Source organism: Lepeophtheirus salmonis, chromosome 6 (genome assembly GCF_016086655.4).
Source record: "Lepeophtheirus salmonis chromosome 6, UVic_Lsal_1.4, whole genome shotgun sequence".
NCBI lineage: Eukaryota > Metazoa > Arthropoda > Copepoda > Siphonostomatoida > Caligidae > Lepeophtheirus > Lepeophtheirus salmonis.
In genome coordinates this window covers 36,238,615-36,382,793 of record NC_052136.2, presented here as the reverse complement: position 1 = coordinate 36,382,793, position 144,179 = coordinate 36,238,615, and the positions used below count along the sequence as shown (strand labels likewise).

Here is a 144,179-nt window from a genome sequence, read left to right as displayed (position 1 = left end):
TGTGACTCTATTACTTATTTATTAATACAAATACAGACATTAAATATTTTATTTATTTATTTCGACCAGTGGCAATACACAAAGCCTATAAAAGTTAACTTTTAATCATGGTGATCCATTTATAATACAAATATTAAAATATAATAGACAAAAACATAAAAATACGTGATAGTTCAGAGGAAAAAAACAACAACAGTTGTCTCACAAAAAAAAAAAAAAAATTTACTAAAAATCGCTAGAGGTCAGCTTCACTTCCCTGGCGAAAGCAAAAAGGTATTTTGTTCCAAAGAATAATGGATCTTTAATAGAAACTATGCTTAAAATGTTAATCTTTGGTTTTGGTAGGTAGATGGTGTTTTGTGTGGAACAGATAGCCTTTATTTAGTATCCAGGTCAGGTATATTTAATTGCACGTCTATGGGACAAAGACATACGGCCAAGTCTTTCGATTTTGCATTCGTAGTTCTTGTTATCTCCCACTGAAGGAAAAAACCACCCCAACCTGGCTTGCACCTTTTCCAAGGAATCAATCAAGTAGTTTCTTGAAGGATTCCAGATGTCAAATCCGTACATTAAAATTGGGAGGACATATGTAAGCTTTATATAGTTTTACCATAAATAAAGGGTCGCGAGTTTTGAAGCTTCTTATAATAATTCCCAGGTTACGATTGGCCTTTTTTATAAGGTATTGAATTTGCCTTTTAAATTTCAAATAACGAGAGATGTAGGTTCCTAAGTCCAAGTAATAATCTACCACCTATATAAATATTATTTTTTTATTATGATGGCCTTAGCAATTTTTCCATTAGCCAATTTTTTTAGTCTCCATCAAAGGTTATTTGATGGAGACATGAAACATGATTGATTTCCTGCAGAGACCAAAAAAAGTAACGTAGGCACTATGGGCCCAGGCTTTTCAATATTAAATGTCTACCCTGGTCTATTGTCAACACCACCACATACCAAATTTTAGTCAGACCATTGACTTGGAAAAATGTATCATGGGATGACCCATATATAGGTACATATATATATTAATAAATTATAATATTTTCCCCCTTTCCCAAGATGGCTTAGTGGAAGTGAAGAGAAGGGAAATATGTGGACCACACGTGGAACTACTAATAGATTTACCCGGCAATCTATCATAAGTCTACATATCTTCAATCTACATAAAAATATGTAATGTAAGAGTCCATTCAATGGCTATAACTTTTCTATTCAACTGGGCCTCCTTTATCATTTATGATTCTCTTTTTCAAAGAAGAGAGTTATGTTAAACACAATAAATATTTATTTAAATTAGATTTATGTATCACTTTTATCGTAGGATTTGTATTGTACTTTATGTCTTTATTTAAAGAAATAATATTACCTTTTAAATCCCTTTTAATAAGAATAAAAATGATGCAATACATACTAAGAAATATTTGATATATGATGATTATGTTAGGTTAACATAAAATATATGCATTAGGGTGGTTTCTTTTTTAACTTTTTCAAATTTCGATTACGGGTCGGGGGGGGGAAGTTCTGACGTGGTAGATATGTACCCCATGCAAAATTTTATTTTTCAAGCATCTCATCTTTAGATGGTCGCAATCAAATCTCAGTCAAATTTTGAAAAAAGTATACGTAATGTGTTGTAAAAAGAATTCCATTATTTTTAATTTTCATTATTGTTAATAATCCTTGGCTCCCAAAGTAGTGCGTACATGATGTTTGGACTTGATGATTGCCATTCTTTCATCCACATTTGCGACAATTGGCCTTCCAGAGTGTGGTGCATCTTTGGAATAGGATCGACAAAACAAAAATTGTGCTTGATTGGTTGTTACAATATCAGGACCATAAAAATTATTCACACTTTCTCCCGCCTGGCTTGAGTTTTTGCCTTGTTTGAACAAAAAACTGTAAAACATGGCATATGTTCTCTTTGTTGGTGTCCATCTTTGACCATCCCTCAAACAATATTGAGTCAAAAAATCACAAAACTATCCTGGAACTTTATTTTGTACAAAATTTTATCTTTCTAATGCCATCACGTGTAAACTGATCGCACCTATACAACACGAGATACAAATAGACATGGTAAACAGATAATGTACATTATTACATGAATTTGCTACAAAATATTGATAAAATATCTCTATAGCTATAAAATAATCCTAAGACTTCATTTTTAAAATATCAACAATATAAAAAAAAGAGAAACAAAGGCTAAACTTTCAATGGCAATAAAAAAAAAGACAACTATTCAACTTTTGAGGCGCATAACTTCTTAAACTGTCTATGAATGCATATCAGGCGGAGGAGCAACTTCCTATACTTATTCGAACTTGAAGGGTAGTAGCGAATAAGATCCCTCGCATATTTCCACGATAGACCATCCAGATCAGGGATTTTGATGGTTAATGCTGAAAATCTTGGAGCAGTCCCAATAAAAATAGCTCTCAGTTCTTCTTTTCTGACTGGGTTGCCTTCAGTTAACATCCCAGCTGTTCTACTTTTACACCTCAAGAGAGAAAACTCCAGGGCACGTGTCTTTGTTGGAGCATTAGCGACATTTGATGTGATCTCAAATAATAGCAGAAGAGTTATTCGGAAATCTCTTGTAGTCCAGATATGTTAACGGACATAAATTCATTCATACTACAAAGATTCAGCACAACCCTGTATTAAATAATTTCTCACAATCTCTGCAAAGAGCATTAAAAAATATACATCCTGTGGAGATTTGAAATTGCAAAGTAAAACTTTTTCCATCATTAATTTTCGCAATTGAGCTCTTAATTCTCTTTTTCCATGATATGGGTAGGTTTAAAACTTTTAAAAGCTTGTTGCATATCTCTTCTGCATTTTTCTCAAAATTTGATTCGAAATACATACTCAAATCCTATGCAATGGACATTATATGAAATTCTACGGCTTTCATGAGTGGGTAAAAAAATTTACTATAGTTGAGCATTGACTTGTTACCTAAATGTGAATCGAAACAATATTATTTGATAAAGATAACCATTCCAATTTTCTGGGTTCTACAAAGTTTTTAAAATAAAATTTGAATTGATGCTAAAGATGGAGAACATTTCTCCATATGATTATTTATTTTTAAATCCGTTCCAAGTATAAGCAAAGTATAACACGGACTTGATGAGATCGCGGATCACCACTCAACGTTCGGATGTCGCGTAAGATTAATTAAAACTTTTTGGTATATTTTAGGGGTTATTCTGGCGAGTAGAGAGATTTGGGTATTTTGATTGAAGTTACATAAAATCTATGAAACAATCGATTGAGCCAGATAGATTCCATTCTCATTACTTTCTCGGTCAGCCAGGGAATAGCTGTTGCCTTGTAAATTGTATTAGGAATTATTAAGAATTGATACAGATAAATTCTCTTCTGAAGGTTAAATTTTCCCCAAGAGGAGATTGCCGAATTCACATAATTATCCAGAAACGTCCAGTTCGAAAAAGAGGCTCCGTTTCTGTCCCATCCGATCCCAAGAATTTCAATTGATCTTCTAACAGGATCATCTGGCAATTTGAGATGGATTATGTGGTTCATGAACTGGTTAAAAAGAAAACCCCGACAATATAACGTATTTAATTACATGATAAACCGTATATAAATCACATAACATAAATTTTTGTATAATTTTTTAAAAACTTCCATCCATTTTTAACTCGTAAATCTCAATTAAAATGCTTAAAAATACGTGTATGAGCATTGATAACAAATAAGTGGTTTGTTTCGAATAATAAATATTAAGGACAAGAGTTTGGGATGTCAATAAAATATAATTTGTTATTCTTATAGAAATAACATTAATTTTTTATCCTTGGTAAAAATGTCTATGAAATATTTACTACTTTATGCCCAAAGGAAAAACAAAGGAGCTACTTTTAAGCAAAATAGTTAATTAAATGCACTAAACTTCGATTTAAACTCGCTAAATATACGAATAAATCCTAAACAAGGCATTATCAAGATTAATAAAGAATTTTTCATTATATGTTTTATGAGCATGCTGCAAAAAATGACAATAAATTGTATATTTAAAGATATAAGAAGCACTTTTATAAATCTGGGGTGTATAATATCCCAGTTTACTATCGGAAGGTTTAAAAAAAATGTAAGTAAATATTAATATTACTAAAGAACGGTTGGTCTGTACTTTTGTCTGTTTGTCGATACCTAATAACTCCAATCTATGCCAGATACTCCCAGTTGTTTCATCCCTAAAAAATTTAATAAAGCATTATTAATTATTTCATAGTATAATTTTGATAGACCATTTTCTAACATACAAAAAGTTTAAAAAAGTTTATTATTTAATCTTCTTGCTCCATTTTATAAAATAGCATTACAAATAATTTTTACAGTAAAAAAAAAAATTCTCAAAATGATTTTATGGAAAAAAAAAATTAAATCTTTATTGACTACATAAATACTTATGTTTCTATTCAAATTTTAATCAAGTTGTCCCTGAGACCTAAAGACGACATTGTAGAACAATTAAACTTAGCATTTACAGAGTGAGGATCTAAAACTTGCAGATGTGGCATGACACATTTACAAAAAAACAAACGTAATTTGTATTCAATTCAGAAAAGACAACTCAAGACCAATATGTGATATGTTTAAATAATATATTTATCTATATCCCTTATATATCCTTCTTCACAAGTTAAAAGCTTTGACTCCCCGGAGAATAGATAACAGATCTTGACAATGAAGACCGTGTCCATAACATACCACGCTGTAATGATGCTCAGAGCGAATCCAAATTTGGATTGAGAGGCGTGACCAACATTTTTCTACTAGATGTCTCAAACTACAAAGACCAGAGTGGTTGAGGTCAGGGCTGGAAGAAGGCCACATAGAGGCAGGCCATAAGTCACCCATATTTTTGCTGTAGACGTTTAGGTTATTCTTGCCTGTATAGGTCTCTAATTGATGTTGAATGCATTCCAGATGGAGATACCAACAGTCTCTGAAGCCTTATCAGCAAATTGTAATTAAATCCTACTGGAATTACTCTTTATGAATTTTTCTAGCCAGATGACAACATACTTTTCTACATGTGTTGTAATCCAAATTCAAAAAAGTTGAAAAACATGCCATCCTAACGTACATTTAAATGTATATTTGACCGCCCTAGTTAGTATGCCATTATTTTATGAATAAATACCTCTTTTAAAAATATATATTTATACGTACAAAGAAGCATTCTTCCATAGCTATTTTTTTCTTCATAAAATGTACAATGTACATACATACATACTATTTGGAAGAAGAAACAGGCGGAGGTCGGAGTCAATGAAGCACAATAAATCCTTTCATATCTTACAATAGAATTTTGGGATCAAGGATATTATGATATTTTAGCTTTTTTTTTTAAATAAAATAAAAGATATCAATTTTACAATAGAAGTTTAACCTAATGAAGAAGAAAAAATACTTTTGGGATGGAACTCAGAAATTTAATTTCAGTAACATGTTGGATGAACTTTGACGAATGAGTAGGGTTGAAAATTGTAAGTATTTTTGGTGTGTGAAATAAACATATACCGAAAATTGACATGGTTGAAACGAAAATTGAAAAGACTAATGGATTAGCGAACAAGCATATTTTACATATTTTGAATTAAAAAATTCAAAGGAAACATCATGTTCAACAAAGAAATTTAAATAATAAGGAAGGGGCAGGAAAAAATAATATGAATTGAATTTGAGGGTATTAAGATACCTTTCTAAAGAGAGGACCTGAAAACAAATCTTCCAAAGCTACTCCCGCTACTCAAAGGCAAGAAATCTACATATTAACGACCTATAAGAGTTAAGAGACAGTCAATGTCTACAGACATACAGAATTCATTCCTTTGAGTAGTGGGTGATCTTTGGAATACTTTTTTTTTTTGTGGATTCTAGTTACTTTTTTTTTCTATAATTTTCTTCCAAAAATTTATTTTTTTGTAAACAGGTGTGGATTTTTGATTCTTTTTTCAAAAAGTTTAATTTTTTACGGGTAGTTGTGAATCTTGTAATTTTTGAAAAATTTTGTGAACAGCTGTAGATTTTTGAATTTTTGGGGATAATTGTGGATTCTTGTAATTTTTATTTTAAATTTAATTTTTAAAATTTTTTGTCAACAGCTGTAGATTTTTGATTTTTTTTTCAAAATAATTGTGGATTCCTGTAATTTTTTTATTTTTTGTGATTAGCTGTAGATTTTGGAATTTTTTTACCCAAAAAATTTAATTTTTTGGGTATAATTGTGGATCCTTGTAAAAAAAAATTTGTAATTTTTTGTAAACAGCTGTAAATTTTTGAATTTTTTTTCCAAAAATTTAATTTTTTGGTGAATAGTTGTATATTCTTGTAATTTAAGAAAAAACAATAATTTTGAAATTTTTCGTCAACAGCTGTAGATTTTTGAATTTTTTTTTCCAAAAAATTTAATTTTTTGGGGATACTCGTGGATTCCTGTATATTTTTTCTTTTTTAAATTAATTTTTTGTGGACCACAGTAGATTTTGGAATTTTTTTTTCCAAAAAATTTTATTTTTGTGGATAGTTGTGTATCCTTGTAATTTAAAAAAAAAACATTAATTTTTGAAAAAAAAATTCACTTTTTTTGAACAACTGTACATTTTTGAATATTTTTATCCAATAAATTTAATTTTTTGGGGATCCTTGTGGATTCTTGTAATATAAAAAAAAAAAATCATTTTTTTAGAACAGCTGTAGATTTTTTTATTTTTTGGGAATAGTTGTGTATTCTTGTAATTTAAAATAAAATTGAAATATCATTCCAAATCTATTATACATTTTTTGTGAACAGCTGCATATTGGTGAATTTAAAAAAAAAAAAAAAAAATATTTTGGAAATAGTAGTGAATTCTTGTAATCTTTTTTCGACAAAATTTGATATTTGAAACTTAATTTTTCAAAATAACCCTTGTTTCCATGGTCGTTTGTTTACAAGAGACACAAAATCTCTCCGCCATCTTGTAGAAATAAACGTTAATGAATTTATTCATGTCCTAATTGATGAGATATTTTCAAGAGCGTTGAACTGAATTGAATGCAAGTAAGCGAATCTAACAAAAGTATCATTTTGAAGGCTATTTATATGTTATTTTGGAGTGGCTCCTTGGACAAACATGTGTGTTATAGCATGAAGTATTTCAATGCTGGTTTCGGATGAAGTTGTTGAGAACTTCACATAAATAAAGTATTTAGTAATATACATAAAATATATTTTTTGAAAAAGCTTTTGGCATTGAGGATGAACATTTTATCATATGTTGTTCATCCTCAATATTTTCCTATTTTTTATTAGTATTATTTTTCCCTTAATAATGACGCTGCATGTTGTTACGTTTTTATTATCATATGTAGGGAAGACCGGGGCAGTTACACCATTTTTTGCAAGGTTTTTTTTGTTTTTTTGCTTTAAAATTTCCCAACTTTTATATAATGTGACCAGTGATGGGTAAGTTAACTGATCTTTTTAGCTAGTTAAGTTAAAGTTAATTATTATTTTATTTTTTAATATCTAGGTGAGTTAAACTTAATGTCGATTTCTATGAAAATTAACTAGTTCAGTTGAAGTTAATTTCGAGTTTAATTTTTTTAATTAATTAAGTTTAAGTTAATTAACTTTAGAGTACTTGAAGTTAAATTAGCTCAACCAACCTTGGTTAAGTTAAAATTAATTTCGATATTAAAAAATAACTATTTAAGTTAGTCCATTGAGAGATTTATCAAGGCTTTATAATAAAGATTATTCTGTCAGGCTCTATATCTGAGATTAAACCTACTTCTAATTGAATGATGAAGAAAAAAATACAGATTCAATCTCCAACAACTTCAATTTTGAAGCGAAAAAGCAATGTCAGAGAAATTAACTAATTAAATGGAGGTCAAAGAGAACTAAAATTTTCGATTTTTGAGTTTTTATGTAAGTTTAAAGTATATGTAATATTATAAAAATATCGTACGTAATATAAAAACGATTTGGTGTGGAATGCCCCAGTTCCAAAGTGTAGTAAAACAGATAGTATCGACACAGTGTTTAACTAAATTATCGAAGAACTAACGGTTCCTTAAAGACAGTTTTTTAGTATTTCAAATTAGAATAACAAAATGAATTTAACTTTAACTAATTAACTTAATCAAATTAAGTTAATTAGTTAAGATAATGCAGTTTAAAAAATTAAATAATTAGGTTAAAAGTTAATTTTGATAAAAATAAAATTAACTAGTTAAATTAAAAGTTTATTAAATTAACTGATTAACTTATCTAAGTTAAGCTATGTTGCATTAACTTACCCACCTCTGGATGTGACTAATTAGTTTTTTCTTCTTTTTTAATTGCATGAGAAGTAGTATGATTTTTATAAAGGGTCCTTTTTGGTCCCTTTTCTTGATAAAGGGGTTTCTTGATACATATCTTAGGGTTATTTCAAATGATGAAATTTGGGGGGGAGGGGGTTAGCAGTCTTAATTTTTAGGAGTTGATAATCTGAAGAATGAATTTTCTTTTCCTAAGCTGTTTCATAACTATTTAACTCCTGATTAGTGAATGTTATTTTCTGCTACATTCAATTATATTCAAAACCCCAATTGAACATTCTTGTGTGCCCATAAGAGTAGCATTAAGGATTGTTATGAAGTTATAAATAAAAGTCTTTTTTCGACTCAGAGTAGAATTGGGAATGGACATCAGAGTAATTCTTACCAATTTCCTTTGTTTTTTCTTTCTCTCCCTCCTCTCTCGCCTCAGCTGATTGTAGCGGATTTAATTAATATAAGCTTCTCTCATCCAAAATATTGATCAAATTATCAGGGTTACCATGTTTGTTTTTTAACATGCCCAAAATACACAGGGTTTTTACCATTGGTTATGCCAATAAATAGTTTTTCCATAAATTGCACATAAATGCAACTCGTTAGATTTGGCAACCGTACCTGTGGCCAGAGATCCTTGATAGTGTTAAAAAAAATTTGAATTATAAATTAATTAAATTAGACTAACTAATATTTTTTTGATGATTAAACAACTAGAATTTCATGATGATGAAACATTACATTATAGTCGATTAAGATTTAACACGATTTGCATTATATTGCATTATAACAAAATAATGTGTCTCAAAAATCCACTCTTACCCTCTAAAATAGTTTTATTTAATATCTTGAAGAAAAGTTAACAAAAAGTATTAATTTTTTTTTAATAAACGCCATATATACAGGGTGCAGTTTTACAATTATGAAATTTTTTAATATGGTTTTTCTTAGAACCCCTTAGTTGTACATCTTTAAAAACCAGTTTATCAGATTCAGCACACAATTTTGTATAAGTTCTGTTTACAAAACGTCGAAAATGTCCTCCGAATACGACCGTAGAGCAGCCATCATTATCACCCTCCGTGCAGGCCGTGCGCCCAAAGAGATGATCGACTTTTTCAAATTATCCTCTGCCACCGTATACAAAATCGCAAAGGAGTTTTTCAAGTTGTAGCCGGAAGACAATATCTCTACTAGCTAGACGGCACACCTGCTCATACCAGCCATATGGTACAAAATTGACTTTTGGACAATTTGGGGATGTTCTGGTCTAAGGAAATGTGGCCCCCTAGCTCCCCGGACTACAATCTTGGGACTATTTCGTGCTGGCCGTCTTGGAGAGGGAGTCTAACAAGACTGCTCAAAGATCACCTGATCAAGGCGTGCAGCAAGTTCTGCGCCAGGTTGGAGGCTGTGGTTGAGGCTGAGGATGGTTGGATTGAATGATTAGGTTTATGGAGGGTCCTTACGTTTGTATATATATAAAAGGATTTGTAAATATTTCTACTAATTCAAGAAATAAAAAGGTTTATGCCCTGCTCTCGAAAATTCCTAATTGTAAAACCCCACCCTGTACATACATATATTATTACTACTATACAGTCACAAGAAACGTTAAAAAAAGTCCACACTTTATATAAATAAAGTAATCACAAAAACAAACTTAACTTAAAAAACATTATCAAAAATAGAATCTAACAAATATGTTAAAGTTTTGATTAAGCCAATGTAGGAAAGAGTGACTATTGCAACCGTATTCGTAGTCTTCCCTACAATTCATGTTCAAGTAATAAGTTACGTGAATTCTTGTTTAGTACATATATAAAATACGAAAAAAAAAAAAGAGGATAGGAATGAGTTTTCATTATATAGACAATCTATACCAAATATATATTCATGCTTGAAGGATTTTTGTTAAACACCGTTTCACCATGCAAGTTTCAGGGTCAAGCCTATCCTCCCGTTCTTTTACAATAATTTGTTAAGTAATAAAAAACCCGTAATTGTCGGATTAAATGGACTAGTGTTGTCAGGATGAGGGCCGGTGATGATTTATTTATTTTTGTATTACTATAATTTATTTTCAACCAAAAGAGACAAGTATAATCCTTATCAATAAAGAAGGAAATAAGATATGCATACAAACAGTAAAAAACAAGTAAGCCCACACACAAAAAAAGGTGTTTTTACAAATTCATTCATTTACATTGGGAAGCTTCTAAACCTGTACAAAATTAGGGAAATTTTAGTTATTAATGTGGTAATTTAATTATGACACGGTCTTAAATAAAAGTAAAATGTCCTTTTTTTTCTCGTCTCTTCGTAACTTTGTTTCATTAATAAAAATACAATTTTTCAGATTTTTTTTAATTTTTCGACTAATATCCCTTTTTTATTCAATGGATTAAAGACATTCACATACTACTTGGTCACTTAAAACAACGTGTATGCTCGTTGATACGAGGTCAACATAAAAATAGGAAGATCAGGAGACACAAATATGAAAAAAATGGAAAAAGATTGTACATTTTTTTTAATTATTTTTTTTGCTAAAAGACATTGTTAAATTAAACTATTTCAAAATACCACTTATAAAGAGTTCAGTTTAAAAAAAAAAAAAAAATTTCAAAAATTATCATTTTTTTGGATGGGAGAAACAAAAAAAAAGGATTTGGTTCCTTGAAAAGTAAAATATGGATCTGTTCATTTTCCCAAAAAGAAAAAAAATCCTTTCGATGAAAGATTTTGTTCATTTTTAATCCAATTACGCTTCTTTTTTTTTCTTTTGAATATGAATATTTCTCCGATATTTTATTAAAGACTATATTTAATGTTCAAGCCATTTTTGAAGCACTTGTACCAAACTATGTCAATATTTAATAAAATGGGTTTATTTTTATTAATTTATAAATTGTCTTTTTTTATAAAAAAAAGGCTTTATTTTATTTTTTCGAAAGTACCTTCAATTATTATTATTATTTTGAATTTTTTTATTTTTTTGTCAATGTGTTAATATTCCAAATATATACTTGCTTTTTTTAACTCTAATACTCCATGCAGGCACAACGGCCTCCACCATAACCGTGGTACTGATACCAATATTTTCCTACCGGTTACGGTACGTAAATTGCTATCGCTATTTCGGTACTTTTCTATATTTTTTCGAATAAAATTATTGGACAAAAATGTCCTTTAGAACAATTCACATATACTTACAGAGGCGTACGTTATATTTTTCTTTAGGATTGGTACCCACTTAGATTTTTTTTTTCTAATTTAGATTGTAGAAGTTAGAGGTTCGTTCGTCTTTCCACACTTTAAATTCGGTTCATCAGGTGCAGCCCACTCGGCTGACTGTTGATTGGATTCGGGAGTGTAATGATGAAGCCACGTTTCATCCATAGTCACATATCGTATTTATTACGGTTGAATTTCGCTAAAATGGATCTGAATCATAAACAAGTTATTGTTTTTTGATTGATTGTGAGCTCCAACTGCACTTAATGCACATCCGTAACTCCCTCTTTAGGACATCCACTCTTTACATCTTCTTCGACGGTCCTTTCACCTCATTACAAATTTAACAAATCAGTTTTCAATGTTTGATTTCACTAGTGCAGAGTCTTAATAATGTTTTGGTTTCAATAGTATTTATTTTCTCCAAAAAGCAATGCTTCATTAACACACGAAATTTTTTATATTCACTATTTTAACAATAAAAAATGTTGTTTAACTCAAGATGTTATATCTCACGTACCAATTTTGCAATAGCTGACAAACTTGCACCTCTATCTTTTGAATGTTGATACAAGCTAAAAATCATTTAATTTAAATTTAGTTGCACTATCTATATGTCAGCATACGAAATTTTCGAGCGATCTCATTTAGTAAAGTTCTAAATGAGTCAGTATCCCAGACCAGGATAGCATCAGTCAATCGGAAAAAAATGGAGGAATAAAAAATATAACCCAATAGAAAAAATGTGCACATTATTAAGCATGCCAGAATACAATGGTACATGTTAAGTCTGCGCGCAATTTCACTTCTCTAGACCCATGCCTCATACCAGATGATACAAAATTAAATTTAGGCTAATTATTGACTCGGTGTTTGATTTAAGAAATATTAATACAATTGAGCGTGTGCGTCATATAAAAAAAAAGAATATGTGTTTATAATTGTATAAAATATGTGTGTAAAAATTTGGGGTTTACCGATGCATTGGAATCGGCAAGAATCTACCTTTTTTGAAGTATCAGTTATCGGAATCGGCTCAATAATGCTGATTACTTCGATACCTGTGCTTAAGCAAAAAAAATGTCATTAAAGTATTTCAAATGGCCAACCAATCAAAGGAAGTGAGGATCATAGCTTAGACTAAACTAAGGATTATTTTATATATAATAAGAGAAATAATAATTTACCTGCATAACATCATTAAGGTTCACCCATTGAAAATTAATGTCCATCCCGTAGTGCGAGCAATATATAAGTGCCAACAAAGAATAAATTGTCTCCTGAGCACGGAGATGGAACCAACTTTATGAATAATTTTAGTTTTAAATTATTATTAATGTATTTATGTCTTTTCTTCTCAAGCCTAATTAGTAAAAAGTTTAACGTTAAAAAAAAGTAGATTATTTTGTCAATTCCTTTATGCATAATATTAGTAAGGGATTGGAATCGTTCATAAAGATGCCCCTCGACACAAAACCATGTTACACTAGCATTCTTTGCCGAATGATTATCGATTCTGGGGTATGAAAATATAGTCTAGTCTTTCATGTATCTTATTACCAGACTTTATTCTTCTAGAGGGTATTATTTTTCATAGCCTGCCAAAGTAATAAATATTAGAATACCTGTAATAAATAAGAATCGGAATTGCAATTTAAATATTATTTTCCTAATGCCACTTCCCGAAAAAAATACCCGATTCTCCGATTCCGATTAATCGTCCCATGGCTAGAAAAAAGTATTATGATAGTTTCTCAATTCTCAGCCCATTTCCCCTAACGACATTATATACTAATTTGTATAATGATACCCTCTTTGACAAAAGCGTATATTAAACTTCTTTTATCAGTTTAAAACACATTCATATATATAACTCCATTGTTTTGAGCAGAACAATGCGCAGCTGTACATAACACCTATATATTATTAATAAAACATTTTGGTAAAGGATTGATTACTTGAGACCAAGGACAATTTTAAATTTGTTCAATGTTACATGTAATTATTATCCTTAATGATCTGTTGTCAAATCCTTCTTCCACAAAATGTTCTTGAGGTATAAATAAAATCCAAGGAATTGAAGGTATAGGCACATTGAAAATTGTTCCTTAATCATTTCCACATAATTACATATTATTAATAAATACATCCTTTAAAAAATAGTATATTTTTTGAGTAGTACGTTACATTTCCAATATTTAAGTAAATATTGATAGTATGTTTATTTTAAGCATATAATTATCCCGTATCTACATATATTCTGAGCTTTTTAATATTTATGGATTTTTACGATGAATTAATTATTATTTCCGTACAAGCCTTCTAATACTTCTTTTATTCACCTCGAAACGTGATCAATATTTGAATTAATATAACTGCCCATTGTCTGATAAGGGCACTGAGGGGCCAAGACTAACTGTATCTGTAAATAACAGCGCAGTCTCCAAGAATTAACCCGTTTAATGTAATTAAAAAAGTAACTCAATACGAATAATCCATCTTCTCTAATGATATTATAATCGATAATGGAGAATTCAGTGATTAGCACTTCTTCCATTCTTGGGACATACATATAAAAAGGATGACTGAGTACTGATATTTGCTGGCTACTATTGAGGGGCTGGGTATATTAGTATCGCCTAGCTAATCGTAGAAAGAATAATTGATCCTGAAGGAATTAAATTTCTGTATAAAATTATTATTGGATTGGAATTAAGTATTTGCAATTAATTGACAACAATGTTGTTCTCCAAAGTGTAGATAAGGTTACTCCGGCAATCCATAAGGAGGCATTTATTTTGTCAAAGGCTACCTATTAAAAATGAAACTCTCCTTCATAGTTGAATCAAGGCTATGCCAAGATATCATTTAATTCTATAATTTCTTTGGGATTACTATTTACTTATTTATTTTTCAATTATATTTATGTTCCCTTTTAAAAAAATGTGTCAATACTAAAATTTCTAATATTATACTTATAAGAAAGATTAAAAAGACGAAGTAAACATATACGATTATGATGCAAACATTTTAGACACAAAAGACTATAAATTTAAATGAACAGATTCTCTCTCGACGTATATTAAAGAAAGATACAATTCAATCTATATTTGAGGGTGTCCAGGCAATTCTACTATTTAAAAAAAGTCCAGTTACGCAAACTACTGCTTCAAGTTTGGCTATTATGTAAACAAATTAGTCATTTGAACCTAAGTTATTTTTGTGCTACCAGGATTTTTTCTTATAAGCTTTACCGATTTCAAAATGAAAAGGTTTTTTTTTAATTAATAAACTAGCATCTTTACTAGATATTTTAAAAAAAATGAATGTAGTTGTTTACCGTCTGATATTCATCTTATAATAAACGGATATTTTTTTTTTTTTTTGCTTTATAAATGGAACAATTCCCCAAATTTATCAACCTCTTCAAATATTTAATAAATTGTAAGATATATAATAATGACATAATTATAACCGAATATAAATTTGAACATGTACGTATGTCAATCTGAGAAAATCGAAATGATTTAGTAAACTTACTTGAATCAAAGCTTGTACAGTTTATAATAATTCTGTCTAGCATTGAAATAAAGAAGATGATTTTCAAAGAAAAATATACTTTATAGCTGAACAATGTATCAAAACCAAAACAGAAAAGAAGGTACCCAATGAAGTATTTAGTAACGTTTATGCTATGGGTAAACAATAGTCGTTTTCTATATAAAATAATTGTACATTAAATAGCTGTGTTTTTTATGCCAAGCTTTTTATACTTGAGAAAATTGTCGGGAGTTTTAAATTCAAATACAGGGTGCGGTGACAAAATCTGCCACATTTTAAACACGACATTACTCCATCAGCTGATGTCTGATCCGTCTGTTTTTGGTGTTAAAATTTTTCCCGGATCATATGCTCCAGTTATTGTTTACTACTTGTAGTGATAGCATCATTTAAGTGACCAAGAAAAGTCATTATGTTCAATGAGAGAGATCGTAGGTGCACTACTATTTAGATTATGCTTAGTGATCATATGAAATTAAGCAATGCTGACATCTCTGGCCTTCTGTCGATGCCAGTTAGAAAGGTCAGAAGTCTCAGAAAGCCGCTGGAGGAGTCATCGGACCTGATGGACGTTCAGGATCAAATCCACAACTCCCAGAACCATCGCTGGATTGCCGTGAACAACAGAGACGTCCCCAGGGTCATGCAGACCAAGTTTCCAGCCACTGTCATGGTCTTTGGGGCCGTGTCAAGTCTGTTGTCAGCGATAGGCCGTAGATGTGGTAGCAGGACTCGGCTCCGGCCCACAAAGCTAAGCGGACGCAAGAATGGCTGAAAAGCAATGCTTTTGCGTTCGTACCCTTCTCCTCTTGGCCTCCCTCATCACCAGATTGGAACCCGTTGACTACTTTGTCTGGTCCTACGTGGAGAACATGACCAACCGCTCCTCCCATAACACCAAGTAGTCTCTCATCACCTGTATCGAAGAGAAATTAATTGAGATAGAAGCAGCACAGATCCAAAATGCCTGTTCTCGGTTTCGTAGCCGCATTGAGCGGGGTTTGGCCGCAGACGGCGGCTACACTAAATAGATAGCTGCTCTATATCCTAATACAGATATTTGTTTTTATTTTATCAATAAATATTATAAAATAAGCTTGTAGCTGTTGTTTTTTTGAAGCGGCAGTTTTTGTCCACGCACCCTGTACAGAGTATCCACTTCTACAAGCACATTTCTCAAGTCACGGTTAGAGTTGTTTCTTTCAGAACATTGAAAAAATGCAATAATTTTTCATAAAGTATGTTCTTGTAGTCATATCGAGTTTATTAGTGAAAAGTTTTATGGAGCAGAAGCTCCTACAATGACGATTATAATTATAAAGACCACGTTGTCCACTGCATTCAATTTTTTCAATTTAAGTGGAAAAAATTTAATTTATAGAGCCCACAGGATCGTACATATGGCTATGAAAGAACTTCATTGCATGTTCTACTTGCTAAACTTAATTCAGAATCACAAATTTGTTGTCGATTCTATTTCAATAAAGTATTAGTTTTAAGATACTTGAGTTTAATTAAATCATTACATAACAACGCATCTTAAGAAAAATTTGAAGTACATACAATCCTAAAAATTGTTTGCATCAAGCAATCCTTGTACATAATTGGTATTTGAATTTATTTATCTCTCCTTATCTATTAAAACGCTCACTACAATATGTTAGGAGTGGAAGGAAACTGAAGGAATCAATTAATTATTCATGATCACTATATGCAGTTATTTTCCACTTTGTCACATTGACTTGTTCTTTAATGCCGGGAGTGACGAAGTTACAAGATCTTTTGTTAGATTCAATTCCACACATTCTCCAAGGAGTCTTTATCTAGTATCCTCTAATTGATGAAGAAGACTTATGATAATTGATAGACATCCTATCAAATAACAGTCAATACAAATTAGTAATTACAAAACATATGGATATACTACTACATTTGGTCTTGGATTGAATGATAGAATTGATGACAACAAGGCTAAAGATTTAACACAGAATAAGCCTTTTATTTCATTTTCCTAATGGATTTGAGTGAAATCAGACAAATTTCTTCGTTCCCCGTAGCAAAGGAATCCTCTTGAGAAACTGAGACTTGGCTTTATACACTTCAGTACGACGTAGAAGATCCTCAATAGGTTTGAATGTCTTTAATAGAATGAAGATCTTGTGAAATTGTAGAATCAAGGATGTAGATTGTTGAGACATACGCAGAGGAGAAGAACTTGGGACTCCGATTGTTTGAAATAAAGAATCATTGACATAGTTGTTGGATGAGAGCCTAATCCGGAGTAGTTTAACACAAAAAAAAACATCTAACTTAATACGTCAATCATTAATAAAGTTTTTAGTGAAATAACAATAAATATATTTATTGTTATTTCACTAAAAATCCCTCATTTCGTCTTTGGTTTAGTCATTGTTTCTTTTGGAAGGACTTAGTGATACGGTTTTGAAAGATTGAGATGCCAGATGACATTTTCCGACACAAGTTCATAAATTCTTGCCCATTAGAGTTATATCCTGTTCTAGCTTACTGTGGAGAATATTCTGTTGATGTCTTTGATTACACTGATCAAATGAGCAAAAAATGTAGCGTTTGTATTGTTAGATCATTTGAGGGAGTCATTTATTTAAGAGTATAGTTTCCTTATTTGTCACCGATGTTCAATATCCCATCCTAGAAATGGTGTTTCTGAGTTTAAAAAAAATTGAAGTTGACTGTGAAATAAATAGTTAATCTTATATTAGTAAATGATATTCCAACTTTAAACCTCAAACTGGGAAGATCTTCTTATTTAATTCAATCATCAAAGATTGATTACTATATAGATCAATCAGGTTATTGTATTTATCAACTACTAAAAAGGATGCTTTATTTCAAGAGGGTCTTGAATTGACAGTGTGAGGACTCAGAAATTTGAATCTACTCCGAGGCCGTCTAGTTCTAATTTGGTACTTGGCAACATTCGACAGAGCTGACAAAAAGCTACTATTTGATGTTTGTTTTGTTTTGTACGATCATAACTGTCCAAGCAACAAGTAAAACGGGAGTGAGTGTGCGATCTCCTCCGCGCACAAGTCGATCTCCTACAAAAAGATCTTCACAGTGGACATTGTTCTGAACAGAAGAAATGAGAAAATTCAGGACCAAACATACAGCTCAGGTCATGGTTCTCGGCGTTGTGGCAGCTGACGACAGCAAGCTGCCTCCCTACTTCTGCAAGGCCAACGATAAAGTCTAGAGGGACGTTTGCTAAAAGGTCCTCGGGTACCATGTCTTGCCATGATTGAAGAGCACGTTCCCCAGGGACAACTATGTGTTTAGTCAAGACGGCACCCCGGCACCCACATCCAAAAAGGTGCAACATTTCTACAGGAAGAACATGGCTTCCTTCTGGCCGGAGGGCTTCTGGACTCCCTCACCCGACGTGAGCCCCCTGGACTTCGCTGTTTGCTGCGTCTTGGAAGACAAGACAAACAAGTCTACTCACCCGAATGTCGACGCCCTGAAGGCTGTGATCATGGAAGAGTGGAACAAGTTGTCCTCGGAGTTCATCAAGGCCAGCTGGGCTTCTGTTTGTCTCCGTATTGAAGCCATCATACAGAATGGAGGGGGGGGGACATATTGAATAAAATTATTACCAACTTTTGAAGCCAAAGTTTGTTAATAAAAATGGCACGTAATAAAAATATGTAGAAGTGAAAACGATGATTTCATGGACGATGTCCCCATCTTGATCTATAACTCAACTACAATCCTTGTTGTAAGTAAAGATTTATTTTGATTAAAAAACAGACTGCGTATAAATGCCAATGATTCTTTGCAACGGACCGTAGCAGTATTACTCCGTGATTCCTTCCAAATCCTTTGAAACCTATATATTAAAGTTTGAAAAAATTGTGATTGTCTAGCCTGTTTACCTTTTTGTTTCAAACTTATCAAAGCTGGAATACAAAGGTACACATTTCACTAACAAACTTATATAACAAATATATCCCTCTAATATTATCCAAGGCAAAAAAGTCTTACGGCAAAAACTCGCAAAGCAAAAACGGGAGAAGTCAAAAATGTCAAAAGACAAAAGTGTTACAAGGCAAATACGTACAAGGGAGATACGTTCAAGGCAAAAATCTTCAATGCGAATCATCCTGACACGTTAATAACTACACTCTTTCAGTTTTTCAAAATAACTTCATTCAAAGAAACAAGATATATGAAGTTTGAAGTTGGATTATGTGAAGTTTTTTACTGTATTTTAATATGTGTATAATAATAATAAGTATGTTTATTCTAATATAATAAAAAACGAAGCTTTAAAATACATAAATAGAAAGAGAGAGAGAGAAAAGTGTATAAAAAAAGTATATAATAAAGAGAGATTTAAAAAAATCCAAAAATTGAAAATACTTTAGTGAAATGTTGGGGTTTTAAATTTTAAGTCCAAAATGCTTCGTTTTGTGGTATTTCTTCTTAAAAAATGACGTTTGATGAAAAATTTATATAAAAAAATGAAAAATTATTCAGAAACTGACAGATATTTCATTTGAACAAAAAATTTATGCGTCATATTTATACGCAAACGAATCTCCAAACGAATTTCTATAAACTTTGTTTTTTCTACAAATCCAATATTTGATTGGAAATCCATTTTTTGCTCCTGGAAAAAAAAACCCTGCAAATTTTCACCGATTTCTATTGTAGCCCATAACTTTTTTGATTTTGTATTTATTTAGAAAACGTGGTTATTCATATAGTTATTTTTTGAGACGCCAGTCTTAGCCCGACCAAGTTCAACAGAGGCATCCGTTCAAAATTTCAAACTCCTAGGTTCAACGGTGTGGGTACCTATGAAGGAGACGCAAAACTCTATTTTATATATATATTACGGACAATGTGCAAAAGGCTTGTTACAACGGTCAATGTGCAAAAGGCTTGTTACAACGGCCAATGTGCAAAATGCCCCGGCAATCTATAAAATTTCCAATAGAGTGGTCAAATTACGTTCATTTACATTATCTGGAAATATGATTGTGGGTAATTTGATTGCACAGGGAAACAACACCCATTATGAAATAATGAATTGAAGCCAAAAAAGGAATTTATCTGTTTGTAGTACAGAAACCAAAACGGATCTCAGTTTTTCTCTCAGTCATCTGAATTTTGAAATATCTGGAATTATAGTCATTCGGGACTATTACTGTTCAGAGTCACTTTTACCGTTAAAACAATCCCCACATTAAAACTTATGTAAAAGTGTTTCTTTAAGATTAAATAGTGTTCTTATTGATTCTGTATCTTGTTCTGAACTCGATTTTTTCCATTTTTAGGGTGAAAAATGATGAAGAACGACACTTTTCTTGATACCCTTACAATTTATTCATAATACATAGAGACCAAGGTTATGGAAATACAAGGTTAGACCATCATGTAATCGGGCTTGCTAGAATATTCAATTTGATGTATTGTACCGATTGCTGAGCAAGACAGGCAGATTTTGAAGAAAAAAAACACGCAAGAACTCATCTACTATGACGTCAATATTAAAGGCGGTGTGGAAGTCAAAAAGTAGTCGTCCACATATTATGGTATAACCTGGTATTTTTGTTAACCTTGATCACCGCACCACCTCGCCAACACAAAAGTACCCTATGTATTTTGTTATCAGCTGTCGATTCCCTCTTCTCCCTTGATACGTCATGGCTATTTCATGATTTATTCTTTTTCATAAATACACAAAGTAATAAGTTATTCTTAAGGTTGATCATTTTAGGTAAGGATACAAAAGCTTGCGAGGAGAAGGGAAGAAATACTTATGGTATCATTGAATAAAATGATAAACATTTTCCTCTATCAAGAACGTTATCCATCCCCTTCTTTATTATTCAATATTAATATAATATTAGATACTGATAGTTGATATAGAACTGAATAAAACCCTAAAATAACGACACCTTCTGTCTGGATTTCTGGAAATGGAGGACCAGGAATTTGGAAATACTTACCGGACGAGAAACAGATGGCTTGATTCTATTTTAGCTAAAAAATATTAATAATTATGATACATAACTCATTAAATGGCAAGAACAACTGCTTAAATGGTCACAACAACGGGGGTAGTAGCTTTGGATGGTTGGCAACTAGTTTGTCTGAGACTAGTTTCTTCACTTAAAGTCTTGGGTATGATCATTAGGTTTTCCAATATTACATAGTCAATAAATATTACTTTTTTATCACTTAAGGATTATCTATGGTTGATAAGCTCCAAAAAGTGGTGTTCAGAAAACTCATAAAAGGCAAAAATAACCTCTAAATGGTCACAACAACGGGGTAGTTGCATTGGATGTAGCATTATAATTAGCAATTGTATCCTTCATGATAATGGTATGTTGTTATACAAGCACAAATAACCAGGGGAAAAATCTTTTTGATACTCTTAATAAGTACATAATTAGCTTTTGTTCTAAATCTTTACAATGTCATGTTAGAAAACCACATTAAGTCAAGAATGGTTGCCTGAATTGACTTATCCGTTATAAAGGAGTCTTATTTTTATATTTAAGATAAGTAATTTAGGTTTAAAATTTGACTGCATGGAGTAACTTTTCTTTTTTTAGATAAACATGAAATAAATGAAAGTAGGATTCTAAAAGCTGTTCGTACTAAGATTGGAAGAAGAGATGGATTTAATTCTTACATTTTTTTTATTAGTATATTTATAGTCTAATTTTATGATTTTGACATTTACTTTATTATTAATAATTATTTGGATCTCATCGATTCAGATATATCTATCATGTGCACAATTGTACATAGCAATTTCCACATTAGCAAAAAGGGGTGATGATCTTTTTGATTAAACTCCACGTACAGTTTGTGTTTTGCAACCTAAAGCTATGACATATTTAACTGAATTCCGATGTTAGAACGAGAAAATATTATTTGGATCAATCCATTATTTCAATATTCTGTATTTATAATTTATTGTTATTATTAATTCTCCTTACACGCGTTTTTCTTTATAGGATTATCTACTTTAGTTATTCTATACTCCGTTTCCAAAAGAACAGGAATACAATTTCTTGTTGACCCCTCGTCGTTTATATAATATATATATTGGCCATTTTATTAGTTATATGAATAAATTTTGGCTATTTCTTCATAGATGTAATATAATAACTAATCATAACCAAGGTTAATAACCTTGATCATAACTACTCTTTTAATCAAATATTACTAGGCAATATTATAATATAGTATCGAATAAAATAGTATGTAGATTTTGATAATATGTAATTTATTTTAAAAATGGTAAAGAAATAATACGAGAGTGATAGTCAGCGAGTATATAAGATATAAATAGCGGTTGGTATGATTGACTTATTTGGCTAAATACCAGATGATTTTGGGCCTTTTTTCTGTTTCTTTTTGGAAGAAAGGTTGCGTGATACAATAAAGATAACTACGTGTGATAGGGAGGATGAATATCATCATTACATTATAGAAAAATATTCAATTGTATGTATAATTTCAAAAAATTCCATCTCCTAGGTTTTTGTTCCATTTTGAAATATTAAAATTATCTACTCATTAGGAATGGATTGTTTATTGTTTCGATCCTGGCATCTCATTCCCGAGGAATAAGTCCAATCTACTCCCTTAGGAGGTCTGGTAGTTTTCCTTGGATTAATGATCAATTTACTTACAATGAATTTTTTAATGATCAAATTACACACGATTATTTTACCTGACAATGTAAATGAACGTAAAATGACCACTTTATAGGAAGTTTTATGGATTCCCCGCTCAAACGCGCATTTTGCAAAATATCCGATTTGCCATATTGCCCGTAACATATATACAGACTTTCCAATCTAAAAAGCAATTATGTAAATTCGGTGTGTTTTTTAGCTGGCCCGTGAAATTGTAATTGTTAGTATAAAGAACGAATTTTATTTTGCTTAGCAGGTGTCATAATTTTTAATTCCTGAATAGTGAACATCCTTTCCTAAATAGATTCAATTATATTCAAAACTTGTTTGAACGTTCCTGTGTGCTCATAAAAAACGTAGCGTAACCCTGAGGATTCGTTACGGAGTAATAATTGTATGTCCTTGATGGACTTTGAGTAGAATTGGGGATCGACATCGGAGTAATTCTTGCACAAGTCCTTGTTTATATCATTGTTTCCTTCCTCTTTTGTCACAACTGATTGAATCTGATTTTTTTTTTCTTGGATATGAATTGAGGTGTTGGGAGGGGCCTTTGAAGGTAAGTTATCTGACGGTCGTGGCGATAAATTAAATCATTCCAACTTTCGAAGTATAAAGAGGGGTTTGAGGGGTTATTACTGTTGTTTATGTACGGGGAATGTCTGAGGCCAGAAATATCTGCACAGTAAATGTTGCAACACCTGAAAAAAGAAATCATTAAATTTTAAGGAGCCTCTATTATTTGGCCTTTCTAACATCCCAATATTTACCGCAGAATACGAGTTTTATGGAATGACAGCCTCACTAGACAGATTATAAACCAACGCTACAACCTCAAAAAGTGTAAGGAGCCCCTCCAAAAACATACAAACTACCCCTGGACCCACAGGAGTGAAATGTCGTTAAAACTGTTTTTCATATTTTGAAATGTAATATTTTCCGGTCCACGTTCTGTCGCTCGGCGTTTTGTCCAATCAGCTTCCATTCGATCTTTTCTCGGTCGACATTTTGACCTATTACCCCTCTTATTCTAAGATACGGTACTGCCAATAGCTTTTATGAAGCATATGCGTAACTAGAAGATAAAGTTAAACACATACAGTCAGATGAACTATTCAAAATAGTTTTTTAAAAACCCACATTTTCATTTATTTATCCCATTAATTTGTTCTATTAGGATAAATTTACTGTAATCATCAAACTCACTCTACATTTCATAAAATTCCCAAGGATCTATAGATTAATTTTTAATATATGTAATTGTACTCAACTTAACTTATCATTCCACAATTACGATATAATTTATTATCATTGTTGAGAAGTGGATTCATTACTTTGGGAACCACATGTCCAAATGGCCTCTTAAATAAATAATTGATCTATACTTCCGTATTCATAAAGCTCTTAATGATGAATAAATGTTCAGCTCCTCTGTTATTTAGTGACTAATAATTTATGAATTTGTAAATAATTAAATTCAGTTTATGATAAATTAAAAAGAAATCCTAAATTTTTTTTTTCCTCGAGTAATTTTTTTTTTAGAAAAAAGTTATTAAATTTTTTTTTTACTTCAAATGACCTTATTTTTTTATATAAAAATCGAGTTTTTTTTAGAAAACAAATCCTTAAATTGATTTTGGGGGCTAATTTTTTTTTAATTTCTCCATTTTTTTTCACCTATAGCCCCTCTAGCCCCCTGTGAACGCCCCTAATGGATAAACATCTGGAGAGCTGGGGGGACTATAGGAGAAAAATGATTTTATTAATCAAAAAATATTTACCAGATTTGGTTCAAGTTGTGTAATCTTTTCTCAGACAACTTTATTCATACATAATAAATATTTATAATTTGTACATCATTCCGAGGGATTTTGTTAATCTTTTTGTAGTACGTCATAAACTTGTCTGTCACCGTCAAATCACATGATTGATTCGTAAAAACGTCTTATTCACAATCTTCATTGAGATAATATGAAAATTTCTTAGTATGAATACTTAAATTAATTCACAATTCATTTTCTTCCTTTAATCGAAAAAAGTTAGATCTGCATCATGTGTCAATAGTCCTTCTAAAGGTCAACCACGAAAAATATTCTTTTCAAAAAGAGCCTGAAACAAGATTTTTTGTTGTTCAAATAAATATTGAATTTAACAGGAATCCTTACGTTGTATTGACATCCGTAGGAGTACACTAGTGACGTCTAGACGCGCTAACTTGCAACTTTTAGTGTCTTTATCCAATCCTATCTCAAATCGAAGAAAATAAAAAGATAGCTTGGACTGAAGGATCCACTAATCGGTCCTTAGTACCGTTGAAAGATAAAAAAAGATAGGACCAATAAAAAAAGGCTGAAGAGAGAGGGAGGGGGGCTAATTAGAGACTCAGTCCTCAAGGGCGTCCGTAGGAGGTAGAATGGAGGAGTTGTAGCCCACCACGCCTATATTAAATAATTTTCTCTGAATAGGTATAGATTTTTGAAATTTTTCTCCATACAATTATACATTTGAAATCTTTTTGTGAAAAGTTTTATATTTCAAAATGTTATTTTTCGGTTTTTTAAAAAAATCAAAAAAATTGTTTTTTGTGAGTAGCTGTGGATTTTTGAATTCTTTTCCAAAAAATTAAATATTAGATTTTTAATCTTTGAAATTTTTTTCTAAAAACAATTACATTTGTGAACAGCTGTCGGTTAAAAAAAAATCAAAAAATTCTGGTTTTGTGAATAGCTGTGATTTTTTTTCCAAATAATTTAATATTTGAAATTTTTTTCCCAAAAATTTAATTTTTTGTGAACACCTATGGATTTTTGAAATTTTTTCAGAATAGCGATAGATTTTTGAACTTGTATTGATTTTTTTTTTGTAAATGGATGTGGATTTTTGAAGTTTCTTTCCAAAAATTTTAATATTTGAAAGAAATTTTTTTTTTTTTAATTTTTATTTCCATTTTTTTCAAAAATATATATAAATATCTTAGGACCGATCCAAGGGCCTTCGTTTAGAATGTATGCTATTTCATACTCTGCCATGGATAAGATTATTAATTCAATGTATATAATAATTAAGAACTATTATTTAAATAGTAATTAACTGTTGACTATTGGCAACAAGAAAAATACAGAAGACTAACAACTATCCCATATATATTTATTTATTTTCAAATTTGTCCTTTCCCTTTTGATAGTCGAGGTTCAGCTGGTTGTGAACAAAACAACACATGAATTATGCAAATACTAAAGCTAATTGTGTAATAATGAAAATATTAAATTAATTTATTTCCCTAAATATAGGTACGTTAAACAAAATAGTGTCCATCAACATGAAACAATAATATAATATTACTAACTAAGAATAACAAAATAAGAATTAAACTATTTACTCATAATTTTTTTGGTTTATGAGGGTTTTTTCCCCCACTATAATACATATATAGATTGTAGGTAACAGAAAACGAAGGGGGTAAATGACGGACAACGAAAACATAATATTAAGATTAGAGATGTGAAAATTGACTAAATCTTCGTGAGTGTAAATGAATAAAAAAGTATATATTGGTTGGCAAGTATGATGAACAACATTTACTAAAAAAATGATATTGCTCCTTCCTCCCTAATACGTTTGTACTTTCAAAATAAGGATACATATTGAATATCTTGCAGTTTACCAACTTATACTGTTTTAAAGCCATGCTCACGAGGATTTCAACCACTTTTCCCATCCCTAATTATGACAGTGGAGGAACTCATTTCTTAAATCAGAAGAATTATAACTCTCATTTTTAAAACAAATGCATTAATAATATATCACAGAGTATAGCAATGTTAAAATTAATATCATGAAGAAAAAGTAATAATGTTGAATTTGTTTGTAATTATTTTGTGGAACGCAACCTCCGTCAATGTTGAGTTCTTAATGCTTCAAAATAAAAGTATACATTTCCATGGGCTTAATGGATACCATAAATGACTTTTCAATCTTTTGTCCAGTATATAACAATGAGAGAGTCATTTGTTGCACGTTATTGGAGTAGATATGTGGAAAGAGCTCAGACAGGGATAACTGAAAAGAAACATACATAATTAATGGAGTTGTTGAGTACAAGTTGCTTATACAAGTTGTCATTTGTACGTCACATAACGTCTGATTTAATTACTGATTTAGAAGTTTGTTTATTTTAATTATCAAATATTAATTGATTCTATCATTTTATTTTAATCGATGAAAATTACATTGTTATTATGTAGGTATTTCGGTTCATAGGCGTAGCACAGGGGGATAGTACATGTATTGTTATTAGACAAGTCGCTGGGCCAGTTTAGGGAGGGGACACTCCGGTGGATATATGGTCACATTAAGAGACCAGTAAATTTTGAGAGGTCAAGGTAACACAAAACGTAAAAAATGCATATTCCCCCATAACTTTGTAATAGATTGAGATACATAGCTCAATTTGATTTTAGGTGGAGGTTTTACGTTAAGTGCCCATTCTAGTTTCATATAATGTATTCATTTTATTTTACTTTTTAATATGAATCGCACGCTCAATACCACATGCATTACGCCTACAAAATTTCATTAGTACCAAGGTAAATAGAAATAAAAGGATAGACCACAACGTAATCGGGCCTGCTAGAATTTTTAATGTATCATAACGACTGCTGGGCTAGACAGACAGATTTTGACAAAACACGCAACCACTCATACACTATGACGTCAATATTAAAAAATGTGGTGGAATTCAAACATCAGTCGTACACGCGTAATAGTATAACCCTGTATTTCTATTAATCATTGTTCATAAAAATGACTGTACAGATTACTTACATACATCTTATTCTGAATCGCTAGATGGCTCTTAAGTTGAATAAATGTTACTTTTTAAAGACTTTTACACGACAAATAGTAATATTTTTTGCAGAAGAACAGATATTTCACTCAAAATACTCAGATTTTATCTCATTGTGACATAATGAATTGCCCTAATTTCCTTAATGGAACATCCTTTTAGATTGAAGGAAGCAAAAGTTGATATTATTATAAATACCCAAGAGTGCACATATGATTCAAAATACAACATCTTTAAAAATAAATATTGCACTTTACTCTACCATTAGATTCTAGTTGAACCTTTCGTAATAATTAATAACTTAATTGTCTAAGCATATTAAAAGTGTGTATAAAACAAAGCTTATAAATCAGAAATACTATGTAAGAAAAAATATTCTATCACAACCAACATATACAAATTCGCAAAAACTAAACAACAGTTACATTATAATCCTATAATGAAAGTCTAAGTAGATCTTACCCTTCCTTCGTTTGTAACACAATTCATTCCAATGGGCTTGTAACAACCATTAAAACCCTGACGATGAACTATGAAAGCTGAAGAATCAGTAGGAGTTTCTGAACTTGTAATAGAGGTTCGCAAGTTTAAAATATCAATGTCGCAAGCTAAATCTCGTTCAACATTTGCATATGAGTTAGATAAAGAGGACAATTTTGATTTTTCACCCAAATAAAACATTGAGTATAAGGGATTAAGGAGTGCATGACGCGCTCCCACGGCAAGAAGAGATGGATAGGATGCACCATTTTTAGAATTTTCGCCTCTACATGAGGGAATGCTTCTCTCAAGAATTAAAGTAAAACTACTTTTCGTGATTAAATTATCAGTAACGGGCTCTCCAAGACCTCGATTATCGTCTTGCATCAGCCGACGGTCAAGCATAATTTCCAATTGTCCAGATTGGAGTGAAGAACCACCAAGGGGTTGACGAGAAATCAAGGTAAGGCGACTAATAAAGATAAATTATAATTACATAGACATGTAGGATGAATCAAAATCTTGAATCTTACCTGGATGTATCTTGAATATAAGCCATAGATGCTATTGGATAGAAATTGGCTTGAAGCGGTATTTTACTTAATCTTCTACGCTCCATCATGGAAAAGCCATTCAAATCAGTATAAAAAATAGTTTTTGAATCAATGGCGGCATCAAATCTCATAGCAATCTCCAAATTATTATATCTTCTCATATCAACGATATTTTCTATTTGTAGACCAGTTCCGTCTACGCCAGGTGATGACATTACTCTGACATAATGTACGATTTGAGGCAAAAAGACTTTAACAGATGAAAATAGTTTTCCTTCAATAATTTCCACAATAGGGCTTTCAACTCTCATTGTCTTAGCTGGCCCATCTGGTAAAAAGAGATAGGCACCCGACTTTTCACCAACATTCCTCGTCGAGTATTGCACAAAAGACAATCGCACATCCGTTTTGACTTTATCGTCAAGAGTTGTAATGGCCTCAAGAATTCCATTCTCATCAAAATGAGTACGTACATAACCGTTTTCGAGCATAAATTTAGCACCTTGATGGAAAACCCCCACATCAGAAAAGGGTTTAACTTGAAAAGGCTGCTTGACTGTGTTATAAAGCCGAATATTCGCTATTTCCATACTCCTAAACAATGGTAAACAATTTATTTTAACAAAGCGAGTTAAAATCATTAAATGAACTTACGGATTTGAACCCTCTTCAGGTTTTAATTCAACCATATAGTAACTTTTTAATGAAAGTGCCGCAACTTCAACGACAAAACTTAAATAAAACTGGGTATTAAGTATCTCATGTTGACTATCGAAGACTGGACTAATTTGAAAATTAATATCTTCTTCTTCCTCATCACCATCAACCAAGTTTATTGTGTATAGTCGAATGTTAGGATTAGATACTTTGATTGTAATCATTTCTGACCGTGTTCTTCCATGGGAGTTGAAAATGGTTACCATATTTTTGTCATAGCCATTCGTCTCAAGCACTCGCTCCGAAAACAATGATGCAAAATCATCAGCTTTCTCACTGAACTCAAACCATATTTTGTTCTCATTTTCAACTTTATACAATGTCTTGGATGATGTTAAAAGATAGTGAGTGACTTGAGACATGACGATTTGAAGCTCTTTTATACTTTTAGACATCCTGCAAAAACATAATTTGAGACATAAAACTACATCTATATTAATAAAGCAAAGTGCGTCAGTATGTCTGTCGATCCCTCAATTTTGAGAGAACGGTTAATATTTTAGAACTGAGGGACTAGCTGAACTAAGCAATGTCAATATAGCAACAAACGTGACTAGATAAAAGTTTAGTGCGTCCTATTAAATGTAAACCTTGTTCCATTGTACATATGTATATTATTAAATGAAAATTTGTCTTTTTTTTTTCATTTTGTCCACGCCTAATAACTCCGAGTAATGTCGGTTACTCCCGAATATAAAAACCGAATTAAAACAAAACACATACCGCCTTCCGTAATCTTGCATGACATGTTTTTTTGCAGTTCCGGTAACACCATCATGATGCTGAAACAAACTGTAACTTCGTCTTGCTTCGACAATATATTTCATTAGGGGATTAGATATTTTTTTTGTATCCGAATTTGAGTAGCTCATCATTTCAGCCCAGGCCATTGAAAACATAATTTCAGCGGCTCTACAATTTAAAGAAAGATTCGGAACATATACATATCATAAATATAAAGGAACCTTACCGAAGATATCCTCCCAAAACACGGTCAAAATTTTTAAAAAATGGCCGCGATGTGTAATATCCAGACCAGTAATTATCATTTACATCAGCATATGTAAAAAAATCACCTGAAAGTGAGGGAAATAAACCATCTTGGAGACCTGTTTTTCTTTTAGACTCATTTTTCAAAGTTCTGAAATAATCCCCAAGTGTTCCAAATTTCAATTCCGCATTGAGTTCTGGGTTGTTATTAACATAGTCAAATATCTTTTGATAGTTATCAAATTGCTTGTTCCACTCCACGGACTTGTCATAACGGAAATCATCACCAAGAGGTACAAGCACAACATTTGTCCTGGAGAAAAATTAAACATATAAATTAAATGATTAATTATGTGCATTACTTATATAATTGAGCTTTTTTCTTGTATTGATCTAGAAGTAGTAAAGCCCTTTCCTCAACATTGGAATCAGTGATGGGCTTAGGAGGAATTTTCCATGGACATCCAGTTCTCATGCCTGGTAATCTATCAAAATCAAACTGACAACAAATTTTTGGATCGGGTCCACACGTATGGGGAATATCGTAGGAGTAAAAAGGCATCATATGAGTCAACATATCCGTTGAAGACTCATGATCTATATTAATCATATGTATAATTATTTAAAGAAGTACAAAAAATTACAAATATTTTACCCCAATGTTGACGCCATTTAAATTCAAGGTTTTGGTTTCTGGCTAAATACTTTTTGACTTCATAGTGAGTTCTCTGAATGAGCATACCTTCAAACCCCATTCTTTTTAATAAGTAAGCCATAGTGGGGGTCATTCCAAAGGGATCAATGGCCCAGCCGAATCTTTAGCAAAATATTACAAATACAATGATGATGATTACTATTCGTATTATTATATAATCGTCTGCAAACTCACGTTGGCTGATATCCTTTTAAATTATTTTTACACCATTCGTGACCAGATATTTGTTGTTCGATCATTGCACCATAGTAAGTATTTGCTTCATCATTCATAACCCACCCACCAGTGACAATTTCAAATTGTCCATTTTCCAAAAGCTTGATAATATTAGACCTAACGTCCTCACTTTGCAAGTTCCACCACATTGAAAAAAAAGAAATTTCTGCCCATATAAATTTCCGCCTTGGATCTGCGGTAAGTTTAGGCACAATGTTATTCAAAATATATATGGTGTTTTCTTTGAAGTATGTATCGAATGTTTTAATCCATCCTGGATCATTATGTGAATGTGGTACAACAAAAACACGGAGCTTATCCGATTGAGAAAATGCGGACTGACTATAGGTAATGGGCCAACCTTGCTTCCAAGGTCCCCCATCCTGATTGTCAAAGGGTATTTCTTCATAGATGGCTAAGGTACTTATATTGGTGGTGGTGGATGGGCGTTGAGCAAAGAGTAAATCTGCTTTGTGAATAGTTGCAAAGGTTTTCCGGACAGAGCTGTGACCTTTAGATCGAATTACATTCGACTCTTTATCCAGAGAGGCTTGATGCTTCTCCAAGTTGTTAATGGATTCTTTGATAGAGGAAAGCATGCGTTCATTTCCTTCAATGGCATGTTCCAGGCCCTTGAGCTTCACTTCCAAATTTTCCAAATTAATCTAAGGGGAAATAAACCATACAGAAAATGAAATTCTCTAAAATTATGAAGAATATGTACCTTTGGTGTATCTCCTTGAGTCTCTTCATTGGTATTCTGGGATAGTGTGTAGAAAAAGATGAGGAAACAAGCCAAGACCAAGCTTCCAAGAATTGCTTTTGTCCTCCTCATTCTGAACAACATCCAGGAATACTGCTGAGTACTACAACCACCTATTAACGAGAAGGAAGTCGGTCTTTACAATTTCAATACTGTGTTTTATTATGTTGTTGTCAGTTGAGATGTGACGTCATCAAGAAATGTCATTCTCCGGTTGTTGTGTTTTTAATAAACTCACTTTAGACAGGGAAATAGATGTTTTTAAGTTAATGTCATAAATTAATGTTCAAAAGTAACAACTCATATTTGATTTATCATCAATTATTTCAAGGAATTAGCATAATGTGTGATTGTAGGCAGGGAAGATGTTCTATTTCTGCTTTTATAGTGTTAGAATTGACGTTGACCTCAGAGATCGGGGATGACTAGCCTATTGTATAGCAAAAAAATCTAGTTGTACACATTTATTTAGTGACAGCTTTAAAATAAATATCATTTAATTATTCATATTATTTTGATAGTTTCATCAAAAAACAAAAGTTTTAAAAGTATAGCAATCTTCCTTAGAGCAGGACTATTTTGTTGCAAAGTTCTCTGAGATAAAAATGAGAAGAAAAAAGATATGACGTCATTTCTACGTGTCTTGTTTTGAATGTAAGTACGCATCTATCTCAGCTCCGATTGGTAGGAGTGTAAAAGGACCAAAGCTGTCAAATACAATCTATTCCACCAATCACCCTTTAATAACTAGGAATTAAAGCTGTAATTAGGCCTAATATCAAAAATGGAATGTCCAGAGACGAGCTGGACAGACGATATTCCCCGTTGTCGAAGAACGGGGGTAGGAACATCTTCTAATGAAACACTATCCCGACATCGGTTTCATGCCTTGGAAGATCGTGCTTTTCATTTTAGACTCACTGGAATGAGCTTCTTCGGTTTGGGCATTTTATGGATGACTTCATCTCATTAATTACTAATTAGCATTAATTCATTAACATCATTGATTTTTACATAGTGTCATTTGTAGGATTTTACATTTTCATTTCGAATCTAGTTTCTCTCTTGAGTCTTCTTTGAGAGGTGAAGTCATCATAAAAATAAAAATGTATTTATTTCTTTGGGCGTCCTGGATGGATTTTCTGGATGCAAGATGTCGGATTTTGCCTCCAAGAAAATGCCAGCAGAGGTCTGTTTAGGACAAATAGATCCAAGCACCTCTGATGAGTCTATCAAGGAAGTTCTAAAGGCTGCATTCATCTCCTCAGATAGAGATTATTTCGAGTCCCTAAATGAGTCTCTTGCCCGTGCATTAAGTAATAATTTAAATAAATCACCAATCCAACTATCGCACACTTTCCTAATATATTTTACATTATTTTATAGCTCATAACAAAAAAACATCTCCAGAGTCTTTTTCATCCGATTCGGGCTCTTCAGCTACAATAGGAGTTCTTCTTGATGATTCTCGACTCTTTATTGCCAATGCGGGTGATACGGGAGCACTTTTAATATCCAAGAAAAATGAGGATACGGATAAAGAACATGACTTAAAGAACTTTAACATTGTCAAATTATCCATTGATCATGTTCTCGGTGTCAATGAAGACGAAGAACTTCGTTTACAACACTTGGGTCTGGAACCTCATAACTTAAAAAAAGTTTTGGGCGGCCCTCGTGGATACACGCGTTGTTTAGGGTATCACCGAGCTAAAAGTGGATACTTCAAAGAAGAGGAACTATTGCTCAAGAATGCAAAAGGTGTTCCTGTTCTATGTGAGCCTGAAATTCATGGAAGTATACAAGTTGGTTCAGATTCTTATTTCTTGCTCATATACTCTCGTCCCTTGATGGATACTATGATGGAATTGTGGGATGAGGAGGATGGAGTTGATTTAGATAAAGAATTGGCCCGTCTCGTCTATGAAGAATTTGAGTCCAACGTGACTGTTACGGGAGTAGCACAAAGTGTCGTCGATAAAATTGTTCGTTTACACAAAGATAAGTTTGAGGATGATGTGAATCGATTTCGAGAAGACATTACTCTTCTTGTACATAATTTAAATTGTGACTTGGGCTCTCTTCCTTCTAGATCAAGAAGTAAGTCCCGCTCATCTTCCACAAGAGAGGACACTACTTTTAAGGCTATTCACACATCTACAACAACTGAGAGTTCGGATATGCTCTCGAAGCAGGGAATTGAGAGTTTGCCTGTCGATAACTTTGGCCGTATTCTCCCATATGTTGACTTTAGCTATTACAATGCTGAATGGAGCAATCATTTAGAATTGACGAATGTTACAACTGAATAGAATATTCCTTTCTATGCAGCTTGATATTATATTTCCTTTCCTTACAATCTCAATATTTATTATACATACTGAATGCTTGTCTTTTAATGGTTCTAGTCCAAAAATGAATTACTTTTCATAATTATGCCAATGTAATATGCCATTATTATTAAAAATGAATGCTTTTAATCCAATATTACTTCTCCAAATATCTCGAATAACCTTATAGAACATTTTGCTGATGACAGACATAAGTATTTAAGACTCCTACTAAAAAGTAAGGTTTTAAATTAACTTGTACTTTTGGCTTTGCCGGAAATTTAAAGATATTACTCATAAGTATCTAGACATTTTTACTTTTATATCAGCATTGACTTGTATTCATCCCTTATTGTTCCAGAACTATAAAGCACTAAGCTAGTAAAATTACGGATTTGCATCTGGCTACATATTAGAGGTGGTGACTTGGACTCCATTCGAAGACTTATTACTCGACTTGACTTTGTTTTTCATTGACTTTGATGACTCAAGCACTTGGACCTGTGATCAGAGACTTGGGCTTGCAACATATGAACTTTTAACAACCTCTGGTACATAATTTTATAATTAGAAAATTGGGTATCGAAGAAGGACTCTCATAAATGAAAATTAAGAACGCTTTATTGTTCTATCCAAAACGGACGTATTTATCGAATTGGCGAATAGTTACACAGTCAAAAATGGAGACTACGCTATCCCATCATATCAACTCCCATATAAACAATATAGATCTTCATAAAAAAATTTTAAACATGATTTATAGCAAACTTTAGTGAAAACAAGTTGAGGAGGGCATCAGGGAAACATCATAAAAGCAAGTAATAAAAAAAAAACATTAGATGACTTCATAAAAAAAGAGATAGGGCCGATGAATAAATCCAGAAAATTGATTCTATATTACAATTCCTTTCCTAAAAGCGACAATTGCCTAAGAGTATCACTGGCATTAGTTAAAGCAGAACATCCATAAATTATTCTTCTATTTCCAATGGAAGATGTAACACCGGCTGTTGCAGCCATAGCTGATAAATTTACATTATTCGAAGCAACGGAGGTAAACCCAGATTTAGCTTGCGTGCTATCCATTAAGTTTTGATATTCAATGTAGTTACCTCCTCCGACCATAAAAACAATTCCTTCCTATGTAAGAATAATTAATTAAAAATAAATTCGCGGATATATGTATACGTACTTGAAAAGAATTCTTTGTTTTGGAAATTTCTTTTAAGGATCCCTTCAGAATTTTTGGATCCAAATATAAATAATTATCTTGATGCTGTCCTGAGCGAGCCTAAATATAATGGAATAATTAAGTACAAAAAAATAATTTATTTATTATTTATTACCTCCATGATTTCTTCGGTGATTTTTGTTGCCGGGAGTGCATGTTTTTTAACAACAAAGTTTTTGACACCTTCCATAACAAAGCTAGAAGATTGAGCCATGAGCTTACCAAACATGGATATGGTTTTTGTTCCGCCGCCAGTATAGTCCGTAGTTGTAGACTGTGTAAAATTAGACGAATGCAGTTGATTGATTGTTCGCCATCGTTTTAGATAATGAAAGGGAGTTATATCACAACCCAATTCCTAATTAAATATAATTATGGGTCAATTGAATTTTTACAATAATAACTCAATCCTACCGACAGAATTCTTTCATATTGCTCGATCTCCGTATCTGATACCTCTTCTCCAGAGCAAAGGAAATAAATCAAGAACAATCGTATTTTATCTTCAGGGGTTCCAGCTTCTGGATCTTCAAAAATATCCAAGAGAGCCCTCTCATTGAGTGTTTGCTTAGACATTATTTTCTCTTCCAACTCAAAAAACACATCCAATCGACGTTGTTTAATATGATCTAAAATGCAAGTAGCAATACTTGTGTGCATATCGATTAATCTCTTTTTTTCCAAAAGTTCAGGAAGGGAAGACATTGCAGACGTTAACTTTTCTGTATTCCCCGTCAATAAATCCTCTAGAAATATGAGTTATTTAACCCAATGAACAATTGAATACTTAATTACTAAATAAGATACCTTCATCAAGGCCTAATTCATGTTTAATTTTCTTAATTTGATCCTCTCGAGTCTTATATTCTTCCAAGTCCTCTTGAATCTTCTCAGCCACTTGTGGAAAAGGAGTTCCCTTGTGAGAGTTCCAAAATGTATCCGTGGGATCTAAACTACACCCACGTGTTTTTTTCCCTGATGTTTCACTCTCCCCACTTCCCTTCTCTACAATTGTAACTTTATTCATACTATAATTAAGAACATCGTGGGCCAGAGCCTGATATGTCCACGTATGATGAAGACTTGTAGCCAAATCGATTTGTCTATCAAGAATGATTAAAACGGGTCGGCAAAAACTATACTGCCCCTTCCCACTTTCATGTGTGAAGAGAGAATTTCGGGCATCACTCAAATTTTGACGAATTTTGGCGTCCAGCTTCCTAGCTACTGCCTCTGCTGCATTACCTTTGGGACATCTAATGATAGGAACTGTACAAAGGGTGACACACACAGAGAAAAGGCCGTCCACCATCTGTAAAAGAAATATAGATATATTGTTAGAATTAGAATGGAGTTAGTCCGACTCACTTGCTCAATCATTTGATCCATCTCTGTATCCGTAACGTCAATTTTATGAAGGGACTCGTATTTGACGGCCTTTTGACGTCCCAGAATGAACATATTTTCTTCTAGGGAAATAAAGTTTAAATATTGATCAACTACGCTTTTAATGGAATTATTAGGGGCTGCAAATGCGCCTGAGGCAAACTCTTCGAGTCTGTGGCGTGGAATGGGGGTGAGGAAAAAGAATTTGTATGCATCATAGAGGCCTTTTTCTAAATCCTTGATGATTCTTTGAATGTTTTCGGAAGAGGGAAGCACCAAATAAAGTGCCGTCACGTCAGGCACGAATTCCCGAGATTCATCCTTGAGATGCGCATTAAGAGTGACTCCAAATTCACGAAGATCTTTGACTTTCATGAGTGGGCAAATGATGTCTTCCCCCGAAGAGTCGTAGACGAGGACCTTCCAATCATCTGCCTTTAATAGGCTCTGAATTGTGTTAATTTGACGACTCCTGAGGGACAAAGCCATGGCTGGTGAGGAGGAGGGTGACGCCATTGAGTCCAATAATTAATAATTGAATGCTGTGGGAATAATCAGTCGTCGTCAGTCGTCCAATATTCAATAAATAACGAAAGTAGAGGACTTGAATGAATGATGACGTTTACGCTTAACACAACTTAACTTATCGTCAAAACATTGCGAAACGTCAGATGAGGTTATGTGACGTCACATATGAAAACAACACTCTTACAAGTCAGTAATGTAGTAGTATTATATTACTATTTCTATAAACCACCCTGATTATGATTTGTATGAACTATGTACCCTAGCTACCTTGGAAAAAATTAGTATCTTCATTACCTAAGTAATTATATATAGGAATGATCATATCTATTCTATAGCTTCCTCTAATAGTTCTCTGACAGAATAATATGGCTTCAGAGCCCCTTCAAACTTGCAGTAATATTTCCACTATATGACTGAAATAAGTAATACATTCATAGTAATAAATCAATTAGGAAAAAATGTTACTAAGTTTTATAAAAATAATGACAAATGATGCTGATATCTAGCTAAATGATATATTGACAATATTAATCAATTTTACAGGTGCACTTCAGTCGTCCTGTTGAGATGTTATTTCCAATTTTATATTTCTATTTACATAACTCTGTTGTTTTTTTCCATAATGTAGTTATATCTAAAAATATATTTACTCAAGGGAGGGATAAAGATAATTAATTACTTGATCCAACAAAATCATCTTATATTTTTTTTCTTGAGATCGAAATATGCATAACTTAATAGAGTTTGATCCCTTCATTCCAATTTGACCTTTGTTTTTCTCTATCGCCTTCAGAAAAAGGCTGTTAAGGTTTTTGGTTTTTTCCATATTCAAAGCTATTTTATGCACTTAGTGTCCACGATATGGATAAATGACTTGAACATATTTCAAGGCATAATGTTGAAAGATTAAAAAGTTTCTTTTTTTTTAAATGTATTTATCATATTTAGAAATCCAGTTATCTCTGCTTAAAGTTCAAAATGTGCAATTTTTATCAAGAAGTTCACGGTTCCAAGAATAGTTAAAAAAGAAAGTGTAGAAATATCCCATTTGATGGTTCAAAGTTTAAACCTTAATTTCTCTATATTGTTGTCAGTTTGAGTAAGATCATTACAATATTTCAAGGATATTTTTAAAATATCCTTTTTGAATTGATCTTAAAAGAAAAATACATACTTAAAGGGGCCTTAAGAATAAAAGAAGATACATTATTAAATACCATTATATCTAATTAATATTAATGAATCTTCATAATGGTGCTTAGAACTTATATTTGATCCCCAAAAATATTATGAATTATATGCTAACGAAGGCTCAAATCCCTTATAACTGTGCAAATGTCCTCTCAAATGTATTAACTTATTTTTTAGTGAGTAGACAACTTTTGTTATTCTTCTCAATGAGTAAATTAGAGTTATATGAAAAAGAATTATTGTCAGAAAGTTTGTTAATAAAGATATAGCATATTTCTGAAGATAATGTACAATATGTTATACTGAGATAATTGGATATAATTGCATTTATGAATGAAGTTTCATTGATCCAAATTGCTCAATTAAATTAGAGATTTTGAAAGTAGAGGTTGCGTGAATAATACACATGCGAATACTTCCGATCTCACACCTGTTATTGATTTTTAAATTCAAATTTATAATTTGTACTATCATTAATTTCTTAACAATTATATATCTTTATTTGGGAGCCCTGCAAGTTTTGATTTAGAAAAGGAAGAAGGATCCTGATAGTTGTTGAGTTTTTTATTTAAAAGGGTCTCCTCGTTGGGACTTTGTTCGCATAATCATATATTTTATTATTAGTAAGCAATTTGATTATTTCAGGCTTCTACGCGTTCCGTTCAATTTTTTCACCCATTCAGCGTTCAGCCATTATTTTTGCTCCGTTCAGCGTTCGAATCATAAGGTAGTACCTGGCCTTTACAGCATTATATTATTAGAATCGTTGAAAAAGAACGAATTTGATTGGTTGAAAGAGATTGTATAAAAATAAAATAATAAAACACGTTGTTACCCTTGCATCTTTTAAACAAAACTTCCTCACTATTGTACTAATCATCAGCAATGCAACTTCCCCTTATTCCTCTCTCACGTGCATCATTACATGCCGAAGAAAACGTACCTTTTTTAATGGGTTTCTAACAACAGAGGTACTGATGTGTCTGCAGGGGAGGAGGACTTAGGTCCCTCCCCAATTTTAAAAATTGCCCCTGAATTGGCATAGTTGTGTTTCTAGGATATTTATCCCGTGGGCAACTACACACCTTCCGGAATTACTATGACCCATTGGAACGGAAAGCTAAATTTTCATTTTTAGCGTTCAAAAAAAAATTCCGTTCATTGAACGCACGTTCCATGGAACGCCGCTCAATTTTGAGTTCTGTTCACAAGCCTGGATTATTTAGTTAATAATGAATAATGTTTAATTATTAATCTTTTGGCATCTTGAAATATATTCGTTGTTCAAGAGGATTTTTATTCAACTTAATATACTTATTTTACAGAATTGTAATGAAAGTCAAAAATAAATGAATGGTGTACAGTGTTAAGCCACCAGCATAAAAATTCACGATGTGATATATTGTTTGGCTGTCGATTTATAAACTCTTGCCTCGATCTTTTAATTAATAGTTAACTTTACTATGTTTTCCAATCTTTTCTTTAAAAAAGAAAGAGAGAGATACAACCTAAAATTATATGGTAGGTGGTTAGTGCAGAGCCGTAATCACGGGGTTTTTTTATTGAGGGAGGGGATGATGATTAGATTGACTATGGATGACTCAGCATTAATAGACCGATAAATACTTGTAATGACAACAATATATGTGTGACGATAACATAAAAGCAAGCTGGTATTTTTTTTATGAAACAGAGAAAAACGCAATATAAGTTTTTTACTTCAATCGATGAATTTTTAAAGAGCCATTTACAAATATTAAACCACTGTAAAACTGTCTAACAAGTCATTGATATGAATGATATTTGTTTAAATTTTTATATGAACATATTATATACAAATTCAGTCAATTTGATCGTGCAGTAATTGAACTTTAAATTGAATTTTGATATCATCAATATAATTTTTTTCAGTTGGTGAGGCAACCACCTAATCCCTTTTTTCTTTTCGTTATTCTCGCAACAAGAATACTTATACACTCTTCTTTGAATATATATGTTCACCTCATGTCGTCAAAGTATCTTTTATGATCAGTGTTAGCCAATATCTGTTTTACATTGAAATATTTCTATGCACAAAAAAATATTATGATGTTATATAATTTTTTTTTTTTTTTGTGACTCTAATTCCCATGATTGTAAATAATAAAATTTTTTTGCTTCATACACATTTAAAAATTCCAAAACATTAACCAAATTTGCTAAAAAATTATTTGTGTTCTACTTATCTAGCCCCAGATGCAAAATTAGGTTCTCCTGGTTCGGATAATGTTGGGACAACTGGATCACCCTAATAGATACTCTTCCCAGTCCCTTTTTGAACCGAAATTTTCAGCGTAGCTTAAATGTCTTAACTTGTATATTTTTTTATCGAAAAGGTACTGTGCCTTTTCGACACTGGCAAGTACTTGATCATTCATTTTTTTTAAAAATACCCAAGTCTTATGAAAATGAAACTTAACCACCATGTTCAACATGTGTAGGGGTACCGCTCCGCCAAAAAACAGATTTTTTTATCATATCTCACAGGGTAGGATCTCAAATCAGTTCGGTTACTTTTCTCCAGAAATTTGATCCATTTTACGTACGTTCATTTTATGATTTAAATAGACTTCAAAAAGAAAACTGCACTAAAGTAATTCATAATATTGATTAAAAGTTGACAAATTTAAAAAAAAATATGAGTAAGTTATTGTATAGCCAGTGTTGCCAGGTGGGTTTAAGCAAAATAAGATAGATGTACTTCTTAAATAGGCTAAAAATCATCTAGATTCAACAAAAAAACACAAAAAAAACGGCTAAATATATTTTTTTTTATAAATCTCTTATCATATACATATCTTATATGAAGTAGTCCATTTGCTGTTTCAGGATCCATTTTTTTCCTTAACTTGCTTTTTATTAAATTCATTTGGCAGCATACCCTTTCAACTTAAGTTCAGCAAAAGGATCTAGATTAAAATTTTACTGTGTCTTTTGTTTCTAGCCATTTGACAAGGGTTATATTAGACTATTGAATTTCTATTTTTTTATGTCCCCTGAAGGTATATCCAATGATTTTAATAAGCGTTCTACAGACTTTTTCACCATACACAAAGTGTTTCCAACACTAAACATTGACATTGTTTTTCATACTTTTACATTGTCGGGAAGCCTATTTCTAAGTTCTTTAATAATCTTCATCAAAAATTGAGAACATCGATCACCAAAGTTCTTATCTCGATCCTCCGACAAGTGATGGGTCATAATAGAGATGAGATTTTCATATTCATATCCTAAGTACAATTTAGCAACTAGGTATTCTTCCACATTACAGCTGAAATGATCAACCCGACGCTGATTGATAAGAAGTATAACTCTATTAACCATACTTTCAACCAAAAGAGTCAAGTCTTCAAGCAATTTGGTAGAATCACTATCATGTGACACAAAAATCTGATTGAGTCTTTTCACATCATTCGTACAGATTTCAAAAACAACAAATAACAATGATTATATTCATCACAGTCTAAAGAGAGGAGCATTTCCGATGTGTAACACCTTTCGGTTGATTTAGTTTAACTAAAATTAGTTTTTTGCTCAAACCAAGATTCTCAGACTCTTTGTAAAACAGAAACTATAGATAACCATCTTGTCTGGCTAGCTTGCACATATTTTCATAGGTTTCGCTAACCAGGAATTCTAGATTCCAGGTCATTGTATCAGAACTTGCGAACAAAATAGTCATCTATGCTGAATGACGTACGCAAAGAATATACATTAATGTTGAAACGTCTTCTTTTGGTTATTTGTAGACCAAAAATCGGCCAAAAATATTCTAAACTATTGCAATAATCTGCAAAGAATTCCAGCCATCACCTACATGATATTTTTCCTAGCTAGATCTAGCTGGAAATCAGCTCGGCTGGTAACACTGTATATCACTTGTTTATAAAGCTGGACATAGTTTTAAAATAGTTTGTTCATTCTTTTTTGAGACTTGGAACTATTGTCTGGTTGGGTACCTTTTTGTTCGAGTATAACTAATCAACGTTTATACGTAAGGGGAATCGATGTATATTGTCATCGATAGCTCATAAAAAAAATACATTGTTAATTTTGATATTAGTAAAGTGACACCGTGATAAGTGTATTTTACGATAATTTGATTAGTTTTTAATTTGATCTAGCACAATCTAAAGAGAAAAATATGAACTAATAAAGTAAAACTGTATGATTATATAAATGAATTATATAAAACTGAATCAAATACTTATTTAGTTACAAAATTAAATATATTCATAAAATAATATACAAATAAACAGAGGATTTACAAATTTAGAAAGAATCTGTGTCATTTTTAAGATTTTACTCGCATTAGTTTCGACTAAGACATTTGAGGCACCTTCAAATTATATATTTTTCTCTCTACAATAAAAGTGAAGCTAACAATTACAATTTTTTTTTTTTTTTACAATTTCACCCAATGTTTCAGGGTGAGAAAAAGTAATTACTTCCACTAAAGCACCAGGATTGAAGTTTCAAACTTCCAACCGTTTTCTCAATGTCCTTAGACTTGGTAGAGGAAATCCTTGTCGAAGTAGCATATCGTATTCTATGATACCGCAAACAATTCGTAGCTGCAATGTTTTTTTATGGTGCAAGGAGACCAGGCGGTGTTATTTTTTGTACTATTGCAGAGATAACGTAGCCAGTCATAATTAAATGACAAAAAAAACAAAAAACAATCTTTGTCAATTCTACCTAAAGAATGAGCAGACATACCTCCCCTGAAATAGGCTGGAGTTCCTTAGTTTGTATGGAAAACTCTCGTACATTAGGCTTGAGTTCAATAGTTTGAGACCAAAAACCAAAGAAAAAACAAGAAAATAAACCAAAATTCCTTAATATTTTAAATAATAGTTAAATAATACAATTTTGATTTCAGGGGCGTCCACAGAGTTATAGATTTTTGTAGATAAAAAAAAATTAAAAATAAATTTTGTTAAAAAAAAAATCCATTTTTTATTTACGAATTTTTTTTTTTTTTGTATTTTTTTTTCTAAAAAATCCATAACCCTGTGGACGCCCCTGAAAGCAAAATTGTATTTTTTTTAAAATGAATCCTTTTATAATAGTATTCAATATATTATAAATGAATATGCAACGACATATTCTTATCATGTTTCTATATCAGGGGTCAGCAATCTATGGCACGCGTGCCACTTCTGACACGCGTAAATCAGAGTATATTCCCGTTGTTTTGTATGTTTTTTTATAATTATTGTCGATAGTGGCACACTCATTGATTAGAAATATTGGCACTCCATGTCTCAAAGGTACCCCTGTTCTATATTCAACTGTACATTCTATAATGTAACATAAAATACTAATATATAAGATAATCTTGAATATGATTTAAATGTAAGTACTTTCAACATGTTTATTTGCACATATTACATATGTCATTGTACAACACATTTTTACATAATTAATTACTAAGTAGCCCTGAACATCAAATAAATACTAAAGGGGTTTTGAGAAATATATATATAAAAACTCTTATTTTGGGATATTTGTACATACTACATAGGTAATTTGTATTATTTTCCTTGTCAAAATACTAAGCCTTCAAAATTTCTTGGCACTTTCTGTTTATTACATAAATGAAGAAGATCCAAATCCTTTTCATCCTTATTTGTGAAATTGACACAGTTTTTTCCCTTGGTTTTCATTCAAATACGATTAGGAATGAGATTTGATATCAAAAGTTCAGAGTTGATATTGCTTGATGGGATCCTAGTTTTTTTAAGCTAATTTATGTCTATTTTTAATATTTCTTTTATGGAGTAAGGTATTTTTTTCTTAAATAGTGCAAAAGTTCAGAATAGCATCCTATTTTTTAGACTTTAATATTTCATGGAAGGAGGGGGGAGTAGGAGGCAGAGGACAGCCGTACTATAAAGTTGAAAAGTTATGTAATATAAATAAACAAACTCAATAAAATTTGTATTCGATTCGTTTTTTTTTTTCTTCATGTATTGTGAAAATCAACTTCCTTGTTGAGTCGAGTCGACAATTGTTCGAGTCCACTGATCACAATGATGATACCCGCTACACAACAACGTCAGCATGTGAGTGTACTATAAACGGTGTTTTGTTTACAAGTAGGGGCGTCCGCAGGGGGTGGGCTGGAGGAGCTGTAGCCCGCCCCTCAAATTAAGGGAATTTTTGCTTTTTACTACAGATTATATATTATATAAATTATAAATATTTGAAATTTGTTTGTGAATAACTATGGATTTTTTGAAATTATTAAAAAAACCAATATTTGGGCCCCCCAAATATAATCCTGAGGACACTCCTGCAAGAGGCACGTTTCAAGTGATTCAGATCGGATTCCGAAGTCTTGTTTGAGCTTTGAAGCAAAGTGGCCTGGTTCTATTGGATGCTGAAGAATTATATAACTTGAACTGGGAGCCTTACAGGTCATTTGATTGAAAATAAATCATCATGATATCATCTTGAAAAATATTGGTTTCTTCAAATGGATTTGTATACAAAATCAACACTGAATATACTGAGCTTCGGGGTTCTACTGTATTGCCTTTTATATATGATTATTTAATAGGATAAGAAAACACAATTCAAGGTGAGATTTTTAATTATAAATTTAATATAATTTGATTAAGTAATTAAATTTCTGACGAGGAAGTAATAAGGTCGTCATCACAGGACATAATCCAATGAATACACAGATCATTCTGATAGATGATAGACTCAATTTATATGATCATTTGGGTGTTTTGAGAGAAGGAACATCAGATCGTTCAGTCATTTCATTCCAGATTGTTGTTTTTTTCCTTCCTTTTTGTACTCGTCTGAAACCATCTGTGGGTTATTAACAGTCTAATTATATTTTAATATACTACATCTTCAGAAATATTTATTTATTGTAACGTGTTATTTATTGCATTTTGCAAATGTTCATTTTTTTTTTTTTACCACAGAGCTAAGTTGTTTTTCTACAAGGATGCATTTATTATCTTCCTTTATGGTTGTGGTTTAATAGGATTAATGTTGCATGTTATTTCATTATAATAATCAACATTTCTATATCCATGTTGAATATAAATAAGTTTTTTGTATGAGTTTGTAATTCTCAATTTAGGAGTTGGGAGAACCTATTTTCATCATAACTTTCAGGATTCTGTTTTCTACTGTCTATCTTTATTGTATTTCACAACCTTTCCTCCGATTGAAACATGAAAAAAAAACCAAAATTAATTGGTAGATTGGTAGTTCCCAGCTATCCAATTAGTTTTCAACCTGCCGTAGTATCCAGCCTTGCCTGGAGTAACGGTTAAAAGACAATTTTTGGTTTAGTGTTTTTAGTAATTCCGTTATTAATGAGCGCACTCACACGTGGATACTCAATAATGATATAAATTGACATGACGTTTTCTTTCCTCAAGAATAATAATAAGAGATTGAGAAAAAATAATAATATGACTGATGAATACTTAATACTTTTTTTTCTACATACAAAACGCTCGCAATAAGGGAAAAATAGTAGAAACAATGCTCTTTATATACACGCATACGCCAGCAATATTTCATGAATATAACTACATTAATATTCCTTATATCAATATTATGTAGGTATATGATTTACATCAGGGAGCACTACATGTAATATGCACACGCCTGCAATGTTTATTAGTAGGAATACATTGTTATTTCTTATATCAAAATGTGTTGATGAAATACATCAGCGAGACGGACAGGCAGATAATTTTTGCTCTATTAATATATATGTATAATTGATGTGAATTGGTGACAGCTAAAAACATAGAAATAACAAAAAATTGACCTTAAATCCGTTTGGGGTCCGTTTTGACTAAGATCAACAAGGCCAATAGGGTGTAGAGAGGCAAGAAACTTCTTACCTGGCTCAAAAACACCAAGAACAGGTCCACTCTTCTCATTGTCTCTAATAAGAAGCTGTGGAAAGTGGACCAAGCAACCAACAGGAGGAATGACAGGTGCCTGGCTGCCTCTGTGAATGAAGTACCTATCATAAACTGGACCAAATTTCCATCATTGTAGTTGTTGCCTCCAATGGAAAGAAAATATCGCCCTATTTTTTTCCCTAAAGGCTGGAAAATTGGTCCCAAGTCCTATCAGGAAGTTGTAGTAAAGCCTTGGTTGTATGTTAATTAAAGTAGGAATACTATGGTTTCTCATTTCCCGGGAAAAAAAATTTCAAATTACCCGTTAGTAAATAATAAAGATTGTAGAAGTATTTCTAATTATATTTTAAGAAGAAGCAGCTAGTTGTGGTCCGGGCTCTGGGTTATGAGTATAAAATGGTATGATACATTTTAAGTTCCATGTGGTCTCATTTCTTGTTTTCTTCATTTTATCATTATAGCTAACCGCGCTCGACCTGTTTTTTATTGGAATTTTAATGGAATAATGTAACCCGATCCGACCTTAAACAAAAAATAATTAAATAGTAAATGAAACACAAGCTGACTTTTGTGGATTATTAATATAATTAAATGAAACTTATATTATGACATCCTTAAATTTAAAATTAAGTTATGTTTTGACGGGATTTATCCCTGCGGTAAGATCCGCGAAGAGAAACACTAGTAGATACAGTTCACAGTAGGATTGTATTGATCCTTAATAGAGTACTTAAAGTCGTGTCCAGTACCGTCCTGTTTTTTTACTCAATATTTTGTCTACATAAAATGGACATATTAACCATTTAAATCTTGATTAAACTTCACCAAATGCCTTTAAGAATAAAAACAGACTTAACTGAATTGAATATTACTTGATGCCAATGATAAACAGTGATATTTGAATTAAATGAAAGGAATATGTAGATACTAAAAGTATCTAACAATGGCTGGATTTGTACAATTATAGAAACAATAGAAGCAAGGTAATTGGAGATAAATATTATATTCTTTCTGTTGTATGTTGGGACTGCAGTCTTAATCAGTCTTTTTTTTTTCCCCTCCCCTTTCATTTTTCTAATCAATCGGGTCTTTTTTACACTCTTCAGTTCTAAGGATCGTTTACTCGGTCTGTCCTAGTTATCTTTAAAATTTCTTCACTCTTACCTAGGAATAAAGAGAATCAATGAATGATAGCTTGAAACTAGCTCTACTAATTTAAACATAAGGTATTTCATCTCTTTGAAAGTGGTTATTATAAAACTTCAAGAGGTGTTGTATTAAGCTTTTTTCTATCTTAATTGAAATACTTAACTTTTCTCGAGACTTCAGTGTGGCCAAACCTTCCGCTCTACATCTCTTTTCCTCTGCCTCTTCCTAGACCCACCCGAGCATCCACTAGTTGCCTATGACACCAGCTCGAAAGAGAGGGTCAGGAAGCCTTGGAGCTCAAAATGTTTGGGGAAGATGAGGCGCTAACCAACTTACGAGCTTTCTGATAAGTTGTTCCTTGAAACATTACCATTTGGATATATACTAATTAAATCCCCCAAATTGGCCCTTGTTAGGTTAGAAGAGACTGAAGGCAGGGGCCTTGATATTAAGGTTAGCCTCGAAATCATAGAAGACCTTACCTTTCGATTTTTTCATGAGCATCATACGCTTAGCAATAGTTCAGTCTCCCATTGTCTTACAACCAAGGCTAATGTTATCAAATCAGTAACTGAAGTGTCTTTGGACCAAGACATCCTGCACTTTTTTGGCTTTGTGGGCCGGAGCACTGTCTTGTTGGAAGGTGTAATTTCATCCTTGGGCTACTCCATCCATCCAAGGAATGTAAATTAAAGGTGAAAACACAGAACTACTACAATGGAAAAGCTGGATCCGCACGAGGTCGCCCAGGCCTGCTGAAGCTTCTGACGCCTTTTGGCATAGGTTATCAAGAGAGGTGGATTATAAATAATTGAATGTCATTAAATGTAGCTTTCGGATATCATTATGGTTCTAACCTATCAAGTTTGTTCATTGTAAGCCTTTAAATATTTTCCCAATTTATCTGAACCACCTTGTGTAACATATTTTTTGAACATATTAGAGTCAACTATATAATACAACTAACCATTAGAAGTATATACTTTTGATGGACAGAAAGTTTTAAGTTCTTTTATTTGTTGATCCCATTTTGACATCGTCATTATTTTACTTAACATTATTAATGAATCAAGGGTTTAATTGTTATAAAACTTGGTTGTTAAGTCTCCCAAAATGACAGACATCAACAATACTAACGCAAATGGCTTTTGCGTCCGATTCGGACGCCTTCTTCAAATTTAAAAAATTATAAGTAAATAGTTTTACGTTCCATCTCTTTGTTTTGATTCGACTTTTAAGTCATATGCATTCCATGTTGCATGTAAAACCTTTCCCGTATATGTAATTAGCATGATTGGCAATTTTTTATTTGTTTTTCGTTCATGGATGTATCTATAGATATTATATAAAGTATTGTTACAAAAAGGCATTTCATGGACAAATTGAGTCATAATTATGTTAGACTCACAAAAAAATTACATAATTAAAATAAAAAGATTTTTTTTTAATAAATGAATACGCTAATTACAGATCCCTTTGTTCCTTTTGGATTTGGTAGGGTTTTTTTCTGGAAAGGCAAATTATTGCCTTTATGAATGAGGGAACAGAGAATCCTTTATGTACTTACGTATCAACGGGAGTATATTTAAATATTTTAAAATATCCATAAGTATAATTACAATTTGACACATTTAGGCAATTCATGAAACCAGTCATATTTACAGAGTGGGACAAGGAAATTTTCTGCGATCAAGAAGCAAAACGAAAACCTTAATAACTTTTTATTATAAAAGTATAATGAAAAATGTTTTTAAATTTTTTTTTAGCAATCAATCTTGGCAAGAATTATTCAATATGGCCGTCTCCATCCTCTATCACAGCCTCCAGACGAAGTCGAAACTTGACGCAGGTTGACACAATATAATCGGCGGACATGTTGGCTTCTTGATGCTGGCCTTGAGTTCTTGTACATTTCTGTGGTTTGCCTTCCCTACCTTGCTCTATAAATGCTCTACATACTGAAGGCGAGGGGATTGAGATCAGGACTGGAAGAGGGGCAGAATGTCTTCTCCCAAAAGTCAGTTAAGTGCTCCTTGCAGAAGTTATGTATCTTCAAGGCCGTATGGCTGGGAACACCGTTTTGGGTCCCCACATAGTTGTTTTCAGGGTAGTTAGACTTCAGCCAGGGCAAGATTTTCCACCTCAGTCCTTATAGTAGCCCTCAGTCCCAAATTTCTCATTTTTATGAAGAAGAAGGGATCCATTTTCTCCCCATCAGAGGCCACGACTCCCAAGCACATTGTTTGGGCCGGATTTTTGTGCTGAAGGCGCCTTGGACTTCCTCGGATGATGCTACTATAAGTATATCGTTTCTGCAGTTAAAATCTAGTTGACTGTCAAGATCTACATGTCTTAGAAGATCTTCTCACCCAACGGATGACTCATCAAGTAATTAAGGACTCTTTTACATCTCTCAAGCCTTAAGGCTTCATCCTGTTGACGAGGAGATGTCTTGGAGTCCTGACAAAGCTCTTCAGGTCGATGTCATCATTAACTGCCCACTTGACTGGTGATCTCGTCAACGTTGAACTGCTGTTAGATCTTCCTTGATCTTGGCCTCCAGCCACTTGAAAAATGTTTCATCTCGCTTCAAACCATTTCCTCCACTTCCTGCCTTCTTTTGGACTCCTTTCCCATTCTCCTTGGCTACTCTGATGTTCCGGACTGTCCTCAAGGTCACGCCGACGATATCTAAAATTCTTTTTTATCAACATTCGCATAGAGACGATCCGAAACCCTTTGCCTTTTTGAATCCTGTTTACTCATTTTTCGTCCTATTTTGATCTAATTAAAACAACGCAAAAGAAAAACAACACATATTCTGAACATTGCTTCAGATGTCAACTCAAATCTTAATTAGCGCAAAATAAAATAATAATAACAACATGGAAAAATTCCCTGTCGCACTCTGTAGAAATCTTCCCCAAACATTTTGAGCTCCAAGGCTTCCTGACCCTCTCTTTCGAGCTGGTGTCATAGGCAACTAGTGGATGCTCGGGTGGGTCTAGGAAGAGGCAGAGGAGAAGAGATGTAGAGCAGAAGGTTTGGCCACACTGTAGTCTCCAGAAAAGTTAAGTATTTCAATTAAGTACATATATCAATCCTTGAATTAGTACTACATTTTTATTTTCAAGTAACTTAGCCTTTTACCCAAAGCTAGAACCTGTTTTTGAGCTTGTGTCCATAAGAGCCTTACCTTAGTTCCAGTTGCCGATTAAGTTGACGACGACTACTGTCCTGTCTTTGGTCTACAGAATGGGTAATATAATCCGATCTAGTAAAATGGAGGCTGCACAGTCTTGAATTCTTAGTAATTGTCTATATTTTGAGATCCACTTTCTGTCTCGTAACAGCCCTCTCCCATTGGGTTTCAAGATCCAGATTATGAGGCACATTGAAACCAGGATTCTTGGGGGTGCCGTCATGACTTTAACAACATCCAGAGGCATATCACTTCCATCCCATTACCTTAAACTTAACAGTGACGATCAGAATCCAGAAGCTATAAGTCTTTCACTATTGAATACAATGATTAATCAATTTTAAAAACTAGCCGCGTCTTGGAGCCGGCGCGCTTTTTATTCATTTGTATGTAGTCCAGATAGCTAGAGGTGTCCATGATTGAGTATTCCTTGCCCTAATACAATAAAAATCTCATCGTGTTACTTATAGGATCTGAACAATATATATAATTTATTTTCCTTCTTTAATAAATTACATCATAATTGAAGGAAACACACTTTTGTGTGCTCAAAATTATATTTTTATTACATAAAATTCCCAATAAATCTTGATGAAACTTCTTGAAGTGGCCTTATGAATAAAAGAAGACTTAACATCTGCATTGAATACTACTTGATGCGAATAATAAACAGTGATTTTTGAATTAAATGAAAGTAATAAGTTGTTTAGATCCCCAAAATGGACGACATCAAGAATACTTACGTCATGTTAAAATGTTTTATATAAACACCCCTAGTAATGAAATTAGCGTGGGCATGTTAGAACAAAAAAAACCGACAATCGACATGGTAACCCTGACTATTGTTATGGTAGGAGAGTAGCTTAGCTGTCATGAGCTTCCATTAGATCCGATACAATCAGCTGTAACATGGGATAAGGAAATAAACAAATACATTGGCAACAATTAAACCTATTTCGTTCCTCAATTATTTTCGTAAGGCAAAAAGGACTTACAATTATAATTCTGCAACAAATCATCAAGCTTACTCTCCGTCTCTAATGAGCAAACACAGATGTAATATACGGTTTGAATATAACTAAATGTAGTAGAAAGGAAAGTTCACAACTCGGGAGTTAAATAATAAAGACAAAAACTAAGGAAAAGATAATCAGGGGCGTCGTGAGTATTATATATTTTATATTTGATTTGATTGTATAAATAGTTTTTTTTTCAATTTAATATCTTTTTTAATTTCTCGATCACCCCTCAAAATGCACTCTTCAGATTACAGCTTCCAAAAAATTACACATTATTATCACCACTAATAATCCCCCTCCACCATGTTTGAAAAACTATATACGCCGCTGGAAGAATGATGGATCGTTTATCTCTATGAAAAGGAAAAAGATCATGTTTTGTTCCAACTCGGAGCCTATCTTGTAACATATTCCCCTTATCAAATACCATCATCTAAATAATAATAAAAACCCTTCGTAATTTTTTGGTTATCATATATTTATTTTTCAAAATATAGCAAAGCTGTTCATAATATATACCAGAAGGGAAATCGCAACTTTAAAAAAAAATGAAGTATATATTATATAGATTGACAACATATTACATTAGTCGTATGTTATTATAAATTTATCAATATATACGATGACATACATAGATTGATCTCACAAAAATACATGTATGTATGTATTGAAAAAAAGCTCAAAAACAAAACCTCAATAATTGTAATAATGGATTTTAAAGCATAGAAAAAAATATATAGGGGGGTAGAAATGAAATGAGAGGAATGAGGGAGTTTTGAGACACGTGATACTTTTATAAACATATTGTACATACATAATATATATATTTACGTACATATTGTATAAATAAAAATTGTAACTATTAATTTTTTTAAATAACGCGACACAAAAGAAAGTTTTCTGAGTTTTGTTGTAATTGAACTGCAAAATAATTATGAAACATCTGACTTATTATTGATAGCGATAATTATATAATTAAATATATATATATTGATAAGATTGATAGTAATATAGAATTTTCATATATTAAGGAGTATATTATAAGGAGGGGAAATAAGGACGCGAACGGGAATGACTGAGGATACTAATAATGTCTTCTCCAGGGATTTCCAATTGAAGCATTAGCACAACCAAGATTAGGTTTTTCTTTTTGATTATTGAACTAATAGTATAGTATAAATATTTTTGCACCTCACAATGTGCTGCTTCATTTTTTAAAAGATGCACTCATAAAATATTGATTTTCCATAGTGATGTTGAAGTCACCACCAGAGTGTAGAAGAGATGATTAGTTTGTTGATGAACAAACTACTCTTACTCTTTTAATGCCAAGGGTCATTTGAAAGACTTGATTAAAGAAAAAATAAGTTGCACCCTGTAGGAGGACTTCATAATCATAGATGAGCTAAGATTTCTACTTCCCCAGAGGAACTCCTAATTTGTGGATTCGTATGAGGATGATGATGGCTGAGAGGAGCCGTGGAAATTGCAGGTCGTTCCAGTGAGCCTGAGACTGTGACAATGAGTGAATTTGTGTTATTATTGGACAGAGCAAAGGATTCTGAGGTTTGTACGATGGTGACAAGATTTGAATCCACATGAGGAACCTTTCCAGAATTGCTTTTCATCGTGTTGTTCGTTTCAGAAGTGGAGGTCAAACCAGCAAGGACATTAAAGACGGACTTTGCCTGATTTGGCTCTTGATGATGGTGGATATGGTGAATTTCGGAGGATGTTTCCTGAGAGATGATAGCATTACTGCTACCGTTACATGTGGAGGAACTGTTTTGGCGTCGATGTACAATGGGATTCGTAGAAATGATTTGAGGTTGTGGCTGATTATGAATGGAACTACAATTGTCTAAAATGATGCTTGAATTATTTTCCTGAATAGCGGATAAGTTCTGATCTGAAGAATGAGATCGATAGCTCGGAGGGCGACTAAATTGTGAAGAATCAAATACCATTCGACTGAAAAATCAATAAATAGTTATATGACAAAAATCTTTTTTAAAGATACTATTAATTCATTTCTTGCCTATTATTATTATTTGATGACCTAAAGTAATTAGGAGGCGGAGAAATGGGACCACTTGGAGTGGACGTGACAATTCCTCCAGCAGTTGTTGAGGAATGCCTATCCATAAGAAGAAGACGAAGTCTATACTCTTGCATAGATGCTTGATATGACGGAGGGGGTGGTCGATATTGGAAATCCGAGTACATCATTGCTAAAATTGAACATTCACCATGTAAGTCAATAATAATAATCTACATATATGTTTAAGCATTTAAATAATTACCGGCATAGGGATGTTGGGGTCTGTTTCCATAAGGCAAGGGGCCAGAGGGTCGAGAAAGAAACCTTCCATTATATTCATCATCTGCCTCACCAGATAAACCCAACATAGAGCGACAACTTGGCCCTTCAGGGGACGTGAGTCTCCATGCAATGCCACTCACAGTTATAAGCACGATTCCCACTCCTAAAATGAAAATAAGAATAAATACTAAATAACTATAAATACTGGTAATTAGACTTAGAGATTGGGTAAAAATGAGCGTTTCTCAAGTACTATGTGCATTTTTGAACCTCTGAACGGGAAAAAATTGAGTAGACAAGGAAAAAAAAATCTTTTAACGGGGTTTATTTATTTTTTATTATTGTCTAAAGCTAAACCAAGTAGTGAAACGACAACAACCAAGTGATCATTTTTATACAAATTTAGTGTTACAAGAATAATATATGGACGTCATCTGCGGTATTTAGTAAGAAAAAAGTAGAGTTGGATCGGTCTAAAACAACTAAAACGTCTGCAATCCTATCAGTCCGGACATTGTAAAATTTGTCAGTCCTAGGTACTCAAATGACGTAATACCTACGTCATTTGAGTCGCTGAAGTTTTATCAAAATTCATAGTCACTTTCATAATAATAATAATAAAAGATAGATAGGACTGAAAGACCAGTTCTTAGGTAAAAAAGATCGGACCGATAAAAAATGAATGAAGGAAAAAAAAAGAAGTCTGATTAAGGAAATCAATCCTATGTCAGATCCAACACTAGGAAAAGTGAATTAAATATTGAAAAAATATGATGAGGTGGTTTTTAAACGAATTAACGGAAATAAACAAACGGAGGAGTTCTTGAAGAGATATTTCTCTAAAAATTAACAGAAAAAGTGTAAACGGGTAGAAGCCTGGATTGAGGAAACTCTTGGTTAATTAATCATTCTTACCTATCATCAATAAGGAGACAGTTAGATGCTCTCGCCCCGACGCTTTGAGTGCTCCAAGAATAGTACCCACAACGGAGCAACAAATCCCCACAAAAGCTATCATCACAATGAACCATCTGATGGAAATAGTTTGATTCACGGCGACTCCGCAACATGACTTAGATGTGTGACTTGAACTATCCAAATGATGGATGTGATGATGATTCTCATCAAAAAATGAGGCATGAGATCTAAAATTCAAAGATAAATAAGAAAAGATTAGTTAAATATGCATTTATGTAAATATCAATGACACTTGTTGCATGATATTATTCTTGAGTGAGTGACAGGAGATTATTGCAGAGTTTTAGTTCTAGTGAGAAGGGGTAAAACCAAAGACTGTCGTTGATGGTATGTCAACCAGAACATTTGGATTACTTATGTAGTGACTGTAATAAAATGGATATCTCTCCATCGTCTAAAAAAGGCCATTCAATATGTGAGTCGGAAAAATGGGGGGGTGTCTTTTACTATAAAAATTGGAAAAATAAAGGTCTGTACTATAAAAAAAAACCGTCATCTCATAAATAGAAATAAATAATAGCTTCTAAAAAACGTGATTATGTGAAACATGGAGACAATTGATTAAAAAAAGACCGTAAGACCCCTTTTCTAAATAAAACGTACGTCATTCGATAAAAAATACTCCATGTTTAATTAAACAAGGCTCATCATTTTAGAACCTAAAAAATAAAAGTCATTTTATATTCGAGTCGGGAAAATGAAAATTTGGGGAAAAGTTCAAATAATAAAAATTATATGGATTTTTATCTAGCCCGTTTTCAAACAGAGGAGTACATCTTCTTTACCTTAGCTGTTATCATAATTATTTAATTCCTGTGGAGTGAATTTCCATATTTACTTCATACAAGCTATCATTGATGTATACGAAACAGGAGGACTATATACAGTAGTCCCTAGTGTTGTGTGGGTCCTTATTTATTCATTCCAGTCCTGTCTTAGAACCGCTCCTATCGGTCCTTAGGACCGCCAGTCCTCGAGACCGGTCCTTATCTGTCGGTCCTTTGATTTTTTTATAAAAATATCGATGGTTTATTGAGCCAAATAAGATAAATGAAATATGTATTCAGATTATTGCACATATCTAGCAAAAAATATTATATTTTTAATTATAATAGAATATAGTACGAACAACGTCTTATATTGTTACTTGATTATATAATTTATTATTCTATAACCGAATAGTTAAAAGGAGAAAGAACACGCTCAATACCGTCACGAGGGATCGAAAAGTGGGACTGGACTGGATGGCATTGGACTGGACCACGGTCCTAAATAGGGACCGACACAGAGTCATCCTCCTTCCCATAAATAAAATAAATATTACAAGGAGCTTGGATGCATTTATATAACATTTTTACATGATATTATTATTGAATGAGTGTCAAGTTTGGGGTGCTGCTATGGAGAGCAGATGATAAAACCAAGGGCACATACAACCAATAATGATTATAATAATACTACTAAAAAAAACACATAACCAATATCACGAATTTTTTCAGTATATTTTTATTTTGAGGTTTACACTTTGTGGTCGCACTTTAAGTGGAACTGGCTTTTTTTAATATTACCAAAAACCAACAATCCCCTATAGCTTCTTTTTCTCATTTTTGTCGTAAGCGTCGTTAACCTGATTTCCTTTCAAAATGGTTGCAATAAAGAAGTGAAATCTCTCTTCCTCCCTCAAAATGGATGAAAGAAGACGACTCAACAATCCTTTATTTCCTAACTATGTACTTTGTACAGCATGCTGAACAAATCCTTCCCTCCTCATCTTAATTGGATATTGACGACATATGAAATATGCATCAAAATTAGAGAAGATTGGGGATACTATTTTCTCAATTACTCCTTTGATTAGACTGAGATACGCCAAAATTAAGCATACCATATAAACAAGTCTATAATTGTTCGAATCTATTTAGAGATTACAAGTCCGTAGTTTTTCCACTAATGGTATTTGAATACAACCATAACAAATGATGCAACGTAGTTGAGAATTGTTTTACTGTGAGCGGAGGATGAGACAAAGAAAATGATCTGAGATATCTTCGTTCTTTTTAAATTTATAATCTAACTAGGGATAATACACGGCTTTGTCCGGAGTTATTAGGGGTAGGCAAACAGACAAACTTTGCTTTAGAAATATATTAAAAAAATCCCTTATAAATCCTCCATTTGGCATTCACAAACTCATACATACTTAGATGTTCTCTCCTCAAGAATGAAAGAAGAATTTAGTCTTTAGCGACAAAAGTAGTTAGTTTTTTAAGTATATCTCTTTTTTAAAATAACATTCGTTTAAAAATATAAAATATGCAGGGTACCTTGACCTTTTAAAGTGTTTAATTATTAATTTATTTTTGCACATTTAGATATGTGGACCGTCAACATACAATTAAACTAGAATTATTTTTCTCAAAATTGAGTGTCGATTACATTTCTATTCGTCCCCGAATAATTATCATCTATTTCTATCAACAAATTATTCTTTTGAACCCATTGTAAGGACCTCAAATTCCATTATAAGTAGGCAAAGTTGATCATCACATAAAAAACATGAGCAATTGATGGATTTTATTAGAAAGGCCCATATCAGAGCAAATATAAATATCTTAAATCAAATAAAAGTTCTAACCCATTGATAAAATTCTTTGGTATCTTAACTCACACCACAAATTTGAATACAATACACATTTTGTTCAAGATTGTTAGTATGTTGACCTACCACATATACTTTGTTGACTCTGTATGCATTTTTTTAAATCTATGGTAGTGATTCCCCAGTGGGGCTCCACTGTGAATCTTCTAGGGCTCCTAGGTAGAAGATTAAGGTAATCAAGATAAGTATTAAAAAAAAAAAAGAAGTGAAATTTACTTCAATTTAGTATGCAAAATTAGTCATTTATTAAAAATGTCAAATCCCCCCCGTATAAAAAGGTCTTCATATTATACAATGGATAATGTAAATTTTGTAGCAATAGCTCCTATGATGTTGGAGAAAAGTGTCACTCACAATTATCCTTGAAAACATATAATCAATATTTTAATTAAAAATAATTTTCGAATACAAGTCATTAATTAATTATTCTTCCTCTAATTAAAAAGAAGCTCTTATGTCATCATTCCATTGATAAAAAAAACAGGCTCCCACAAAAGTTATAAGGAATTTACAATTATAATTGTTAATTATATGCTCGTCTAATTGATTTTTTTTTAAAGTATCATGGGGTGAAGAAGCCGATGTTCTTATTTTATTACTATAAGTAATATTATTATTAGTGTTGAGACTGTCCAAGACCGAACTTTTGTCGGTTCAGTCTTACAGGATTTTTCCTATAGTGATTTGGAGCAATATTTCGCTCCAAATCGGGATCTCAGACCATGGATCAAAATTTAATCCTTTTCAAATTTTGGACCTAATGTTTCGGTCTCAATCGATGGCTCTGATTTTCTCTCCATTTCTGATTTATGAATTGTACAAATATGATTTAACTTCATTTGACCTTATTGTGGAAAAGGTGACCATTCGTCTTTAGAATCCGTCTAGATCAAATTTTAAATGAGACCAATCCAGACCGAATTCCGTGTAAGAACAATCCTTTTGGCACAGACACTGCGTCATTAGCTTTATTCTATAGCATCACATTTCCATCTAAAAGAAACAGAAAATAGGCCCAACATCAGTTGACATTTACCCAATTCTTCCCATAATATAATTTTTTATTTAAATGTTCACAGCTGAACCGGATCTAATTGAAATTCAACCTATCAACGTTGCAATACTAATGAGGGGGGAAATGAGTAGAAACATCGATAGTTGACATCAAAATACACTATATTTTTTTGTGTTGACCGTCATCTTAATCGAATATCTCAACAAAAGGGCCAATTTGTTTTGTCAACTAAAATTCATAACGGTCTAGGATTGTCAGACCGAAACACAACACTACTTATTATCATCATGAGTAAAAATAAAAATAATAATTAATTCCATTGAGACCGACCGGATGTGATCAATAGGGATTCATGGATTAACTGTTGTATACTATGTGTGTACTCGTGTTTTGAACAGAGAACACACAAAATAGGCCAATTATGTATCCGTTCCTTTAACTTTCATTTAATCACAGAGATATACTTCTATATAGGTACATATTAAATAAAACAGAGACTCTTATATCAGTCTATATCTACTACCTCCACCATGAAACAATCAAAGACAGGAAACATGACAAAACAATAAAAAAAAAAAAAAAAATACAACACACGGTGCAACTTTCATTCAGGAACAAGTTTTGTTCATACATTATATTATAGACATTGTATACAAAAGTGTTAATTTGTATAGCCCCTCAACTAGTCAACCAATTAAACATGCTTTTAAACAGATGGAGAGAAAGAGAGAGGCGGGTGGGGGATGAGGTCAAAGACATTTAAATTGTACAATGTACGGGATCCACCTTATATTTTAGGACAGCTTTGTTTCTTAAAAGTACATCTATTTATTATACATATTTGAAATTCCCGACTTTGAATATGATGCTCTTAAATGATTGATGCATCAGTTTTGTTTCGTTTTGAACATGATTTATCTAAAGTGAGCTACAAATCGTCGAAATAAAACAACATCAAGGGATTATCCATCTTTAGTGGACGGAACAAAATCAACGTGGAATTGATTATGCTTTAAAGGTCTTTGAACTAACCAAGAGCTTTCCTCAGCTGCACCATCAAGAGGTTCAGAAAACCAATGTCCTGGGTGCTAGTAGACAGATATTTCCACGTTATTAATAAAATGATTAGTTCTGTCATTAATTTTATTGTATCTCGCAACCTTTATTCAAAAAAGAAACAGGAAAAAGGGTCAACATTAGTTGGTAGAAGTTTAATAATGACAGGGCATGCAAAAACAAAAAAATACATATATTATCCGCAATGTGGCGTGACTGTCTGTAGCTTGAAAAAAAATGGTAATTTCGGGAAAAAAAATTCAAGGCGTCCTCTATGTGAGTAACATACATCTATATTTTTTATAAAATAATACTATCACACAGGGAGTTGTATTATTTTACCGCAAGACGTCGCCACTAGCTGTGGCTTTGTTTACAAACTAATTTAAGTAAACAACACTCATTTCCTTTTGTTGGGAATTTTGTGTAGCTTAACCAGAGCTAATTCAAATTCATCCCATCAACGTTCAGTACACTGATAAGGGTAAATAAGTAAAAAATCGATAGTTGACATCAAAATACACTGTATATTTTTATGTGAGTGGAGTAAAGACGTGAAGTCAATTTAGACGTCATATCATATGACTCTTGCAAATCCAGTTTTCTAGTTGGATATCTTATACAGTTTTGCCATGGACAACGGGGAAATAGTTATCCGACACACCCGGTACATATGCTAATATTGGTGGCTCCTTATCAAGTTTTAACCATAGGAAACTTGAGAAATACTTACGTATATATATATATAAATATTATGTATTGAATATACTTACTAGTCTCGCTACAACAGAGGTATTTGTACAAAGAAAAAGTTTACTAGGGAAAAAATAAAATAGGACCCTTTTCAAGTGCCTGCGTCCATCAAATAAGAGCTTGGTAATCACTTCATCATTTTACATAATATATCAATCTATAGAATTTCTTTCAATAAATCAACAAAATATACTTGGATTTTTTTTCTTCTTATTCTTCAGTTTTATCAAGCTATGTAACTCCATTCCTAATGGCTTATTATTGATCATTCCTTCGGGGAAAAAAGATCTTATTTTTACCTTCCAAATAGGTAAATGAAGATCGAATGATTAATGATCGAATGCACACTTTTCAGTAACGGGCCACAACACTAAGGAAATTGTGCTTTTGAATAAGACACATTTTTCAAACTGTTATTAATTTAAATAAATAGCACAGAAATAATATATTATTTGTGGTCTGTCAACACAAACGCAAGATGGAATGATTATTCTCAATATTGAGCTTGGATTATATTTGTATTCTTCGACGCGTAGTGCAACCTTTTCTTCAAAAAGAAAGAGGAAACGCCAAAAATCCGTTGATAGTTGACCAATTCTTTACAAATTTGGATTTATTACTCAATCATTGTTGGAAATTGGAAAATGGAGCAATCGAAAGTTGACAACAAAATAAGGTCAAATTTTTATAAGTGAGTTAGCGCCATCAAGCCAAATCATGTACAAATTTCATGTTTTTTTGTCAGCAAACAATTTTTTTCCTTTTTTTAAAAATCCCTTATTGGTGCTCTGAACGTTGATTTAGTCAACTCTAATTGACTGAGTTACAGCTGTGAACAGTTCCTTACTTTTAAATTACAATGGCAGATAATGCACAATGATAGTGGCGATAATAATTGTTTATTAGTGGTTGTATACTTATTTGTTTAGTATATATACGCCATCTTGTGGATATTGATTTATTTTAAAACTGTGCTCATGCCTTATAGGGACTGTGTAACATCCGGCACGACTTGTCAGCAGATGTGTGGCCCTAGTATCGTGGAAAAACTTAATAGAATTTTAAACAATAACTATGACTGAATAAAAAGCCGTCTATTGGCTATTCTTTTACATCAAACAGTCCCTAATAGTTATCTACCAGTGAATGTAAATACTTCGGTCTTTCTCTCTTTGGAGAAGGAAAGGTTGGGTGATACAATTAATTTACTAGCGGAAGTACTTGGTATTGCTCAGAGTTATTAAGCGTTGATGAACTTTACTTTAATAACATACTTAGATATGAACGCCCCTTTTCTTTTTAATATGACGCGCTGAGCTTTAGCTACACTCGGTCCTTGCTATATTGTTTTTGATGGATCACAAAGTTCTAAGATATTAGACATAAACTCAAAAATGAGTACTCTTAAGACAAATAAACATAATTTTATTTATTGTTATAGATATTTCAATCTATGTGTTGGATTATATTAACTTATTCTGAATTTTAATTATAACGACGTTTGATGGAAGCTTTATGGGGCGGGCTACTAAAGTGTATTTGGTTCGTAGTTCACACACACCTGGATTAGTTTATATATATATTATATGTCACAAAGAACACCATCCAAGGATTCCATATATCTAATTAACGAGAGTGAAAAAGGATAAAAAAATTGTAGGGATTTGATTCCCTCTTGTTTAATAACTATTAAAACTTGGCAGAAGTCATTTTATAAATAATATTTTTTTCTGCCAAGAATTGATAATATAAAATAAAAACACATAGTATTTTGTGTTTTGGTAGGTAAACATAAATTGAGTTACAAACAACAAAGAGCTACTTCTACTTGTAAAGTCCTTGTTTTAGGAACGATGTAAAATACTGAATAATATCAAGTTTAATCAGGCTTAGACACTTTTGTCTCAGCTGTAGAAGTTTTATTATAACTTATTTTAAAAAGACAAGATACTTGAAGTTTAAAGTAGAAGGTGTTTGGTTAGAACGTTTTATATACGTTCTAGGTATCATTTATTATTTTCTTCGACCCTTACTAGGAGTGAAGAAAATAAAAATAATGATTGGACTGAAGAACCAACCAATCGGTCCTTAGAACCTGTAAAGGATTACTGATGACGACCCTGATTACCCTGTAATTTTCAAAAAAGTCTTCCATGTCAACAAATTCACCTTGGGTATATTTAAAAAAAAGTGCATCAATCATTTTTTGAATATTAAAAATAAGATATGTATTATTATGGCAAAAACGACTTTTTCTCATTATAGGGCTAAATTTACTTTGTGGAGAGGCCACTTTTATTTTTTTCATACTCATAGAATATGAGTAAGCTAAAAGACTAACACAAAAAGAGAAAAATCAAACTTACAACATAGCTGGGGCACCATTTTTAATATTTCGCAATAATATTTTCATTTTTTTTTTTTTTTGTTGCACAAATGCTATTTATATAAGAGTTTAGTTAAAGCAATCGCTCTTTTTAAGTATTTGGAAGGAAACTCTGAAGTTTGGTGATCCTTTTAAAAGGGATAAACTTTGTGGGACTCCCAAACGGCCTCTCGTGTTTGTATAAATATAAAATTTCAGACATAGTCTTTTTTTTGTTTGTTGTTGTTGGAATATACAACCTTACCACAAATTATCAAAATCAATGATGACAAGGGCATGGCAGGCGGTAAAATTAGCCCCTAGCCCTGCAAAAAAATTACTCACACAGAATACCACAAAATATTAACTAAGAATGTCGTACTAGGTATATATTTGATTGATTTAGATTCGATGGGAAACCCCTATAAAGTACCGTTTTGTCCAATCTGAATTAAGGAAACAAAGCGCTTTAGAGAATATGTTAAATAAATCAGGTGTTTCTGGGATTACTATTGTGTTTCGTGCTTAGAAGTGTCAGTTTTGTTATAAAAAAAAAAAAACATTTCATAACTAGCAAGGAAGTATATTTTGTCAAATGGTCAAATTTATCTTTTAAAAATATATTTTACTTAGCAATCACACATAGTATTTGTTTTCAATGTCTATTTGACGCAATAGACGTATACAGAAGGCAAGACTTATGATTTGAACTCAAAATTGCGAGTGTATATGCAGTATTTAAGGTACAGCATTACATAGCCAAACGGACTAGATACAGGCCGCCCTACACTTGAGTTTTAGTAGTCACGGGCTAGCCTGACTATCGAGCCCTGGTGATTCGCATGTCATAAATTTCCCAAAAGTGTGACCACTTGGCATCATGATTTTGGCACTTCTCTCCCTTGTTTCTTTTTGGAGTATTTGGAGTATGATTGGGATATACGATAAAGGTAACGAAGCACTCATGCTTTCTACTCAAACTCTGGTTTTATTATGGTTCGCAACTCAAGGATGATTTTTCTCTCTCTCTCTCTCTTTCTTCTCATATACTATTCAGTTCGATTGGAGTGTAAATATAATAAAATCGAATCATAGATGAGTTTTTCTTTGTCTACGGATAATAATAGCACTATTTCAGTATATACTTTGATTCCCTTCATGAAGATTACATACCTATAATGGCTCTACGTAAAAGTAAACACAGGACCATAAATAAGATTTTTAATAACAATAAAAATCTCTGAAATAACGATGTATTTTTCCCTATCTCCACACTTACACATATTATTAAAGTACTACTATGTACGTATAATAGAAAATAATAAAACTATGACGGTACTGGGTGGAGGAAGGAAATTTATCCAAAATTTCCTATAGTTTAATAAAAGAACGTAATATATAATAAATATAAGTTCTTTTTATTGGAAAATTAATTTTCTTTTAGTATGTCCTGATCTTTATTGTATCTCGCAACCTTTCCCCCAAAAAAGAAACAGGGGAAAAAAGGCCCAAAATCAGTTGGTAGCTGGCTCCCTAATTCTTCTTTAGAACATTGCAATTATTACTCAATATTTATTGGAAATTGTTCACAGCACCTGAACAAGAGTACACTCAAACTCAAAAATCAACTTTAGTGTTGGTTCGATCCTTATATAGTACCGAAAACCGTGGTCTATTTCATTCCAGTCACACTTGTGGGTCCTTAAAGAAGGTAAAATCGCCTGACTGGGGAGTGTTACTCCTTTTTCTAATTATCATGATATAAAATATATAAATTAAGTAAAAGTACAATTTTGCGGCCAGGTGAACAAAGTAGAAAATCGACCGCCTGCAAACAAACAAAAAACAAAAGAGTAAATCTATGTATATGTGTTAGTGAGGTAAAATGTGACCCCCTGAGAATCAATCACAATTTCGAACTGTTAAAGTTCTTCTTGATGCATTTCTTGGATATTCAGTGCTCCATAATGTTATTCTTTGACTAATAAATTGCAGAGACAGGCTTGAACAACCTTAGTCTACAAAAAAAAAAACTCCACAGACTGTAGTCCAGAGGTTTGAGATCAGGTGATAATGGCGTCAAAAGGACTTGTCCTAGAAAGAGGCAAAGTTATCCTTGTCAAGATTTTTGGGCCTTAGAACATGAAGGATCTGAGTCATTACGTAATTTGCCTCACTTGAGCACGACAGCCTACCTCAAAACGTTGTTATTGTTGTTGGCTTCTACATCAACTTTGTCGTTGTACTGGAAGAAATATGAGTCTATCTACTTTCCTCAGGCGCTACGCGATATGACCTGTGCAAATGCATGTTTTTTTCTGAAAGTCAATTTAACCTCGTAGGATGATCTCAATCTGTCATTTATGGGAAGACCTGATCCAGGGTGTAGATCTTCTACAAACGTCTACGAGATGCGACAATTGACATTTTTCGTCTGATTCTCAAAAATTCAAATTTAGCGTTGAATCAAATCAAAATCAAGGTAACTCCTGCACTCTGTATATTGTACGATTATTATTATGAAGGAACTATTATAATATTATATACCTACATCCCCACCACCATATCATAACAAGTCATAACAATACTTGGAATATTTCCTGCCTAGTATTAAAATCCAACTACTCATGAGGTGATTATGTACAAGCAATAAGAATAAAAAGCAATTAGTCAACAGCAACCTTGATTCAGGGGTTCATTGTCATCATCATCATCACACCTTTTATCATTATCCTCATTGTCCTCAAACAGTTTCATCCTTCATCAAAAAGAATAATTACACATATACAAATAATAATTACATTATAAATATTACCTATAGATAAGAGCAGAATAATACCTTCACAAAAGGTCATATGAAATATATGTGTATTTGATTAATTATAATATATATATATAGCAGTAGTAATTGGTATTGCCAGAGTTATTAGGCGTCGACAGAGAGTCAAACTTCGCTTTATTTATATAGAAGATAATTCTCCATGAAATCGCCAGTTTGACTCTCCAATTTTCACGTTACTACACAATATTTAGATATTCTCTCCTCAAGAATGAAGGAAAGATAATAAAAGTTTGAGAATTATTTTATAACGTGATAAGCCAGGGAGTACTTTAGTTTCTAGTGCCACGTAGCTCCGAGCAAGAACTTGGAAGACTTTAAGGTCACTGTAGTAGCTCAATAGAAATTGTATGCGTTTTATGCGAGTCCTTTCCATACAGACTTGACGCTTTTATGAAGAGAAAAGGACGTCATTTTGAATTTAAAAATCGTATAAATGTTTTGTATAAGTTGTAACTTGTTTACACGGATTGTACATGTTGCAATTTCTACGTTTGTTTGCAACAAATTAGTGATGAACAATTAAACTGTCATAATTACTACGGGCAAAGTTCATCATAGCCCCATAACATAATTTATCAAAATCTTAGCCAAAAGGAACTTACGAAATTGTCTGCATTGAGTACGCTTGGGTTTTCCATGATTGAATAATGATTAAAAACTCGTTTTCTTGGATACTAATTTATAATTTAGTTAATAAAGCAAAAAAAAAAAAAAAAGAGATATACATATATCAGTAATAACTTTCCAGGGACCCTTTAAGGGTTGTATGTAAGTAGCAAAATAATAACCTTTGTAATCAACAAGGAGGCCACGAAGAAACAGGTTTCCTTAATATGTATTTCTTTATTAATAATGAGTCATTCATAGACACACAAATTAGGCCTCCACAACAAACAATCGTGATTACGACACGGTACAAAGTATTGCACAACTCCCAAGCTATCTTCATCCTTTAATGCGTAATTAAAAAGAAACTACAAAGGAAAAATTAGCGTCTTATATAGCAACAGGAAGGAAAACAACTCTATTAATTTCCCGACACACACTCAATAATATCTCCATATATAGAAAGAATAGGGGAAAAAACAGCATCAAATCTCTGTATTCCAAAAAAAAAAAACCTACAAGCCACAATTTAGAATAGGAACTATTCTGCAAGTAGGCACATGTGTATAAATTAGTAATGGTTTTCGGTCTGATAACCATAGACCCGTCTGAAACCGTTATAATTTACATTAATTTCGGTCAATGGTAGTCTTGTTAGGTCTACCGACACTTTTATAGTACCGGGAATCGGACACATTTAAAAAGGGTACTATACTGAATTGATATTAGAACTAGTACTTAGAAGCACGCCTCCCCTCCCCCCAAATGGAGTATTAGGGTTGTTAAAAATGGGATACTTAAGGATTAGTTAATCAATTATTTAAAATGATTAATTAAAACAATTATTTTCTAAAAATAACAACAAAAAAAACTGTCATTGTTAAAACGGTCACATTGACCACGTTTCCCCCATGCCATCGCCAGAAAATTTTATTTAGAAAATAAAGCAGGAAGAAAACTGTCTATCATAACGACTTACAATTATTTAAGAGCCAACCACCTCTTACCATCCCAAACAAACCTTAAATGGACACATGTTGGAGCAAAAACCTCCGCCTAAAATCCAATTGATTCATGTATCTCAATTTGTTTGAAAGTTATGGTCGATGTTGTATTTTTGACGTTATTTGTGACCTATACCTTGACCTCTCAAAATTTAACGACCTCTTACTTTGACCATATACTATCCTTATACCGAGTTTGATCAAAATCAAATCTCACTTTTGAAGTTATCCTAGTAACAAACAGACAAACAAACAAACAGAGGCAAACACATAAAAAACTTTGTTGGTAGAGTTACAAACGGTGGGCACCCCTGTCAGAGGGTTGCACATGACGACATTTTTGTTACATATTTTTAGTTGAAAAAGTATCAAAGTACCTACACCAATTTTTATACAGGTACTGTTACAATAATAATAGTATCGTGACAACATTAGTCGAAGATTTGAATTTTGGTCTACAAAAATTTCAGTGCATAGTGTATAAAAAATCACTTCAAGACTGGACGGTAACAAAAGTTCGGGTTTTGACCGAGTCTCAACACTATGTTAATGTAAATACTATGTGGTGGTAATCATCAGGGACATGTATTTTAAACCGGAAGAGAAGTTTTGTGGCCAGTCTTAGTAGATCTATGTTTGAACATCCACTTCACGAAAATTCAATTACCCACAAATAATAATGTATAAGTGTTGAAGGAGAGAAGATGAAGGAATGATATGCATGATTACGTCTTGAGACATGAAGGTTTTTTCTATTAAAATAAATGAACATAGTTCTACATGTTTTTATTTATTAAAGGATGAATGTAAATGCATAGGGGAGACTGGGTGAAAGCTACAACAATAGACAGTTCCAACAAACCCACCCTATTTCGAAAATCCAAAAAGTTATAGCCACAAAATTCACTTTAGAATTGTATATTAAATAACAATTTTTTGAATGCTAAAAGTGATTTTTTTTTTAAATTAAAGTACTGTTTTTCTTGAGACTGATACCATTTAAATTATTGATTCATTTGCTATTATCTGATAAAATATATTAAAGTTAAAAACTACCTCATTGAAGAGAAATTTGAGATATTGTAAAATCTTAGATCAATCGCTTAGATACAACAAGTATTGATCCTTTACTCAGCTTCGATTTTGCCGGAGAAATTAAGCGTCGACGAACAGATAGGATTTGTTTTAACTATATAGAAGATAGCTTATCCCGGAAATCCTCAACATTACCTCAGTGTTGCACATTCACACGTAGCTACGCTGTACATGGATGTTATCTCCTCAAGAAAGAAAGAGTAATCATATAAAAATGATTATTTTGTTATATATATGATGTGATGACCCAGGGAGTACTTCAGTCTCTAGAATGCCCACTAGCCCTACTTTATCTACACACACGCACACTGCTAAACCTCATCAAAGTCCCATTGATTATTTTTTATTCCATATACTGTACTCGTTGTTAAAAATGAGTCCTTATACGACACACAAATCAACAAATTTGAATATCAAGGCTATAATGGACTCAAATATATCTATGAAAATATAGGGATTTTCGTGATTATTGTTCAAGATTGTTGATCTGTTGACACACTACATATTTGAATGAACATTTATAGTTTCCCTCCCTGAATGAATGACGCTATATTTGAGGTTTCGATTACTTTGATGGACAGCGTCAGTCAAAGGAAGGGAGTGAAGATTATGCCCCAAAATATGTTCTGCTATGAAAATCCAATCAGTAATTCATTCATGCCCAAGGGAAATGACAAAAATCCATCCATCCCATGTAGTATGAATGGGAAAATGAATAGACACTCACACACAAATCCTAAATAAATATTAAATACCCTCTCTCACACACAGTCCTCAATACTAGACTCTTCACATACACAATATGAGTATAATTCTGCTACTGGGTGTTCCAATGAAATTAGAGCACTTCTTATTAACTCCTCGAGAAACCAACTGTGGAGATGTTTGTTTTCCTGTATCGCACGTCACTCTCAGGACATGAATAACTCTTAGTGAGACTTCTAATCAGCTCAAAGTGTCTAAGAACACAGTCTATCTCATCAAGCAGCAATTTGAGACAGTATAGAAAAAGCTCTCAAAACGGCCAATTGGGGTCACAAAATAGTTGACGCCAAGTCAACGTGGCCCGCTTGACTTAACGTTCTCACCGCACGTAGATTACAGGGCCTGTACTATCCTACACTAAAAACATCCCTGTCCAGAAGGCCTTCGTCAATATGCAGTGGGAAGGTATGAGTGAAGAGACTAAATACAGCCTTTAGACGCCGTCAAGGGCGACCGCATTGAGAAGTAATTGTTCTCAAGGTGATTCTAAAGAAAATTTAAAAGCATAAATATGCAGCTCAATTTATTAGTAATTAAAAATTATAATTGGAAAGTGTCCTAATTCCCATGCAACACCCGGTACATAGTACATACACTGATGATGATTTCCCATGTTCCTTTTTCGCTTGTATGTATGCTGTTGTATTTCAACAATGAGAAACATTTAATAAAAGGAATGGCAAGTCTGCGTAAAAAAAGGAGATATATAATATGATATTTATGTATCCTATAAATAAAAGGGATTGTGACCGGTGATTTTGCCATGAGCACTTTTCCTCTTTGAGATTTAGTCACACGACATATTCGCCGTCTTTTATTGTATTTATTCATATATTATAAGCTCGAATTTTACATTTAGTCTTTAGTCTTGATGGAATTCTAGATACCTATATTTAGCATTGTAAATGCTAAGCATTCTTTACAAAGTGAGTTTTTTTTAATTTTCTCACGCTGTTGTTATTATTATTTTTGTTCTTGAGGAGAAAACATTTATATAAGTATTGAGTAACTATGTGTGAGTGTGCTCATGAAAAACTGAGAATATATCACTAAGGATTTCTAAGGGAGTTATCTTTAGAGGTGAATAAAAGATGTTTATCAAAGCGGAAGCGGCTTTTTCGATTTGGTAGTCTCAACATGTTATTTTTTTAAATTCTTGAAGAGAGAACATTAAAGTATAAAGTAATAACTAGTACATTTTCTCATAAAAAACGAAGAATAGTACATAATGAGGGTTAGACCATGATGTAGCCAGGCTTGCTAGAATTTTGATTTGATGTATCGTACAGACTACAAGACAAGACAGGCAGATTTTGACAAAACACGCAACCACTCATAGTCTATGACGTCATTTTAAAAAAAGCGCGGTGGAAGTCAAACATCAGTCGTACAGGCGTTATGGTATAACCTTGTATTTCTATTAATCTTTGGTTTGCTCTGGATATTATAATTGTAAGTCTTTGTTTGATTTGGAGTATGATTGAGGATCAACATCGGAGTAATTCCATCCTAAATGTCCTTGCGTCATACGAAGTGGGCTTTCTGTTTATTTCCTTCCCCTCAGAGCTGCATGCAGCTCATCTAATAAAACATCATGCCAGCTAGGCTTTTCTTCTCCAAAATCCTCTTCAAATTGTCAGGATTACAACGTTTATTTTATGTTTATATACCAGCAGGAGATATATAATGGATACCTGGTTATCTATTCTATTAATAAAGCGAAGTGTGTCTGTTCCTCGATGCCCAATTACTCAAAGCTTACGCGGAGACAAAATAACAATCTATGACAGAGCCATAAAATGAAAGATCCCTTCTATATCAATAAAGAAAAAAAAAGTATTAGATCATAATTTTTATATTTCCTCTCGTTTTGCTAATTGAAGGTTGTTCATGTGAGAGTAATGGACTCAATGAATCCAGAGAATTTATTTTTTTCGCCTAGAATTATATACCTTATCTAAATTCTGTCTCATTAATTATATAATCCTTTTAGAGTACTAACTACGACTATTGGAGGATGAACACACTACCAACAAAGGAAACAAAAAATTTGTACATCTTGGTAAGGGAGATTAGAGCAATCATTCTTTTTTATTAGTGACATGTTCTATGTATGTACGTACTAGGTATTATAATGATCTCTTTGTCACATCAAAATACTTTATTCCATAGATAATAAAAGAATAGACTAAAGAATAATCAGCGATATATACATAGAAAGATGAAATTAAACACTTGTACTGCAATACGAACAAGGCATACGAAGACATTAGTGCTAAGACTCAGTCCAAGATTGAATGGTTTTCTTCCTTCCTGGTCTTCAGTTATTTATTATAGAGCATTGATTTTGAAACGATTGATTGATGTATGACCGTCATTACAATCATTTTTTGAGCAGTAGTAATTATCAGACATTTAATGGTGAGTAGTGTTGGATCGGTCTGGAATAAATGAGAACCCGAAGATTTACGGCGTACATTGTATTTCTCTTTCTATCTCGGCAGCAACAGCAGATAGTTAAAATTCTATTATCGCAACCTTTTAATAATAAATAGATAACTTTGTAAGGCGAAGAATATATTATTATTGTTGGTGTAGGGGTAAAGGGGTCTCGACTTTGTCGAGATATTCTGACACTTTGGAGAATCATATATACAAAAACTGAATGTATCATTATGTGGAGGAGGAAACTGTGAATTTGTCTCTTATAGAGTATTCAGGGGTGGGGAAGGAGGAGAGGGACTCGAACTCAATCAGTGGACGGATAAATAATGTCAAAGGAGATCATAACTACATTTAATCCTACGTGGAAACTGATTCGAGCAATTGTGATCGATTCAGTCGAGATACTAGTTCAATAATATTTTCTTCTTCTTTTCAAAGTTCTTTCATTATTATTAAAAATCCGCAATAATTAAATTTCAGCTATCCAATATGGCGGTCTACAATTTCGAGAGGAAAGATACAGTATGCCAAACGGAAAAACTTATATCTAATTACCATGTTCTTCAACAAACTTGTGTACTTTATAGGTTCTCTCGTCACGAATATAAAAATAATAATGATAACCACTTTGGAAAATAAAAAATACCTTTTCAGGTTCCAACTACAAAAAATTGCCCCTCGAACATTATCATATTTTTTTCATCAATAGTTATACCAAATACAAGATCCGGCCCAGGTACTCAGGCCATGTTTTTCAGAAGCTGGCATCTTACTTTCTTTAGGTGTTACAAGATCACTTAGCTAAATAATAAAAATATATAATTTAGTACCACTGTTTAGTTTTTTTAGAACGCTCCAAAACTATTGGTGAGACATCCATAGTGACTCTAGTCAGGCCCTCTCCAATAAAAAATAAGACCCCTTTCCCTCAATAACAAAACTGTAGTTTCGAAACTGATATTTCATCGATTTTCTCTCCTACCCAGTTTGTTGTCCACTCAAAAACCTCGATTTTTAAAAAGAAAAGAAAAATTAGACAAAAAAAATATTGTATTAAATACAATAAGTTAGTTTTTTTATTTATTCAAATTTCAGCAGTGGTACATTTGTAAAAGTAACTTGGTCTGTAGGATCTGTTTATGATAAGGCGGTGTACCACAGACAGTATATTTGTGCTTAGAACAAACTAGATTGAGAAGTCATAGATTGAACCAGTTGATTTGATGTTATATTCATAGTTATATGGGATTTTTTTCATAAGATCCAATATAGATTCACCTTTTTTCCATGAGACCGGTTCAGAACAAAGTTCTTTAATTGAACAAATTGGTTCTGTCATACATGAGTTATTTGGATCTCAGGCTGAAACCCAACATGAGTAAAAATCTTTATAAAATATAGGGAAACACAATTTAATAGAACGCAACCTCATCTTCTTTCATCCGCCATATTTCACCCCTTTTCTATATATAATATAATATAGTTACCCAAGTATGGACACCCTTATTCACATAAATTTCAATTCCTAGTTAGAAAGGGTAAGAAAGAAAAGAAGAAGTAGAAAATAAAAATCTCGCCCCCCTCCCCATTCCCTAGTATAAACTACACATGTCTCTCTTTATATATAATAGTATGTATTCAATAACTAACAAAGAAACAATTTCTTTCATTATAACCATCTATTTAGCCGTATACTTAGTTCAATATAACTTCAATTCTTTAATAGGTACACATTTTCCTTTATTTATTTTTCAACTTATTTTTATGTCCTCCATAAGTTATTATAAGTAGAGATATTTTCAAGCATATTTGAACTAAGCATCTGCTACTCCTTCTAATCTTAGTTTTTTCTCATTCTCTTCCTAGACTCAAAATCAAAATTGACCTAAAAATAACCCATAGAAGAATGCTTAAATAATATATACATATACAGGGTGGGTATATTCAATCAGGAAAATTTAAGGGGAATGTATATTACAATTTATTTCCCGACATTAATTTAGCAATTCACAAATCTTTTGATCTCACATGACGTGGTTACATGGTGAAGTACATCTCAAACAAACGTCCTTTAACTTCAAGCATAGCCTTCAACCTGGCCCAAAACTTGACAGGGGCATTGATGATGAATTCCTTCTCCATATATTATCTCCAAGAAACATAGTAGTCCAAGGGGTTTAGATCCCCGATGGCGCATGTCAATTCATTTTAACAGTGTATTCCAGTAATTTATTATCTGTTATTAGGTCACAACGATTATGAGTCTTCCTTGGAGTTGTTTCCAACCCATCAGACTCCTTGAAACAGTTGATTTGAACTGTTTCAAGGAGTAAAATTGAATAATCTCTTTTGGGGTGCACCAGGCACAGAGCACTGCATGGCGTTCGTATTCGGAGAATCTCACATATTCTGTATTCTATCATATACAGTTTTGTAAGTTGAATCTGATGAGCCCACTTTTATAGAGATAGATCTCAGGGTTCACAAGATATTGAGATCTAAACTTGTTCAGGATTTGAAATTCCCACCCTGTATAATATTATGATGAATCTGAGCCATACATAACATCAAGATAGGGGATTAGAGATCACATATTATTCCTTGGAAATGGCAATGAAAATGTGGATTATAATTGATCCATTTCCCCCCAATAATGAAAAGATGAAACGCACATGTATGTGCTTTGTACAGATTCAAGCATACACCCCTGGACAAAAGGAGGATCAGGGGTAGTATAAAAAACTATTCATATATGCAAGAGAGACAATAGGAAAAAATATATAGTTCTCCTCTGTGGTTTTGGAAAAAAGGAGCGTTTTATTTGACACCTCATTTCGAATCCCTTAACAAAGAAAAGGATATCCTATTGTATGTAAGTATAACTTTCATCATGCCTTACTTCTATACGAATATGTATGATTAAATAATGAAGTAAATATCTCACTCCCCATAGGGTCACTTACCTAGCCCATTCTATGAAAGGTTGGACAGATGTGACACTTTGTAGAGAGAGAGAGAGGAGGAAATAAGAAGGATAAAGTGGAAGTTGCTCACCCCAAGAAAGGGGTGAAATCTACACGTTAGATTAGATTTTACGTCGGTGCGGTCTCATGTGATCTTAGACCGTGAAACGAAGTTTAATCCTATTTTAAATCCTGGACCTATGATTTTTAGTGACAGTCTATGGAAGGATTTTCTCCCTATCTTAGTTATACGAGTCAGTACCGCAATCACAGTTTCGTTATTGGAAAATAAGTCTGATTGGATAACTATGGATGACTCACCATTAATAGATTGATAAATAATAGTTTTGTATGAGTAATTATTAATTCGGTCCAGTACAGTTCACTCTAGGGTCTGGTCCTATTAGTCCTTGGCACCCTTCCTTTGGACTGTCAGTACTAGAAATGATATGGAGGACTTAACTGGACCGGGACGAGACTGAACTGGATAGGACTGAATCCTTCAGTCCTTATTAAAGACTGACACACAACACTAATAAATACTTCTATTAAAAAAATATATATATTGGGGTTCAACGTCACAGGGGTTCCATATTGGGGTGGGGAGGCTACACCCACAAATATACCAATTTCCAAAAAATTTAATTCTAAAATATTAAATTTTTCAATTTTTTTGTGAATTTTTTCCAAAATGATTTAATATTTAAATTATAATTTTTGATTTTTTTTATTCCAAAATATTAATTTTTTGAAATTTTTTGTCATAGCTTTAGAATTATGAAGAAAAAAAAAATTCAAAAACCAAACAACTCATTTTTGGAATTGCTTGTAGGAATAAGCATATCAGAAAATATTCTGATCATTCGAGTTATGACGAGTTTTCAAATAATATTTCGTGGTAGTTTGAGTCATTTTCAGAAAATTGTTAACTTGAGTCAACTCGGGTTTTTTAAGTGGTTGAATAATACTCGAATGCAACTTTAATTATTATAATCAAATAATATGTAGTACAATTTTATATTCTTCATTAGTATAATATAAACGACATTTGCTTGCTTTATGGATTTTTATATGACGTATTATTGCTAACAAATGAGAAATATATATACTCAGTATAATAATGGCGATATTCATAATGAATGGAAGAGAAAAAAGACATGCCTCGGAGCAATAACGTCTTCATGAGAATGGATGTCATATAAATCATATTAAAAATTGCTTACTTTGTCGATATCATAATATAGTCTATATACTACGATATACCATATACATTTATCATAAATGTATATATTCTATGTAATATATTCTGGATGCCGAAGGTGAAATACCAGAAAGATAAGACAAAGGAGAAGAAGAAGATCCAAGGACATAGCAAGGTCATAATAAAATATGTATTAAGATATGAAATTTTTTAATAACACATCATTAAATCCACTCTGGAAAGAAAAACAGCAAGTAAGGAGTTGTAAGAAAAACCGCATTGAAAGGATATACATACTTTTTAGTAGTGTTGTATCAACCCGAACAATTATCTACTCGGTTCGAGCCAACTTTTTTTTTTTTTTTTTTTTTTTTTTCATAAATACAAAAAGTGACAAAAGACAATATTTGTGCAAATAACTAGTGTTGTGTCCCGTCCAGTTTAGTCCTGCATATCAGTCTTATAAACTTATGAAGTTCCATCCTTCATGTCGTGTCACTCAGCCATACTTTTTTTTCTTTTTTTCTATCAGTTCTAGTACTGACAGTCCGAAGGACCGGCAGTTTTAATTACCAGTTCTCAGTACTGGACCTAATAAATAAGGATCACGAAACCACTACTTTTTAAAAAATGACAATTAAGGAAACAATTTTACCTTTCCTACAGTTTGAAAAGATGTATTTTACGCATGCGCGAGTTATAAGCAAGAACTAATGTGTGTCATGTACATACATTTGTTAAAATAAAGAAGAAACCAATGATTGTAAAACAATAGAACTGTGTTACATGTCAAAACAAACTTAGTTTCCAATAATTGGGACCACGATCCCGTTCGTACAGCATATAAGCGGCATTAGACTAACGGATGAAACAAATTGCCTGTCCCGGACGGTCAGACAAATGTTTATGTAAAGTCCTGATTATTATTTTTGAATAAGTGAAGAAGCCTCATTCCTCACAAAAAATAAATTAAATTTTGATGGAAGAAAAAAATATGACTTTTTTTTTTAGAAAAAGTCATATTTTGGTCCAAGGTTTCCGTAAATATCAATCCAGATCCGCTTAGTAAACAAAAAGATACTTATGACCAAACCATTAACTGGAGTGAGACACAGCATGGTGGACAACACCTGCAGAAAAAAACTATTTTCATAAAATCCGTCTACATGAGTTTGAATACCGTTTGTTCTAGAAAAAGAACTTGATCTGGAATGTGTAAATTGACTTCAAAATATTACCCCATTTATTGTATCCTGAGGCCTTTCATTTGAAAAGAGACCGTCATAAACTAAATAAATAGTTCGCCAATTGTTCCTAACTATAGATTTTTTATTCAATAATTTCATTTAGCCTTTCAAAATATGAATGATGGATTTGGGAGATTATTCTGACTATAATTCAATTTAAGAACCAATAACTACTGACTTTGAAATTGAATAAGATTCGTGAGTATAGTCCAAGCTTTCGTTCCACTTTCATGCTTTCCCAAATGATATGATTGGATGCCTGTGTAACATTTTAAAATATATTTAATGGTTTTATTCAGGAGAAAGGCATATATTTTTCCAAGGTCTATACTAATATCCTACTGCGTCGTGACGTCAAAGAATATTTCTAGCTATTACTCATTATCCCCACTTCATGTATTGTATCTCTATATACCGGTAGATGCATAAATACGCGGACTATTTGTGGCAAATAATTAAATGTGTAATAAAATTCGTATGACGTATTTTTTTGAGAATTATATAATAGATAATTTATTCTGGTATAAAGTTTAATATAATTACTGAATATAACCGCCATCAGCTGCTATGACACCCTCCAAGCGCCCGCAGAAGGCCTTGCACACATTGATGATGTAATGGTCTTCCATGGCTGCCCATTGCTCATTGAAGCTGGCCTTCAATGAGTCCCAATTCGGATGGCAGGTAGCACAGGCGTTCTTCTCAATTTGCCACCATACACTGTAGTCAAGGGGATTCAAATCAGGTGATTGAGGTGGCCAAATGTTTTGTTCCAAAATGGCATGTTGGCAGCGAGCCAATCCTGAGTCATTCCAGAGGTATGGGCAGGTCTTTCAGATCTTTTCCCTCCTTCACATGCTTCTGGACCTTGAACACAGTAGTCCTGGATAGTCCAGTGTCCTTGATGATCTCCTTGACAGACCTACTGGCGCGGAGGAGAGTGGCAACCATATGACGTTGTGCCTCGTCATTCATCGTAAACGACTTTGTTTGATGCGAGTAAGAAAAACAAAAACAATGCTAAAAGATTTACCGAGTTACTTGCGCTAGAACTTTTTATTTCCGGCCACGGAACTTCGAGATATAATCGTTTCAAAATTAGTCCCCGTATTTATGCAACTACCGGTATTGGCCGACAGAAAATAAGTGACGGTTTTTAAGAAAACACAAAATCTCATAAGACCAAACTTGGCTATCGAATTAGATCTCAATAGTGATCATCTAAAGGACTCGTCTTTTTGTATGTAAATATATTATGCATATACACGGATACAAAATGTATGCATATGTGTATATTTTATCATTATTAGACGACCATGTAATATCTTGCAATTGTGGTTGGTAAATTTATGTATGTATGTTTTTACATGACGTATGTACAAGCATCAGCTGCAAAGTCATCATCATATATTATGTCTAGGATTTTAAAATCAAACTGAAAGGAAAATAAATAACACTAACTTGCTAATAATGTCCCTTTGTGTTTTATTTACACAAATCCGATATTTATCTCTTGGTAGGGTCACAAAGCTATATAGCAAGTGGTGAAACATGTCTGTTTGCTTCAGGAAATTTATTTGACTATGTAAAATCTCACGCCCCTGCAGGATATATCTTTTGTTATTTCACAAATAACGTCACTTCAATTACATGTTTTTAAGTCTGCTCTAAGAAATGTGTAGTGTCGATCCTTCTTTAGGATTTATTTCATGCATATCAGTCCAAAAACTTCACACAGCCTCAGTTCTTCTTTTTTTAAATTCAATACTAGTATTCACAGCCCGAGGGACTGACACGACCCACCCTAAGACTGGACTGGACCAAATAAATAAGGCTTCTAAAGAAGTTTGTGAGAATGAATTTCACCAATATGTAATACTCATCAGTAGTGTGTCCAACTTATGCAAATAAGATTTATTTATATTTTGGGCTGTTCTTTGCATTTTTTTAAAACACATTTTCGACCTTTATTTGTATTTTTCCCGCCATTTTTAGGTTAAAAAAAATAAATTCAGTTATTAGATTAAAGGGAGGATTGAGGAAGAGGAGAAGAGCAAAGAATGAATCCATTGGTACCATGAATCATAAATGAAAAAGATATTCAAAAATATATTACATCCATCTTGCTACCAAAGCTATTTAGATTTTTTTACTATTCGTTTTTATCTCTATAAATATAAACAGAAATCCGTAAGAATTCCTTTTTAATATATTTACATTTATTCGAAGTGAAAGACCATCTTTTAATATTGACCATACCATGACATAGTGGACCCCTCAGTGCTCATTCAGGAGCTCGATGGCACCAAGATTTGTACTTATGTGTATGTCACAAAGTATTTGCTATGAAAGCATTGAAACTTTAGTACTAAAGCCAACAGGAAGTATGGACCTTGTGTCAGTCAAAAAAAGAATGTAGATTGAATCAACAAGGGAGACAAAGCTACAAGCAGAAGACACTATTGACCTATTAAAGGCTTTGGTCTCTGCTAATTTCCCCCTTGCCAAGATCAACATCAAAGAGTACTCTAAGAAGACAATGCCTAGCTCCATCAGATGATAACTCAATTGAACAAGGACCTACTTGATTTATAAATTTTAATTATATATTTGTTTTTTTACTAGAATACATCCTATTTCACAAGATTTATTAGCATTTTTGCATACATTTTTTCACTGAGTATAAAGTACTCTCTAATGTATCTTTTATTTCCTGAGGACTTAATTCGACTCGACGAACATGTTCAAAGACTTGTGACTCGACTTAGAATTGCAGTATAATTCCAAAACATATTCAAATAATATCCGACATATAATGCAGCTGTGTCAAATCCTAAAGGCAAGGTATATCTGAGAGACAGTTTTCATAAATAAAAAAAAAAGATTGAAAAGCACGCCTAATTTGGTGACATAGTAAGTTCCACCGGTATGTAAAAATAAAAGAAACCGAAAATGAACGCGGTAATCCAGTCAATTTGAAGAATGTTTTGGGAGGAGTTGCGCATAGCTTTCATGGCGTTTTATTAGATCAGCTGCAAGGATCCATGATAGGAGGGAAATAAACACAAATTCTAGTTCATATTAAGCATGGATATAAGGGTATAATTACTCCAATGTCTGTCTCAATTAAACTACAAAACAAACAGGGATTTTCATTTATAACGGCCAAGGAGCTAACCTTCTTTGTTACTCTCCGTCTTTTATGAGCACATCCACTAGTTACTACTTTATACTTGGATTCTTTCTCTTCAAAAGTTAAGTAATAACAAGCTTTATAAAATAAAAAACATTTTCAGATTCTCGACTGGAAAAAGCCGCTCCCCCACTTCTAGGACATGTTTAATAAACCTCTGTATGCATATGATACACTCAAAATAGAGATGAAGATTAATTAACTTTATCTTCGTTGAGACAAGTCTGCCAACGTGGTTGACAAATGGTGACTAATAGACCTTGTCGTCTCATAAGTATTTTGAGCCATTCCAACTCTTAATAATTGAGCCTAAAACCATATGTGTTGCAACAGTCTCCCCTAATATGCATATATAATTTTGACATTTAATAAAGTCTTACTTAGAGAAGGAGCGGAAGCTATTTGATGTCTACTATCAATGTACAGATTGAAGGGCACATCTCTTATTTATTTTTGCTGAAGATAAGGAACAACTCTTGAAGGCTTCAAAGGTTTTGTTCTTCCATTTGGGAAGAAGAGTCATTGTTTTTGTTGTTCCATGGAACGTATATATGTATACTTTTAATAGATATATATCATGATTCAGTCAAGAGTTTTAAAAGGTAATTTAACTATGCAAAATAAAAACAAGAAGAAAGACATTTCTCGTACTAATGTTACGTACCTACACACGTAGAATGATGTACATAATTTGTGATGTAGGCATCATCATCATCATCTTCAACAAACTCAAAAGAAACTTCCTTTGTGTTTGGTTCTTTACTAATATGTAGGTAGTCTGGAATTGCATGTCTTTGGAAATAAACATATATGTACGTATTATATTAGTGTTGAGACAAGGTCCAATAACATGGTACAAAACCCCAATTTGAAACCCTGAACCGATACGTCCATTTCTAAAAAAACAAGTGACACTTTACAGATTTTGTTGGATTATATCCGAGATCCTTTTTTATTTTGAGAACAGTTTTTGCCACGAGACTGGTCCAGAATGAATTTGAACCGAATTAGTTAAAATATCAGAAGTATTAGACCAGTCGAGGATTTGTAGACCGCAACCCAAAACTAATATCCGGAAATTAGCAATTCTGAGGTCCTAAAGCAGGGGCGTTCGCTGGATTATATATATATATATGATATACATAGATGTACAACTGGGCTCATTATTATAACAGGCTTCTTCATTCCTTCAAAAGAAACAACAAAATATATTATTATTACGTAGTGTGTGACTGACAAGTTGGTCGTGGTGGTTTTCTTTATGAGCCTGAGTGACCGTTAATATATATGTGATAGTTCAACTACACACACATACACACACCAGAACAAAGAGGACCCTGTTCCTGATGAAAATAAAGAAATGTGTTCTTCAAAACATATTTAAAAGAACCATGGATACTTAGATTATAATCTAAGTATAATATTATGTATCTAGGTGGTCCACATTTTAAATTAATTTAAGACAACAACCTAATTACTCAAAAACAGAGAGTAAAGAAAAAAAAACTAGGAATCCCTCAGTCATACTCATAATAATAATATCCACTTCTTCTCTCAACAAATTAAAAAAATAACATTTAAAGATATAAAAAAAAATTATAAAAGGTTCCTCTTTCTTCACATTTACATGTAGAAAAAGATGGATACTTGATTGATAAATTATAACTGCCTGAGATGTTTTCGGAAGGAACATAGGAACAGTACTTCCTTTTTTAGAATAAAACTTTTTTAAAAGCCACATTTTACAAATAACCTTAAAAAAAAGTAATAAAAATGAATGATTTATTTGACGATAGACTTTCATTTTTCGACAAAATAAAAAAGGTTTATTTTTGACTAGAGGGTCTGGAATTGATTGTGGGTTGCAACCCTCAGAAGGGAAGGTCGCAAAATGCATATTTTTATCTCCATCTCCTTGACAGAGAATAGAAGGACAATTAAACTGGGGATAATAAGTGATTAATGTGTTTATTAAACTTTTGAGTAGGACACCTCAGATGGAAAAAGGATAAGAATCAATTATGTAGACTAGTTTGTACCTTCAGTCATGGAACTCCTGATATCTAGATTAAAGCATACATTTTTTATTTTTCCCATTTGAGTCAATTTCTCTTTTATGTGTACAATCTTCAATGTTAATATATCAAAGTTTGTTTGTCTGTCGGTATTAGCTATATTTGACTGAAAAACAGTCATTTTTTATCTAAGAAATATTAATGTAGTCATTTATTTGATATGTGGCTGGTGCATGTAGGATTGATTGGGCGTGTATAGAGGGTTCGATTCTTAAGTCATTTAAGGGAAATTTACTACAGAATTTGACATCACGAATTATCTTAGACTTAGCTGTCCCAAGCAACGCAACCCCGTCTCAACAGTCTTTCTCCCAACAATTTGGAATAAAGATACTTATTTATCCATTATTTGAGTCTAATGAATTAATTTACCATAGCATGTGAAAAATAATAAGAAATATATGTATACAAATGACATATACAAATTCCAGAGAATCAAATATTTGGTACGCACAATCATTCTAATTGATAAATACATTTTCCACCTCAATTAGAGGCTGGCAAGGCAAAAAATAATTATTTCGAATCTCATTCTTCAGGTTTATCAAACTTAACTAATATGATGTGCATAATGAACCTGTGTCTATTAGTAACAAGAGTATTGTATATATATATATAGGTTGTAACTTGTATAATCCAACTGTACAAGTTGGAACAAACTAAAAGAAGAAGAATTTTATATGAAGAATTTTGTGTAACACTTATCATGAGAATAATCCTGTGATTGAATATTTGATAGTTGATACATTTATTAAATCAAAACCAAATTTGGAGCCAAACCCAAAATTAATATCAATCGTGTAATTTTTGCCTTTTTAGATGAAAATGTGACCCATTATAGAGTTCAAATGCTCATTATTAAATTACTTCTAAACACATACTAAATAAGTAATTTTAAAAGATCATAATGAAATGATAACGTCAACGTTAATATTCCGTAATTAAAATGACTGATGAAGTTATTGAATATGGCGTTGAAAAACATATTAATTTTTAACTTGTACAATACATAAGGCGATTATAAAAATTGTAGACGCCTCAGCGCCCGTGATATTTTACAGAGGCCTATGGCCCATGACTATACTGTATCTGAACATCATCCCTCCAAAATTATATAATAGGCAGCTTATGTTAACAGCATATATCAAATAAAAAATTTTACTATGTATTTTGAAAGTTACAGGATATTTTTATATACGAGAAGGGAAAAGAAGCGCATTCGGCGTGTGAAAATTTACTTACTATCCTAACTTGTACAATCTACGTGTAACAAATTGTAAGTGTGCGTATTCTCGCACGCTTAAAAAATGTAATTTATATACAATATTTTTTTATTAAGTGGGTTCTAAGGCACTTAGCTTTAGCTGCCTGAACGACTACTTTCTTTTATGCCGAATATATATTCTATGCACTATAGTATAAAAATACTAGATCCATCAAATAACTATACAGGAAATATAATTGAATTCAATTTCAATAGAATACCCTCCCCCCTCCTTGTATCAATCTTGATTAAATAATATGATCAAAAAATCTAAAGTAATCAATAAATAAATCGAAAAAACACGCACATACTTTTGGATAATGGGAACATGTCCTTGTAGAGTATATTATTGCAGCAACACAAAATAAAAAATTATTTAGTAGAGTGGTTCTCAAACTGTACAAAACGAACTAAGCCTCTTGTGGTATGCAAATGACACATAAGTAGGAGGGAAGGGATTTTTTTAATTTATATAATTCAAAAAATATGGTTTTAAAAAGTCTTACATGTGGTAGTACCCGGCATTTCCGGTAGTAATTTGGGGTCAGATAAAGGAAAATTTTTACTTTAATTATATAGAAGATAACTTTCCAAGAAATCATCAGTGTTTCTCTCCATTTTTTATCAGTACACTCGCACGTAACTACTCAATACTTATGTCAATGCATAAGAGTTATGTTCTCAAGAGAGAAAAAATAATATTAAGAGTTGGAGAAAATAAATTTAATATGATGGGATTAAATTGAAATACAATGTTAGAACTTTATGTAATCGGGTTTACTATAATTTTCAATTTGATGTACAGAACCGACTGCTGGACAAGACAGATATATTTTGACGTCATAGAGTATAACAACGGTAATGATGGACGCCTACAATATTTGCTTAAACGGCTATGTTCTTATTTCTTTGATCAAAAATTTATTTATAATATACATCAGGGATCTCTAAATGCAGTTAATTAATACTACAATATTGATATTATTTGATCAAAATATGTTGCCGATATACGTTAGGGAGCACTATATACAGTGTACCCCGAGACTGTTTTTCATACAACCAAAGAAGTTTTAATCAATGGTGGATATCTTTATATTTTGTTCATATTGTATGGAGTTTAGATACATTTATTTTGTATTTGCAAAGATGGGATCACATATCATGGCTATTTGAAGAAGATTCCTCTATTTTGTGAAAAATAAAGTGGAAAGAATTCACCCAACCTATCTAAAAGTTTGGATATAAAGCCTAACATTGACCGAAATATGTATTATGATACTTTTTTTTTTTTAACATTCCATGATTTTTGTTAAATATTGCTTGTATATCAGGTAAACAGTTATTATCTTATTAGTAAACTCTTATAAATCACCTCCAATATCCTTAAATAACTCTCTCGATAACATCCATTTTAACCAATATAATTATAATAAATCTTACCTGAAAGGAATAAAAAATAATTAAAGAATAAATAACATTTCAATTCGACAAAGCAAACTAATACAATGGTACATTGATAAATTACATTTATTACTTTAAGTAATAAATAAATGCCTTTTTCTTTTTTTGTAATGTAGTAATAAATCAAATCCATATTTTCAAAAAATATATTTATTTTTTTCTGCAAGAAATACATATTTTGTGGTGAATCAAGGTTAAAGAAGACAAGGAGTTATAATTACCCACAACACCGACCATGAAATAAGTAAAAAGACAACTCATCACTAATGTTATATATGTACAATGTAATTAATCAAGATAATGAACTACACCTGATTAAAGAGTATGTTTTTGTTTCTATACCAACTATACTAATTGAAACAGAAATCAATATACAAACACTCTATCTACCCTTCTATTTACTTGATTGAACCTCTGTTTTGTTTCAACTGCAATTATAAATCAATTTGTTCTAAAAAAAAGTAGTCTAGCGTCGACTCAAACAATTATGAACCTCAACTCAAATGTGAAGAAAAAAAAGTTGTCATTCATATTTTTATTATTCACACTTGATTTCTGTCACTAATCAGGGGCGTCCGCGGGAGGGGGTCTGTAGCCCCCCTTAAATAAAGGAATTTGTGGAAAATTGTGGATATGAAAAGCATAAATTATTTACATGGTAGACAAAATTATCATGAGAAAACGTTTGGATTTTTTTTTCTCAAACAAAAAATTCTAACCCCCCCCACCACCAAAAAAAAACAACATGTATAACCCTGCGGATGCCTTGCTAATTAGAATTTCGTGAAGCTACTGCTACTGCCCAAAGAGATTTCCTAATTAATCACAATAGGCCCTATAAATAAGTTCGAGTTATATTTAAAAAAACTTTTATAAGAAGTTTGAAGACATTTTCCTGGAATTTTAGGGATTTCAACTAAGAAACTTGATATCTAGTATATTATGAGATGATGGTACGAAAGTGTGTCTCAGTATGGTTTTATATATATGTCTTAAACTGTCATTTCTAAGATATATGTGACCTGTCAACAAAAAGCAAGCTAGAATGGATAATATTTGTATTCTTATAGAAAGTGTCGTCAGTGTATATCAACAAGGATTTTTATTATTAACCCAATGGTTATGCTTCCAATTGTACTCTTAAAGCTCCCAACATTGAAGTTTAGAATAACTTTATGAACAATTGAGGCCCAATAAAATTCTCGTAAATTAAATAAAGCTTCTGAAATATAGATTTTTCCCTAAGTGTTACAAAATATTTTTTTTTAGAAGTATTAAGGATTCCAATTAATTAAAGTGGTAGTAGCTATTATGAGATATTGGTAAAGATTGTATCTCAATATGATTCCTTTAGTTGTAATAAGATGTAATCTTTAAGATATATGAAGAATATTAGGGGAACCGTGGACCAAAATTAAAATGAAGGACGGAAATGCAAACTGTGGATTGAAAGCTCAATTTGTATTTTACAACAACGGCGTCAGACCCGTCTAGAATTTCCATAAAAACTAAAGCAGACAATAAACAGTTGAAAATTATTGGAAATTAATTAATAGTATTGAAACCTCTTCATGTTAAAATAATTAAGAACATTTTTTAAGCGTTAAAATATCTCAATAAAACGAGTGAGCTTTGAATTGTGATGAAATGATATTCACTAATAGTAAAATAATCAATAATTCTAAGGATATCAGTTACAGGAAAAACAATTGAAAAACTGGTCTCTTGCAACCGTTTCCTGATACAACTGTCCCAAGTCTGCCCTACATTCAATTGATTGGAATTGTTGAAACATATTTTACATCCCATGGTAAGTATCATGGGGATAGTCCTATTTCCAAGGATGAATACGTGTCAAATTACGAACTTTTGTGCATATTCAGTTGAGTACAAAATGTATGTACATATGATTGTAATTCAAAAGAGAGCAAACCACCACTGTCATAGAAATGAAACCATATCAGATGACAGTGGTACATATTTACGATCAACCAAAAGAAGAGAAAATAAGTTGTAATTCGATATCGATGATGGAATTAGGGAGGAACAATATGACGTATGATATTTTAAATTATGTACACATACTATAATACTATTATCAAGAAAGAGGATGCAGGATATGAAGAATAAGATGGAGATAAGGTTATTCTCAGTGATGCATTAAATATGTCCTACTGGTATGTAAAAATAAAAGAAATCAAATACTAATGGGGTAATCTTGAAGGTTTGAAGACTGTTGGGGAGTTGCGCAGCTTAGCTGTAAGGAGTCGTAAGTGGAAGAACAAATCCTACACCATATAGAGCAAGAACATACAGGTTGGGATCATGTCGATGTCGATCCTCAATTCTACCCTGAGTCCAATAAGAACTCTTACAATTAAATACTGAGTGTGCTCAAGAATGACCGAGAATAACGGATTGGGATTTGTGTTTTTTCCCCTTCCTGTCAACAGTTACTTGCAGCTGATCTAATTAACTATCATGATAAATAAGCTGTTCTTCCCCTAAACAATTTAAACTTGGATATTCTGTCTTTCAGAATTAAATGATAATGATAACAGCTTGGGAAAACAAAAAACTACATTTAGTTTGTCAACTATAAAAAAACCTTCAAAGACATATTTAATCCACATTTGGTTGTTCTTAACTATCCCAAGCAGCTTGTTAACTTAAAATATATCACTTCCCCCTTCAATGTATCTTGTAACCTCTGATCTGAAAAGAAACAAAGAGAAAAAGGCGCAAAATCCTTTGGTAGTTGGCCAATTCTTCACATTTATGGAAGAATTAGTCAAGAACTATGGGAAATTTTTGACAGAGCAACATTAGCTCATTCGAGTTCATTCAAACTTGATATTTATACTACATAAGATGAACACACTTCCAATCAATCTTGATTCAAATTCATCCCATTGCTTTAAGATTACAAAAAGACTTAACACCTGCAAAGAATACTACTTGATCTCAATGATAAACAGTGATTGTTGTATATAACCAAAGTAATATTATGTACTATAAATTCCTTTAAAATAAAATGATGGAATTTGATCGATTGGGGATGAAAAGAGTAGAACAATTAGGGAAAAATATCTTACTCGAGTCATTTTATAATTAATTTGGATCGACAATGCGGAAATAAGATTATATAACTCTGTAATAACATATTTTTAATACATTTTAGGATGATTTGATCATAAAACGAGGGATTAGAAGGATACATTTTTGAAGTCATTTAATTTGTAGGTCTTACTTTGACATCCAAATACACGGGAGTAGTTGGACAAGTTTCCTTAATATTAAGTAAGCTTAAATAAATTTGGTTGATTAGTCTTCCAAAATGAACGATATGGTTAATGCTGACATCTAATTAATATGATAATAACCAATGAGCTTTGGTCATTAACTACTTAGAAAGAAGCACTATTGGTCAAATCAACTACTATTTACATCATAGATTAGCCAATTCAGCCTTCTCCTACTTCAAGTAGTATTGTTGTAAAAGAGATCCTTTTAACTAATATTTGAAGGTCAATTCTGAGAGAGAAAAAAAAATCTAAAGAAAGGATTATAAAGAAGACGAGAAAATGTATATAATAATCATAAAAGCTCCAATTTCAAGATTTTTTTTTGTATGTGTTTAAAAAAATAAATGATATATAATTTTTATGTTTATTCATTTCTTGTTTGTTGAAGGAAGAAAGGAAAGATTTCTTTTTTGTGAGCACAGGGAAGAATAAGTGTTTAGTTAACTAATAAATAAAACTTTTATTCTGTAAATAAAGCTAAAACTCCATGGTTAATTGTTGTTGCTGTTAGTGTTAGCATAAAGTTTTGGTAGTGATAAGATAGCTGATAGTCAGTTGTGGTAAAAACCATTACAAATTTTTCAAAAAGAAAGATACTCAAAATTAGGCTGGGGCGTCTGCAGGATTATATTTCGGGGAGAGGAAATGGGGGCTAGGTTTTTGGAAAGAAAATTCAAAAATTAACATTTTTTGGAAACAAAAAGTCAAAATGAAATTTTTTGAAAAAAAGGCAAAGGGGTCTACGCTTTTGGAAAGAAAATCCAAAAATTAACGTTTTTGAAAAAAAATTCCAAAATCCAAAACTATTCCCAAAAAACTAAATTTTTTGGAAACAAAATTTCAATAATTAATCATTTTGGAATCAAAAATTCAAAAATTAAATTCTTTCAAAATAAAATTCAAAAATTATATTCTTTCAAAAAAAATTCAAAAATTAAATGGGAATTGGGGTCTAGGTTTTTGGGAAAAAATACCCAAAATCCAAAGCTATTCTCAAAAAAGTAAATTTTCCGGAAACAAACATTAAAAAATTAAATTCTGTGGAAGCAAAAATTAAATTTTTTGGAAACGAACGTTCAAAAATTAAATTCTTTCAAAATAAAATTCAAAAATTAAATTCTTTCAAAATAAAATTCAAAAAAATTCTTTCAAAAAAAAAAATTGGGGTTAGGTTTTGGGAAAAAAATAAAATTCTCAAAAAAGTAAATTTTCCGGAAACAAACATTAAAAAATTAAATTCTGTGGAAGCAAAAATTAAATTTTTGAAACGAACGTTCAAAAAAAAAATTCTTTCAAAATAAAATTCAAAAATTATATTCTTTCAAAAAAAATTCAAAAGTTAAATGGGAATTGAGGTCTAGGTTTTTGGAAAAAAATACCCAAAATCCAAAGCTATTCTCAAAAAAGTAAATTTTCCGGAAACAAAAATTCAAAAATTAAATTCTTTGGAAACAAAAATTCATTTTTTGAAAAAAATATTCCTATATAAATTTTTTTGGAAAAAAATTTAAAAATCTTTTCAAAGGAAATTAATTTTTTTTTTGGTTAGAAATAATTCAAAAATCCAAGCTTAAAATCAGAAAAATAACATTTTTTCGAAGAAAATTAAAAAAATCCATAGCTACTCACAAAAACTTAAATTTTTTCGTGGAAAATTTCAAAATCCATAGCTACTCACAGCTCTGTTGGATAATTTGCCCGCATGAGGAAAAAAATTATTTGTAAAATTTAAAAACTCCTTCATGGGAGGGGGTGGGGGCTACAACCCTTCCAGCCCATTTCCTGCGGGGAAAAAAACCTGTTAGTGTAGTAAATATCCTTAATATGGGACTGAAGATCGGTACCGTCCATGTTATTGGTAGGAATGGGATTTTATTTAATGTGCAAGGAGAAGTTGTGAGCTAGACAGATGGTATTAGTGAATTAAGGGTTCTAGTGCCAAATTGACACTTTGCCAAAAAAGATGATAAATACAATGTGCCGAAACAAGCATAAAATGTTCAAAATGGAGAGTATAGAATAAAGTTACAAGTTTCAAAATTCTACCGAGATTTCATGGAGTAAATTTAGGCCTAACTTTTTTAACATTATGTTTAGATTTATATCATGGTACAAACAAAACGAAACAGCCTCCTGATGTTGCTCTGCGCACAGGAATAATGCATGGTAACATTGGCAATCAAAATAAGAGCCAATACAACATTATGTAGAAGTAAGTAAAAACCTATGTAAGGACAATCCACGTGTATTTGAAGGACTTGTATGTAATTAGTTTGTTGTTGTTGATGATATTTACACGTGATACAACATTAGACATTAACTAAGGAAATATTAGAGACTATTATTTCCTCATTTCTCGACCCCCTCTCTCACCCATTATAATTATTTCCGTATTTCTTAATACATACATTATAATAAAAATATCACATAAATCCGCCTCACATGTGTCGAAGGTGATTAAAGACGGATAATGATTACATTATACATGTGTGTCCTAAAAAGATAGACTCCCTGTATATTTACAAAAAATAGACAAAGAGGCTCTGGCTAGGTGCCAAACCTAGTGCTTCATGTCCGGTCCCATCCAGTCGAATGTCACTTATCGGGTCTTCATTAAATAAGGTCCCTCGTGACGTCATTGTATCCTTTTTTGTAAATTTTCCCTTAAATACTAGAAGTTATTATATCACTTTTGTATTATAACTTAGAAAATTATCGTAAAAAAACAAGAATCGAGAATAAACAAATTCAACACAAACTGAACGTAAACAAACGTCATCAAAATGCATGCGGTTGTCCGTGCAGCAATTGTTATTTTAGTACAATAAGTTTTGTATGTGTAGTGCATGTTATCTCAACTTTTGGATTCTACAGAAGGTTTCTTATAATACTTATAATAACTTATTACACTCTAACCATTCATTTTTTCAGGTAAGTAAAAATATCTTTATATGTAAAATAGTCTAAAGATTGTTAGCAGTGTCGTAAATAATGTTGGAAGGGGATGAAGAATTGGAAACAGTTTATTTGTCTAATTTTGGAAAAAAAAGGAAGGTTATTTCGACTTTTTTTTTTAATATATGTCCCCCCCCCCAAGAAACATCCTTGTAAAGGCCCTGGAGGAAGGAAAAGGCTCACAATCAATTGATAGTAGTTATCCAACTATAGAATTATAATTCAATCATTGTTAGGAATTACTCATACCTCTTTTATAAGAACTAATTCAAATTCAACCAAGTTAACATCCAGGGCACTTATTAATAAAAGTAGAGAAATGGACAACTGACACCCCAATTCAGTGTAAATGTTTGTGTTAGTAAGGTAACGTCGTATAGGCAAGAGTATAACGGACTTTGTGTTATGCATATATGTTGTGTACAAGTTGCAACTCGTACAGGTTGCAATTTGTACGCCTCACAACGTCTTATTTAATTACAACATCCGTCACTTTAATCATCAACTATTAATATTTATGTCATCATTTCATTACGATCTTAAAAAATTAATATTTATAGTTTATAATGAAACATTTTAATGTTATATACTAGCTAGAGGTTGCCGAGCTTATGAATGGTAATTTATTGATATATACTTGCTAGTGTTAAAACACAAAATAATTGAATACCAAACATGTTAAAAATAATGGTGCAAATCAGAGTCAACTAAAATAGCAGTAACAATACAGCACATGGCAGGCATGGCACTGCTCTAATGGCATACAGTTCTAGCTATATGCCAACAAATGCTTGCTTGGAAGTACATTAAATGTTTCAGCTCATTTTATGGTTGCAACCGAAAGAATTTACTTTTATAAGTTCCAAATTGTACACAATAGTACATACTTTCAGATTATATGATCAAAAAGGCTTTGAAAATAACAAAATAATAAATATTATAAGTAAGATTGTGAGTTACGTTTTAATAAAAGGAACAACTGGTTTCAGGGTCGTCATCTTCTTCTATTAACTTGCAAGCATACTATTAAAAAAATAAGACATCATGTACAGTTCATAACATATTCATACGTGTAACTCGGAGGTAATTATCATATCCTATTTTAATATCTATTTATAGTTATAAGTTATGGTAAATGAAGACTAATGCGTAAGAGGCCCGGGAACGTGTGAAAATCCAAGTATCCAAATTCTGGAAATGCATTTAATAATAAGGGGTAAAAACCTATTCTACTACCAACGAAGATGCTATGACCAGATAGAGTCATTAATGAATTAAGGGAGGGATTATAATTAGACACAATTTCTGAGGCATTTAGATGAGTACTTATTATTGTTGGGGAGTGAGTCAACCCCATCCAATTCAATCATTTACATTTCACTAAGGACCTCTCACCAAAAATAACCTCCTTTACTGATGAACACAACTTCTTTTAATAATGGTAGGACGCTGATGCTTCTTTAATTGATGGAATCATTATCCCTTCAATTAAAGCAGTATTGGTATACAATATATTAAATTATATATTAATTGAGAGACCATTGACAAAGAACAAAATATTGGTGCTTTTTTATATCATTATTAGAGCTTCTCTTTTCATTCTAGTAGTCGTAGTCAAGGGCCCCCAATTAATCATTAGTAGAATTCTAACTTCTACGTAGTAGTACTAGTATTATCTAATTTTGTTATGATGAATGATGGCTTTTACAGACGAAAAATAAACTAAAATTATACCCATTTTTGTAGGATTAAGTATAATTCTCTGTGTGCAGCTGTTGTTAATGTTATTTTATGTTCTTATACGTACACAAACACTAAAAAAATACACTATTGAGCAAGGTTATGAGTAACTTAATAATAATACGTATGTATATATGTTTTGAATGTAGGAGGCACAAATTCATGGTAGTATGTATCAGAACAAAACCGAATCAAATATATATATATATACAAAAGAGTATTGGAAAAGAACAAAACCAAAGACTCAAAATCCTAACAAACAAGAAACGGAAAATGAACGTGAGCACCTTGATAATTTGAAGAATGTTTTGGGGGTGATCGGCTTGGTTGGCATTACCCTTTCATTAAATTAGCTACTCGTAGTCATCATATGAAGGAAATAAAAACAAACGCCACTCCGTATCTAGGAATAATATAGGCAGGAATTCCTCAGCCGGTCGATCCTCAATTCTACTCCGAGTCCAATAAGGTATCACACTTATAATTCCACTACGTTACTCTTCGTCATGCAGGTGCGTGGATAAAACGTCAACCGACAGAATGTCAAAAATCACCAGTTCTTCCCAAAAAAATTAATTGTTTTGTAAAAAAAAAATTTAAATATAACATTTTTTGGACAAAAATTGTAAAAATCCATAGCTTTTTCTTACAAAATTTTTTTTTTTGCCAAAATTATATTTCAAGATTATATTTTTTGAAGAAAAATTTCAAAAATGCATAGCTATTCACAGAAAATCAAATTGGAAAAAAAAAAATTAATATAAAATTTTTTGAAAAAATATTTTTCTTGTAAAAAATGTCAAAAATTATGTTTCAAAATGAAATTTTTGAAGAAAACTTCCAAAATCTATAGATATTCACAGAAAATCAAACTTTTTGAAAATGAATTTCGAATATAAAATTTTTTTGGGAAAAAAATTTATAACAAATATTTTTCTTCCAAAAACATTTCCAAATTAAATTTTTTGAAGAAAAATTTCCATAATCCATAGCTATTCACAGAAAATAAAATATTTTGAAAAAAAAATTCAAATATAAAATTTTTTGGAAAAAATTTCTAAAAAATATTTTTCTTGCAAAAAAATTTCATAAATTATACTTCAAAATTATATTTTTTCAAGAAAAGTTTCAAAAATCCCTAGCTATCTATAGAAAATTTAATTTTGTGAAGAAAAATTTCAAAAATCTATAGCTATTTACAGAAAATTTATTTAAAAATAAATAAATTCCAGTATTAGATTATCTAGTAAAAAGCATAAATTCCTTAATTATTTTTTTGATGGGGCTATAGCTTCTCCACCCCACCCCTAACTGACGCCCCTGCAATGTCTTTCAAATTTAATCCTAAAAAACCTTTAAACAAAAAGTAAAAAGCCTTTAAAGTTTAGATGGTCATATCGGACATTTTCCGTTTGCACAATGATTATACTTATGGAAAATAAATGCTTTGTAACATTACATACGAATTCAAAGGTATATCAAAAAATATAAAGTTTTGAAATATTACGCATATTGGTACATTTTAAGAACTATGATGTATTTTTAAGACATGGCATTTCGCAAGACTCAATTTACATATATGTCAATTTAAATATGGCTGTCGTGTCGTCAAAGCCTGGCCTTGAGATATATACAACATGCATTCCATATGCGTAAATACATCATTCGTAGTAGGCCTATATAGATAAGCTCTAAGAACAATAATTAATTAATTATTATGAAATGTGGATTAAGACATAAATAGGAAGAAACTTAATTTTGTCTACTTCAATACATTCCTGTCCAACGATCCTCAACACTAAAGAGTAGTGTTGTTTGGGTCTTACTGTAAGACCGATTCATTTCTCTAACACGTTGTTACCTTTATTCAATTACATAACCATCCTTCGAAAAGAAACAGAAAAAAGGCTTAAAATTGATTGGTAGTAAGCCAATTCTTCCAAAAATTAAACTATTATTCAATAATAAATTGATGGGAATGATCACTGTTGACGCCGCCCCTGATTATTCACAAAAACTAATTTGAATACAACTAATCCACGTTTAGAACACTCATCAGGGGGTGGAAGAGAGTAGAAAAATCGACAGCTATCAACAAAATGCAGTGTATATTTTTATGTTAGAAAAGTAACACCGTGTAAAATCATCAACAGATACTCTATCAAGGAAAGACGTATCAAGTAGGTTCAAATAATCTCCATCGAAAAAATAGAATAACAAGGACTAGAGATAAAACTTTTCTTCTTGAGCAAAAGGATAATATTAGGCCAATTGTATTCTACAAAAATCCTACACCTATACACAATGGATGCAAGGCAAAAGATGAACTTAAGTCCATCATAATTCAAGATGATAATTTTGTTTCCCAAATTCATACTCTTTCCTTAGACTTGGAGTCATCAACAACGTTACTTACATATATACAACAATGTACGCCTTTGTTTCTTGCACCTGTCTCAGTAGGAGTAAGAGAGTTCATCTTGAAATAACAGGACTGAACAGAGAGATGATAATGACAAGACCTCCTCAGCAGGGATTGATATACCTACCTACCTACTTCAAATCAACTTCTCGAATAGAAATAACTACGCTCAAATTATCATTACTATGATGGGAAGAATCCTAGTATATCTTCATGAGATACTACAACGTCATGGTTGAGAGAAAGAAAGAAATAGATGTATGGCAAAGTAGCATCAATAGCAGCTGCAGTTGTTATTGAATAATAATATAATTTTATTTCATTATGAGGAGCCCTGTCGTTATTATATTATCATTTCCCGTATTTTGACATGATGAAAATCTTCTTTGATTGATATCCAGTCCCTATCATTTATCCACGGGGATCAGCTCAATCACCACATAGCAAGCAATATAAAAATGAGAGAAGTCTTCTCAACGACAACCTTGTCATTTTATGACGTTATTCAATCACAGACATAAGGTTATACAGGCAAGACTGCTACGAAATTGCAGTATGTATAATTTTAAGGGCATTTTAGATGTAAAAGTTTGAGAGAGGGTTGCTCTATAATTTGGAGCGTTTTCTGAGGAACTATAATAGGAATTGGACCTATTTTTAATTTTATACGATATCAAATCCGAGTATAGTAAAAATACTGGGATACACTTTGTTGATTACATAAAATACTTCACATAGAAAAAACACCAAATTAAAATTTTCAGTTCTTTTTTCTTTCTTTTTTGATATCAACTTCAAAGAAATTTAATAAAATGAAAAAATTTCCATAAGGATTTTTTCGTTTTATAGGTAAGCTGGCGCAAAACTTTTGTTATGCATGTCTTCTTTTTAAATTCATGCCACTTTACTTCTCAATCAATACGGATACGTACTATAAGTGCCACCAAAAATACACTTTTTCTCAACGATGAGCATAAAATCCTCGATGATATGTGAATAAAAGGATCAAATCATCGAAATGAGGAGTTTCAAAATTACTGATACAAAATTGTGTTTTTTTTTTTGTATACTTTTGATATAAGAAAAATCCGGTTATAGTACAGTTTTCATCTGAAAAATAATAGTTTCCTTTAACCGGATTTGACAGTATTGTAATGAATGCCACAAAGCCAGAAAATCATCATGTTAAAATAAAACTTCAAGGATAAAAAGGATACGTTAGTAATAAATGAGAAGTTTATAAAATTACTGATATGTACAAATAATCAAAAATATTGAAATATGAATTTATTCGCATTTGTCTTATAAAAACCCTCATAATAACGTAGGTCAAGGATTCTCAACCTTTTTTTTTTTTAGTAATGTACCAGTTGTAGAATATTTATTTAACCCAAGTACTAAATATTTTGTTCAAAAAGAAATCCAAAAATTAAATTTTTTTGGAAGAAAAGTTGAAAAATTTAATTTTTTGCTAAAAATTTCAAAATATTAAATTTTTTTGAAAAAAAAATTCAAAAATCCATAACTATTTTTCAAACAATTAAATTTTTATCAAAAAAATTTTAAGCATCGATATCTCTTCACAAAAAATTAAATTGTTTTTGAAAAAATCAAAATTCACAACTTTTTGCAAAAATCAATTTTTTTGTAGAAAACTTTCAAAATATAAAATCTTTTTGAAAAAAAAATTTAAAAATCCATAACTATTCTCAAACAATTAAACTTTTCTGAAAAAAATTTTAAACATCGATAGCTCTTCAGAAAAAAATTAAGTTTTTTTGGAAAAAAAATCAAATTTTTGGAGAAAAATTTCAATTATAAAATTTAAAAAAAAATCAAACATTAAACTTTTCGGAGAAAAATTGCAAAATCCATAGCTATTCACAGAAAATTAAATTTTAAAACTACTTGTGCTAATCAATTGTGTTAAAAATATAAAATAACAACTATATAATTTTGAATTAAAGCATTTACTCGATTTTAAATAATCTATTCACCACTATAATATATAGGAATGATTCAAGAACGCACAAATGTTGTTTTCAAAACTAACAATGCCCAAATCTATAACCCCAATAAGTATATCTCACAATCCATATCTTAGAAAAATTATTGTTCTTCAATAGCTTAAATTGACCCAAATAATGAGAAAATACTGTTTTTTTTATTTAAAATTCAATTGTGATTCCAATTTCAAAACAGTCTAATGTAGACACATGTAACAATATTTACGATGAATATCGTTACCCCCTCCCCTTGTCGCATTTCTTATCATAATCTGCCCAACGACGGAACGACAACACCTTATCTTTGATCATTTGTCTTTAAAAAAAACAACAGCCTTGTCACACACACAAAAAAATTTACAGTCTAAAATAAGAAATCTTTTTTCTGGATAATATTTTCCAAGGTTAAAATAGAATACCCAATATGTTTAAACAAAGAATTGCAGCTCGAATGGTATATTATGTTGTGACTTGACACAAAAACAATCTAGACCAAACATCAAGAAATATACCATTTATCTTTTTACATACCATACATATTGTAAATACAACCCAATATTTTATTGAACATATTTAGGTCAATAAAAGCCCTTTGCATACAAATTTCTGGGAGTATTTGAGATACCCAAAAATGTAAACTATAGTTAATAACCTTCATTTGATTTATGAGGACAGGGGCGTCCTTAGGATTACATTTTGAGAAAAGTTTGGTTTTTAGTTTTGTTTTTTTTCGAAAAAAAATTAAATTTTTTGAAAAATAAGATATTTGTAAAAAAAATTTCGAATATTAAATGTTTTAGAAGAATATTTCGAAACACTATAGCTGTTTACCAAAAATTGATTTTTTTGGGGAAAATATTTCAATAATCCAGTTATTCACAAAAAAATTTAATTTTTTTGAAAAAAAAAAAAATAATTCAAAAATCCTAGCGTTTTTCAAAAAATTACATTTTTCGGTGGAAGATTTCAAGAATCCACAGCTGTTCACAAAAATTGATGAGGGAAATGGACGATAATTATTCGTTCAAGTATACGAAACAATGGTTCATTTTGAAAAAAAGAAAAAAATCATTTTGCCTTGCTTTTTATGTTGACCCATAAACACATGACTGGATGCCCCCCCCCTCTCTCTCTTTCGAATGTAAAGAAGCATTTGCTTTGACAAAAAAAAAACATAATAAGAGCTTAACAGAATCCATTTTGTATATACAAATAAATAAATACTTACATATATACATATTTAAGTCATATTTCGAGATTAACAGTTAGATGTAGAATAAGTTTTGTAGTGAAATAGGATTAAGTGAAATTCTCCACAAAGTAAGTAGTAACTAAGTAAAAAAAGACATGTAGGCATATATATATATATACATATTAGTGATGGGCTTCCGTCTGAAAATACTAGACCGATCTGAGACCGTTATAATTTGTGTTTGAGTACACGGCGTTATCTCGCCTATACAAAAGTATATTTTGTTCTCTAGTTCTTCTCTCCTAATCATTGTTCAGAACGTTGATTGAATTAGAGTTAAAGCAATTATTGAATAATAATTCCACAATTGGAAAGAACTACACACTGATTTTGGGCATTGCGAATTACATTAAAGTTAACAATGTGAGCAAACTAATTCGGACCAAGCTTGGTCACGACTAGTCTAGAAAAAAAAATCGGCCATGATCGGTCCCATTAACAAAAATGACTTCTTTTTTACTGTTAAGAAAAATATCTTATTTTTAAAAGGAAATTTGCGTCCCCGATTTCAAAACAGAATTAATTTCGGGAGCTTTTTAGAGGTATGATGAATCGTTATTTAAAAGTTCTGTAAATAATAGGAGTGTTAATTTTGTCAGCTAAAACCAAACGAAATGTATTTGTGAACAAATTTTTCTTTTTACAGGAAGATTAAGAGACAAAAACCAAACGATTTAAAAAAATATATAATCCTTTACCTGTCGAAAACAAATATTTTATTTTCTCAACGAAATAAAGACGGAACTCATTGTAGGCCAGTGTGACAAAAATGAGACCCAATAGAACGAAATGTGAAGCTTCAAGACCAAAATAACGGTCCTGATCAGTGTAGAAAAATGACTAAGGACCGAATCACAATCCCAACACTAATATGCATATATCTACAAAAAGGAGAGATTGAAGAATACGGCTAAGAAGTTTAAGTTAACTCCTTTAGAATAAAAATATAAAATAGACTAGTGTATATGTAAGTATTTAATTCATTCTTTGAGCGAAGGAAGGAGAGGTTCAAAGACCTTGATGATATTCATGGTGGTGATGAATAGTGTAGGGAGTGGTGTGTGATTGGTTGCTGCTTTAAAGCCTTTCCCCCCTACATTTTTGCAAGTAGGTACATAGTTTGTTACTCTGATATTTGGTATTGATTTGATTTATCACATAATAATTGAAGTAGAAACGGCTGATACGGCACAAAAATCCTTTGTCCATGGTTCAACATATGGTATACTTATTGGGGAGTTAACTTACATAAAATATTGAACAAAAATACAGAATGGGAGAAATGTCCATTATATGTAGTAGTGTTAAGTATCGAGTATCGAGTTGAGTCGATAAATTAGAAAAAGAAAGAAAGAAAATTTAATAACTACACATCTCCCTTGTCCATATATATTTTCTCAATTATTTTTGTTAAAAATTGATGAACACTAATGAGCTAATATTTTCTAGTAACTGTGAGGCCTGGCAATTCGTAAAAAACCGTTTAATTTGTCTCCTCAAATATTAAGAGAATCCATTAAATATTGAGATCAGAAAATTACAAAGAAATATCCCCATGAAATTCAAAAAAATATAATCAGATTAGATAATACAAATCAAAGCAACTTACTAAACTATGACGTTACCTTTGTTTTTTATAAAACGATATACCATTTGAATCCAGCCAATAGTTGTTCAAGTTGACACAACACTATTTTATAGAGATAATTAAACCAATTATAGGCTTTATATTCAAATTTAAAGGGTGATTTGAGATACTTGAATAATTTGATTTATGAGAAGGTTAATTTGGCTAAGATATTCGAATAAAATCTGTCAATTTATAATTCTTAGATTGTAACATGACTTTTTTTGATAATTTAAGAGCAATTTATTTATCTTCCAATGGTGTAATCAAAACAATCCTCCATGATAGAAATGCGCGATCATTATTCGTCGAACAATACATTATATTTAATACAGACTTCATCTTTACAAAAAACATTCAAAGTTGCTTATGTGTATACGGATCACATATACTAAACAGAAAGAATGGAAAAATAATCTTTTTGATACAGCCATCATATATTGGCTCCAATATTGTGGCCTTTTTCAAATCACATTTATCCATTTTTAAATATTTCATTGCAAGGATTAATTTTTGCTCCTTCAAGTGTAATTTACAACTCCAAAGGATTCATTAAAATAATCCTAGTGCATAATTATAGATAGATGACAATTATTATTCTTCGAAGAATAAAAAATATGTAATTCAGACTCTATTTGTATTGACAGACAACATATACTAAACAGAAAGAATGCACAACTAATCTTTTAGATAAAACCATCATAATTAAGTTGTAAAGTACATCTGCTATTTTCATGGAACGAAGTGGGGAAGTGTTGTGCAAAAAACCAACTTGTTTTTGTTGCAAAAATAAAAGTCATTTAAGGAGCATATATGTATATTAAAAAGGTGAAGAAAGGCCATTTCGAGGGAGGAAAAAAGAGATTGTTTACGCGCTCAAAAGTACACCTGGTCCTTACATTTTATTTTTTGAATACCCAAAAATGATTGTATGAACATTGACCAACATATTATTGGCTCTAAAAGAAGGAAACGAAGCACCTGTTCAACTATTCATAAAAAGTCAAAAAGGATTGAACTCTAAATTAGAGACAAGAATACTAATAGCGGGAGAGATAATTATTTAACACGTAGCCTTTTTTACGATGATGAACATTGATAATACTCAATGCCAGTATCTACTTCTTTCCCCTTATCAGTGTTCTAAACAACGTAGATCGGTTGAATTTGATTCAACTCTTACTAAGCTTTGAACCAGTTCCGACAATTATAATTGAATATGTTTCCTTAGTTGGGAAGATGATTTGACTAGCTACAAACTGATTTTTAGGATCTTTTTTGAACAAGGGTTGTCAAATAGAATAAGATAAGGATGTTGTGACCAATAGTACTTCTTATTAAAACAAAAGGACCAAACTTCATTGGCTACTATGCAATTAGATGTATAAATAGAGCTAAAGTCTCTAAGTGCATAATTATGAAAGGGAACGCCATCTTGGGCGCTCATAGTCGGCATTCCTACTATATAAAATAGACCCAGTTTCCAAGAAATCTTAATTGTAACTTCATCAAATTTTATTTATTTTAAAGACCTGTATTGAATATGCCACATTTTGGACTTATTTGTCTGTTTATTTTAGAGTTAAAGGTTGCAAGATACAATACCATTAAGGACATGTTCTATATGTATATAAATCATTACGTTTCTCTAGCAAAAGCTGACATGAAATTATGGGATAACAGCGCCCTCAATCAATTATATTGATCTATGATGATGACAGAGTCTTATGTTAATAGTGTATTAGTTTATTCATTAGTTATATAGAATATACCTTAGCCGTCTCATTTAATAAAATAAAAAAAGAAGAATAATAAACTAACCTAGATATTATTTTTTTTTCATCGTCATTTTATAAAGTAATAGTACTTTTTCCATACTTTTTTAATGCCTTATTAGCATATCCATATTAACTAGGAGATTTAGATGGAGGGAGATATCTACTATAAAAATAGAAAATATCTTTTGAAAATAAGATGTATATTACGATATGCATTATAATTTAAGTATATACCTATGTGCATAATTGACAATCGATTCCTACAAGAGAAATAGTATAACTCTATTTGAATGCGTGGCAAAACAAACTAAGAAGACATAGAGTGAGACAAAATGTTATAGCTATTGATGTTTGCTTTTATCTAGATTAATAAAATAAAGTTTATCTGAATGCATGTATGAAAAAATATCAGGGAGCACTGAATAAAGTGCTCCCTGATATTTCAATGTTTCAGTAGAGTGTAAAACAAAATTGAGAGTGTAGAGGGAACACTATATAAAATGAATTAAATCTCGCAGACGTTTAATTCAACTCATAAAAAAAGAAAAAAAGAGGGAAGTACATTATATAAAACTTTTTTTAAAAAAATGAATGTGACACTAGATGAGGTCTCACAACGAGCTAAATTACTCCCTGGCTCATCCAGTCATATTTTTTTTTCTCTTCCTCTGAGAAGCTCTTGAGGTGTGAGTGTGATGACCAAAAATTGAGGATTCTCCAAGGATTTCTTCAGGAGTTATTTCCTATATTATTAAAACAACATTTATACACACACCGAGGCCTAATATCTTCGAGCAATGCCTGGTACTAACACAAATACAGCTATAAATTTAATAAATCCCCAAAGGAATAAAAATAATTATATAAACAAATCAAATAAGATAATATAGCCTCCTAATTGGAGTAGCCGCATCGGCTTTTAAAACTATAAAAACAAGCGGTAAAATGCATACTTTGTTAGTATAAGAAGATTTCCTTGCCAACCAGTAACTATTTCCCCCACAAGACGTTGTTTTTGAGATATCATAGATGACGTTATTTTATCATTATACTACGTGACGTATGCAAATTCCATTCGCAAAATACACTTAATGAATTTAATTAATTAAAAGAGTTAATTCAAGGAGGTTGTTAGTTATTTATAGAGTAATATTCATGGAGCACTCAACATCCCTTAATGGACACAAAGTATTGCGTAGGAAACTTAATTTGGGTAAATATTGAGCAATAGTTTTCGTTTGAACACTTGATATATAACTTGGGTCAGAGTAAGTTTGAATGCGTACTACTCCTTGGCTAAAGAATATGAGAAAACAAGACTCAGTCGAACTGGAGTAGAAAAAAATATTGTCATGGAAATATCAGGATTAATAATTAATTAAACCTTAATTAATCCATTTTAAAGTCTTTTAATCAAGTTATATCTTTTTCTCTTTCTTTTATCGGTAGTAAATGTCACCTAGTTTATTGTCATTATAGCAAGAGATGTTTAAAAAAATGCGCGCATTAACTTAAAAATTATCCCTCTAAATGTATTGGGATGGGCAAAATGTAGAGAAAAATAACAGTTTCAGATTAAAAAAGGTTTATGCTATAGTTATTTTATCTTTTTTATTCATTGCACAATAGATTGTCCTGATGTTCACTGTTAACGTCCATCTTTGAAGGATATAATTCCCACTGATGCTTAGTGTATTTAAAAAAATGCATCATGAAATAATAGCATACATATATTTAAATATAACTATAACAATTGTTTTTTCTGCACTAATGCTTTTTTAAACATTGAAGGTAATCAATCCTCTTTTTAGCAGTAATTCATTTTCTCTTCCCAAGACCATATATAAAGGGTCTTTATTCATTAGTACTTTTAATGTTGCTCCCACCTTCTCCATGCATTCTACGAAATACCCATCCCCCAATGGGTCTATGAGCACAGTCCGTCGTAATTTTGGGAATATATGATCAATATAATTAAACAAAAATATGAAAAGTGAAGATCAGACTCTTTCAATAATAGCAATCTGAAAAGAGCATTTTTTATTTGTCAAAGCGCTTATCAATATTATTGAAGAGAGCTCAATTTAAAGATGAACGTAATCACAAATGAAAGACGAAGAGACTGGACTCAAGAGTAGAATTGAGGATCGATATTGTTGTAATGTCAGCCTATATCATTGCTAGATTCGGAGTGGGGTTTTGTGTTTATTTCTTTTATCTCACAGCTGCTCTCCGTTAATAAATTGAAACGACATGACAGCTAAGCTGATCTCCTCCCAAACATTTTTCAAATTGTTAGTATACCCACGTTTATCTTCGTTTTCATTTATTTTTAGAAAGCCACAGGTCATATTATTCGAATCTATTTCTATTTTACTAAAAATATGTATTTAGTAGGCCTTACACAACATAAGAGTGTATTATAATGTATCCCACTAAAGTATTCTACGTTTCTATTTATATACACATGAAAACCAAAAATAATAAAGACAAAAAGGCTTTGCCTACGCCTGTATGTATGTATTGTACATAAGTAAAACTTTACACACACATTTTTTGACAAAATTAAAAAGTTACAACAACTCAACAAAAAAAAAGTTTTTATTCGACCTTGAAACTTTTATATAGTCTGTACATATATTACATCGTTCGATAAGTCCCGAGGCTTTCCCCACAGATGGTGCCACTATTGTCAAATCTATATTTCTTTTTACGTAAATATGTCCCCTTTTTTTTGACAATCAGACTATTTCTTTACAAGTTAGAGTTCTTGAAGTAGTGAGGCTACTTATGGTATTTGTAAAAAAAAAAATGATTCAAACTAGTTCAAACTGCTTTTTGATGGGGAAAAAATACCGTCAAGGCAAAAGTTTGGCTTGATACGTGTTATCCGTACTCTGTTCCATCAAAAGCGACTACGGAACGTTGGTTTGCTGAGTTTAAATGTGACCATACAGATACCGATGATGCTGAACACTCTGGTCGCCCAAATTCTGCAAATTTTCCCGAAAACATTAAAAAAAGTCCGCAAAATGTTTTCTCCGATCGTAAAATGAAGGAACACAGACATCCTTACAACAACCAAATGGCGGTGTGTTCACTATTTGGCATAAAAAAAAATGGTGTATGAAAAAGTTATTTTCAAAGTGGATACTGCGTTGTTCATAGTCGACACAAAACTGCAACGTCTTGAGGACTTGGAGTGTCATTTGGAGCTGTTTCACCTCAATAAACCGGAGTTCTTGCATTGGTATATCATAATGGACAAAACGTTTTATTAAAAAAAATGTATCATTCTTGAAGGAGACTATGCTGATGAATAAGGTTGAATTTTACTCAAATATCAAGTTTTACTTAGTTTACCTCGGGACTTATTGAACGATGTGTTTGATATAAAACGAATATAAAAGATATTTATAGACATAAGTATCAAGTACATTATGATCTACTAAAAATATTGATTGAATGAAGTAGTAATTTTATTGATATTACGTAATAATTATTTTCAATTTCTTCCTCAATGACTTTTGAAGGAACCTTTTCTCCCATGTGGGGTTATAATTCATTAAAGAATGGATGATTCGACGATACAAAATGTGCTTCAACTGCTTTTGTATTAGTATTTCATAACAAAAGACAAAAACGAACAAGCGTATATTCTGACTTGTTACATAATAATAACCAGCAAGATTGTAAGTAACTCAATAACAGCTTGATCAAACCATAGAATGGTTATTTTTCAAAAGATAATAAAAAAGGGCACAGGGTACACAAATCAGACCTATGCACGTTTGGATAGGCAAGATATACGGTAAGGAAGCCTCTTTACTCTTTAGGATCAAAGATTTATAGCATACTTTTAGCTTAAGTAGATTCCTTGACCACTCCAAACTTTTTCCTCCACAAGATCTAATTTTGTATGATATCACGGGCGACGCATTGATCTTTTTTCATCGTGATTTATACTATTTTTAATTCCTTTTGCAGAATTAACGTATTTAATGCAATTTAAAGGGTGAATTCGTTGAGTAGATAATTATATAGTAATATCAATACATTAACAGAGAAAAGGATAGTCATGTAGCCATCTAAAATGAGTTGCAAATATTGATGAAGTGGTCCATGTTTATAGCTTTGATTCATACCATGGACAAAAAAATATAAGATCACCAATCTGCCATGAAATATGTGAGAAAAACCAGCTCGAATGGTGGTTGCATAGTAAGTTATCAGGGCATGGAACACTGGAGGCCTAGATACCCAATAATGTATGCCGTAGTGGTATTTACAACCGATACATTCTGTTCCTTCATAGTCATTCAAATTAATGCACTATCTTTTTACCCCTATGGGGTAAAAAAACGTATTTTTGTACCCAATTATATATTTTGGGATACATTTATCATGGGGTAATCTTTTCACATCTTGGTTTATAGCTTTGATTCACACCAGAGACAAAAATATAGAGTCATGAAATAAGGGATAAATGACAACTGCAGCGGAAAGGGCGTAGATAGTTGTGAGGTCTGCAGTCCCAATTTTTTCCCAAATAGTATGTATAGTCAGACCTATAAAGTGTGAGTCCTCCATAGTAACTCAACTCCCCAAAACCATTATTACAGCATTGGTTATCGGTGGATATGTCAAAGGATTCCAAAAAAATTCAGATTTGAAGACAACAACAAATATAATTTGATGTAGGGTTTCCTTTTGATTTCAGTGATGCCAATAATGCTCATATTTATTCGACAGCGAGGGAGTAATTTGAATTTTATAAAAACTTTTAAAAAAATGACAAAAATGTATACCTATTACTTGAGTATTACATATAAATTCCCTTTTCTTCTGCAGAAAACAAAATGAGCCCCCCTCCACTTTTTTAACATATCTAGTCATAGGAACTGTAAAAACGTTAGGCGCAACTTGCTTGCAGATGCAGGACGCTAGTATCGCAGCAAAACTGAATAGGATTTTAGGCGATGATTGAAAATATACTGAAATGTGAAAAATTCAGCTCAAAGCAAAGTTTATATAATAAGAACATGATGCCACGGGTTAGTAAGAATTTTTCTACATAAATTCGACTACTTCTTAGTGATTAAAATTTGAGATCCTGTCAGGTTTTGATAGCATAGAGGGAGGCGTCCTTGTGGCTATCCTTGTGTATAATAATACCTATAGAGTAATTCATTTGCGGTCTCGGCGCCCCCTAGCGGACAAAATACAGTTTTTCGTCGGGAATTAAATGTTTTGGGGGAAATGGATCGTGTCGTTATCTTTCACCTCTTGGTTTAAAGCTTTGAATCAAGGAATGCTTCTTCTTCAAAAAATAAAAATAACCTTATTAAAAAGAATAAAGTATTAAGAACATCTATGCTATGATCAGGACGACCAAGGGATAGAGAGCAAGGAAGAAGCCTTTCTTTACTCTTGAGCATAGCACATGTTTATACATATTATATTGTTCTTCATTCTACGCTGCAGAGTGATTTATCATCATTTTGTAAATAGTTTTTTGTACATGGAGTCATTTCTTGTAGATTGTAGAATAGGGTGGTTTGTTTTTTTAACTTTTTTTTTCGAATTTCGATTACGGCTAGTATGGAAAAGCTGTCAATTGGTAAGAAAAATACCTATGCAAAATCTATTTCAACGTTTGAAAGAAGACAAAACCTCTTTATCTCGTCAATAAAAATTAAAATACGTTAAAGAGTGGCCCGCGAAACTTTTTCTTTTTAATATCGCTATAAAAAAAAGACGAATGGATATTTTTCAATAATTTTTTTTATTATTTGAAAGCCTCAACATTCCGGTTAATAATGAAACACCACTTTATTCATATGGCCGCCGTCGCTGGCCTTACAGTAGCCCATTCTGTCGACCCAATTTTTCAATACACGTTCGATTGTGTGAGCTTCAATAGCTGCAATGGACACTCCAATTTCGTGTTTAAAATCGTCAATCGTCTTTGGAACCAGTTTCGGGCAATCGCTTCACAAATCTATCCATAAACTGCCTGGAAGGCGCTTTATTTCGACTGACGTAATTTTCTTGCAGTTTCGTTTGAATACTCTCCATTTTGGAAGTAAGTCTTCAGTATTTCCCAATTTTGTTCGAGCGTAAACTTAACCATTTCGTAAACCGGAGACCTTTTACAAAATATTCAACACACAGAATGTTACTACAGCTGTCAGACGTAAAAAAAGTGGTAGTTCAAAATGCAACCGCTAGATGGGACACCCGTTATAAATCATTCTATTATTTATATCAGAGTATCATTCTAAATTATTCTAACATATACAAAATTTGCATAGGTCTTCCCCCCTAAAGCTACCCTAGGGAGCAAAAGAAGAGAATAACAGAGGATAATTTGGATTTTTCCTTTCTGGAAATGTAAAAAAAAGGATGCATGGTATACACAGATCATCCAAACTTTTTCTATGTTTTTTTTTGTTCCATAATACAATTTTAGAAGGAAAAAAAACCCAACTTTTTTAACACTTATTATAGACTAAAAAAATGCCCATCAAAATCATTTAATGCAAAATAACTAAAAATGTCTTCATAGTATCGATATTGACTTAGTAAAGAGATTTTGCTTTTTTCGTAATTTGATGGAGATGTGCCGTTTGGACAGAAAGCCTCATTAGACAATCCTATTTTGCTCACGTAGTTATGATACCATATGATAACTATTCCGCACAAGCCTTAATCGCAATTGGATTAAAGTTGAAAATCAAACCGCTCTACATTAACATAGTCAAGAATGTGCGTAGAGGAACGATTTAGAGGAAGAGTATGTAAAATATGTTTATACACATACACATTTCTTTTTGGGAGAAGATGTTGTTTATATAGTATTAGGAGTATACTATTTTCCATATCGGATTTCCTATATATTTATAAGGAGCAAATGAATTCAATGCGTGCTAATTAATATCGATCGAATTACTCACTCAATATATTATAATCATAATAATATTTAACATGAACACATTTGGAAAAACGTCACAGATGATCACTAATAAAAAATGTTGTTTTTCTGTTTTGTATGTGTGGGTTTTTCTTTCCCTACACATATTCCCTTTCTTTGTAAAACATGGCCAAAAAGTACCGGGATTAAAGAAGAAAACAAGTTTTTTATTTTCAAAATAGGCTTTATTCATCAATATAATCTCTAGCAAGAGTAACACAATCCTTCCAGCGCAACTCTAAGATTTCGATGCCACTTTTATCAAACGATTGATCTCTTGTCCCAAAATAGTCCTCAGTTTTCGGGATAACCTCTTCATTGAAGCAAAATTCCTTACCGGCAAGCATTTTTTTAGCTTTGGTAACAGCCAGTATTCGCTGATAGGCAAATCTGGAGACTAAGGTCAATGCAGAAGCAATTCGAAATTTAATATTGTTTTGCCATTGTTTTGATTGACTTGCGACACGGTGCGTTATACTGGTGAAACATCACTTTCTATTTCTTCAAATGGGCTCCGTCATTTCGTCCTTCAATCGCTCCAATAACGAGATTCTCTATGAATCCTATGTCATTTGCATCCCAAAATAACAATACCATAAACTAGCCAGCGGATTTTTGTGCATTCGGGCGCTTTGGACGAGGTTCACCAGTTGCTGTTCACTCAGATGATAATCTTTTAGATTCCAGAGAGAAATGGTGGATCCATGTTTTATCCATTGTCGCATACAATGGAAAAAATCCTGTTTGTTACGTTTAAAACATGGCCAAACAATGCTGAGAACCAAGAGCAGGTTTTAGGTCAACAGTGAGCAAACGCGGTACCCACTTTGACCCGAGCTTCCTCATGGACAATTACTCTTACAATATAAAGGCTACGCGTTTTTTAAATATCTTTACGATGCCAGCTAACTCACGCACGTTTTAAACATCACTGGTTATCATTTGTAAGTTGTATTCATACAAAAAGAGACATTCGAAATTACACTTCAAAAGTCATAATTATATAAAAAATGTCTTAGGTAAGAACGAATACCAATCCCCAATATATATTGTGGGGTATGAGCCTCATTGTAGTAACTCAAATATTTATTTTACACAATTAAGTTTGGAAGCTCTATTCTTTTATAAAAATGAATTTATGAATCATTCTAGAAATGGATTTCAAGAGTCTGAATTTCTCTATTTTGAAGCATTAATATTAAATATTAGACTTCTAGAAGGCACTATAAGCAGTAATATTAATATTTGTTATTTTTGAGTAATTTGCTCGATGTAATGATCCAAATACTTTTTTTTTTAAATTTTAAATACCGATAAGTATTAAGTTATTAACTACAGTGTAGCCGTTTTGGCCGGTAATAAGCAGATATTTTTTACATTCATGTTCCGGGTATTATCTGGACCTATCTCCAATTGTTAGTAATAGTTGGAACATCTCCTCATTAGATCATAAATCAGGGTATACATATATTTACAGAATAGCCTATTGCCTCTTACTATGTCTATGTATTTGATATGAATTTAAGAGAGGAAGAAGGGGGGTAGAGCTTAGGACTTTTAAACAATATATCTTCATTTCCATCTGCCTGATCAAAAGATAAATAACAACAACAACAAGAGAGCATCCAAATCATAGCACCATCTCCACACAGGGAGAGAAGGATTGAAAGAAAGGGGAGATCTCATAAATATGTGATTCTATATAATATATTCCTTAGAAAAAGAAAAAAACGAATCGCATTGTAGTTTTATGTGAGCTGTATGTAAAGAGTGGCCCACAAAACTTTTTTCTTTTGATATTACTATAAAAAAAGACGGTGTAACATTTATCCTTGACGGTTCCCCACAAAAAATAGTCCAACTGAGTCAAATTGCAGCTACGAGGTGGCCAGTTGACGTTGCCGTTTCAGCTTATGATGCGATTGTCGAAGACAGTGCGCAAAAGATCCACTGTAACGTTGGCTGTGTGGCACGTAGCGCCATCTTGTTGGAACCAAATGTCGCCGATGTCTTCTTTTTCCGTTTGGGGAAACAAAAAATCGTCCAACATGGCCCGATAGCGCTTTCCATTGACCATAACGGCAGCTCCTTGCTCGTTTTCTCGCTTTCGGCGACAGCAGCAATGTTTTCGATTGAGTGCACTGGACGAACACGGAAACGCGTTGTTTTATCCATTAACGAACCAGTTTCGCGCACACGCTTCACAAATTTATCCACAAACTGCCTGGAAGGGGCTTTATTTTGACCGACGTAATTTCCTTGCAGTTTCGTTTGAAGACATTTTGGAAGTAAGTCTTCAGTATTTCCCAATTTTCTTCGAGTGTAAACTTAACCATTACGTAAACCGGAGATATTTTACAAAATATTAGACATAATGAAACTGCTACTTCAGCTGTCAGACGTCCAAAAAGTGGTAGTTTAAAATACAACCGCTAGATGGTCCACCCGTATGTATAATTACAATCTTGATTAAATGTATTTCTCAACCTTTCATCCTTCAAAAAGGCCCAGAATCAGCTAGTAGTTAGGCAAATTATAGTTGTTAAAGATGAACTAAACTGCATCAATTATTTTATAAACAACCAATGATGTGTCAGTCCTTACTTATTTTGTCCAGTCTCCTCTTAGAAACAGTCTTATCAGTCCTTATGTTAAAAAGAGAAAAAAAAAAGTTTTGTGATCTCATCAAGGACATAACTTTATCAGTTTGAGGACTTAATTGGACGGGACTGGAGTCTTCAGTCCTACATAAGGACCAACACGAGACTATATACAACTAGCAAAGTTTCCCCGCGTTACATGGTTGAATAGAAACATAGAAAAATAGAACGAAAATGAGGTTTTAAAAAAAAAAAATCAAGAAATTATGTCCACACATTACCCCATGAATACCGAGTCCCAGGATTCCTTTCCACACATTAAAACTACTTTTTTTGCATCAAAATTAGAAATAATTAGGTCAAAAAATATTTTTACAAGTTTGTGAATATTCTTTTGAGGGGTTTATATCCATAGATAACGAAACTGGAGAGGGGGGATTGCCCATAAACGATCCTAGAATAGGCTTAAAACTCATAAAGAAAATGATTTGATAAACGTATCACCTGATATTATTGAAGGTGAAGAAGAATATCAAATATAACTGACTCATGGTGAGTGTCAAATTGTATTGATACCCTTTCAACTATTATTATTATCTTGGGATTTCAGCGTTGATTCTCGGGATTTTTACGGGAAAATCTGAAGACATTAAAAAGTGATTTCCTTTTATTCCAAACCCAATCAAGTATGTATATTGAATATATATTATATTTTTAAAAGCATAGACATTGAAGACAGACTTTAGAACTGCGGCAAGCTCTACTAAATATTAAGACTTTAATATTATGCATTATTATTTAATTTCATTAAGAGAGACATTGACAAAATAATGAAAAGAAAAAAAAAATTATATATAGGACTGTTTGTTTCGCTTCAGCATCATTGCATATGATAATGCTTTGTTTTTAATGTCAAGGCATCTCCTTTCTCATTATATATTTCTGTCATGTGAATGCAAAATCAAGCTAAAATGATTTTTCTCAAAATTGATTGTGGATTAAATTTTCATTCTTGGACGAATAATTATTGTCCACTTCTATGAAGAAAGATTATTCTTGAGACCCAAATTAACCCCCACAGTAAAGGAATAATAAATTGATAGATTTTATGGTTAAAATGCCATATTTAAATTAAATAAAGTTTCTAAACTATAGCTAAAATTGAGGGGTATATTAACTCATCCCACAAATTTGAATACAAGGCCTATCATGGACTCAAATAGGACTGAAATATTTGTCTGTTTGAGTATATGAAGTAAAAAAATAAAAATTATTTGGATTTTTTCCTTTGTTGATTTTTGTTCAATATTGTTTTTATGTTGACATAATTTTTAGTATTTGATTTATCAGATAAAAGTATTTAGCACTTAGTTTATAATCATTTACAGGGTCAATGATAATCCTCAATGATTTGCAGTTTCTTGGTTCCATAAAAGATCATAGGTACACCAAAATTGAATCTTTATTGAGCTTAAAGAAGAATTGAAGATAAAAAACGGAGTAATTCCTTCCCATGCCCTTGCTTGATATAGAGTAGTGGGAGTTGTGTATATTTCATTCGTCTCACAGCTGTTTGGAGCTAATTTAATATAAGGTAGCTAACCTGCTCTTTCATAAATATTATTCAAATTGTGTTAATTTTCGGCTTATTTTTGTATATACCCAAATTGCTATCGATTTACAACACTAGTCATCATATATGGTACGGTACAAGAGACTTAAAAATGGTGCACTAAAATTTAAATGACCTGTACCATGCCAAAAAAGGGGTTAGAAGCCTCAACCTTGACTAAAGTCTATTTTGTATTCTTTCCAGCTCAAAAAATCTTTTTGCAGGAGGAAAATATATTAATCTGCAAATGGGGCAGTCTAAATATATGTACAATAAACAATGTACCCCTCATGTTCCATCGCATCTATTCAATCAAATATTAAAAATAAAATGCCCATCGATTTGCCAAGAAATAAAAAATATATAATTATTCATTTTTGGCATATTTATTATTATTATTAGATATGAAATCAACGATGTCAAGGATTTTCGATATACTCGTATATGATTAGTCATTTTATCTCTCTCCCTCTCACTAAGTTTCATGAGAGGGTTATGACGAAGAGGGGAGCCCTGAATGAATATCACACATTGATAAGGACTATAACAAACTAAAGTACCAATGAATATTTAATGATAAGGAACTTTTTTAGTGTTGGGTTTGGGCATGAAGTTCTAGACCGGTCTGAGGCACTTATAATTTTTGTTGGATCGGTCATAAATTTGGTCTTTAGGGGTCCCATTTAAAATGATCAAGACCGATTTGATAGATAAGCTGTTGATTACGTCATGACGTGAGTTTCAAAAGTGTGAATATATGAATAATGAGGTAATATTAAATTTAATGCATTTCAAATGGTGTGTACTCAAAGAACATATATATAGAACTTGAGTAACAATGTGGGCAGTTCAGGTTATCAACGTCAACTTTACCGCGTGGGGTCGTTGTTTAACAACGAACTTTGACCGGCTGCAAACGGTATACATTCAAAGGTAGACGTTATTTGTTGCTTTGCTGGGTAGTGTTTGGCGCTTGTTAAATAAAAATGGCATCAATGAACGAAATATTTATTCCATAAATCGTTAAAAAGGCAAAATGTTCTTGTTGCACAAGACAATATGGAGATTGAAAACATCTTATAATTAGACAGGTCCTATATCTGGAGAATCAGGAAGGAACTAGAAAAGTTTGGAGGTGATTTATGACCCAACAAAGAAATTGATAAAGGTTGAGCTGGTTGTCAGAATTTTAAAATCCATTTATTTATGTAGGGCACAGTTAAGCGACACACCAACGGATCCAAGCTGATGTCCAGGATCTGGGAGGAATTCCGGAATCTGCCAAATGAACCTGCTATCAAGACCTGCTCCCGTTTTCGAGGTTGAGTCGAGGCTGATATTAATGCAAAGGTGATTCCATAAAATATTAAGAATTTTATTTATCCAGCTTTGGCATTGGTTTTTATTAAAATTGCGCATTTAGTTTGGAAGAAAATCCATTTAAAAAACAAATCGTGCTGGATGTTAAATAGAGGTCGCACCCTGAATAAATATATACCAAAGGTTTACCATTCTACTTAATAACTAAGAGAGGGGGACTTGTGAATTAAAAAGAAAGTGTTTATTTTTTGATTGACCATTGTTTTCCATTCCTTCCCTCCCCCCTTCCATTACAAATGAACCAAACTTCTTCTTCTTCTAATTGAGCCCTTTCGACACGACACAACTTTTTCACCCACACATAGATATGTACATTGTAAGTTCATAATGGGATACACGTGTGTATATATTATGAAGGGTAGGCTTCCACATGTGCTTCAATGTGATTCAACCCGTGGGATTCATATTTAGTGCGTGCCTCTTCAAAGTGGTGGTGTTTTTGTATTTTTTTAGTCAGAAGGAGGCATTTGATCATTTGGATATATGTGGTGAGTTAATACAAAAACAATATGGAACATAATCAAGAAAAGGAAGAAATCCCAATGCATTGTTTTATTCCATGTACACAGTGTGCACGAGCAAAATTGTTAGTCTTGACCCAATAAACCTTGAAAATCACATAATTTGAGAAGCAACTTTAATACTTTTTTTAAATTCATATACCGAACTATTATCTACATTTTCTATTCAAAATATGATCCTTCAGAAGCAACCATAGCCTTGGCACAGCATTGATCCACAGAAACTTTGATGTCGTCCACATTCCTGTGAGGACTAGCAAGGGCCTTGACTTCCTTGAAGTCCGATATTCAATAATCCAATGGTGAACCATCTGGTGAGGAAGGAGAACAGATGGATACTTGCTACAAATCCTGGAGATTCTCTGATAACCATTTGTGGGTCTCCTTACTCTTGTGGTTCATCAAAATTGACCAAACCCCAATGCACTATTATCCTTCTTGCCCCACAATCCTCTTTTTGATCACTTGGCCGTGGGCAAAATCTACTATCCTTTCTCTTCTGGCTTCCCCAATCCTTGTCCTCAGTCGAATTAAAAAAAAAAAAGAGTTTCCAATAGTTTGGGCTTTAAAATCAAATCATATCAAATTATAATTCTTTCATAATAACGATCCGCTAATTAAAGTTCGATTTGACACACCTCTTAAGGATCAATCCACCTAATCCTTGTTGTTAGAAATATAATATATACTCAATTTCGCGAAAAACATAATAGCTTGTTTTATGATGACGGGACATGTAACATATTTATTATGTACCTAGGTATGTAAAACAGGCTACAAGACACAAGTAGCGTACGACGATCAACATAGAAGCATATCCAATTACAAGTATATCTCTCGCCTCATGCCCCATGCCTTTTAGGAATGCAGTTACTTTACAAACAAGGGGGAATGATATCAAAATATATTTATATACATATATAAATATAGATATACCGGGTGGAAATTCCTGATGAATTGCAATTAAAAAGTTCCATAAGTAATCATATTTATCCTTCAGCTGTTAGTATCTTTTGTTTACAGAGACCACAAAAAGTTTCTTAATATCTCAATACATTTTAAAGATGCCAAACAGAATCTGCAATTAGATCTTAAGCATACTGTAGGCCAAAGTGTGCAAAATTTGTCAGGAATTAAATTGATTGTGTATCGAATAAGGCAACTTATTATCAAAGGTGTAAAAAATATGTCCTAAAACACAGGTACGACTTTTTTTTAGTTGGTAAACTCAACAAGATTTTTTATTTTCTAAAGCTGTTATCACAAATCTCACTTCACATCTAACAAGGATATATTGTATCTGGCCCGGCAACACAAAAGCAAGTAGTAATGATTTTTCTGAATATTAAGTTTGGATTACATTTTTAACTGGAGAGGTTGTCCCACACAAATGAAGGGAGTTTAGCCTTTTACTAGATTTTTTATCATTCCGGCAAATTATGGAGCAGGGTAAAAAAAATAATTTCTTGTGAATAACTGGATTTTTTTTTTAAATTCCCAAAAAAATTGATTTTTCAATTTGTTTTTCCTAAAAAAATTAATTTTCTGTGAGTAGCTATGGATTTTTAAATTGTTTTTTACAATTTCTTTCTTTTTTTTGTCAATAGATGTGGTATTTTGAATTTTTTTTCCAAAAATTTAATTTTTCAAATTTTTTTCCCAAAAAAATTTTTTTTGAGATTTTATTTTTCTACAAAAATCCAAAAACCAACCCAATTTTTTGGACAAATTATAATAAATTTCTATCAACAAATTATCATTATTAATCTTTTAGTGCAAATTGCAGTTAAAGTAGCCAAAATTGATCGTCATAATAAAATAATAGAAATTGAAACATTTTATCATTTTTGAGGCTACATCCCACAAATTTGAATACAGTGCCTTTAATTGACTCAAATATGTCTATGAAATGTATATGCCTGTATGTTTATATGCAGTTAAAAAAAATCTGGAGATTTTTTCCTTTTCTTGATTTTTGTGTTGACCGGCAACATATGTCAAAATCTCAAAGGCTTACGTAGTAAGAAGTACTATAAATATATTATATGAAGGTCTGCTTGTAACTTAAAGTACCTAGAATTTTACTTACACCCGGTAAAATAAGTATAGAAACATTACTTTCGTGAAGGGAGTACAAACATGATGTTGTTATTTATCATCCAATGAAATTAAAGAACAAGATCAAATACCCACACACAGACAACACACGATGATTTCCTTCTATGCTGAACAATATCTGATAGGGGAGGGTTTTACGTATCAATAACTGGGTGGGATAACAGAAGTGGCAGAGCTCTAATTCTCCAAAAGCAAATATAATAATCATCATCATTTTTGAAAATTGAAGAAATTTTTTTGATTTATAAATTGTAAATATTTATTTAATTTGTCCCTGTTGTTATTTTTTTAGCCTTTGTGTGTGTGAACAGACAATAAACAAGGTTTGAAGGGGGGAGAAGGAATGGAAACACTCTTGTAGATACATATTATTTGTACAGCCACCCACAACTGATATGCAATCATCTTTGATTGTGTGTAAACAAAGAGAAGGACTGATAAGCAGGGCTGTAAATCAAATGACATGTCCCGTTATGTACACTTACACTTATAAATAGTGTTGTGCAAAGTATACTTTAAAAATGAAACAGAAGAATGACATGGTAGCCCCCACGGGTTGAAGAATATTATGAAGGAGAGAAGATTAGCTGTCATGGTGTTTCATTAGATTAGCTACAAACAGCTGAGATGAGAGAAATAAACACAAGTGCCACTCCGTATCTAGCAAGTAAATTACATATCCTTAATTCCAATATGGACTGACACATATATGTAAAGAAGGGATTTATGTAAAGAAAAAACTAAGTTTAACGATTAGAAAAGGAAAAACAGTTGTTGCGTGTGCTCTTTCTCCTTTTTTGTTCATTATTTAATAGGTAATTTTGGTATTCACTTTACTTAATGGTTCATAATTGTAATTCCTTGTTGTACTCAAAGTAGAATTGACGATCGACGTCGGAGTCATTCTCGACAAAATCTTTGTTTATTTCCTTCTCCATCCTCACAGCTAATTGTAGCTGATTTAATAAAGCGTCATGACCGATAAGCTGCTCCCCCCTAAAAAAAAGGTTCAAGGTGACCATGTTGATTATCGGTTACTTTTTTTAACATGCCCAAAATCCTCCCAATTAGCATCGCTCAGTGATACTCCCCATTTTTAATGAGCATACAAACAGATAGTTATTGTTATTCAGTCCCGCAACCTCATTCGAAAAGAAACAGAAAAGAAGGTCCAAAATCAGTTGTTTGTTAGATTCAACCATAATATTTTGCAAATTGCTCACCGCTTAGCAAGAGATAATTCAAACGTTGAGAACACGCATAAAGAGAAAAGAAGGAGTCAAATCGACAGCTGACAACAAAATACACAATATTTTTGTATGTTAGAGACCTTTATAATAACTGGATGATCAATAGGAGAAGAAAAGAAGACTCGATCTTCAGTGTATGTCTTACGTTATATCTATGTAGTAAAAAAATTGGGTTTTATTTGATATTTTCAACAACACTTAGAGATAAGCATGTAGGTCAACTCCCTTGACACAATTATGGAAGTCCTTTATTTTGATAAAGGTAAATATTACTACCTATATTAAATGTATCTTTTAAAAGTATAAATAAACATACACACAAACTACGTAAGTGTGTATTTAAAACAAAACAAAAAATACACAAAACAGGTAGGACGTGAATTGATTTCCTTTTCAATAAAGGTACATTCAGGAGAGGGGAGTAATTATGTATGTATGTACGTACATACAAAATTTTATAATAAAACAACATAACATCTCAGTCACGTAGTGGAAGAGTATTTAAATGACTCAGGCCGGAAGTAACAACTCATTCCACATTCAGTACTTAGTAGTTTAATATAAACATGAAATTTCTGGAGCAAAACAAAATGAATGTACATTGCATTTTATTGTCAGCTGTAGGTGTTTTTACTTCCTTTACCCCCTACCCCCTGATTGAAAATCGGTTCGACTCGACTTGAGTTGTTGATTAACCCTTAATGTTTTTGGATTTGCTAGCATGCAAAAGACAAAAAAACACACTTTTGTATATATAATATTTGAGTAAAATATGTCAAATAGTAACTGTTTTTTTTTTTTTTTACATCTGAAACATTAGTTAGTATTTTTATTTTATATTTTTATTGCTAAAGTAAGTAGATTTTAGTATAGTTTTGTGTTATGAAACACGCTAAGTATGTAATTAGTCATTCCTACATATACTTTAATTTCACATTTTTCACCTGTTATAATTATTTTCAGGCCAAAAAAAAAAGTATTTTAGGGTTAAACTCAAATTGTGATTGATTGATTAAGGACTTAAAAAAATAAACATAGAATAGGATTAAAAATCAAAGGGATTTAAAAAAATACATAGCTAATTCAGGATTTCTTCGATTTAAAAATCAATCACTCATAATTTGAGTTTTCTCTGTTAGTGAATCCACTTCCTTTTTTTTCTCATTCCCCTCATTTATAAGTGCCCAGATTTCAACTATGCACCCGGTAGTAGACACGAGAGAAGCATTAGGGAGGAAAGTGGATTATGATTTAATAAATAGATTTAGAACTAACAGAAGAGTGTTACTACCTAGAATAATCTCCATCAATAACTTCCAGAAGGCAAATCCATTAAATAAATTAGAAAAAAAAGTAGAGGAGAAAATGAATAGAAAAGAGGGGGTTGTTGTGATGGTGGTAGAAAGGGGGGTAATGTACTCGTATATAACTATTTCCGTCACAATTGCTTTCTTTCCAACAACTCTGCTATTTTCCTTCCCTTTCTAAACGTACGTCGTTCGTACATACATACACAATATTATGCGAGTCTCAGGGATCAGTTCATATGACGGCTCCCCTCCTTGTACCCCCCCCCTCTTATTCCTTCATACTCTTGCCTATTTATTTATTTATATATTTTTTTAAAAACAAAAACTTCCAACTAGACTTTTATAACAGAGCCTATAACAACAGAAAGCGTTTTATACACATTTATTGGTGTTGGATTCCAACTAAAGACATTCGAGTTTTTGAGTGTTGTATTTAAAAATATAAACAAACCAAAAATGAACGTGGTATCCCTGCTAATGTTTGGGAGAAGAGCTGCTAGGCAGCTGTCATGACGTTTCATTAAATCAGCTGAGAGCACCTATGAGATGAATGAAATAAATACAAACTCTACTCCGTATCCGTAAAATAGCAATTAAATTTGGGGTATTACTAAATATCCTTCATCCATATTTGGCGTCATTCATATGAAACCGGCCTCTATCTATTTCAAAATTGTTTTTAAACATATTTAGGTACATAAATAAATTTGTTGTTTGTATATAGCTTAATAAAGAAGCTGGGTTTAGCAAATATTTAGCAAAAATGGCCATAGGTTTGCGCTCTACCGGGTGTACATTCTAGTTTTTTGATTTCTTTTAAAAAAATATAATTCCAACTCTTATTTTAATAATTAAGTCCAACGAACGTATGTAGTTTGTGTTTGACTGTCCTTAAAAGTGATATAATTAGAAATTTCAAGAAAAAGCTGAATTATTCCATAAAAAATATTACATGGAATTTCTAGTAATTCGTAGAAAAAGTATAGTTTTTTTTTTTTGTTCGAGTAATACTCGAATCCAACACTAAATATATTTCTATTTTTAAAAGAAACCTCTTCTAGATGTGGATATCTTCCACCGGGAGGGGGGAAGGGGGGCCCTTTTCCAACATCATATTCCCTCACAATTTTATTATGATTAAAAAAAAATTCCCATTCTCTTCTCTATTTTTCTTCTTATCAGACATTTCCTTGCAGAAATATGAGACTCATCATCCATTATTTGATAAAGAAAATAGGGAAAACCACAAAAAATGAGGAAAAATAAAGAAAGAAAAATGCCATCTTTAGAAAAATATTCTGAAGCTAACAGGCGCATTTTGTCTCTTTGTTTTATGGTTTTGCAACATAAATATTGTTGTATCTCAAAGTTACCTTATTTTATGAATGTATGTAGATGTGAATATTGCCAAAATTGGGGTGATTGTAAATGTAATACTCAGGATTTATTGAAGAAATATCTTTAGACATTTATTATAGAACGTTTGTCTATTCGACGATCCCCTAATAACTTCAGAAAATGCCACATATTCTCGATAGTTACTTCATATAGAGATTTTCTTCTTCAAGAATAAAAAAAAAAAAAAAAAATGATAACATCTTTGCTAAATACTAAACACTTTTCAGATGTGCAACTTTAAAAAATATATATTACAGGCGTAACAGTCATATTTTATGCAGCTCTAGTTTCAACAATGACTCACCTTCCTCCACCAGATTACAAAGTGCTGACCAAACCATTAATGACTAAACTAAATATATTTTTCATTTCCTCCTCAAAATTGTTCTTTTTTGTTTTACGAAGATCCTATCGGGGCACAAATAATAGTATTTACGTTGTGACGAGGGGAAAAAGGTATTGTAATAAACATAGTCACTTTAAGATAATATACAACCTAGGTACATAATATGTATATAGGATATTTATGTTCTTATCTAAAATGGTGGTTGTTGTAGTGTTGGATTCGAGTATTACTCGAACCCAAACTATAATCAAAACTCGAAGCATTCGAGTTTTGATTATAATGGTTGAGGCTGGTTTTTCATATGTAAAGGAAAATTGATGTTGTACTAAGAAGGAAAACAACCAAATTACTTAATATGTAATGTGTAAACATAAAAACAATCTTTTAAAAAAATCAACATAAGGAGAAATCTGCAATTTATGTTTTTACAAAATGAAAACCATATAATATTTCGTAGACGTATTTTGCTCAATTACAGACTTGGTCATACAATTTCTGGGATGATTTGAGATAATTAAAAATTTAAATTGCAGTTTAGAACCTTCAATTCATTTATGAGATTTAATAGGACCAAGATATGACCCTTTTTCATAAATTTGATAAACTCCACATTCTTTTAAATTTTATAATTATGCCATTTACTGCACCTTCATCAGTATAGCTTCCTAATAGAAATTGACAATAATTATTCGTTTAAGAATACAAGTATATTTAATCTAGACTCAATTTTTGGGGGAAAATATTCTAGCTTTTTTTTTTTTTTTTTTGTGAAATTCTAAAAATTAAACTCTCGAATAATTTAAATTCCGTTGATTTTATTTTTCTTCAAAAAACAAAGGCAAAATTCTCCAAAAATTTCACTTTTGGAGAATAAAAATTACAAAAATCCACAGGTGTAAACAAAAAATTTAATTTCAGATATGAAATTTTTTAGTAAAAAGCAAAAATTCCTTAATTTGGTAGCAGGGTGCTACAACCTCTCCAGCCACCCCTAGAATTCCATCATTGTCCTAACATGATCTCGACTTGAACTCCATCATTTTGACTCAAACCCATTACTAGTATTTTGTTAAAGTAAGACAAGATCTGTTATTTTGATGTTTTTTTTGTCTTCATTTAGCAATTGGAAGAAGCACGATGATGATCGTGCCTTTACCATCTACATATATAATAAGCAAATAAGCCTCCCCCCCTCCGATATATCCCATCTTCTAATAATAGACTCAACAAATAAATTACACTTTCGTTTCTAATAATATTGTATTTTATTTTATATTATATTGGGGGAAAAGAAAGAGAATATGACCTCTAAGATGCTCTTTTGAACGAAAGAAAGAAATAAACCATAATTTATAATATGAGGCATACATATACTAATTTATGTTTCTCTCTACTTTGTCTGTTAATTTTCCATCATCAATGGGAAATATGAAGAAACTTCCATCACTTTCACCAAGACAACAGCACAGAGTACTAGTAAATACCGAATATTTCTTGATCAATAAGCAGAATGGGGACTGAATACGTGTAGACGTGCATAACTAGATGATTTGTATGGAATCAAGAAAAGACCACTAAAAAAAAATTAATGATATGTTTAAATATCATATTTAGCACTATTTTATATTCGATAACTCCTCCTTGACAAGTAATAACAGCATCGACACGCTGGCGAACAGATTGGCAGCTTTCTAGATGATGAATACCCCCCTCCATGGCGTACCACGATGTTATAATGGCAGCTCGAAATGAATCCAAATTTGGACGAGAGGATATTATTATCCAAAACTCCCTCAACTGCAAATTCCAAGGTGTTAAGATCAGGGCTCAAAGATGGCCACAAGTCAGCATGACTCTTATTGTAGCAATTTGGATTCTTGGATTGACTTCTTGATGTTGCAAGCAGTCTGTAAGGAGATTCCAACGATCTATGCAGCCTTCTCGGCACTGACACCCCGCGGAGTAGATCACACACCCATGGGCTTTTTTTTTGAGGCTCCGACATTTTACACTTGGAGAAATGAGACGAAAACTAAAGATGCTTATTTTTGTTTCAGCTGTCGTTGGGGTTGCACTCGTATCGTGGCAAAACTCATTAGGATTTTAGGATATAATTTTTACTGTAAACATTATGAAATGGTAAAAATCCAATATATATATATATCAAGAAAATCATGCAACGGAGTAATTTGAGCTCCTCCAAGTGTTTTAAGATTTACAATCCTGTCAGGTTTTGATTGGATAGAATGTGTCAGCAGCTATTATTGCCCATTTAAACAGACCCCATTGAAATAAGTGTGTTTGAGGGGGGATTGATATCAGAACCTTCCACTAAGCTGGCAATGGATACATCTCTAGTAAAAATATATTCCAATCAACTCACTAATTAAATGCTACATAATAAAATTATTGTCATGTAAAAAAAAAAATCATGTGAGAACCACTTTTGATATCATGTGTGAACTAAATTTTGATTCCTTTAAGCCGGATTCTCAGTGCCTTTTATGGTGGGTAGAAACTCACTCATTAACTAAGTATATTACGTAAGATAACAACTTACTTAGATGACGTAAACATTTGGTTTACATTTCACAAGAGAAATCCATCTAATAAATTCATAATATATAACAATAAATAAAAACCAAACAAAAATTGACTTGGAATGACGTGTAAACAAAAAGTGGAATTCCAAAATATGTATATAAGCATTTAAGAGTACTCAATCTGGACTAATGGATGATGCAATCCATTATAAAATTTGTCAAACCCTTACCAAACACTAATAAGTATATGGTTCATTTCAGAACAAAGTCAGAAGATTTACAGATGAGTTCCCTGTCGGAGTTTCGACGGAACGTGAACTTTCCGTCGAAAAAATATATACCCAAAAAGTAGTTTTGCCTAATATTTTATCAAATTAAGCAATTTAGCTTTTGAGTTCTTATTGGAGGGATTTATGAAAATCAAATCATTGCTTCAATTTCTAATATACGAAAAACGATTTGTCAATTTTTTTTTTTTTATAGTTTGAAATTTCAAAAATTATTTGAACGCAAATAACTCCACAGATAATAATTATAATTTGTGCCAGCTAGATCCGGTGTAATGCAAGAATTATAAATTAGTACAATATGTCCAAATGAGGTGATTGAAACCGGATTTGGCCCGGAAAAAACAACATTTTTAAGACCCTTGTGGAATTTCTTATACGTAATCTACAAATCATCCATAATTATTAAATAAGATACGTTGTTAATTAAATTCTGCATCTTTTGTATTAAAATACTATCCTTCTAAAACCTCTCAATGCAAAGTTATTTTAAGAAAAACAAAAAATAAACAATCATTAGATATTAAAAACCCGGATTTCAGAGTATGGACAATGAGGCACGTCACCTTCTGAATGATTTCCCAAAACTATGTAAAAACAAAATTTTAAATATGTACTACCATTAGGAAACAAAAAAAAAACTTCTATCATTTAAAAAAATAGTTTTATTGCCTTTTGGAAAAAGGAAGTTATATTGTCACACCTTGTATAATATACATAGTAGGGTGTTCCTCGCATAGAATCCAATTAAATCCTTTAAAAATGTAGAATAAGTTTGAGGATAGCTCCTCAATTAGGGTAGGATTTAAACAGCTCTTCTTCCGAAGAAGAAGTTATCATCTGAGAACGTTTCAAAATATTTTTTGAAAAGATATATATATTATACATACTTTCTTTTATAAAGATGGGTCATTTTCGAACGAATGAGTCAGACCCTCTATAAATTAATAATCTGTCAGCGTCTATCAAAAGGGATCAGATACGAAGAAAAAAAGAAAAACAGTCAATCTATTAAGATATCTGTTGGAGAATTGTTTGTTGTCTTTGACTGCCCCAATTTCCACATCAAATAATAATAAAGTAGTGAGTCCACAATATCCTTCTCTTGCCTTCCTTTTTTTCATTTCTTATAAAAACATCTTCAAAAGTAGTGTTGGATTCGAGTATTAGATAAACTCGGAAAAGATAATTTTCTAAAAATTTACTCGAACTCCCACAAAATATGTTTTTGTCTAAAATAAACTTAATTTGGACTAGAATCATAATCAAGACTAAAATTTGGACTAGAATTATAATCAAGACTTTTTACATTCGAGCAGTAATGACTAATCAGATTTTTAGTTTTAAATGAGACTAAAATGAACGAGTGATGATCATATTATTTTGTATACATTTAATATCCAAAACGATTTTTTTAATATGATTTAAATAATTATATCAAGGATAATTAATCTTGAATGTGATCACCGTAGGCAGTAACAACAGCCTTCAGGCGGTGGGTCAATTTGATACAGGTGATTTTGAGATAGGGATCTGACATGGAATCCCAATGTTTATGGACAGAGTCCTTTAAGACCTCAGCATTAAGTTGTTGGATTCTTCTGGACAGGGACTCTATTTCCCGCCGAATATTTGAAGCCAGGATATTCAGAGTTTGTGATTGGTGAGGCCCAGAATTAACCCAAAAAATTAAACTGAACTAAAGATTAACTATTTCACCATCTCTGCTCTCAGAAGTGGTACTTTTAGGCTCGTAGAGAGAAATAACCTGCCACTTTGATGCCCTTTGATACGATGTACCTTGAGACATTGACGTACATAGATATCTCCACGATGGAGATTTCCAGCTACTCTTTAAAGGCTTTGACTACCGCTTCAGTAGTCAATTTTAGTGGACGACCACTCTTGGGGCTTCTCCAAGATCATTATCCTTATTCAGGTGATCCTTGATATGATATATGGTTGTCATTGAGCCATATTTGACTGCCATAATTGTTTTTGGGGGCATTTCGGATGCAAGCAAGGTTGGAATCTTTCGCCTTCATTTTTCTAATGACATAATCATAAAATCGAATATTTTGAATTGAACTTGAACAAAAAGAAGAGACTCTGGGCTCTCTGTAAAAGATAAAAAGAATGAAATTGTTGTAGGTTACGATGAATTATTAAGATTTAAAAATTGTCTCAAAACTTTTGCACGATCAAGTATCACTCAGAAGAACAATCAAAAACTAACTAAAAACCCCGGATTTTCTTATTAAAAGAAGAGTTGATCTTGTATTAAAATGGAAAAACAGACATGGTACATATTAAGTAGCAATTCTCATGGAATTGGACATGAACAAACTCTCAAAAATTGTGACAGGAATCCAACACTAATCAAAAGTACGGTATAGTATTTACTTCATAAATACATCACTTGGACAAATCCTCTATTTTTCAAGTACTTGGATCAAGAAATCGATAGCAGCAACAACAACAACAATTTCTAGGATATATTTTGTTTGTTAAATCGATCCGTGTCCATTACTTATATGATCCATGACGAAACAGGGCAGGTGTTTCTCTCCCCTATGAGGTCCCTCCCCCCCTCATGCTCCTGTTTTTATTATTATCGTTATAAACATTTTACCACGATCAGTATGGAAATCAATCATTGAAATAACTGAAAAACTGTTCTCACGTTGTTACTTTGTTAGTATCGCGCAACCTGTTCTCCAAAAAGAAACGGGGAGGAAGGCCTAAAATCACTTGATAGTAGTTAGCCCATTTCTTCCAACTATGAAATCATTGTTTAATAACAGTTGGGACTTTGGACTTTGACAAGAAGCCATTTGAATTCAACCAATTAATATTGCTTAGAACACTGAAATGAAAACGGCAATTGACAACAAAATCCACTGTACACATTTATATTATTGAAGTAATGTGTTAAAATATTTTTTTGAACGCTTTAACTCCATACTGCACGTATGGAAATAGAGCATTCTACATAAAAAATCTGTATGTTTCTCTCTATAAATTATATAGGTTCTATTTTTTTTTTTTAAAAAGGCTATTATACATCACTCCTATAAATGGTAACAGCACGCCAGTGAACTCACGTTCCATAAGAAACCTCTTCTACACATAAATCAATTTTTGTATTCTATCTCTCTTTCTCTTAAAGATGTTTAGAAATGTTTAAATCACTCCCTCTTTCAGTTTAATGTCAGTATATAATTATCTGACATTATATATGCGTATGATGTCTGTACGTTGTAATTCATTCCTTTTAAAGTTCCTCACTTAATTAGTAGACATAGCTCCAACCAATCAACACCCAGAACCCTGAGGGAGGGGAAAAAACGCAGGACAATTGAGAACTCAGAGTAAAATACAGTCTACACTTGAGTTGATTGCCATTTTATTGACCATTTTGCTTGCTAGAGAGTGTGGTTCCCATCAAGGCTTTAAACCAAGTAGTGAAACGAAGAACAAGGTAGTACATAATTGAATATTACTCAAGAACTTACTTAGGAGACTCCAGTAATTCAGCCTTTTAACTGAGTTAAGAAGGTTTATATCCGGCATAAGGGAAAATGATATGGTGACGTCATCTATGGTTTCATAACAAGCCACATCATGCGTGGGAAAAATATTCCTTACAAAAACCATGAGTCTACTCAAGCTAATAGGCACGTTCTGCTACTTTGTTTTATAGCTTTAGAGGGAAACGAAGTAGAAAAATCGACAGCTGACAATAACATAAATACGGATTGCATTTGTCACGTCGTTACCTTTATTGTATTAAGTAACCTTTCTTCCAATCAGAAACACAAAAAAGGCACAAAATCATTTGGTATTAGACAAAATAAGTCCGAGACTTTAAAAATAAATTACATACTATTTCATAATATTAAATCCTACTTAGTATTTCATTCGATAATGTATTCTAATATTTCTTAGTAATATTTTATTAGAAGCGTAGCTAAACATTTAAATATGATAGCCAAAATTTATTTATAGAAATAAAAAGATGGGCAATAATATATGTATATTTATACAAGTAACAACTTGTACACCACATATATATATATATATACGACTAAGGATCGGCAAGAAATTGTATTCCTGCCCATTTAGAAACGGAGCATAAATAGGGTATAGTTGACGAATATCCCGATTAAAAAAAAATACTAAATATGGCGATTAGAAAAGGAAAAACGGTTGAACGTGTGCTCTTTCTTCTTTTTTCTTAATTATTTAACACAGTTGTGTGTCTGGGTGGGGGGAGGAAGGTTACATCTCCCTCTAAAAGAAGAATTCTCGCCTATCTTTGGTGTAAATTAATTTAAAATTGCATAATGAAACAATTTTAAACATAATTACAATATTTTCCCTCTACTAATGCACCTTAAAATGTAGAAGGTTCTCTTCTTTAAAGCAGTAATTCATTTTCAAAATCATGTACGTGGCATCTGATATGAACAAGGTTCTTAATTATCCCCCCCCCCTTCTTCTAGCTCTCTCGTACATATTTCCCATCTTTAAGCACAAGGGGTGTCTGAAAAGTTTTGGACCTAAACGTGAAGATGCAGCAGCTGAAATAAAAGCTAGTCACATCTATCCAGCATCTGTTGACAGTTACTTAACATAGTGTCAGCCATTTTTTACGCGCGGTTGTTATGTAATAGTCGTTTGAGTCTGCTGATGTGAGTATTTTTATTCAATTATTCAATATTTATTTTTGAAAGTCTACTCTTTCAATAGATTCAAACAGTAGTAAACATATAAAAGCTTGTTGAGTTTAAGTTAAACGTGTCTAAGTGAGTCCAACTCGGACTAAGTATGCCAAAAAAAAAGGGTCTCGTGAGAACTATTTTGCAGAGAAAAACGCCGAGTACATTTTGGAGGGGTTACCGAGATGGGATCCTCACTGGGAGAAGTGTGTAGAATCTAAAACTTTTTAGGCCACCCTCGTATAACTGATCAAAAAGAATAATACATCCCAGTTTTTCAATGTATATAATAAAATATAATGTGTAGGTTGCGTGACTCATCATTACTACAAGGATATTTTACGCACACAATAAAAAACACTCTTTGAAAGTTTCTCTTTCATTATTATTATAATGATGATGATGATTGTGGAGCAAACCACGCATACACACAATAGTGGCAGTGTTTATCATCAATAAAAGATGACGATAGAACTCCATACATATATTTAGACTGATGGTGGTGAAATTACAGAAATAGTAAACATCATTACGGATTCAATTCATCACCTCCCAAAAAAATAAAGGAATAAAAGAAAAACCCATCAACATACTATATATAACTAATATTCTTCATTTTAATAAGTAGCTTTTAATTCACTTCGATATATATTCTTCCGAAAAAATAATATATATATACCTATTATGTATGTATTTTACCTAGTTTATTTATTACTTTTTAATGATGAGATTAAAATCCTACTAGGTACACATAAAGGACGCTTTCAAAATTCTTCCAACAACGAGAGTCATTGTTCTTCTGAGTGAACTTCAAACGGATACATTTTTCTAATCCTTTAGATTTTGGCAAATTTATAGAAAATAAAACGATTTTTTTTCTCTCAATTATCTTGTGCTGTTATGAGCATTTTGAAATAAAAGATATTCTATTAGTAAAATTATTTATTAATAATTTATTTTAAATTATCCTTAATTATCTGTCAAATTTTTCTAAAAAGTTTTTTGTCTTTTTGAAAAAGCAAAAAAAAAGCTATTTGTCAAATTGGGCATTTATTTAAAAAAAACATTCTGAGTCAATTATAGCATTTGTATTCCAATTTGTTGGATGATTTAAGATACCCAAGAATTTTAACTAAAGTGTATAAACTTCCCCGATATGCCCTATTTAAAAAATCCAATAATTTCTCATCCATGCAATTTCTGGGTCCTTTAAAGGATTAATAAGGACGAGAATTTGTTTAAGAATACAAATGTAATCCACCCTACATTTGTGGAAAAATCTTTCTAGCTTGTTTTTCTGTTGACGGGCCACATCTGTCGTTAGTAGACTATTAATTGAGGAGCTGGTTTTGTATGTAACACAAATGTGTTACATTTTATGAAATCCATAGTATGTAGATTAGAATTACATCTTTTTTTACTTAGTTTTTTTATGTTTCGAAGACTCTTGAAATATGAGATTCACATATTATTATGAAGGAAATATTATACATAGTTCCAAGTCTTGAGGATGTTATGTAAGGGAGGGGATGTGTTTTTTTTTCTGACTATTTCTCCAAAAATAACTTGCCAAGGTGCTGTTTTCGCTAGTGTTGTGTCGACTTGAGTCGAACCAAGTCGAATCGTTAAGGATCGACTAGACGGAATATAGAAATAGAACAATGAACTTTTTATTGGATTTCTAATCATTTTCAACAATATATTTATTGACCGTTTCATTCCTTCGGTACTATGTTAGTTTTTTATTGATGAAAAATGACTTCATTGAGGATACAGGGGCGTCTGTAGGATTATATTTTGGGGGTTAGTTTTTGGAAAAAATTTCAGAAATTAAATTTCAAATATTAATTTTTTTTTTGGAAAAAATTCAAGAAACTACAGCAAAAACAAAACAGGCCACCCCCTGCAGACGCCCCTGGGATAGAGATTTGAAGATAAAGATTCCAAGAGATACATAAAATGAATGGCATTATTGTATTGTCTAGGCAAGAAGTTGCAGAATCCCCCTAATATTCTTCATCCTTTAAGGAGAAAATGCAAATATTTTTTGTTTACTTCATATATAAATGCATACATCCTAATAATTCATAGAAATATTTGAGTGAATTATAGGCTTATTATTGAAATTTGTAGTATGCTTAAGATATTCAATAATTTTAGCTATAGTTTAAAACATTTATTTGCTTTAAGAGACTTATATTGGCCTCGATATGGCCTATCAAATCAAGTCCATCAATTTTGGCTCCTTAAAGTACAATTGGCGACGCACCCAAAGGATTAATCTGAATAGTTTATTAATAGAAATTAACGGTTATTCGTATAAAATTACAAATGTACTCCACACTCAATTTTGAGAAATAAACATTCTAGCTTGCTTTTCTGTTGACCAACCAAGCACCCACATCTTAAAAATTGCATCTTACATAACATAACACTAGGGTTCCCTTCCCCATGTTACAAAAAAGGTAAGGGATTTTACAACCAAAGTGGACGACCTATTATATAATGATGGAAGGGCGTTCTAACAGGCGTGATCATTTCCTTGATTAAAAAATATCTATATTTGAAGAAAAATATAATACTTTGTTTCCATCCCTTTCTGACAAATAGCTTAACGAAGATTATATATTTAATAATAACTATTTTTATTAAATATATAATTATGTATAATATTTGAATTACAAAGTAATCCTTCAGATTTTTGATTAAGTGTTGAAGGCCGTGGTTTATGGCAGCCCTGATGATAGCAGAAGGTAAGGTAACATCTTGGCATTTACGTATTAAAGTATATACTAATAGACATAGGATGATAAGTAGAGTTGTAAATACGTTTGGCTGTTTCAAACATGGATACATAATTAACAAAAACATTAATATCTTGCAGGTTACTAACATATACTTAAATGTATGCTAACAGGGATTTGGACCATTTTGACATCCCCAGATATACGGTTAAGTCCTTATTGGACTCAAAGTACAATCGGCCTACTAACAAATATTCAGTGCTACATTCCCTCATTCATGAGCACATACATTCCTGAGTACACTATATACGTAAATGTTCTCTCCTCAAGAATACTGAAACTGGAGTTGCAAAAAATATGACCTACCGGTATCCCACAATAAAATGAACATGGTAACCCTGACAGTTATAAAAACGTTGAGAAGGTAAATCAGCTTAGTTGTTATGACGTTTCATTAGATTAGCAAGGATATAAACACAAATGTATTAGACAAATCCACTCTGTATCAAGCAAGGGTAATGGCAGGGATTACTCCGATGACGATCTTCAATTCCACGCTGAGTGAGTCCAACAAGGACTTACGCTTATAGCTCCGTAACAAATCCTCAGGGTTACTCCCAGTCCTTCATGAGCGCACGAACACTTTATACTAAGATGTTATTTCCTCAATAATTAAAGAATAATGAGAGCAAGTTTAGCAAATAAATATATATATACAAAAAGCTCAGGTTGCCAACAAAAAATCAACTCAAACGCTAAAAAATGCTTAGGATTTACAACTCTAATAATAATGATAATTGATTGAATATCCTAAAAAGAATCAAAAAATGTCTTGTTCTTATATTACAAATAAATGCGTACTCAGTACAACGGGAGAAAAATGTAATCAATAACCAAGGAAAATCAATAACAACAATAAAAATTTATCTCCTTAGTCATACACATACATAAATCGATTTAGAATGGAGATAGATGAAGGAGAACACAAGGAGAAGTGAAGTGTGTTTTATTTTAAGAACTCCATCTCCCAACCTTTCCTTCCTTCAAAAAGAAAGAAAAAAAAAAGGCTCGAAATTAACTGATATTTGACCATTCGGACATGAAGATTATTTACTTGATTGTTTGTTTACTAAATTCAGGCTGACCTTGGGATGTGAATGCTTTGTTAATTTGCTTCAAATCTATACACCAATGGGTTAAAACCACATGATCTCTATTTGTGCAAATATATTTGCCTATACTACAACTTCTTTGTCCACTAGGGGGCGTTGAGGATGTCATGGTTATTAATCTACAAATAACTGTAATAATAAATCCATTTATTCACTCTTTTAATTGAATTATCATTGTTAATTCTACAAAAAAAAAAAAAAGGGGGGAATTGCACACGTTAGGAAGAAAATGATAAAGAAACGTGATCTGTGGAGTCTCAAAAGCTCATCTTGTGGCAAATAGCTTTAATGTACTCAAATAAATCTACTCCGGCTAACCGAGGGCGTTTCATCACTACGTTTATAACAGGTTTGGTGTGATAATGTCATGTTAAGATGTTTTGGACTATCTATTATTGCCTAATGGTACAGGCAGCAATACCTAGAGTAGACCGTGTATATAGGATACTACGGTATACTCATTGCTTAGTTGTGATTAAATTTAAATACAGTGAATCAAGGATAGAACACTAATATAATAATAATAGTAAAGAAAAGAAAGGAGACATCAACAGCTGATAAGAAAATAAGTACTAGGGGTGAGACAATAAAAACATCTACCATAGTATAATTATGTTACGGATTCTAGGCTTTACTAATATATTTACATCATAGGCTTCTCTCATTTTCCATTCTTAAGATATACAAAAGTGATCATTACGTGACGATTAAGCAGCTTCAGTGATTTATGTATGTTTTTAAGTATATTGTATTCTTGTCATTGTGTTTTTATAAAAAGATTTAAAATAATCATGGAATCAGATTCTCTGACATTGGTATCAATTTTGAAGTATTTTGTTGAACATTTCCTCATAATCTGTAAGCCTCATTATGTATACGAATTCTTGATCATAATGGCGTGGATGTAACCACTAGGGGCAGAGGGCCAAAGTCCCATATATTTTTTCAATTTTAGTATGTATCGGTCCTATTAATGGTGAGTAAGTCACTCAAATTCCCCAATAAACCGGTAATTTATAGCACCAAAAAAATACTGTAATGTTTATGAATGGTGCTGTGATAGTCCTTATATATTTGATACAGTCCCGTCTTAGAACCAGCCCTATTAGTCCTTAGGATGCTCCTTACGACTTCGAACTCTTAGTACTAGAACTGATTAAAAAATAAATAATAAAGTTGAGTGACGTCATCAAGGACCAAACTTTATCAGTTTTAGGACTGATATGAAGGACTGAACTGGATCAGACCAAGAATGAACTCGACATGACTTTTGTCTTCAGTTTTAAATAAGGATCGATACAAAATTAGTGATGAATATGAAAAACCAAAAAATAAACAGATTTAATTGGAGTTGCTGCACTAATAAATGTTCAGGCAAACAACACTTAAAAATAGATAAAGTAGACAAATAGTCGTCAGCTACTAACAAAAAATACTTTGAAAAATTTTATATTATGGGGATACCGTCTCCACTGTGACGATGAATAATTAATTTTATCATATGTAATCATTATAAAGTAACACCACATTACAAAATCAAACAAAAAGTGAATCAATCGACGAAGTTCCTAAGCCATTATTAATTATTATACCGATCCGATTTTGTAGAAGTTGTGAGTTGTATATAAACAGTTTGTTTTTTTAAAAGGAAAATTCTTAATTGATCAGACGTATCCTGTGGCACAGTATGATGTTTGGATGCTCTAAAACATGAGACAATACATGTGTTAGTTTCCGTCTTTAATGAGCTCACATGAATGTTAAATCAAGACGACTTCACTTCTTCGAAGGAATATGGACAAAGTCATAGAGCCTGTAAATCTTGGACCACAATCTTCTTCCCACAGAACAGGGCACTAAAAATGGGCCGTTGATGGGTCTTCCAGTACGGCAATGACCCAAAAAATACGGTCATGGTAACAGAGAGTGGTTCAAGAAGAAGCACATTTAAGAGTGACAAAACTTACGAAATCATGAAGGAATTAAATGTGTACACAATCGCAACACCTTAACGATGCAAAATAAATTTTCTACTACTTAAGTGAGTACCTACCAAGTAGATGAAGAGAGGTAAGTCATTCTTTAATTAAGTTCATATAGTTCATATAAGCAACGTATACAACAAGCGTAGTTAAGTAGATAACATATACTATTGCTTCACAGTCAGTGACTTTAAATCAACATTTTTTATGTTGTATGTAGGGCTGAAGAAGGTATATAGATCATTTTTCAAAGAAGTAGATACAAGACATATGATCGTAAAGAGAAAGAAAGTGGAATATCCTGATGGGCTCTAGGGAAAGCCATAAATAAATGATTTCCTGCATCATTTTGACAAAATTCTTATACATAAGTAGTACATTTCCTAACAAGAGAAAGGTTAGAGGGGTTTGGATTATTCTCTCTTGTAAACCCTATTATTGGTATAGTTGTAAATTATAAACACTTTCCGTAAAAGGAAAATCAAACTGGTAACCCTGAAAATTTTAAGAATGTTTAGAAGTTGAGCAGCCTATCTGTCAAGACGTTTTATTAGATTAGATATAAACAACTATGGAAGGAAGAAAATAAGCAGATATCCCACTCCGTAAATAACAAGAACATTTGTGGCAGCGTGAATTACATTTGTTTTCTTCAACAACGAATAATCATTGACAATTTCTATCATCAATTTATTCTTATTAATCCTTTAGAGGGGTTGCAAATTGACATAAAGTAGCCAAAATTGATTGTCCTTAATAGAATGAAAAATTAATATATTTTATTTGGAAGGAGCCATATCGGGGCCAATATACTGAGTGCAGTTTGACAATTAATAATTTTTTAACCCGTTTTTTCTTGGGACCCCTTAGTTGTACAGCTTTAAAAACCAGTTTATCAGATTCAACAGACAATTTTGTATATAAGTTCTGTTTACAAAGCGTTGAAAATATCCACCGAATACGACCGTCATGCAGCGATCATTGTCGCCCTCCGTGCAGGCCGTGTGCCCAAAGAGATTATCGACTTTCTCAAGTTGTCCTCTGCACCGTGTACAAAGTCGCAATGGGGTTCAAGGAGTCTCGAGGGATGGGAACACCAGCAAGGAAGAAGGGAGATCTGCGTACAAAAATGGCTTTTGGACAATTTGGAGATGTTCTGGTCTAAGGAAATGTGCCCCCCCTAGTTCCCCCGACTGTAATCCTTTGGACTATTTCGTGTGGAACCTCTTGGAGAGGGAGTCCAACAAGCGTGCTCACAACAATTTGGCTTCTCTGAGAGCCTCCATTATTGAGGCTGTGAATAATATGAATAAAAATAACCTGACCAAGGCGTGCAGCAGGTTCTGCACCAGGTTGGAGGCTGTGGTTGAGGCTGAAGGTAGTAGGATTGAATGATTAGGCTCATGGAGGGTCCCTACGCTTGTATATAGATGGGTTTGTAAACTATCTTTACTAATTTAAGAAATAAAAAGGTTTATGTCCTCGTCTCGAAAATTCTTAATTATAAAACCGCACCCTGTATGTCTCTAAAAAAAAATTAAGAATTCAAACTAAACCTAAAAGTCTTGAGTATCTTAACTCATACCACAATTTTGAATAAAAGCATATAACTGACTAAAATATGTCTATAAAATATTGGGTTCTATGTAAATATGAAGAAAACTACTAATTTGAGATTTTTTCATTTGCATAATTTTTGTTCAAGATTGTTATTATGTTGATTCACCACATATGTAGGCGGGAATTACTTCAATATCGATCCTCACTTCAACAAGCCCTCAGTGTTGCTCTCCACATTTCACGAACACTCGTATTTAAATGTTATCTTTTATATGAATTAAATAAAAACAGAAACAGCTTTGGAAAATATCATAAAAACACTGCACAAATTCCCGATTAAAAAAAAGTCTACTACCATTCTAGGAACTCCCTAGTATTTACAGCTCTAGTTATTGAAGTATGTACTTTGTACATACATACCTACATTGCCGAGTGATTTTATTTTGTCAAAATCATCTTACAACCACGAAGTGTGTACTTTATATAGGTATATTAAGTGTTATATAAAGATTTTTTTATTTTATTGTTACAATTCTTCAAGTCACGATATCTTCACTTTCATTTTAATCTCTTGAATCCATCTCTAACTCAGATCCTTCCTTCTCCTATCTTGTTAAGAGAGGGGGGAAAATAATTTTCAATACAACGACTAAACATATAAATATAATGTAGTATCATCAGTACATAATATGTGATGAGTTAACATAAATACAATCATGAACAAAAAAAATCATCACTTTTTTTGGTCCAATATTTCATTCACATATTTGGGTCAGTTATATACTTCATATTCATATTTCCGCAATGAATTGAGATACCCAAGAATATTAAATATAGATTAGAGTCTTCATTTGATTTATAAGACATTATTTGGCTCCCATAAATGGCTCTCTTTGAAATATAATCCAATCAATTTACAATTATTTCATTTTGTGACGAAGAATTCTTAAGAGCAATTTGCGGTGCTTATAAAGGATTAATCCGAATAGTTTATTGAAAGAAAAGGAATTTGGTGAAGAGTACCATTGTAATCCAGACACAAATCATTATATGTTGCTTACTCTGGTGTTAATATACCACATCGTGGAAGAGGTTTTTTCATCGTTCCCCTTCTGACTTTGTATAACTTTCTTTCGGGAGCCCATGATCCCTCTTCTTTATGTTTTTTCCTCCTAACAAGACCCATTGTTCAATGAAGGAACCACAAATATCATAATAAAATGTTAATACCATTTGAACATACAAAAAACAGACAACAAAGGGGGGGGGGCAGCGAGCATCAATTACAAAATGCGACTTTTCTTTTATATTATGTACAGTGTAGAGGAGGACTACAGAATAGTCAATAATATCTCAAACAAACCAATTTCCGTCATATCTACAATGTTTCGATACTGTCATGCACTACTTCTTCTAATAATATTACATAATTATTAAGTAAACGCAATCTCCAAAACTTAACATCGGACTCACTTTTAGATCATCTCTATATTAATAAAAACCTACTATATGTATTTATCACAGTTACGTTTAACGGCTTCTTTGGTAATCTGGTAGAATATATTTTTTGACTTTTCTTTTCTTTTTGCTATAAACTCTTAAAAATAACAAAAGCTGTATATTTGTTTTTTAACCTCTTTATTCAATTTGACAAATGAATCAAATAATTTATTCAACTAATAATAGAAGAATGGTTAATTATGTATCTAATAAACCCCCTTTGTAGATCCAAATGAGCCCAGGGAGCTTGTTAGGGCCCAAACTCTTAATGCATTTTGAAAAAAAATACTCTTTAATTAGTTTTAAAAAAAGTTTTTCAGTCAACACTTGATTTAGGGCCCTTAATGTCCTCAAAATGGGTCACACAAAGTTTAATTTGTTTATGAAACATAGAACTAAACAATTTTGGAAATCTCTGGTAGTCATATTTATCATATATTAGATGTGTACACGTTGTGATATATGAACAAGTTGTAACTTGTCTAAGAAAATTTTACAAGTGACAAAATGAGATGAAGAATTTTAAAGGAAGAATTTCTGTTCTGATTAGGATAATGCGACAATTGAATATTAAATGTATTTTGATGAAAATTACTATTGCACATAAAGTTCCCCCAGTTATATTCCTCGAAAATACATAATCAATATTCAATATGGAAACATCAAAATCAAAAGATATTGATAGTTTCATTGATGAATTGGTAATTTAAAATGACTGAAGATGTAATTAAATTATATTTTAAGAGGCTTTCAAATTGTAATGATGTCCTACCTTGTCAGATCCGCCGTAACCGCGGCTGGGAAGGATGGAGGACTTCTCCTCCAACGTGAAGGAGGTGGAATGGGGCGTGCATTACGATTAGGGAGGGTAGAATATGGAGGTGGAACATGCGAATGAAGGATATCAGGCATGTTGGAATAGGGCCTGCGTCGATGAGGATCCTCAGTGGATCGAAGTAACTGTCTCCTTGCACGACGTTCCCTCCGTTCACGCCGTCTTCGTTCTTTATCTGTTCGTAGACGACGTGAGGGATTCGATGAAGAGCCCGAGTTGACGTTGTTATTGACGTTGATATTGTTGTTAGAAGAAAGGGAAGCAGGAGATGAATGATTGACGTTGTTCGCGTCGTTAGCCATGGGTGGTGATGGTGTTGAGTCTACTAAACGAGTAGCAGTGTAGCTTCCATGAGAGGAAGAAATGATATAAGAAACTCGAGAAGAATACGAATTGTGTGGATGTCTCACAAGATCGTTTTCAACAACACAACACTCATTAGAATTATTATTAGTACTACAAGTATTATTGGTCACTTTAATTAAAACTCCAGAGGAGAGAGAGCCGTCCAACTGACTCAGTGGAGCGTTCACTACTACTGAAGCATAGAGTAGAGAATTTTCGTCCTTCTCAACACTCCGCGCCTCCTCCTCGTACTCCCTTCCGCTTTCTCGTTCACCCTCTTCAACTGTTTCTTTTTCTAGTCCTTTGTTGTTGATAATAGTAATATTCATAGCTTCTAATAGTAATAAAATAAATAGTCCTGCTGATGAAGAATCCACGTTCCTCTTTCCCCCAGGATAACGATAGGCGCAAGCAATCATCAATTATTAAATACGACCATTTTATTCTTCTTCTTCACAATATTCTATTCATTCCTTACATTTATTTACTTACATAAATGCTTGAATAAATCAAAAACTATCTTTACATTACTCTGGTAAAACTGATATACCTACACTCGAGCTCACAACTAAAAAACAACTGAAAGTTCTTATTATTTATTTATCACCATCGCAGCAAGCAAGTTCATATATTACATACTTACAACCATAAGTGAATGACTTGCTTCGTATCCCTCTTTTTTTTTCTTTGGGCATAACTCGTTTGATATGAAATGGGTGTAAAGAGACGCGGCCTAGAATACACGCTCAAAACTTTGTATGTATGTGATGCACTTGTTAAGTCCTTGTGAGTTCTGGGTTGCAATAAGAGTTAAATACATACCTACTATATTTATAAACTTTTTTCATGTACATACTACCTTGACCAATCTTTCAGCTTTCAAAAAGTTAACAGAATGATGGAAAAGAAACCGTTATTTCCTCATTTTTTTTCAATTTCCTTCCAATTTTTAAATTTATTTTCGCATTATGTTGGATCACATTTCCACAACGTATGTTGACAATATAAGTCATTTGGCTTTTTTTGTTCAACTTTGAAAGAAAAAAAAGTTTAGTCGTATTATGGTTGTGCTCCAAGATTTTCGACTATTGAAAAAAAAGGGGAAAAAATATAATTTAGGGGTAAATTATATAAAAACTTTTGAAAAATTATATATTCTTCTAAAATAGTAATTATTTTACAAGATACTAACTTTTCGCACGTTAATTATAACCACGTCATTTATTTATATAACATTATATATTAGGGATTGTACCCAGAGTAATTAGGCATTTACTAAGGGGAAACTTTGTTTTAATAAACCAAAATATAACTCCACAAGAAATTTTCCGTGTTGCTCTCTGTTTTTTTATGAGCCCACTCACATGTAGCTACTCAATATTTAGATGTTCACTCCTCCAGTATGAAAGAATAAAAATACAATTTTACATAAGTGTTGTTGATTAAATCTTTAATTTCCTTTAATTTTTGAATAGCTTAGATTCTAAGCCTTTGATGATGTACATTTTGTAAACAAAATTTATGTACATGTCCCAATGAAGGCAAGAAGAGCCATCATAGGCAATTTAATCCGCACCAGGAGGATCATCTGGGACATCATGAAGACCTTAAACATCAGCAAGGCAACAGTCCATTGGGTCAGAAAACGTTTGGCTAAAGAGGACAATCCCAAGAGTGGAATACCCACCAAAGGGAAGCCTGATGACATGATGGAGACCTTTAAGTTCAACCCAACGATGAAGATGTCAGAGTACGCCAGAAGAGGAAGGTGCATCGGTTTACTGTGGGCATGGTCATCCAAAAGGCTGGAGGAAGGTCTCTTAAAATAATTTAGGGGTCACTCCTGTCCCAAGGTCAAAAAGAACTCTGTCTTCAGTAATGTCAACAACTCTTGAATGATCTGAAGCAGAACAGCAACTGGGTAATTTTTTTCTCTGATGAAAAGACATTTACCGTTGACCCCGTCTACAACAAGCAAAAGGATTGGGAGGTATACCTTGGCAAGGCTGACAACAGCATCAGGACATTGTTAATCTACATAATGAATTTTATTTACGAGAGCTGTTGTCATTATTGTTTAACTCCTGATTAGTGAACTTCCTTTCCTATGACATTCAATTATATTTAAAACAATATTAAACATTTGCGTGTGTGCATTAGAGACGGAGAGTAACCTGAAGCATTTGCTGCGGAGTTATGATTGTAAGTCCTTGTTGGGCTCAGAGTAGAATTGAATATATGTAGACATTGGAGTAATTCTTGCCTATTTCCTTATTTCTCACTCGTCACAACTGCTTGTAGCTGACCTAAATGTCATGACAGCTAACCTGATCTCCCCCAAAACATTCTTCAAATTGTCAGGGTGACCACGTTAACTTTCTTTTTTTTTTTTAAATATACTGATAGGTAGTATTATTTTAATCCATGACAATACAATCTTGAACAAAATTCATGGGGAAAAAACCCCCCAAAAATGAATCTTATTATAGCACAATATTTCATTGACATATTTCGGTCAGTTATAGATAATGTATTCAAATTTTTGAGAGTGGTTGAGATACACAAGAACTTTAACTACAGTGTAGACCCTTCTTTTTATATATGAGAAAATTTATTTAGCCTTAATATGGTCTCTTTCGATGAAATTTTTCATTCTGTAATTGTGATTTTTGCTAATTTAGATGCAGTTCACAGTGTTTTCAAAGGATTAATTAGAATCAATAATTGATAGAAATTGACGAATTATTCGTTGAGAAATAAAAATATACATAAACATACTCCACGTTGAGAAATATCATTATAGTTTGTTTTAATGTTGACAGTCCACATTTATAAACAATCAGAAACAATAATAACCATTGAAATGGGATATTAATTATAATTATTGATAAATAATATTGAAACAGACAATGTAATTTGTTAAAAAAATAAAATATATATTATATTCGATGGTCAAATTGTAGCATATTAACATCTTAGTTTATACATGATGTGAAATTCTCTCTTTAACCACAAACATTTAAAAGAAGTAAGCAGACGGATTGAATATGCAGCCAGTGTGTGTTTTAGTATTTAATATCTATTTATTATTATCCATTTATGTAGATTCACTTCATGAAAGGATTATTGAGATAAATCGTACTTATCTAAATATTATTTGTATACATTTTATTTAATGAGAAATTTACTCCTCCACGAACGAAAATAAGTTCAAAAATATACTTCCAAGGTTAATATAAGGTACTACATTGGATATTTATATAGATTTCTAAAGAATGACAGAGATGTATTCGAGTCCTCATGCTCCGAGTCCGGATTCGAGTACTACTATGATTACGTACCAGAGGTATTTGGACTTGCAACTCGACATGGACTTGAGTCCATATTTTGAAAACATGTGACTTGATTTAGTCACACAATTAAAGACTCAATACTTGACTTGGAATCAAAATCTAAGACTCCCTACTCCGCTTGGAATCGAAAGTATTTAAATTTTTTTACTGGATATAAGATACTTTTTAATGTATTTTCTGAGGATTTGAACTGGACTAGATGAAAATATTCAAGGACTTTGATTTGGGAGCAAAGACTTGAGATTTGAATTTAAATAACTTTTCATAATCTCTGTTATAAGTACTTTTAATTTTTTAAAACAAAGATATTATATTAATTAGGCCACGGTTTCCCCCGACAAAATGTGCAAAAAAAAAAAAGGATTGGAAGAACATGGTTTTATTGTGTCTGGTACAAGGACAAAATGTGAAATCTTTTTATTTACAATATTTTGTACAATGTATGGGATCCCTATTTTGCTATATTAAAGAGCAAGGCCCAGGACAACTCCCCCCAATGTCCTTTTTAAAATTGGCACTGGTATTACATCCATAATTACTTTCTTTCAATGGCTAAGTGGGACCTACTACATATTGGATTATAGTAAATTAAATATACTTGAATCCAGATAGGCGTAAATTTCTTACAAAATATCCATGTTAAAACGAAAGCTATTCAAAAACTATTAACTTTCCAAAGGCCGAATAATTGCAATTCGGAGCTCATATGGCTGCAAGTCCTCAGGGTAACCAGCTTAAGAAAAAAAAACTCAAGTACAACAAGCAAATTCTTGTTGAAATCTTCTACCGAGTGCCAATTCTAGCTTAAGAAGTAAATCTTAGTAAAATAGATTTCATTTTTTTCCAGGTTCGTCCAATTTTTTTAAAGGAACATTTCTCTTTTGCACAAAATATTACAAATTCTCCAATTAATATCCAATTTTTTCTGACTGTCATATCCATGGGGGGGAAGTGGGGGGGGGGTAAAAATTCGTACCAGTTTCATCGTGAGTACCAGTTTCATCGTGAAATAAAATAAAAAGGGCTAACGATCCCAATGTGCAGGACCCTTTTATGATATTTTGAAATACATTTTTCCATATTCCGTTATTTATTTTTAATAATCT

The 144,179-nt window shown here is 32.1% G+C and overlaps 4 protein-coding genes across 4 annotated transcripts; 1 reads left to right on the top strand and 3 right to left on the bottom strand.

The window, feature by feature from the left end:
* Window positions 1-26,105: 26,105 nt before the first annotated feature.
* Window positions 26,106-32,333, bottom strand: alpha-Man-IIa (alpha-mannosidase 2). The gene is made up of 10 exons (XM_040715336.2): window positions 32,105-32,333; window positions 31,339-32,045; window positions 31,105-31,265; window positions 30,812-31,046; window positions 30,430-30,762; window positions 30,183-30,371; window positions 29,397-29,855; window positions 28,722-29,336; window positions 28,171-28,660; window positions 26,106-26,921 (listed from the first exon to the last, which is right to left on the bottom strand). The coding sequence occupies exons 1-10, from the start codon at window positions 32,225-32,227 to the stop codon at window positions 26,772-26,774; spliced, it is 3,462 nt and encodes a 1,153-aa protein (XP_040571270.1). The 5' UTR covers window positions 32,228-32,333; the 3' UTR covers window positions 26,106-26,771.
* A 470-nt stretch (window positions 32,334-32,803) lies between these two features.
* Window positions 32,804-35,675, top strand: LOC121120463 (TGF-beta-activated kinase 1 and MAP3K7-binding protein 1). The gene is made up of 3 exons (XM_071889277.1): window positions 32,804-33,082; window positions 33,269-33,459; window positions 33,530-35,675. Exons 1-3 carry the CDS (start codon window positions 32,928-32,930, stop codon window positions 34,453-34,455), a joined length of 1,272 nt encoding a protein of 423 aa, XP_071745378.1. The 5' UTR covers window positions 32,804-32,927; the 3' UTR covers window positions 34,456-35,675.
* Slh (sec1 family domain containing Slh) lies at window positions 35,077-38,680 on the bottom strand. Its single transcript, XM_040715337.2, has 6 exons — window positions 37,073-38,680; window positions 36,512-37,016; window positions 36,119-36,450; window positions 35,820-36,062; window positions 35,666-35,764; window positions 35,077-35,613 (listed from the first exon to the last, which is right to left on the bottom strand). The coding sequence occupies exons 1-6, from the start codon at window positions 37,604-37,606 to the stop codon at window positions 35,371-35,373; spliced, it is 1,956 nt and encodes a 651-aa protein (XP_040571271.1). The 5' UTR covers window positions 37,607-38,680; the 3' UTR covers window positions 35,077-35,370.
* A 13,908-nt stretch (window positions 38,681-52,588) lies between these two features.
* Window positions 52,589-140,301, bottom strand: LOC121119573 (uncharacterized). The gene is made up of 5 exons (XM_040714274.2): window positions 139,313-140,301; window positions 55,367-55,596; window positions 54,432-54,614; window positions 54,167-54,359; window positions 52,589-54,099 (listed from the first exon to the last, which is right to left on the bottom strand). Exons 1-5 carry the CDS (start codon window positions 140,137-140,139, stop codon window positions 53,523-53,525), a joined length of 2,010 nt encoding a protein of 669 aa, XP_040570208.1. The 5' UTR covers window positions 140,140-140,301; the 3' UTR covers window positions 52,589-53,522.
* Window positions 140,302-144,179: the final 3,878 nt, after the last annotated feature.

Excerpts from the sequence above, each read along its gene's own strand:
- Slh (XM_040715337.2), bottom strand. The coding sequence starts at position 37,606 with ATGGCGTCACCCTCCTCCTCACCAGCCATGGCTTTGTCCCTCAGGAGT. Across the intron at positions 37,017-37,072 it reads TGGATCAAATGATTGAGCAA|ATGGTGGACGGCCTTTTCTC; the intron begins GTGAGTCGGACT and ends TTTCTTTTACAG. Across the intron at positions 35,765-35,819 it reads TCACCGAAGAAATCATGGAG|GCTCGCTCAGGACAGCATCA; the intron begins GTAATAAATAAT and ends CATTATATTTAG.
- LOC121120463 (XM_071889277.1), top strand. The coding sequence starts at position 32,928 with ATGGAATGTCCAGAGACGAGCTGGACAGACGATATTCCCCGTTGTCGA. Across the intron at positions 33,083-33,268 it reads ACTGGAATGAGCTTCTTCGG|CGTCCTGGATGGATTTTCTG; the intron begins TTTGGGCATTTT and ends TATTTCTTTGGG. Across the intron at positions 33,460-33,529 it reads GTCTCTTGCCCGTGCATTAA|CTCATAACAAAAAAACATCT; the intron begins GTAATAATTTAA and ends ATTATTTTATAG.
- LOC121119573 (XM_040714274.2), bottom strand. The coding sequence starts at position 140,139 with ATGATTGCTTGCGCCTATCGTTATCCTGGGGGAAAGAGGAACGTGGAT. Across the intron at positions 54,615-55,366 it reads TGTCTCCTTATTGATGATAG|GAGTGGGAATCGTGCTTATA; the intron begins GTAAGAATGATT and ends TTTTCATTTTAG. Across the intron at positions 54,100-54,166 it reads TCATCAAATAATAATAATAG|TCGAATGGTATTTGATTCTT; the intron begins GCAAGAAATGAA and ends TTGATTTTTCAG.
- alpha-Man-IIa (XM_040715336.2), bottom strand. The coding sequence starts at position 32,227 with ATGTTGTTCAGAATGAGGAGGACAAAAGCAATTCTTGGAAGCTTGGTC. Across the intron at positions 31,047-31,104 it reads TAAATGGCGTCAACATTGGG|ATCATGAGTCTTCAACGGAT; the intron begins GTAAAATATTTG and ends TGATTAATATAG. Across the intron at positions 29,337-29,396 it reads CCTGAAGAGGGTTCAAATCC|GAGTATGGAAATAGCGAATA; the intron begins GTAAGTTCATTT and ends ACCATTGTTTAG.